General features: G+C 48.6%; 3 protein-coding genes and 1 pseudogene across 8 annotated transcripts; 2 read left to right on the top strand and 2 right to left on the bottom strand.

Annotated features, from left to right (window-relative positions):
* Positions 1 to 774: 774 nt before the first annotated feature.
* Positions 775 to 1,549, bottom strand: LOC129482865 (mitochondrial import inner membrane translocase subunit TIM14). Its single transcript, XM_055279370.2, has one exon. The coding sequence runs from the start codon at positions 1,463 to 1,465 to the stop codon at positions 1,115 to 1,117; it is 351 nt and encodes a 116-aa protein (XP_055135345.1). The 5' UTR covers positions 1,466 to 1,549; the 3' UTR covers positions 775 to 1,114.
* A 27,075-nt stretch (positions 1,550 to 28,624) lies between these two features.
* PTPN23 (protein tyrosine phosphatase non-receptor type 23) lies at positions 28,625 to 62,709 on the top strand. 4 transcript variants are annotated; one of them, XM_055279299.2, is made up of 25 exons: positions 28,625 to 28,897; positions 45,359 to 45,433; positions 53,890 to 54,017; positions 54,243 to 54,319; positions 54,990 to 55,039; positions 55,156 to 55,287; positions 55,567 to 55,647; positions 55,724 to 55,855; positions 55,943 to 55,990; positions 56,369 to 56,425; positions 56,557 to 56,615; positions 56,790 to 56,869; positions 56,982 to 57,096; positions 57,175 to 57,240; positions 57,630 to 57,775; positions 58,058 to 58,369; positions 58,445 to 58,599; positions 58,693 to 58,844; positions 58,931 to 59,110; positions 59,203 to 60,955; positions 61,052 to 61,236; positions 61,364 to 61,468; positions 61,553 to 61,691; positions 61,785 to 61,898; positions 61,977 to 62,709. In XM_055279299.2, the coding sequence occupies exons 1-25, from the start codon at positions 28,814 to 28,816 to the stop codon at positions 62,454 to 62,456; spliced, it is 4,905 nt and encodes a 1,634-aa protein (XP_055135274.2). In that variant the 5' UTR covers positions 28,625 to 28,813; the 3' UTR covers positions 62,457 to 62,709. The 4 variants fall into 4 exon arrangements, with proteins under 4 accessions (XP_055135274.2, XP_063465318.1, XP_063465319.1 ...); XM_063609248.1 differs by having other exon boundaries at positions 28,652 to 28,897; positions 55,186 to 55,287; XM_063609249.1 differs by lacking the exon at positions 45,359 to 45,433 and having other exon boundaries at positions 28,652 to 28,897.
* A 265-nt stretch (positions 62,710 to 62,974) lies between these two features.
* SCAP (SREBF chaperone) lies at positions 62,975 to 136,337 on the bottom strand. 3 transcript variants are annotated; one of them, XM_055279347.2, is made up of 23 exons: positions 136,129 to 136,337; positions 95,634 to 95,853; positions 87,379 to 87,508; positions 77,633 to 77,790; positions 76,567 to 76,787; positions 76,277 to 76,382; positions 75,110 to 75,282; positions 74,599 to 74,725; positions 73,047 to 73,159; positions 71,553 to 71,647; positions 70,045 to 70,143; positions 69,668 to 69,886; positions 68,447 to 68,823; positions 67,777 to 67,965; positions 67,443 to 67,644; positions 67,256 to 67,371; positions 66,157 to 66,697; positions 65,975 to 66,060; positions 64,365 to 64,447; positions 64,094 to 64,260; positions 63,839 to 63,919; positions 63,449 to 63,655; positions 62,975 to 63,368 (listed from the first exon to the last, which is right to left on the bottom strand). In XM_055279347.2, exons 2-23 carry the CDS (start codon positions 95,753 to 95,755, stop codon positions 63,123 to 63,125), a joined length of 3,858 nt encoding a protein of 1,285 aa, XP_055135322.1. In that variant the 5' UTR covers positions 95,756 to 95,853; positions 136,129 to 136,337; the 3' UTR covers positions 62,975 to 63,122. The 3 variants fall into 3 exon arrangements, with proteins under 3 accessions (XP_055135322.1, XP_055135331.1, XP_063465532.1); XM_055279356.2 differs by having other exon boundaries at positions 66,157 to 66,694; XM_063609462.1 differs by lacking the exon at positions 136,129 to 136,337 and adding an exon at positions 96,960 to 97,067 and having other exon boundaries at positions 66,157 to 66,694.
* LOC129461746 (uncharacterized) lies at positions 123,380 to 123,477 on the top strand (annotated as a pseudogene).
* Positions 136,338 to 142,308: the final 5,971 nt, after the last annotated feature.

The following is a 142,308-nucleotide window of genomic DNA, read 5'->3' as shown; positions in this document are numbered from 1 at the left end:
TCTTGGCCTCAAGTGATCCACCTACCTCAGCTTCCCAAAATGCTTGGATTACAGGCATGAGCCACTGTGCCTGGCCAAATTAAATAACTATTATCTAGGTGCTCACACATAAATTATTTTATGTAAACTATTGGCAAAGTTTAAATAATTTTGGAAGTGCATGTCGTTTAAAGCCTCACTACTCAACATGTAGTCCATGGACAGGCAGCATCAGCATCACCCAGAAGCAGGCCCTTGTGGCTGGTCCTACAGGCCAGCCTCATCTTGCAAGGCCAGTTTCCCCAGACCTTGTGTGATGTGTGATGTTGACCACCATAGATGGGCCCTGAGTTTCCTGGGAGAAGTCACCCAACCCAGTCCCATTGTGTGCAGGATCCAAGAGGCTGGGCCTAGTGACCCACAGAAGACCTGGATGAGGCCAGGTAGCACTTTTTTTTTTTTTTTTTTGCCTTTAAACATCATTTAAATTTATTAGTGTATAAATTTTAGAGTCCAAATTAAATATGTTGATATTGAGAACATTTCAGTTTTCAGTTTTGCTAACAGTGTTTAAGCTTAATCATAACAATTGCAGAAGTTTGATTTATGTCAAGAAATAGCCAACTGAAGGAATAATTTATAAATGGTCAGTACCTTTAAGGGGCTAGCTGAATACAATGTAAATACTCATGCCTGTAATCCCAGTACTTTGGGAGGCTGAGGCGGGAGGACTGCTTAAACCCAGGAGGTTGAGGCTGCAATGAACTGTGATTGTACCAGACCTGTACTCTGAAATCTTTATCATACTATTTTTAATGCATGAAATAAAAGAGAGCAAGGACTGTCATCTTCACTTTGCCTTGAAAAGTAGACATAGGTCCCAAATTATCTGCTAAATGAGTAATGAACAATGTTTCTATTCAGATGGTGTGTGCTTGCCCATAATATGCAAATATTCTAAACTGTAATCTGATTTAAAATCCCCAAATTTAAACAAGAAAATTATACCAAGGCTTTGAGATTTAGCTTGTGCTAAATCATTTTTTAAAATTGTAGCTCTGAGGCATTTTATTATAAAAACTTAGTACTCATATACATAAACTAATATGAACTTAAAATTCATCATACATTTACTTCATTTTTTAGCTTGACCTTCTAGTAAATCTTTAGCTTCATTGATTTTGGCTGCTATATAAGGAGATCCTCCTTTGTCAGGATGATTTAAAAGCATAATTCGTCGATGAGCATCTCTTATTTTCCCTTTATTGGCAGTAGGGCTTACACCTAGTATTAATGCTGCTTCCCGTTTTGTCATTTTGGGTTCAAACCCACCTCTATAATAGCCAGCACTGAAGGCAGATTTTGGTAGGCTTTGAAAAACTTGTTTTACTTGAGGCTCCATATGCTTCATGGCTTGCAAAACGTAACGGCCTGCAAATCCTGCAGCAGCAATGGTCAGTCCAACTGCTACCACTGTACTGGCCATGGCTCCAGCTGGGCTCCCTTGCTTCCACTGGGAGCACAGCTCATCCCAGCTCAGAGGGCGCGGCCAACACCTGCACGCCTTTACCAAAGAAGAGGCCAGATAGCACTCTTTTTTCGTAGTGGAGGATTCTGCAAGGGAGTGATGTGGCGTGAATGAGGTACATTTGCATTCTGTGGGCCTGCAAGGGTTGGAAGTAGCCTTTGCCAGCTGAACATCAATTTCTTCACTGTGGGAGAGGATCTGAGGGTCTCGACTTATCTTGCTCAGCCCAAACCTGCCCATTTCCCAACCTCACTCCCGAGTCACCTCTTGCAGCATCCCTTTTCCCCTCCTCTTACCCACCAATGGGTGCCAACCAGGATTTAGGTGCCAACTAGGCCGGGCGTGGTGGTTCACACCTGTAATCCCAGCACTTTGGGAGGCTGAGGGGGGCAGATCGTTTGAGGCCAGGAGTTCGAGACCAGCCTAGGCAACATAGCAAAACCAAGTCTCCTCAAATAATACAAAAATCAGCCGGATGTGGTGGTGCATGCCCATAGTCCTAGTCTGCTGTTCAGGGAGAAGTTCTGGCTGGAGCTGTGTTATAAAGGTGGGGGCATTAAGAAACTAAAGGGGCTGAGGGGGCTGGCAGCTGACTCCTCTGCCTTCCTGAGCCTCCAGGCCCACCCTCTGATGGCCCCCAGTTTCTCTCCATGGTTCCTACCCTGACCTCAGGGAGTCCCCTGACCCCCACCCAGAGCCTGACTCATTGGTCTCCTTACCCCTCATCAAGCCAGTCCAGCCTCTCTCTAACACTTTATTCATTCACTCATTCACTTAATCATTTTTTTCAGAAATGCTTTATTAAGCCTCACTTGTGGTTCTCTCCCAAGGGTGGGCTGCCCCCTTTGGGGGTGTCCGGATATGTGAAAGGGCATTTGGTTGTCACGTGACTGGGCAGGGAGCAGAGGTGTTCAGGTCCCTCACAAAACAAACTGCCTCCCAGGATGCCAGGAGCACCTTATAGAGAACCTTGTTCCACAGGCCACCTACAGCTGGTTTAGGAGGGTGCACTGTGAGCCAACACAGTACTGTCTGAACATTGAGAGTAAAGAGATAAGGGAAGGGCATTTCTACCTGGGAGAGTAGAGAGGCTTCCTGGAGGAGGTGACTTTTGAGCTGTGCCTTGAAGGATGAGTAGGGTTTACAGATACAGGATGAGGCAGGAATTCCAGGCAGAGGAAAGCAGGTGTGCGAAGGCAGAGGAGTGTGGACAGGCTCAGAGTTTTGGGGGCTCTCTAAAGGGGACACCCCCAGACTGTGCAGGACAGGGGTGCTGAAGGCCCCAGAGTGAGCTGGACAGGTGGGGAAAGGGAGGTCTGTGGCAGGCCTCCCCTCCCTTTTCCAGCCCTAGAAATGACTTAGGATGTTGGTAATGGTGTCTACTTGACTTTCTCATATAGGTCCCTGACCACAGGTGGTAACTTGGTGTTCTCAGGCTGGGAGGAGGGCATGGCTGCCTCAGAGGACCCGCAACTCCCTGGAGGCACCTGCAGAAGCTACGCTGAATAGTCACCACCATCACCGTCACTGACCGACCCCTCCCTCAAGGCCTGGGTGAGGGGGCTGAGGCGCCGGCAGGCAGGGCTAAAGGATGGAGATAGAGGCGGCCCCTGGCTGAACCCCCTTCCCCAGAGCCCAGCGGGCCCAGACTCTGAGACTTGTTTCCGTCCTGGCTGTTCTTCTCAATTGCCAGGAAGCTCCACTTGTGCCTCCAGTTTTCCCAAATGTGGGATTAAGGGGAGGGTGGGTTTCCAAGGAATCTCTTGGAGGCAGAGCCCAGGGTCCGGAGCACAGCCAGGGCCCTGACAGCACCGAGCGCCCTCAGCCAGCCCGGACCCCGGGCCCCTCCTCCTCGTCTCCTGCGGAGGACTAGCAACCACCGAGACCCTCGCATTCCCCACACACTACAGGCCTCCCCCTTCCCAACAGCTTGCGTTGAGAAGTGCTGGATCCGCCCCCACTTTCCAGGTAAGGAAACTGAGGCGCCACGCTCTGAATTGCTGGCCCAGGCGGCGGCACCCCAGCGGTCGGGAGGTAACCAGGATAAACCCGCCGGCGAGGGAAAAGACGAGATTCGCGGCGGAGTTTCAGGGAGGCGAGTCTGCGGGCTAGAGGAGGGACCCGGGGGACCACACCGGGGCGGGCTCACCTCTGGCTCGCGCCGGGATCTTTGTTGGAACCGAGGATCAGGAATCGCAAATTCTGCGTGAAGAATTCCCCCGTGGCCAATCTGCACGGGGGAGTTCTTCACGCTGAGCCATTTGCGGTTCCTGACCCTCGGTTCCAACAAAGATACCGGCGCGAGCCAGAGGTGAGCCCGCCCCGGTCCGGGCCACCCACCCCGAGAGTGGCGGGACTGCCCGAGCCCAGGACCCTGGCTGTCCAGGGAGGCCGGAGCCTGGAGGGCCGTGTAGACCCATGGGAATCCCATGCCCCACCGTGGGATTTTCCCCTAAGTCATTCTCAAACCATAGATGCAAGCCAGAGCCAGGAGCGAGAGACAATCGCTAGGAAGAACCCCAGTGGACTAGACACGCGTCCATTAAAATAAAGGATAGCCACTTATTTATTTATTTAATTTATTTATTTAGATACAGGGTCTCGCTCTGTCGCCCAGGCTGGAGTGCAGTGGTGAGATCTCAGTTCACTGCAGCCTTGACTTCCTGGGCTCCAGCGATCATCCCACCTCAGCCTCCCCAGCAGCTGCTACCACAGGCCCGCACCGCCACACTCGGCTAGTTTTTGTATTTTTGGTAGAGAAAGGGTTTCCCCATGTTGCCCAGGCTGGACTCAAACTCCTGAGTTCAAGCGATCCAGCCACCTCAGCCTCCCAAAGTGCTGGGATACAGGCTTGAGCCACCCTGTCAGGTGTGTTCTTTTTATATTTAGTAATTTTTAAAGTATGTATTGCTTTTATAAATAAGGATTTGCAATAATTTATAGCAAGGAAAAACAATGATAAAAAATCAGATTTTTTCCACATTCGAACCTCAGGTGAAGTGATCAGGTGAGGTGGGTGGAGGCAGACACACATCTTCTTTAGAGCAAGAGAGGAGGGGACCTTTCGCTCACAGGGGCTGGGAGCTGGAGGGATGAAGACTCAGTTGCCCTCCCTGAAGGCACATTTTTGGGGCCATCTCCCAGCTGGAAATGCATACCATCTCCTTAATCCTAAAGCTGAGTTCTAAAGAAGCAACAAAAAAAGTCCTGATCATCTCCCTTTTACAGGTGAGGGAACAAAGGCACAGAGAGGTTAAGGTTACACAGCTGGAAGGGTCTTAGCCCAGGTCTGCACTTTTCACCAAAGCCAGGGGGCTTGTTAAGTGGTCTCAGCAGAGGTTTAAGGTGCTTCAGCTTTTGGAAAGTAGCCAAAGGATACCACTTACTAACTGTACAACCCTGAGGGGTCATAATATAGTTTGAGCATATCTTCCTGCCAAATCTCATGTTGAATTGTGATCCCCAGTGTTGGAGGTAGGACCTGGTAGGAGGTGTTTGGATCATGGGGACTAATCCCTCATAAATGGCTTGGGCCATGCTCTTGGTGATAAGCGAACTCTCACTCTGAGTTCACACAAGATCTGGTCATTTAAAAGTGTGTGGCAACTCCTCCTCCATTCCCTCTCTTGTTTCTGCTTTCACCATATGCCTTTTCCCACTTCACCTTCCACCATGATTGCAAGCTTCCTGAGGCCTCCCTGGAAGCCAAGCACATGCCAGTACCATGCCTCCTATAAAGCCTGCAGAACTGTGAGCCAGTTAAACTCCTTCTCTTTATAAATTACCCAGTCTCAGGTATTTTTTTTAATATAGCAATGCAAGAACGGCCTAATACAGAAAATTGATAACGAGGATTGGGGCATTACTATAAAGATACCTGAAAGTGTAGAACTGACTTTGGAACTGGGTAACAGGTAGAGTTTGGAAGAGTTTGGAGGGCTCAGGCCGGGCGTGGTGGCTCACACCTGTAGTCTCAGCACCTTCAGAGGCTGAGGTGAGCAGATCACCTGAGGTTGGGAATTCAAGACCAGCCTCGCCAATATGGTGAAACCCTGTCTCTAACTAAAAATACAAAAATTAGCTTGGAGCCTGTACTCCAAGCTAATCGGGAGGCTGAAGCAGGAGAATCACTTGAACACAGGAGGTGGAGGTTGTAGTGAGCCAACATCGTGCCACTGCACTCCAGCCTGGCAACAGAGTGGGACTCCGTCTCAAAAAAAAAAAAAAAAAAAAAAAAAGAGTTTGGAGAGTTTGGAAGAAGACAGGAAAATGAGAGATTTGGAACTTCTTAGAGACTGGTTAAATGGCTGTGACCAAAATGCTGATAGTGATACGGACAATGAAGTCCAGGCTGCCAAGGTCTCAGATGGAAATGAGGAACTTATTGGTAACTGGAGCAAAAGTAACCCATGTTATGCCTTAGCAAAGAGCTTGGCTGCATTGTGTTCATGCCATAGGGATCTGTGGAAGTTTGATTTAGGGTATCGCAGAAGAAATTACTAAGCAGCAAAGCATTCAGGATATGGCCTGGCTGCTTCTAACAACCTACACTCAGGTGTGGGAGCAAAGAAATGACTTAAAGTTGGAACATTATATATATATATATATATATATATATATATATTTTGTTTGTTTGTTTGTTCGTTTATTTGTTTTTGAGATGGAGTTTCACTCTTGTTGCCCAGGTTGGAGTGCAATGGTGGAGTCTCAGCTCACTGCAACATCCACCTCCCAGGTCAAGCAGCTCTCCTGCCTTGGCCTCCCGAGTAGCTGGGATCACAGGCATGTACCACCACACCTGGCTAATTTTTTTGTATTTTTAGTAGAGACGGGGTTTCACCATGTTGGTCTGTCTGGTCTTGAGCTCCTGACCTCAGACAGTTCACCTGCCTCAGCTTCCCAAAGTGCTGGGATTACAGGCATGAGCTACCATGCCTGGCCAGAACTTATATTTAAAAGGGAAGCAGAATGTATAAGTTTGGAAATTTTACAACCTGGCCATGTGGTAGAAAAGCAAAGCCCGTTTTCAGGGAGAGAATTCAAGCAGGCTGTGGCACAACGACTTGCTAGAGATATTTGCATAGCTAAAAGGAAGCCAAATGCTAATAACCAAGACAACGGGCGGTTGGGGGGGGGGGGGGGGTCTTGAAGGCATTTCAGAGAACTTCGTGGCAGCCCCTCCCATCACAGGCCCTGAGGCCTAGTGGGGAAGAATGATTTCATGGGCCAGGCCTAGGGCCCTGCTGCCCTGCACACCCTCAGGACACTGCTTCCCACATCCTGACCACTCCAGCTCCAGCCAAGGCTCAAAGTGGCCCAAGTATAGCTCAAGCTGCTGCCACTTTGCAGTCTCACTTTGGAGAATGCAAGTGGTAAGCCTTGGCAGCTTCCATATTATGTTAATCCTGTGGGTGCACAGAGTCCAAAAGTGAAGGCTTGGCAGCCTCCGCCTAGATTTCAGAGGATGTATGAGGAAAGCCTGGGTGTCTGGGCAGAAGTCTGCTGCAGGGGCACTGCCCTCAGAGAATCTCTACTAGGGCAGTGCCAAGGGGAAATGTGGAGTTAGACCCCGCACACAAAGTCCCCAGTGGGGCACTGCCTGGTGGAGCTGTTGGAAGGAGGCTGCCATCCTCCTGACCCAGGAATGTTAGAGCCACCACCAATGGCTTGCAATTTCAGCGTGGAAAAGTCATAGAGGCAGAGCTGCCCAAGGCCTTGGGAACCTACCCCTCCCACCAGTGTCCCTTGAATGCAGGATATGGAGTCAAAGAAGATTATTTTGGAGCATTAAGATTTAATGAATGGGCTGGGCGCAGTGGCTCATGCCTGTAATCCCAGTGTTATAAATAAAGTTTTGGTGCAGCAAAAGAAATAGCACTTGAATGTAAAATTTTCTTTTTTTCGTCTCAGCAAGACAATTTACTTCTATGGAAGGGTGTGCCCTCACAGATGGAGCAATGGTGAGTGCAAACCTGGGCAAGGGAGGGGAAGAGTTTCTCCTGATGCTGTGTTGTTCCCCTATTGGCTAGGGTTAGACCACACAGGCTAAACTAATTCTGATGGGCTAATTTAAAGAGAGTGATGAGGTAAGTGGTTTGGCAGGAAAAATAGTTATGGAATGAGTCAGGGTGGAGAATGAGTCAGGGCAGAGCAGGTAATTGAAATGAATCAGGGTGGAGCAGGTAATGGGAATGAGTCAGGGTGGAGCAGGTTTGCTTTATGAGGAAGTTAAGTTTAAAAGTAGAAGGCAAAGAATGGAACATAGTGGCATATTGATTCTTTGAAGAGAAATTTAGGACTCATATCTAACACCGGGACTTTGGGAGGCTGAGGTGGGCAGATCACCTGAGGTCAGGAGTTCAAGACCAGCCTGGCCAACATGGTGAAACCCCATCTCTACTAAAAATGCAAAAATTAGGCAAGGTGCAGTGGCTCAGGCCTGTAATCCCAGCACCTTGGGAGGCCAAGGCAGGTGGATCACCTGAGGTCAGGAGTTTGAGACCAGCCTGACCAACAACATGGTCTCTACTAAAAATACACAAAAAATTAGCTGGGCGTGGTGATGGGCACCTGTAATCCCAGCTACTCAGGAGGCTGAGGCAGGAGAATTGCTTGAACCCAGGAGGGGGAGGTTGCAGTGACCCGAGATCCCACCATTGCACTCCAGCCTAGGTGACAAGAGCAAAACGCCATCTCAAAAAAAAAAAAAAAATTAGCTGGGCATGGTGGCACATGCCTGTAGTCCCAGCTACTTGGGAGGCTGAGGCAGGAGAATGGTTTGAACCTGGGAGGCGGAGGTTACAGTGAGCCGAGATCTTGCCACTGTACTCCAGCCTGGGTGACAGAGTGAGACTCCATCTCAAAAAAAAAAAAAAAAAAAAAAGATTTAATGAATGGCTTCTGGATTTTGGACTTGCATGGGGCCTGTAGCCCCTTTCTTTTGGCCAAATTCTCCCTTTTGGAATGATAATGTTTACTCAATGCCTATACCCCCACTGTATCTTGGAGGTAAATAACTTCTTTTTGATTTTACAGGCTCCTAGGTGGAAGGGACTCATATCTAGGTGAGACTTTGGACTTGAGACTTTTTTTTTTTTTTTTTTTGAGTCAGATTCTTGCTCTGTCACCCAGGCTGGAGTGCAGTGGCTTTATCTTGGCTCACTGCAACCTCTGCTTCCCGGGTTCAAACGATTCTCCTGCCTCAGCCTCCTGAGTAGCTGGGATTACAAGCGTGTGCCACCACGCCCAGCTAATTTTTGTATTTTTAGTAGAGACAGGTTTTCACCATGTTGGTCAGGCTGGGGGACTTTTGAGTTAATGCTGGAATGAGTTAAGACTTTGGAGTCTAAGTGCTTGGGAGTTGATAAAACAATTTTTAAAATAAATAAATAAGTAGGCCAGGAGCAGTAGCTCATACCTGTCATCCCAGCATTTTGGGAGGCTAAGGTGGGAGAATGACTCGAGTCCAGGAGTTCAAGACCAGCGTGGGCAACGTGATGAAACCCCAACTCTACAAAAAAATATAAAAATTAGCCAGGCATGGTGGCATGCGCCTGTGGTCCCAGCTACTCGGGAGGCTGAGATAGAAGGAGCATTAGCCTGGAAGGTGGAGGTTGCAGTGAGCAGAGATAGCACCACTGCACTCCAGCCAGGGCGACAGAGCAATAACTTGTCTCAAAAAAATAAAATTAGGCCAGGCACGGTAGCTCACGCCTATAATCCCAGCATTTTGGGAGGCCGAGGCAGGTGGATCACCTGAGGTCAGGAGTTCAAGACCAGCCTGGCCAACATGGTGAAACGCCGTGTCTACTAAAAATATTTAAAAATTAGCCAGGCATGGTGGTGGGCACCTGTAATCCCAGCTACTCCAGAGACTGAGGCAGGAGAATCGCTTGAACCTGGGAGGCAGAGGTTGCAGTGATCCGAGGTCGCACCATTGTACTTCAGCCTGGGCAACAAGAGTGAAACTCCATCTCAAAAAAAAAAAAGAAAAAATTACACAAATAAATGAGATTTTAGGGGACTGTCGTAAAGGCATAATTGTATTTTGCAATGTGAGAAGGACATGAGATTTTGGGGGGCCATGGGCAGAATGATATAGTTTGACTGTATGTCTTTACCAAATCTCATGTCAAATTGTAGTCCCCAATGTTGGAGGTAGGGCCTGGTGGGAGGTGTTTGGATCTTGGGGGCGGATCCCTTATGAATGACCTGGGCCATCCCCTTCATGATAAATGAGCTCTTTTCTCTGAGTTCACACAAGATCTGGTAGTTTAAATGTGTGTGGCACATCCCCTCCACCTTGTTCCTGCCTTCACCATGTGACGTGCCTGCTCACCTTTCACCTTCTGCCATGATGGCAAGCTTCCTGACGCCTCTTCAGAAGCCAAGCAGATGCCAGGACCATGCTTCCTGTAAAGCCTGCAGAACTGTGAGCCAATTAAACCTCTTTTCTTTATAAATTACCCAGTCTCTGGTATTTCTTTATAGCAATGCAAGAACGGCCTGATACAAGTCATTTCCTGTCTTTGTCCCTGAATTTCCTCCTCTGTGTGAGGTAACAGGAAGAAAAATCCCTGCCCTGCATGTTCAGCTGCCACGTGAGGTAATAGTGCAGGAAGGGGAAATTGGAAATCCCCAGAGGTGTTGGTGAGACCAGTTCCCTTCCTGTCTGTCCTCTGAAACAGCTCTGCATATTCTCCCAAGCCCAGGGCCTGAGTATAGTCTGGATCCCCAGACTTCGCTGGATGAAGCTCTAAATTTACCAGCCAGCCAGCTTTCAGGCCCAAGATTACTATCTTGTCTTACCTTCAGGTGAGAGAAACATTATAATAACATCAATAATGAACAGTAACCAAGCACTTGGTGCCTGTGCCAGGCATTCTTTCCTGCCAGCCATCCTCACAGGTATGAGGCAGGCAATACCTGCTTCCCCACTGTCTCCTACCCGAGCCTGGGCCCGTGAGACACTCACCAACCTAGCTAATGGGATGGCCTCCAGCAGTGGAAATGGGGCTCTCCCCATTATCCCCATGGTAGATTTTTAAGGCCTGGGTGACAATCTCATAGCTCAACAGCACTGGGCCACCACTGTCAAGCCTACCAACACTCATGCCCTCCAGGCCCCTGCCATTATCTCTTCTCTGATAGACTGCCACTTTTAGGCAGAAGAGATATGTAACTTACTACTCTTTATATATAGATATTAGAATGCATCTCTTGAAATGATACACATTTTCTAACACCCCCAAAATGCCAGTAAGAATGATTAAAGGGCTGGGTGTCGTGGCACACGCTCATAGTCCCAGCTACTCCAGAGACAGAAGAGGGAGAATGCTTGAGCCCAGGAGTTCATCAGCCTGACCCCAACACAGCAAGAGCCCATCTCCACAACAATTAAAAGATTAATCAGACATGGTGGCACACACCTGTAGTCCTGACTATTCAGGAGGCTGAGATGGGAGGAGTGCCTGAGCCTAGGAGTCAGAGGCTTAAGTGTGAGAACAGACACTCGTAGCTCATGGCATAAGCTATGATCATGCCACTGTATGTATTTAAAAAAAGATTAAAGGTTGAGGGGGTGGAAAATGGGATGGGATAGGAAATGGGGTGGGAAAAATAAAAATAAAAGCAGAGAGGGGGATTGAGCAGACCAAGGAAGATAGCATGTCAACCCAACCCCCAATTTAAGGCATAACTCCTTGTATATAAAATTGAGCACCAATCAACATCCTAACAATATCATTAGTAGGGCATCTGAAAGGATGTTCACTAAAGTTAACAATGCTTATCTCTATGTTTCTTCTTTTAGCTTTTATTATTTGAAAATTTTTAAAATAATAAACAACTTTCAGTTTTACAAAAATAACAAAAGTATTTTTAAAATGCCCATGCGGAGTCCGCATTTTATTCCGCAATACATCTGCAACTTTTTTTTTTCTTTTTTTGAGGTGGGTCCTGCTCTGTCACTCTGTAGCTAGGTGCTCTGCAGCTGTAGCTACAGGCATGCGCCACCAAGCCTGACTAATTTTTTGAGGAGGCAAGGATCTCACTATGTTGCCCAGTCTGGTCTCAAACTCCTGGGCTCAAGCGATTCTTCCACCTTGACCTCCCAAAGTGCTGGGATTGCAAGCATGAGCCACCATGCCTAGCCAGCTTTTTATTTTTTTATTTTTTGAGACAGAGTCTCAAAACATTTATGGACGAGCCGGGCGCGGTGGCTCACGCCTGTAATCCCAGCACTTTGGGAGGCTGAGGCGGGTGGATCACGAGGTCAGGAGATCGAGACCACGGTGAAACCCCGTCTCTACTAAAAATACAAAAAAATTAGCCGGGCGTGGTGGCGGGCGCCTGTAGTCCCAGCTACTCAGAGAGGCTGAGGCAGGAGAATGGCGTGAACCCGGGAGGCGGAGCTTGCAGTGAGCCGAGATTGCGCCACTGCACTCCAGCCTGGGTGACAGAGCAAGACTCCGTCTCAAAAAAAAAAAAAAAAAAAAAAAAACATTTATGGACAACTCAACATAAAATATATAATAATTTGGCCAGGTGCAGTGGTTCACTCCTGTAATCCCAGCACTTTGGGAGGCCGAGGTGGGCGGATCACGAGGTCAGGAGATTGAGACCATCCTGGCTAACATGGTGAAACCCCGTCTCTACTAAAAATACAAAAAATTAGCCGGGTGTAGTGGCTGGCGCCTGTAGTCCCAGCTACTCGGGAGGCTGAGGCAGGAGAATGGTGTGAACCCAGGAGGTGGAGCTTGCAGTGAGCCGAGATCGCACCACTGCACTCCAGCCTGGGCAACAGAGCAAGACTCCGTCTTAAAAAAAAAAAAAGAAATATTTTGTATTAATATTTCCATGGTGGGGCAGAAACTCCAGTAAAATCAAGCCTTTAGATGCTATGGATGTGTTTGTTCAGGGACTGTGTACTCCCAATATGTGACCCCCCGTCAGTTTGAGAAGCTTAGATTGCCCCCCACATTGACAGATGAGGAAAATGAGGCCCCTAGCCAGCTTTTTAAAAAGTTCAATGGAACTCTTTTTATTGAGATAAAGTTTATGTACCATAAAATGCACCCTTTTAAAGTGTACAGTTCAGAACATTGTCATGAGCCCCAAAAAGAAAGTTTGTGCCATTAGCAGTCATTCTCCCACGTTCCCCTCCTCTCCATCTCCTAACAACCAATACACTCTGCCTTTATGGACTCCCCTATTTAGGACATTTCATGTAAATGGAATCGTGTTATTCTGTGGCATTTGGTGTCTGGCTTCTTACACTTAGTGCGGTATTTTCAAGGCTCATCTATGTTCTGGCGTGTGTTAGTACTTCATTCCTTTTTATGGCTGAACTGTATTCTGTGGTATGAATAGTCCACATTTTATTTATTCATTCATCAGTTTATAGCCATTTAGGTTGTTTCCATGTTTTGGCTATTATGAATAATGCTGCTATGAATATTCATATAGGAGTTTTTGTATGGAGATATGTTTTCAATTATCCAGAAATGTATAGCTAGAAGTGAAATTTCTGGGTTATATGGTAACTCTATGTTTAACTTTTTGAGGAACTGCCAAACTGCTTCCCATAGAGGCTGTGTCATTTTACATTTCCGCCAGCAATCTGTGAGGGTTCCAATATTCCCATACCCTTGCCAACATTTGTCTCTCTCGCTTTTTTTTTTTCTGAGACAGACTTTGTTGCTCAGGCTGGAGTGCAGTGGCATGATCATGACTCATTGCAGCCTTGAACTCCCAGGTTCAAGCAATCCTCCACCTCAGCCTCTCAAGTAGATGGGACTACCGGTGCAAGTCATGACACCTGGCTAATTTTTTTAATTAAAATTTTTTGTAGAGTTGGGATCTCACTATGTTGCCCAGGCTGGTCTTGAACTCCTGGGCTCACATGATCCTCCCGTCTTGGCCCCCAAACTGCTAGGATTACAGCCGTGAGCCACCATGCCCAGTCTGCCCCTCTTTTTATTACAGCCATCCTAGTGTGTATGAAATGATATTTCACTGTGGTTTTGATTTGCATTTTCCTAATAGCTAATGATGTTGAATATCTTTTCTTATGCTTATTGTCCATTTACATATCGTCTTTGAGAAATGCCTATTCAACTCCTTTGCACATTTTAAAATTATTATTATTACTATTATTATTATTATTTTGAGACAGTCTTGCTTTGCCTAAGCTGGAGTGCAGTGGTGCAATCCCAGCTCACTTCAACCTCCACCTCCCGGGTTCACACGATTCTCCTGCCTCAGCCTCCCGAGTAGTTGGGATTGCAAGCACCTGCCACCACACCCAGCTAATTTTTGTATTTTTAGTAGAGACTGGGTTTCACTGTGTTGGTCAGGCTAGTTTCAAACTCCTGACCTCAAGTGATCCACCTGCCTCGGCCTCCCAAAGTGCTGGGATTACAGGTGTAAGCCATTGCGCCCAGCCAAATTATTATGTTTTTTATTATTGAGTTGTCCATAACTGTTTTAACATTGAAACATTTTGTATTAATATTTCCACAGTGGGGCAGAAACTCCAGTAAAATCAAGCCTTTAGATGCTGTAGTGCGTTTGTTCAGGGACTCTGCACTCCCGATATGTGACTCCCCACCAGTTTGAGAAGCTCAGATTGCCCCCAGCACTGACAGATGAGGAAAATGAGGCCTGTACAAGTTAGGAAACTGGCTGGGTGTGGTGGCTCATTCCCACAATCCCAACACTTTGGGAGGCTGAGGCGGATTGCTTGAGCCCAGGAGTTCAAGACCAGCCTGGGCAACATAGCAACACCCCATCTCTACAAAAAATAAAAAATTAGCCAAGTGTGGTGGCATGCACCTGTAGTTCCAGTTACTCAGGATGCTGAGGTGGGAGGATTCTTTGAGCCCAGGAGTTCAAGGCTCCAGTGAACTATGATTGCACCACTGCACTGTAGCCTGGGTGACAGACGAAGATCTTGACTCTTAAAAAAAAAAAAAAAAAAGTTGGCCGGGTGTGGTGGCTCATGCCTCTAATCCTAGCACTTTGGGAGGCCAAGGTGGGCGGATCACCTGAGGTCAGGAGTTCAAGACCAGCCTGGCCAACATGGTGAAACCCCATCTCTACTACGAATACAAAAATTAGCTGGGCATGGTGGTGTGCGCCTGTAATCCCAGCTACTCAGCAGGCTGAAGCATGAGAATCGCTTGAACCTGGGAGGCGGAGGTTGTAGTGAGTCAAGATCACGCCACCGCACTCCAGCCTAGATGACAGAGTGAGACTCTGTCTCAACAACAACAATAACAACAAAAGTTAGGAAACTTGTTCAAATTACACAGCCAAGTCTTATATAGAATAATGGGAAACTGGAAGATTTACCTGGAGGAGAGGAGCGGAGCAACAAGGAGATTTCAGTTCCCGGCTCTGCCTTTGAAAGGCTGCGACAAACAAGACAACCAGAATGTTTTTGTGGCCTCAGAGCCAGAATCAGAGATTGGATTCTCAGAGGGAGACATGTCAATGGGAAAGGCCTCCTGACAACAGCTGGAGCCTAGCATGACGGAGGCGGCTTGGGAGACATTGAACTATGTCTGGACAATCCATTGGCAGGAAAATCGTAGGAAACTGTAGGGGCCATCTGATGCTTGGCCTCTTCAGCGTCTATTTCCCCTACCTTTTTTTCCCTTCAAATCAGGCCCCAATTTCCTTTTGAGGATCTGCATGGTTCTAGGAGTGGAACTTAGACTAACTAGACTTAGTCGAAGTCTACCAGTGCCTCCCATCCCTCCATTAATGTGGTTCAGGGTATGCATGTGATTAGCTGGTCCAATTAGAATACATCTCAAAACTTTTGGTGGGAACACAGAACACTTTCTCTTTCTTTCTTCCCTCCCCTCCCTCTCGTCTTCTTCTTCTTCTTTTTTTTTTTTCTGAGATGGAGGAGTTTTGCTCTGGTTGTCCAGGCTGGAGTGCAGTGGTGCAATCTCGGCTCACTGCAAGCTCCGCCTCCTGGGTTCAAGCAATTCTCCTGCCTCAGCCTCCCGAGTAGCTGGGATTACAGGTGCCTGCCACAACACCTGGCTAGTTTTTTTGTATTTTTAGTAGAGACAGGGTTTTGCTATGTTGGGCAGCCTGGTCTTCAATTCCTGACCTCAGGTGATCTGCCCACCTTGGCCTCCCAAAGTGCTGGGATTACAGGCGTGAGCCACCATGCCTGGCCTGCCTGGCCGGCCTGCCTGCCCGACTGCCTGCCTGCCTGCCTGCCTTTTTTCTTTCTCTTTCTTTCCTCCTCCTTCATCTTCTTTTTTTTCCTCTTCTTCTGTTTCCTTTCTTCTCTCTTTCTTTTGAGACAGACACTCTGTTACCAAGGCTGGAGTACAGTGGCACAATCCTAGCTCATTGTAGCCTCAACCTCCCAGGCTCAAGCAATCCTTCTGCTCAGCTTCCTGAGTAGCTGGGACTACAGGCATACACCACCACACCCAGCGAATCTTTTTAATTTTTTGGTAGAAACGGGGTATCACTATGTTGCTCAGGCTGATCTCAAACTCCTAGGCTCCAGCAGTCCTCCCACCTTGGCTTCATAAACTGCTGGAGTTACCAGTGTGTGCCACTGCACCAGACCAAGATATTTCCTGCTCCTTGGAAATAACAAGGGAGCCTGACTAGATGTGACAAAGAAAACATCTCGGATATGAGGTGGGCTGCCCTTAAAATGAGATCAGAAGCACAGAAGGCACAGAGGAGAGAGAGAAAGAAACAAATCCTTACTGATATCGCTGAGCTGCCGGGTCACACTTTGCCTGACGGTGGAGGGGGTCTCTGGAGTTTACTGTTTAAGCTAGTTTGAGTGGGCTTTTCTGTTATTAGCAACATGAATGCAATAAATATAGGGCTCAGGCATCCAATGGAGAGGGGTGGGGACAAAACCTTGTAGCCTTTATGATCCTGTCAAACCCTAAGCCTCTATAACATGTCCAAAGACTTGAGGTTGGAAGGCAGTAGAGTCAGTTTTGGGAACTCAGGTGGGAGGCTCTCAACTGGAAGAAAGGTGTTTTTTTTTGTTTTTTGTTTTTGAGACAGAGTCTTGCTCTGTCGCCCAGGCTGGAGTGCAGTGGCGCAATCTCGGCTCACTGCAAGCTCTGCCTCCCGGGTTCACGCCATTCTCCTGCCTCAGCCTCTCCGAGTAGCTGGGACCACAGGCGCCCGCCACCATGCCCGGCTAATTTTTTCTATTTTTTAGTAGAGACGGGGTTTCACCGTGGTCTCGATCTCCTGACCTCGTGATCCGCCCGCCTCGGCCTCCCAAAGTGCTGGGATTACAAGCGTGAGCCGCCGCGCCCAGCCAGAAATGTGTTTTTGATAGGTAGACTTTACAGGGTATGAGTTCAAATGATCAAACTCCGTTATAGCTACATGAAAACCCTTCAGTAACCTGTGCTTGATAATCAACCCAGAGCAGCTTCAGGGTACAGCTGTATGAGCCCCTCCTCTGCTCCAGGGTCCCATAGATCTGGGTTCAAATCCCACCTCTGCCACTTCCCCACTGCTTCTTAGTCAATCTCTTTGGGATTCAGTTTCTTCATCTATAAAGCAGACAGAAAGCTAATATGGGCAACACAGGCCAGTGTGGGAGGCAGGGGAAGCTTCAGGTATGGTGGCTTTTGCTGCAGTGATGGCGCAGAGATACACCAGAGACCCTTATCAAACACAGAGCTCTTATCCCTGCCAGGCATAGACAAGGGGACTACCATTAACTCAATTTTGCAGATAAGGAAACAAAGGCACTGGGAGGTTAAGAACGGGACCCAGGCCGGGCGTGGTGGCTCACGCCTGTAATCTCAGCACTTGGGGAGCCAAAGCAGGTGGATCACCTGAGGTCAGGAGTTCGAGACCAGCCTGGCCAACATGGTGAAACCCCATCTCTACCAAAAAAAAAAAAAATTAGCCAGGCGTGGTGGCGAGTACCTGTAATCCCAGCTACTCAGGAGGCTGAGGCAGGAGAATCGCTTGAACCCAGGAGGTGGAGGTTGCAGTGATCTGAGATCACACCACTGCACTCTAGCCTGGGCAACAAGAGTGAAACTCCATCTCAAAAAAAAAAAAAAAAAAACAGGACCCGGCACAGAGCTGGTAAGTGGAGGTGCTGGGGATCCACCCCAGGGTAGTGTCACCCCTCAGGCTGCTCTGCTCTCAGAGGAGGAGCGGCAGTCTGATGTTGGTTTGGCTGCTGGGGCCTGAGCTGCAGAAGGCGAGAGAAGGATTCCAGGCACCCAGCAAGAGCTTTCTCCAAGACCCACCCACATGTGACTTGACCCTGGGGCCTGAGGTTGGGTGACAGCTGGAAGGTGCAGAGAGCCGGAAGTGGATTCCCCCACCTCACCCTGGAAAAAGTCTTCACCTGCAGGAGATGAAAGATCCCTTTCAGGTGAGCGGTTCCACTCCAGTTATTACTCCCATCTTCTCTGCACAGAGCCAGCACTACAGGCAGCTGAGACCTGTGACTCCTTTTGGATGTCCCCAAAGCCTCTACACCTCCCTTGAAAAGATGGCTGGAGCAAACAGCTTTCACAAGGGCTAAAGAACTGATGAAAGAACTCTGGTGGGCCTGTGTAAGCTCCGGACCTCAGTGGCAGCTTCTCTTTGCTATAATGAAGTAGCCAGGAGGCAGGCACAGATTCTAGGAACCCTTGCCTAAGTGGCCTGCACAAGTTGAATGGGGTGAAGAAAGCGGCTGTGGCCACAGTGGGGCCACATGGGGCATCACCTGATGTTCCAAAACCCAAATGGTGGATACAAGTCACTCTACTACCCATGGGGACAGAGACCTTGGCTAGGAAGGCTTTGCATCTGAGAGTCCCACAGGTGATCCCAGTCCTGACCCAGTGGCTTTGGCACCCTCAAGAGGGTGCTGCCCAGTCAGCCTGCAGGGTCTCACTGCAAAGGCGAGGATGTCTCAAAGTTCCACCACGTTCTGCTGTGCTGTAGCTCACTGCCTGGCACCAGAAAACCTCGGAGGGTGTACTTAGGCAATCCCAAAGGCCCCATTTGCCCCAGAGGCCCTTCCTTCCTTTCAGTGGCCTGAACTTGGGAGTTTGTACCAGCCAGGAGAGGAATAAATTCTCCATTGCTACCTTTCCTTTCACAGACACTGGTACCAAAGGGCCACTTGTATAAGAATTAAATCTGGTCCTGAGCAAAAAAAAAGCCCTGATTTTAAATATTTGAGTGTGTTTTTGCGCAACCAAAGGCCCCCCAGGATTATGGCCGTGTTGTGGCAACACTGTGGCCTTGGCGCCATCTGCTGGCCGAGTGACCCCCCCCCCCGCCCCGCCCCCTGCCCACCCAACTGCTAGGCTGGGAGCTGGGGAGGGGTTGTGATTTTGTGGATGGATTCAGAGGCTTCCAACCTTCCTGAATGTTTGCAAACCCGGGATGTTGGATCCTTTCCTAGGGAGAATGTGCCCAGCACTCCGAGAGTTCCTGGAGGGTCTGGGACCCTCTGGAGGGAAGAGGAGTGCTGCACCACTGAGCGGCCTCTTTTCTGCTCTGATGGGGAAGGTCCCCACTGCTCTCTAGGCCAGTGGAAGAGGGGTGCCTCAGAGGCCCCCTCCCCGAGCTCTAGGATCCTGGCTGGTGGCTGGGAGGGAAGGAATAAGATGGGGATGCTTCCTGCTCTGGCCTCCACTCTGCCAAGTGTGAGACCAAGAGAGCTCCCCGCTTTTCCCCTTTCCCCTTCTGTTATCCTCCTCCCCACTTCTCCTGCCACAGCAGACCTCTCTTCTGGCCCTCCCTCAGAGCCCACGTGGTGTTTGGGACAGCCCCATTCCCATTGCACACCTCAGTTTCCCCACCTGTAATGCAGTGGTTCTGGATTCTTATCCACGGGAGATGGCAGCAGGGGAGGACTCCATGTTTCCTGTTTGGGTGGCTATGACTATTCCTTCCTGACACAGCTCCTGGTGCTGTACACAGGAGTCTTTCAACGGTATACAGGCACCCAGCAGGTCACAGGGGCTGATAGTGTCAACTTGACTAAATAAAGCCAGTTTTCCAAAATGGTGGCACCAATTCACAGCCCTATCTACAGCCCCATCTCACCAACACTTATTATTGACAGATGTATACTCATCATTCTGATGAATATCAAGTGACATCTCAGTGTAGTTGGGGTTTGCATTTTCCTGGTTACTTATGAGGTTGGACATCTTTCCATGTGGTTTTGGCTGTTCCTGTAAGTTCCCATCCCAGTTGTGTGCCCATTTTTCCACTGGATTGTTTGTCTCTCTTGAGAACTCATCAGACTTTTTTACATATCCTTAATGGTAATCCTTTTTTGATTATGTCTCACAAATATCTTCTCCCAGTTTAGTCTTGTCTGTTCTTTTTCTTTATGATGTCCTGTTTTACTTTTTAACTTTTTATTTTGACATAATCTCAGACTTACATCGAAAAGTTGCATGAATAGTGCAAAGAATTTCTTCATACCCTTTACCCCAGTTCCCCAAATGTTAACATTTGACATTTGTGTCCCTCTCTCTTTCTTTCAATGCCCCCATATATACACACATATCTCCCCTCCCCTTTCCTGAGCGAGCCCCAAGTCACTTCGGAGTAAAGAGCAGAATACTGCCTTTTTACTCCTAAATACTTCAGTGTATATTTCATTTTTTTTTAGATGGAGTTTCACTCTTGTTGCCCAGGAATGCAGTGGTGCAATATCTACTCACTGCAATCTCCCAGGTTCAAGTGATTCTCCTGCCTCGGCCTACTGAGTAGCCGGGATTACAGGCACACACCACCACACCCAACTAATTTTTGTATTTTTAATAGAGATGGGGTTTCACCATGTTGGCCAGGCTGGTCTCGAACTCCTGACCTCAAGTGATCTGCCCGCCTTGGCCTGCCAAAGTGCTAGGATTACAGGTGTGAGCCACCACGCCTGCCCCAGTGTATATTTCTTAAAAACAAGAACATTCTCCTATATGTAAACATTACCACTGAACAACTGTCAAATTCAGGAAATTAACACTGAAACACTACCATTATCTAATCTACAGACTTTATTCAGATTTCATCACTCATACTAGTAATGTCCCTTGGAGCCGAGGTCCCCAGCCCCTGGTATCAGTCCACGGCCTGTCAGGAACTGCACAGCAGGAGGTGAGTGGTGGGTGGCGAGCATTACCACCTGAGCTCCACCTCCTGTCAGATCAGCTGCATTAGATTCTCGTAGGAGCACAAATCCTATTGTGAACTGCACAGGTGAGGGATCTAGGTTGTGTGCTCCTTATGAGAATCTAATGCCTGATGATCTGAGGGGAACAGCTTCATCCTGAAACCATCCCCTGCCCCTCATCCATGGAAAAATCATCTCCCATGAAACCCGTCCCTGGTCCCAAAAAGGTTGCGGACTGCTTCCTTAGAGCAAAAAGAACATCCCACATCATGTTATACTTCTTTAGTATACTAAAGAGGTTATGTCTATGTCTCTTTATACTTTAATCTAGAATAGTATTTCTTTGTGTTTCATAAGACTGACTTTTTGGAGATGATAGAGCAGTTATTTTATAGAATGTCCTTCAATTTGGGATTGTCTAATGTTTCTTCGTGATTAGATTAAGGTAATGCATTTTGGGTACTGTGTTCTCAGAGCATCATACCAGAAGGCACATGATCTAGATTTCTCTCATTGCTGGTGATATTAAACTTCATCACGTGGGTAAGGTGAGGTCTACTAAGTTTCTCCATATAAAGTTACTGTTTTTCCCTTTGTGATTTTTAAGTATCTAGGGGAGATACCATGGACTGTGTAATTACCCTATTACTTTATTTCTCAAGTCTACTGGTTTTTATGTCCATTGATGATTTTTGTCGAATTATTAATATGGCTGCCAAACAGTGATTTTCTAATTTTATCCTTCCTCATATCTCATACATCTATTAGTTGGCTTTTGTTTGTTTGTTTGTTTGTTTGTTTGTTTTGTGACGGAGTCTCTCTTGTAGCCTAGGCTGGAGTGCACTGGCACAATCTCAGCTCAGTGCAACCTCTGCCTCCCGGGTTCAAGAGATTCTCCTGCCTCAGCCTCCCAAGTAGCTGGGATTACAGGTGCCTGCCACCACGCCCAGCTAGTTTTTGTATTTTTAGTAGAGACGGGGTTTCACCATCTTGGCCAGGCTGGTCTTGAACTCCTGACCTTGTGATCCACCCACCTTGGCCTCCCAAAGTGCTGGGATTACAGGTGTGAGCCCCACCATGCTTGGCCTGATTAGAACCTATCTTAATCCAGTATGACCTCACCTTAATTTGATTATATCTACAAAGACCTTATTTCCAAATAAGGCCATATTCACAGATACTGGTGGGGGGTGCTAAGGCTTCAATATATCTTTTTTTTTTTTTTTTTTTTTGAGACGGAGTCTCGCTCTGTCACCCAGGCTGGAGTGCAGTGGCGCGATCTCAGCTCACTGCAAGCTCCGCCTCCCGGGTTCATGCCATTCTCCTGCCTTAGCCTCCGGAGTAGCTGGGACTACAGGCACCCGCCACCGCGCCGGCTAATTTTTTGTATTTTTAGTAGAGACGGGGTTTCACCGTGGTCTCGATCTCCTGACCTCGTGATCCACTCGCCTCGGCCTCCCAAAGTGCTGGGATTACAGGCATGAGCCACTGCGCCCGGCCTTCAATATATCTTTTAAGGGGAACAATTCAACCTGTAACAGACTCCAATTTGTTTTTCTTTTTTCATATGGATGACCAGTTAGCCTGCATCATTTATTCAGTAGCCATCCTTCCTCACTGGCCTGCAATACTACCTCTGAATCCATTAAGTAGATGTGGATGCCTTGGGTCTATTTCTGGGTTTTCTGTTCAGTTCTGAGGGTCTAATGTTGCATTCCTGAACAAACACCCACACTGTCCCAATTACTCAGCTTTCTAGCAGGCCTAGATATCTGGTAAAACAGGTCTGCTCATTTTGTTTCTCTTCAAGATTGTCTAGTGGCTGGGCACAGTGGCTCATGTCTATAATCCCAGTACTTTGGGAAGCTAAGGCAGGAGGATTACTGGAGGCCAGAGTTTGAGACCAGCCTGGGCAACATAGCAAGACCCTTCTCCACAAAAAATTTAAAAATTAGCCAGGCATGGTGGCACACACCTGTAGTCCTAGCTACTTAGGAGGCTGAGACCGGTGGAGTACTTGAGCCTGGGAGTTTCAGGCTGCAGTGAGCTAGGATCATGCCACTGCACTCCAGCCTGGGCAATAGACCAAGACCTTGTCTCTTAAAAAAAAAAAAAAAAAGAGAAAGAGACTGTCTAGGCTCTTCCACAGTCTTTGCTTTTCCATATAAATTTGAGAAACAGTATGCCAACTTTCTCACAAAAAAACTTGGGAGTTTGGCAGGAATTGCACCGAGCCTATGGATCACGTCTCTTCTTCCAGGAAACCTTCCCTCTTCACTAGCCCCATTAAGCTCTGTCCCCTCTGGTTTCACACTATCCCTACCCCATTCTGTGGGGGTGATCTGGCCCCCTTAACTGGCCTGAATACTGCAAACCACAGGGATATGTTCCTTTCAAAAGTCTCCTTCATGTCTCTTGCATGTGTCCATACCAAGATCTGACTATGATGACCCTGAAAGCTAGATCTGAGTGACGCAGTTCTCCTGTCTCCACTCTCCCCTCTACAGAGCCCAGAGTGTTGTCTTAGGAATCCTTGGTAGGGGTCTTCCTCTAATCCCCTACTCAGACTATGTAACTCTTAAACAAACGTAGGCCAGATCATATCCCTAGGTCTATTCAAACCCTCCCCATGGTTCCCCAGCTTGTCCAAAGAAAACCCACGTCCTCATCATGGTCTCGAGATCCGACTCCATCTGCAACCCCTCACCTCACCCCTCCTCATTGTCTCTGTGACCCCATCTCCTCTATTCTACACACTCACTCGACCTCAGACACTCTGGCCTCCCTGCTGTTCTTCAGGTATGCCAGACACAGTCCTGGTTCAAGACCTTTGCATTTGCTGTTCCCTCTTTCTGAAACACTCTTCTCCTAGTTATGCCGTCTTGCTCTTTCACTTCGTTCAGATCTCCACTCAAATAGCGTCTTCTCAGTGAAGCCTCCCCTGACCACCCAATATAAAATTGCATTGTCCCCTACCTATACTCCCACCTTCCTCTCCCTGTTTGATTTTCTTCCAACCACAGCAGTTGTTGCCATCTAACATACTGTCTATTCTTTATTGTGTTAATGTCTATGTCAATCCCTAAAATGGGACCTCATGTGGGCAGAGGTCTTTACCTGTTTTGTTCAACAGCACCTAGAACAACGTCTAGGACACTGTGGGTGTTGAATAAATATTTGTTGAATAAAAGAACTGAGAGAGATGAGACTCATGTCCAGCCCAGACTCTTTTTTTTTTTTTTTTTTTTTTTGAGACAGAGTCTCGCTCTGTCCCCAGTCTGGAGTGCAGTGGCATGATCTCAGCTCACTGCAACCTCTGCCTCCCAGGTACAAGCAATTCCCCTGCCTCAGCCTCCCAAGTAGCTGGGATTACAGGTGCCCGCCACCATGCCCGGCTAATGTTTGTATTTTTTAGTAGAGATGGAGTTTCACTATGTTGGCAAAGCTGATCTTGAACTCCTGACCTCAGGTGATCTGTCTGCCTCTGCATCCCAAAGTGCAGCCCAGACTCATTTATATTCAATTGTTGAGAGACTTTGGGTGGTCACTTCCCCAGTCCAGGCCTGGGTTTCTATATTGGTAAAATGGGGAAGGCTGTGTGTGTTTTTAAGGGCCCATCCGACTCTGCTGGGTGTGATGGGGAGGCTGTCTTGAGAAAAGGGTGTGCTGCCCCCTCGTGATGAGGCAGACTCTTCCGCAGGACCACCAAGTCTTAGGCTTCTAACTCCCAACTCTGCCAGGAAATAAATGTTAGGAGGGCACTCCCTGCCCCGGAGTCAGGAGTCACCCTTTCTGCCGTCTCACCTCCACCAACCCATCCCTGCCCTCAGGATTCGAGACCTGTGAAGGTCCTCTTGGTCTCTGATGCCTTTCACACCAATTGCCCTTCACGTCACTGTGACCGTGTTATGGGCTAAATGTGCCCCCTCCATTACTCCCCATTTCATGTTTGAAGTCCTAACCTCCAGTACCTCAGAATGTGACTGAATTTAAAGGCAGGATCACCAGGCCCAGGGATAAGATGGCCCTTAACAAGCCAAAGAGAGAGGCCTCAGAAGAAACCAACTCTGCTAATACCTTATCTTAGACCTCTAGCCTCCAGAACTGTGAGGAAATATATTTCTGCTTAACCCACTCAGTATGTGGTACTTTCTTATGGCCACTCTAGCAAATGAATACACCCTGGAACTCACAGAATAATTTCTTTCATTTGTCATAGTTCAACTCCAGAAGCACCATGTGGGGACAAAGTGTTCCCATTCCACCTTGGGAGTGGAGGCCAGGGGAAGGAAAGGCAGTAGGGCCAAAGCTATCACCCTAGGAAGCTCATGAGATAGGGACCCATCTGCCCAGCTCTCCTGAATCCTGGAGCCTAGCCAGAGCTCCCTCTTGCATCTGCGATTCCACCTACCTGGAATGCCCATCTCTATAGGTCTTCTCTGTCTTGCAAGGCCCAATTTAGGGGTTCCTACTTCTCCCCTTCCTCTCTCACTTCCTGTTCCAGCCCATACTGAATGGCAACAGCTTAATCCTGACCCCTTGCTGGCCTCAAGTTTGGGTCCTGGGCTGTCTGTCTTGTGGCCAAGCGGCCGCCTCCTTCTTTGCTCAGTGATGCTATGATGTAGTCTCCCAATTCCCAGCCTGCTCTGGACTCAGCCATTGTGCCTAGGTCTTGCAGCTCCCTTATGACTGACCACTGCCTCACCATCAGAAAGCCCCAAGTTAGGCTGCTTTATGCTTTTGTATTTTACTTACTACAAATTGTGTTAGGGCAGTTTTGCAGGCTGTGGGCCTTCCCATAATTTCTTTCTTGTGTTTGTTTTGAGACAGTCTTGCTCTGTCACCCAGGCTGGAGTGCAGTGGTGCAATCTTGGCTCACTGCAACCTCCACCTCCCAGGTTTAAGCGATTTCTTGCCTCAGCCTCCCTCGTAGCTGGGACTACAGCCACATGCCACCACACTCAGCTAATTTTTGTATTTTTAGTAGAGATGGGGTTTCACTATATTAGCCAGGTTGGTCTTGAACTCCTGACCTTAAGTGATCCGCCCGCCTTGGCCTCCAAAAGTGCTGGGATTACAGGTGTGAGCCACCATGCCCAGCTTTGCCCGAAATGTCTCTACCTCTGACCAGGTGACCTCAAGATGGTCTTACAGGCTGGGAGCAGTGGCTCATGTCTGTAATCCCAGCACTTTGGGAGGTTGAGACAGGCAGATTGCTTGAGCCTAGGAGTTCAAGACTAGCCTGGGCAACATGGCAAAAACCCATCTCTACAAAAAATACAAGAAAAAATTAGCCAGGCCTGGTGGCACATGCCTGTACTCCAGCCACTAGGGAGGCTGAGGTTGGAGAATTGAGTGAGCTCAGGAGGCCAAGGCTGCAGTGAGCCGACATCACACCATTGCACTCTGGCCTGGCAAACAGAGCGAGACTCTGTCTCAAAAAAAAAAAAAAAAAAAAAAAAAAAGTCTTCCAGAAACAAGCTGTTCTAAGATGCTGGAAGAACTGGCAAAATTTTTCTCTTTAAATAAATTATTTGCAAGGTCTTTTATTATTTTTTTAAACTGTGGTAAAATATACCTAACAAAGTTTACAATTTTTTTTTTTGAGATGGAGTTTTGCTCTTTGTTGCCCAGGCTGGAGTGCAATGGCGCAAATCTTGGCTCACCGCGACCTCCGCTTCCCAGGTTCAAGCGACACTCCTGCCTCAGCCTCCTGAGTAGCTGGGATTACAGGCATGCACCACCACACCTGGCTAATTTTGCATTTTTAGTAGAGATGGGGTTTCTCCCTGTTGGTCAGGCTGGTCTCGAACTCCCAAATCAGGCGATCCACTCGCCTTGGCCTCCCAAAGTGCTGGAATTACAGGTGTGAGCTACCGTGCCCGGCCACAAAGTTTACAGTTTCAAGCGTACAGTTCAGTGGCATTAAATTGTTCAGACTGTTGTACAGCCATTAAACAGTAACTCCCCATTCTGCCCTCCCCCAGCCCAACAAACACCATTCTACTTTCTGTCTCCATAAATCTGACTAACTAGGTATCTCAAATAAGCAGAATACAGTATTTGTCCTTTTGCAACTGGCTTATATCACTTAGCATAATGTCTTCAGGGTTCATTCATGTTGCAGCATGTAACAGAATTTCATTCCTTTTTAAGGCTGAATAATATTCCATTGTATGTACATACAACATCCTTATTCATGCATCCATCCATCAATGCATGGATTGCTTCTCCCTTTTGGCTACTGTGAAATGGTACTGCTATGAACATTCATGTAATTTCATTTTCTTCTGCTCTAACTCCAACTGGAATGAAGCTAGGCCCTTGACTAAGTCTTGAAAGAGTTTGAGGTCTCACAACAAAGGGACCTGGGCTCTACCTTGTGGGTGAAGCCTGTCTTAGAATCCCAGATCCCACCCACATCCCACAGTCTCCACAATTTTTCCTTTTTTTTTTTTTGACACATGGTTTCACTTTTGTCGCTGCAATGGCACAATCACGGCTCACTGCAACCTCTGCCTCCCGGGCTCAAGGATCCTCCTACCTCAGCCTCCTGAGTAGCTGGGACTACAGGTGTACGTGAGCCACCATGTCCTGCTAATTTTTGTATTTTTTGTAGAGACGGGGTTTGGCCATGTGGGTCAGGCTGGTCTTCAACTCCCCGGCTTAAGCGATCCGCCCGCCTCGGCCTCCCAAAATGATGGGATTACAAGCGTGAGCCACCGCGCCCGGCATCGTGGTCTTCATTTCATCCAGAACGAGTCAAAGGCCTTGACCTCGAGCTTAACATGGACCTGAACCTTTGCTCTTCCCCTGTTTTCCCTTATCAGTAAACAGCCCCACAGCCACCCAGCTGCACAAGCCAGAAGCTTGGAAATCATATTTGACGTCCTCATGCCCTTACATCCATCTATTCCAAGTTCTGATACTTTTGTCTCCAAAATATTCCTCAAATATTTCTCAAAGTGGGCAAAATATTTCTTTGCTCACCTTTTACTTCCCTCTGCTCCAAGCCACAATCACCTGTCTCCTGGAAGACTACAAAAGGCTCACTGGTCTCCCAGCTCGCACTTTTGCACTCACTATCTCCAGGCCATTCTGTTATTTATTTCTGTTGTTACTATTATTATTCTGAGACGGAGTCTCGCTCTGTCGCTCAGGCTGGAGAGCAGTGGCACGATCTAGGCTCACCGCAATCTCCGCCTCCCAGGTTCAAGCGATTGAACCTCCAGCCTCAGCCTCCCGAGTAGCCTATTAATTGTTTCTAAAAGTAGGTGATACAGCCATATGATTTAACAATTCCTGCTCTACAGGTCCCCTCTCCAGAGGCAACAGGTGCTCTCCATTCCGTGGTCTTCCAGATACTGCGGGCGTCCCTGGGTGCTCACCTGGCCGGATACCTTCCCTCACCCACTTCCCCACAGGGCCCGGGGCCTCCTCGCTCCGCTTGAGACGCCCCATCCAGGCGCTCCCTCCCTATCGTCCGTCTCCCTTTGGCACTGCCCGGCCTCCTAGGCTGGGCTGAGTAGGCCAGTCTCCGGTCAGTCATTCTTCTGTTCCAAAGCTCGAAAGCCTTCGCAGCACTGGGAATGAAACCCCCTGCTCTCAGCCCCGACTCCTTCAGGCCAGGTGCCCCCTCCGCACCCTCTCTAAGGCCCGTTTTCGCGTCCTCTCTTCCCAGCGGCCACGTCATCTCTACCACAGCGCCAGTCCTCCACGGCCCTTGACAATACTTAGGAGGGCAAGTTCATAGGTGAGGTCTCATGCTCTTCCTAGGAGAGAGGAGCGCGGCGGGCAGGACCGGCAGGTGGGCTTGGCCCAGGAGGGGGGAATAAGCCCGCCCCGCGCCTCTCAGTTCAGAGGAGGAAGACTACTATCCCAGAAACCCTTTCGCCTCGGGCTGGCGAGCACCTGCCCGCACTACTCCCTCCGCGAGAATAAGGCTGAGCATGCGCAACAGGGACTGCGCCTGCGCAAAAGACCACGCGGGCGTGGGGCTGGGGGCACTGCAACTCCCGGCAGGCCGGTGGCATTTTTCATTCCCTCTCGTGACCAGTGACTTCCGGCGCGAAGGGGCGGGGCTGGGCTCGTGGCTGAGCCAGCCGCTGCAGTAGCTACGGGAGTGGCCGGGTGGCCGGCGGGTGCCAGCCGCCATGGAGGCCGTGCCCCGCATGCCCATGATCTGGCTGGACCTGAAGGAGGCTGGTGACTTTCACTTCCAGCCAGCTGTGAAGAAGGTGAGCTTGCCTTCCATCTTCCCCCCTATCCGCCGCGTATCTCCGTCGTCTGCCAGCGCGTGACGCCCCCCTGCGCGCCCATCACCTCAGGCCGGGTCGCAGGGTCCGGTGAGGCCAGGAGGGGCCTCCCCCGGTTTTCCTCAGCCTGTCCCACACCCCAGCGCCCGCAGGCCATTCTTCTCCCCGATAGCCCCGTGCTAGCACCTGCATCCTCATCTGAACCCGCTACCCGACTTCTTCCTCGAGTCATCCGCAGTTCCCACTGAGGCACCACACTTCCTCCTTCTGACGCTCGGGACCCAGTTCTGCCCCGCCCCTCCTCCATACCAGGACCGCCCCGCGCGGGAGCGGTGGGCGGCCCTGACCGTGCGGATTCTTCTGCTGCGCCCGGCCCTCGGTGCGCTGTCAAGTCCACGACCCGCCTGGGACAGACACTGGGGATGGCTCAGGGCGTGTGTTTCAGACGTGAGCCCCGGTGGCCCAGGGAGATGCCCGACCCCTGCGGTGAGGGTTTGTTTTACAGTTGCTGCGATTCTGTGTGGTCTCCCATTCGGGAGTCTCTTTGGACCAAACAATACAATTCCATGACATTTTTAGGAGGGTTACTGCTTTTCGTAACCGACTGGAGGGCATAAACAGTGTTGTAGAGCTCAGAGAAATCTTACTGTGTTGGAAGAACAGACGGGCAGGTTTGGCGTTGACTAAGGCAAGGAACTTCTGTGGAGAGGTCCAGGTATGGTGATTGAACACAGGTGCCCTCCGAGACATCCGCTGTATTGGTAGCACTGAGGGCTAGAGCAGAAGTGAAAAGGAACAACCAGGAGGCCGTCGCAGGTGGTGGGCCTTGTGGGCTTAGCACAGCAGATGCCAGAGTAAGCCCCAGTCTAGATGGTGCACCACTTAGCGAGATGCTTGGGAAAACAAATAGGAAAAAGAAAATGGGTTTGGAAGTAGTTTCCCAAGAAGCTGTCTGCCCTCTTCTCTCCATACACCATTGCCTTAGTTCAGACAGTGTTTGAATCCATCATCTAGCCTCTTGGGCCCAGGAAATGAGGGTAATTGATACAACATTCTAGACTTTTGTTAACTGTTATCCAGACATTGCTCTCTTCTTCATCTGCTGTTTCTTTTTTTTACCTTTTTTTTTTTTTTTTTTTTTTTGAGACAGAATTTCGCTCTTGTTGCCCAGGCTGGAGTGCAGTGGCAGGATCTCGGCTCACTGCGACGTCAGCCTCCTGGGTTCAAGCGATTCTCCTGCCTCAGCCTTCCTAGTAGCTGGAATTACAGGCATGCGCCACCATGCCCGGCTAATTTTGTATTTTTAGTAGAGATGGGGTTTCGCCATGTTGGTCAGACTGGTCTCGAACTCCCGACCTCAGGTCAGACTGGTCCCGAACTCCCGATCCGCCTGCCTTGGCCTCCCAAAGTGCTGGGATTACAGGCCTTCATCTGCTCTTTCATACAAATACAATTGGATGAATTTTTCTAAGACACAACAAAACTCCTGTTTTCTTTTTCTTTTTTTTTTTTTTTTAGATGGAGCCTCACTCTGTCACCCAGGCTGGAGTGCAGTGGCGGGATCTCGGCTCCCTGCAAGCTCCGCCTCCTGAGTTCATGCCATTCTCCTGCCTCAGCCTCCCAAGTAGCTGGGACTACAGGCACCCGCCACCACGCCTGCCTAATTTTTTGTATTTTTAGTGGAGAGGGGGTTTCATCGTGTTAGCCAGGATGGTCTCGATCTCCTGACCTCGTGATCCACCCGCCTCCGCCTCCCAAAGTGCTGGGATTACAGGCGTGAGCCACCATGCCTGGCCAAAACTCCTGTTTTCTATTTTATAGAATAGATCCAGTATCTGTTTTGTTTGTTTGTTTGTTTGTTTTGGCGGAGTCTTGGAATAGAGCCAGTATCTTTAGTTTTCCATTAGACTTATCCCAGTTCTTTCAGCATTTATTGAGTCCCCACTGTGTGCTTCATCTACTGTGTGCATCTGATAGTGGTACCCTAGATTCTGTTCTCAGTCACTTGCTGTTTCCTTACCATACTCTGTTTCCTCTTCTGTGCCTTTGGTCATGGAATTCTTCCTGCCTAGAAGAGCTCTCATTTTGCCCTGTGGGGTGGTGAGGTGCCCTTCTTCAATCTCTGTGAATTCATTTTCTTGTCTCTCATCCAACTTTCAAGGTCTACTTAAGCTCTCCTTTCTGCAGAGCCTTTCTTAATCTTTCTACCTGGATTAATCTTTCTCTTCTCTTAATTCCTTAACTCTTTTCATCTTTTCCCTGGTGACAGTTATGTATGCTGTGTTTTAACCCCCCTGTTAAAGTATATGTTACCTGAGAAGCATCTCTGTGTTCCCCAGAGCCTAACAGTGTACCCTCTACATAGTTGGCAGTCAGAAAAATGTTTCTCAAATGATTGAATTACAGCTAAGCGGAAATTTAGAGATGGTGACCATAAATATATGGGAATGTAGTAGATAAAATCTTGGCCCAGAAACTCCTAGGAAGAATTTTTGTTTGAACTTAGCCTTTGCTGCTCTGACCATTCACACCGAGCCCAAAGGGTATTGTGTGACCAGTGACTTCCCTAGATGCACCTGGGCCTCCAGGAGAGGAGTTGCTCATTAGCCCTTTAGCCCGAGGTGGTATCAGATACGAAACAATTCCTTCCACAGACATTGGAGGAGACTGTGCAGACACCACTGCAGCCTGGGGACTCTTCCCAACCTGCACCCCCTTCCCCAACTGCAGAGCCCCTTCTCTGCCTTCTGCCACTGGTACCTTTGTCCTTCTTTATCCTTGCTCTGAGCTGTGGGAACCTCTGCCAGTGAATTGGAGCTGAGGGTTAGAATTTAATTTAGAATAGAAGGGTGAAAATTGGTTCTGTTTACATCAACTGGTTAAGTACTATGCTGAACCCTGATAAGCAGACAAATAAGAGACACCCCTTTTTTTTTCAAGGAATTCATAGAGGAAATTAAAAAATTATAGTGATGACATTAAGAGTAGAAGTATTTGTAGGCCGGGTGCGGTGGCTCACGCCTGTAATCCCAGCACTTTGGGAGGCCGAGGCGGGCAGATCACGAGGTCAGGAGATCAAGACCATCCTGGCTAACACGGTGAAAACCCATCTCTACTAAAAATACAAAAAATTAGCTGGGCATAGTGGCGGGTGCCTGTAGTCCCAGCTACTCGGGAGGCTGAGGCAGGAGAATGGCATGAACCCGGGAGACGGAGCTTGCAGTGAGCCGAGATTGTGCCACTGCACTCCAGCCTGGGCAACAGAGCGAGACTCCGTCTCAAAAAAAAAAAAAAGAAAAAGAGTAGAAGTATTTGCAGTGTATAGAAATACCAGCCTGAGGAGGGGCCATCAGGGAAGGCTTCTCAGAGATGGATTTTAAAGGACAGATAGGAGTTTTCCAGACAGGTAAAGGGGTTCGTTGTTTGAAAGTGCTGGGCTTTTGACAAATCTTTCTTGGTGGCTAGTATTGATTTTCACTCCCAGTGGACAAGCCTTCCATTATGGCATAATGTGAAATAGAAGCCAAAAAAGCAGGATGGTTTTGAACTGCAGTGGCAAACTTTAGGTTAAGATACTAGACCCATGTAATTTTTTTTTTTTTTTTTTGAGACAGAGTTTTGCTTTCGTTGCCCAGGCTGGAGTGCAATGGCACCATCTTGGCTCACCACAACCTCTACCTCCCGGGTCCAAGTGATTCTCCTGCCTCAGCCTCCCAAGTAGCTGTGATTACAGGCATGCGCCACCACGCCCGGCTAATTTTGTATTTTTAGTAGAGACGGGGTTTCTCCATGTTGGTCAGGCTGGTCTTGAACTCCCGACCTCAGATGATCTGCCTGCCTCGGCCTCCCAAAGTGCTGGGATTACAGGCATAAGCCACCACACCCAGCCAGACCCACGTAATTTTTTAGTGGGGAAATGCTGCTGGCCCTGCATCTTCTTAACTTGTGCTTTGGAGGCCAGAGTGCTGATTCACTGGAAACTGATGATGGATGACTCTTGTCCTCTTTGTCAGTGAGTGATTTGGCCTCGGGTATTACTGTTTGAAGTTCTTTATTCTTTCTGGCCCAGACACTTGCCCTTAACCAGCTGTACTTGAGCTCAAGTCCAGCTTACTTGGACTGAGCTGTTACATTCATCCCTGATTCATTCATTGAACAACTAGTTATTGAGTGCCTGTCATGTGCCAGCCCTGGGTACAGTGGTGACAAAAACCTGTGTCTTGGCTGGGAGCAGTGGTTCTCACCTGTAATCCCAGCATTTTGGGAGGCTGAGGCGGGTAGATTGCTTGAGTCCAGGAGTTTGAGACCAGCCTGGCCAATATGATGAAACCTTATCTCTACTAAAAATACAAAAATTAGCTGGGCATGGTGGTGTGCGCCTTGTAAGCCCAGCTACTTAGGAGGCTGAGGTGGGAGGATCACTTGAGCCCAGGAGGTGGATGTTACAGTGAGCCAAGATCACACCACTGTACTCTAGTCAGGGTGACAGAGTGAGACCCTGTCTCCAAAAAAAACACCACAAAACCCTGTCTTCCTGAAACTTACCTTCTAGTAATCTACACAGTAACCCTCATCCTCAAGTGCAGGTGTACATCTGGCTGGTAGCCACCCTGCCCGTCACTTGGCTTCTCTTCATCTCCCATCCTCCTACTCTGGCTGAGTTGATCTCTAAATCTCTACTTTCCCATCAGGCTGCTCATGGCCTGACCCCAGCTTGCTTCAGCCTACCTCTCTAACTTCACTCCCCAATCCTCTCCTATGAGAACTTTCAGCTTCTCTTCCTTCCACATCCGGTCACTGCCCTTGCTCAGGCCCTTACTGGAATTCCCTTCCTCCTGTTTATCACATGGGTTGAACTGTACTTCATTAGGGTCCTCTCAGCCACCCAGCAAGTGTTTGGGCCAGAAACAAGAAAGAGCTTTTCCCTCCTCTAAATTCAGACTGTCTTGCTGTCCACCACTGGGTTAGCCTGCACCACACAGTGCACACTGGTTTTTCTTTTTTTTTGGAGACAGAGTCTCGCTCTGTCACCCAGGCTGGGGTATAATGGCGCAATCTCGGCTCACTGCAACCTCTGCCTCCTGGGTTCAAGCAGTTCTTGTGCCTCAGCCTCCCGAGTAGCTGGGATTACAGGTGTGTACCACCACGCCCAACTAATTTTTTATTTTTAATAGAGACGGGGTTTCACCATGTTGGCTAGGCTGGTCTCAAACTCCTGACCTCAAGTGATCCGCCCACCTCGGCCTCCCAAAGTGTTGGGATTACAGGCATGAGCCACTGTGCCCGGCCCACAGTGCACACTCTTGTTGCCTTTTTTTACTGTTCATTTTATTCACATCCAGGTAGAAGCCTCGTTTTTCAGGCTTATGGAATTTTTTTCTCCTTCCAGATTTTCCATGGGATGGCTGGCTCTTGAAAAACTAGCTTGCACATGTATGTACATACACAAACACACACATAGAAAGGTAAATAAGAGGACTAGAGGCCTAAAAGGCCTCTGGCTGCTCAGCAGTGAGGGGCATGGGACATTGCCAGTTACCTGTGGTGGTGACCTGCCTTATCTCTTGTCACAGATTTGGAGTCACCCAGTTGCCTGAGCCTGTCTGTTCACTTGTATTTGCAGCAGAACAGCTCCAGGCACAGATGACCTGGATTGTCCACTATTCTCTGACTTGAATCTCATACACCAGAGGCCTATATCCATTTCAGTTAGAGTTTAGACCAGATTCTTTCCTTTACTCAGGACGTAATAAAATATTTGTGTATAGGATGTGCTTAACAAGCATTGGTTGAATGACCTAGTCTAGTTCTAGGACCTTCTGGGAGAGGTAACCTGAGTCTTCCTCACTGTGTTTTTCAGACAGGCAAGGGGCCATTCAGAAAAGATGTGGGAACGAGGCCTTGAGTATTATCGTAGGGATTAGACAAGGGGAAGATGAAGGTATGTTCTTATCCCCAATACTCTTGGCCTGTGGTGGTTTTCTTTCAGGCTTGCTGACATGGACCAAGGAGCTGAAGATTTCACTTGGCAATATGCCATTCTCTGAATATAATTAGTCTCATTTGAAATTTAGTAGCTGAACATATAATGTATTAATTAACAATACTGGTCAGGCACGTTGGCTCATGCCTGTAATCCCAGCACTTTGGGAGGCCAAGGCAGGAGGATCACTCAAGACCAGGAGTTTGAGACTAACCTGGGCAACAAAGCAAGACCCTGTCTCCACAAAAAAAAAAAAAAAAAAAAAAAAAAAAAAGGTCAGGTCAGGTGTGGTGTGGTGGCACACACCTGTAGTCCCTGCTACTCGGGAGGCTGAGGTGGGGGGTATGACTTAAGCCCAGGAGGTTGAGGCTGTGGTGAACCAAGATCTCGCCACTCCAGCCTGGGTGTCAGAGACCCTGTCTCAAAAAAAAAAAAAAGTTTGTTTCTTAGAGTAGCCCAAGGAATGCCCTACATTTGAGTCAACCCTGGAACTGGAGAAAAAAGAAACAATGTAATTGGTGAACAAAGGTAAAACTAACACATGTGATGCCTTTTAATTGCCTTTTCTTCTGGGCTTATTGCTTTAATTAGCATGATGGGCCGGGCGCGGTGGCTCACGCCTGTAATCCCAGCACTTTGGGAGGCCGAGGCGGGTGGATCACGAGGTCAGGAGATCGAGACCATCCTGGCTAACACGGTGAAACCCCGTCTCTACTAAAAATACAAAAAATTAGCTGGGCGCGGTGGCGGGCGCCTGTAGTCCCAGCTACTCGGGAGGCTGAGGCAGGAGAATGGCGTGAACCCGGGAGGCGGAGCTTGCAGTGAGCCGAGATCGCGCCACTGCACTCCAGCCTGGGCGACAGAGCCAGACTCCATCTCAAAAAAAAAAAAAAAAAAAAAAAAAAAAAAAATTAGCATGATGAAATTCCAAATGTTATGTCAAATTAAGAGCAAAGCATACATAGAAGAATGAGAACATACTAGTAACAAGAGAAGGTGATGCAGAGGGATTAATACTAGGCCTGGAGTCAGGAAATCTATCTTGGGGTCCTAGCACTATCATTGCTCATCTGTGGTTTCCCCTTTCTCTAATCTGCAAAATCTTGGCAGGACCAGGATGGATGTTTCCAGTGATCTCATCTAGCTACAAAATTCTCTACTGTTTGGTGCTCAGTAAAATAGCAGAGTAGCATCATGGAAATAGCATAGCTATTAGAATCAGACCTTGGTTTAGGTCCCCTCTCATTCGTTTAATAGCTGAATGACCTTTAGCTGCCACGAAGATTACATAACTAATCTAGTCCTCACTTTTCTTACCTGAAACATGGAACTAATAATATACCTCATAAGCGTCTGAGAATCAAAATTAATGCTTCCAAGTTCTTTTTTATTTTTATTTTTTTAGAGATGGGGTCTTGCTGTAACACCCAGGCTGGAGTGCAGTGGCGTGATCTCGGCTCACTGCAGCCTCTACCTCCAGGTCTCAAGTGGTCCTTCCACCTCATCCTCCCGAATAGCTAGGACCACAGGCATGCACCACCATACTATGCTAATTTTGCTTATTTTTTTTTTTTGAGACGGAGTCTCGCTCTGTCGCCCAGGCTAGAGTGCAGTGGCGCAATCTCGGCTCACTGCAAGCTCCACCTCCGGGGTTCATGCCATTCTCCTGCCTCAGCCTCTCAGAGTAGCTGGGACTACAGGCGCCCGCCACCACGCCCGGCTAATTTTTTGTATTTTTTTTTTTTTAGTGGAGACAGGGTTTCATTGTGGTCTCGATCTCCTGACCTCGTGATCCGCCCGCCTCGGCCTCCCAAAGTGCTGGGATTACAAGCGTGAGCCACTGCGCCCGGCCTAATTTTGCTTATTTTTTTAGGGATAAGGTCTCACTGTGTTGCCCAGGCTGGTCTCAAACACCTGGGCTTAAGTAGGTATATAAGTATATACACCTACTATGTACCCACAAAAATTAATGGGGTACTTGATATGGCCAAACATGTATAGTAATCACATCAGGGTAAATGGGGTATTCATTACCACAAGCATTTATCCTTTCTTTGTGTTACAGACAATCCAATTATACTTTTATTTTTAAACGTAATAAATTATTGCTGACTATAGTTACCCTGTTTTGCTGTCAAATACTAGATCTTTTTTTTTTTTTTTTTTGAGACAGAGTTTCGCGCTTGTCACCCAGGCTGGAGTACAGTGGCACAATCTCAGCTCACCACAACCTCCGCCTCCCGTGTTCAAGCGTTTCTACTGCCTCAGCCTCCTGAGTAGCTGGGATTACAAGCACCTGCCACCATGCCCAGCTAATTTTTGTCTTTTTAGTAGAGACTGGGTTTTGCCATGTTGGACAGGGTGGTCTCGAACTCCTGACCTCAGATGATCCACCCGCCTTGGCCTCCCAAAGTGCTGGGATTACAGGTGTGAGCCACCATGCCCAGCCTCAAATACTAGATTGTATTCATTCTATCTAACTATATTTTTGTACTCATTAACCATTCCCACTCCACCTCCCACCATTCCCACTACCCTTCCCAGCCTCTGGTATTCATCATTCTACTGTTGGTTTCCATGAATTCAGTGGTTTTAATTTTTAGCTCCCACAAATAAGTGAGAACATGCAGAGTTTGTCTTTCTAATGCTTGTAAGTTCTTAGTACAGGTCTTGGCCTATTGTAAACAATACTTTCACCTGAGCGTCTTCCTTCCCTGTTTAGGAAATAACTCGAATCCTTATGACAGCTCTGAACTAGATGTAGCAAGTGATATTAACCCCATTTTACACATGAAAAAAGCCAAGCTGCCTGGGCGCGGTGGCTCACGCTTGTAAACCCAGCACTTTGGGAGGCTGAGGCGGGCGGATCACGAGGTCAGGAGATCGAGACCACGGTGAAACCCCATCTCTACTAAAAAATACAAAAAATTAGCCAGGCATGGTGGCGGGCGCCTGTGGTCCCAGCTACTCGGAGAGGCTGAGGCAGGAGAATGGCGTGAACCTGGGAGGCGGAGCTTGCAGTGAGCCAAGATTGCGCCACTCCAGCCTGGGCAACAGAGTGAGACTCCGTCTCAAAAAAAAAAAAAAAGAAAAAAGCCAAGCCTAGGCTGGGCATGGTGACTCACGCCTGTAATCCCAGCACTTTGGGATGCCGAGATGGGAGGATAGCTTGAGGCCAGGAGTTCAAACCAGCCTGGGCACCATAGCAAGACCCCTGTCTCTACAAAATAAAAATAAAAATTATCTGGGGCCAGGCACGGTGGCTCACGCCTGTAATCCCAGCACTTTGGGAGGCCAAGGCGGGTGGGTCATGAAGTCAAGGGTTCGGGACCAGGGCCGGGCGTGGTGGCTCATGCCTGTAATCGCAGCACTTTGGGAGGCCGAGGTGGGCGGATCACGAGATCAGGAGATAAAGACCATCCTGGCTAACATGGTGAATCCCCATCTCCACTAAAAATACAAACAATTAGCCAGGCGTGGTGGTGTGGCGGGCGCCTGTAGTCCCAGCTGCTCAGGAGGCTGAGGCAGGAGAATGGCGTGAACCCAGGAGGTGGAGCTTGCGGTGAGCCGAGATCGCATCACTGCACTCCAGCCTGGGGGACTGAGACTCCGTCTCAGGGAAAAATAAAAAAAGAGTTCGAGACCAGCCTAGCCAACATGGCAAAACCCCATCTCTACTAAAAATACAAAAATTAGCCGCATATGGCGGCATGCACCTATAGTCCCAGCTACTTGGGAGGCTTAGGCAGGAGAATTGCTTGAACTCAGGAGGTGGAGGTTGCAGTAAGACGAGATCGCGCCATTGCACTCCAGCCTGGGTAACAGAGCGAGACTCCGTCTCAAAAAAAAATAGCTGGGCATGGTGGCACACAGCTGTAGTCCTAGCCACACAAGAGGCTGAGGTGGGAGGATCACTTGGAGTTTGAAGCTTCATTGAGCGATGATAGTACCACTGCACTCCAGCCTGCCTGACACAGCAAGACCATTTCTAAAAAAAAAAAAAAACCAAAAAAACAAAAAACCAAGCCCAGATTTCACAGCAACTCAGGGGCACTGTTTCCCACTTGTAATCTGGTAACTCCTTTCTTTTCTTTTTCCCCTCAGTGGCTGTGATCCCTGGATGTGCCCTCACTGAGAGCTCTCCACGGGTCTTCTCTTACTCCTTCAGAAAAGGATCCCCAGCTATTCCAAAGCCTGGCTGTTTTTGGAGGTTCTCTGGTCTTCTTCCTGTTAGTTGTGTAGGTACTGGGTTCCTGTCAGGGCCTCTCGTTCTTTCTCCTGGTCTGCTGCTGGGCCTGCCTTCTCAAGCTCCACTGGAGCTTCATATTTCTCGCTAGACTGTTCCGAGTTCTGCAGAGTCCCAGACCATAGCAAAATGGGGACAAGGTCTCTGTCCCTTACTCCAGGAACTTCACCCAGCCTCTTTCTTCTTTTTTAGTGGAGGAGTGATCAGCAGTCACAGAGGATTTTGTTAGGGTTTTAAAAATATCCTTTTTGCTTCTAACAGGCTGCAAATAATAATAATAACAAATATCCTGGCTGCTCCACTGACTCACTGTGTGGCCAGGGATTCATTTTCTGTGCCTGTTTTTCAGAGTTGTTTGTAAGAACCATATTTTTTAAAAATAGAAATGCTTTGGGAGGCTGATGTGTGTTGACTGCTCGAGCCCAGGAGTTTGAGACCAGACTGGGCAACATAGTGAGACCCCGTCTCTATAAAATAAAAAAAAAGTTTGGATGTAATGGCTCATGTCTGTAATCCCAACACTTTGGGAGTCTGAGGCAGAAGGATTGCTTGAGGCTAGAAGTTCCAGAGCAGCCTGGGCAATATAGCAAGACACTACCTCTACAGAAAATTAGCTGAGTATCGTGGCATTTGCCTGTAGTTCTGGCTGCTTGGAAGGCTGAGGCAGGAGAATTACTTGGACCCAGAAGTTTGAGACTGCAGTGAGCTATGGTTGCAGTATCACTGTAACTCCAGCCTGGGCAACAGAACAAGACCTTGTCTCGAATATAAAATAAAATAAAACAATAAAAAATAAAAACAATTTAAATAGAAATGGAATGGTCTAATATGGAAAGAACATGGGCTCTGGAGCCCAAATGCCTGGGTTTCAATCATATCCCCATCAGTTATTAGCGCCGTGACCTTGGTGAATACCCTAACTCTTTGCCTCAGTTTCCTCATTTCCTCATCTATAAAGTGGTGATGATAATAGTGTCTACCTCTTAGGGTTGTTGTAAGGACAGACTGATTACTAGGCACTCAGCACAGTGGCTGACCTGTGGTAGGTTCTCAGTAAGCGTCTGCTGCTGATCTTACAGGAGGACCAAGATGAGATTCAGACAGAATGTGACCTCTAGGCATGATTTGCTAGGGGTGGGAGCAGCATCCTTCCATCACCATTGTGTGAACAGCAGGGTCAGATGTTCCTAGTGATATCACGGGAAGCCTTGTTTCTAGGACATAGGAGTCTCCTGTCCGTCTGATTCCTTTGGCCTCTATCCCACGAGACCTCTGAGCTACACTTTTACTCGTTTTCTCTAACCTAATGGTGGGCGAAACCTCTTACTGCAAAGGAGTTAACCACAGAACATTCTCTCATATAGTCAAGTTTTACCTCATAGCTTAGGCCACATTTAAAAAAATATTTTAGTTAATTAATTATTTTTGAGACGGTGTCACCCAGGCTGGAGTGCAGTGGCACAATCATGGTTCACTGCAAACTTGAACTCCTGGCGTCAAGCAGTCCTCTCACCTCAACCTCCCAACTGGCCAAGAGTATAGGTGCACACCACCACACCTGGCTAATTTTTGTGCTTTTTGTAGAAATGGGGTTTCACCATGTTGCCCAGGCTTGTCTTGAACTCCTGGGCTCAAATGATCTGCCCACCTCGGCCTCCCAAAATGCTGAGATTAGAGGCATGAGCCACTGTGCTTGGCATATTTTTATTTTTTAATACGGACAGGGTCTCACTGTGACACCCCAGCTGAAGTGAGGTGGTGCCATCATAGCTCACTGCAGCTTCAAACTCCTGAGCTTAAGCAGTCCTGCCTCAGCCTCCCAACTAGCTGAGACCACAGGCATGCACCACCACTCCTGGCTAATTTTTAAATTTTTTTTTCGTAGAGATGGGGGTCTCATCATATTGCCCAGGCTGGTCTGGAACTCCTAGCCTCAAGTGATCCTCTCACCCCAACCTACCAAAGTGCTGAGATTATAGTCATGAGCCATCATGCCCAACCCAAGGCCACTTTTTATAGTTGCGTTTTTGTTGTTGTTGTCGTCATTGTTTTTGAGGGAGGGAGTGGAGAGAGGGTGGAGTTGGATAGATCAGAGTGAGGATTTTTTTTTTTTTTTTTTTTTTTGAGACAGAGTTTCGCTCTTGTTTCCCAGACTGGAGTGCAGTGGTGCAACTTCGGCTCACCACAACCTCCTCCTCCCGGGTTGAAGCGATTCTCCTGCCTCAGCCTCCCAAGTAGCTGGGATTATAGGCATGAGCCACCATGCCTGGCTAATTTTTGCATTTTTAGTAGAGACGGGGTTTCGCCATGTTAGCCAGGCTGGTCTCGAACTCCTGATCTTGTGATCCACCCGCCTCGGCCTCCCAAAGTGCTGGGATTACAGGCGTGAGCCACCGCGCCCGGCCCGAGGATTGTTAAATGACTGTCAGCTCCCTAAAGTTCTTGGTAAATCCTTATGTTTGTGCATAGTTGAAAATTTCTAGGGGGATTTATTTCGTGGCTTTTATCATATTCTCAAAGGACCCACAAAAGGCTAAATAAAAACCACTGATAGGGGAAAGTGGTATTCAGGTACCATTTAGCTCTTCAGCAACTCTTAAGACATTTGTTTTCCAAATTTCAAACATATAGAAAAATTGGAAGAATAATTCAGTGCTCACCCAAATTCTCACTATCTAGTTTTTTGTTTTGTTTTGTTTTGTTTTGTTTTTAGAGACGGGATTTACTCTATGTGGCCTAGGCTGGACTTGAACTGCTAGGCTCAAGTGATCCTCCTGCCCTAGCCTCTGGAGTAGCTGAGACTACAGGTGTGCATTGCGCCTGGCTGATTCATTTTTTAATTTTTGTAGAGATGGGATTTATTGTTATGTTGCCCAGTCTGGCCTTGAACTCCTGGGGTCAAGTGATCCTCTGGCCTTAGCCTCCCAAAATGCTGGAAGTACAGGTGTGAACCACTGCACCCAGTGCGTTACCTAGTTTTTGTTTGTTTTTTTGTTTTGTTTGTTTTGTTTTTTTAAGATGGAGTCTTGATCTGTGGCCAAGGCTGGAGTGCAGTGGTGCAATCTCAGCTCACTGCAACCTCCCCCTCCCGAGTTCAAGTGATTCTCCTGTCTCAGCCTCCCGAGAAGCTGGGATTACAGGTGCCCACCACCATGCCTGGCTAATTTTTGTGTTTTTAGTAGAGATGGGGTTTCACCATGTTGGTCAGGCTGGTCTCGAACTCCTGACCTCAAGTGATCCACCTGCCTTGGCCTCCCAAAGTGTTGGGATTACAGGCGTAAGCCACCGTGCCCGGCTATCTAGTTTTGATGGATGTATTTCACCTTATTTGTTTTCTCTCCAGATAGATAGATAGATAGATAGATAGATAGATAGATAGATAGATAGATTTGATGGATGTATTTCACCTTATTTGTTTTCTCGATAGATAGATAGATAGATAGATAGATAGATAGATAGATAGATAGATAGATAGATAGATTGATTTGATGGATGTATTTCACCTTATTTGTTTTCTCTCCAGATAGATAGATAGATAGATAGATAGATAGATAGATAGATAGATAGATTGATTAAATAGATAGACAGAAGAGATAGAGATCCCACAAGCCCTTTGAAAGTAAGTTTTGGACATCACTTTTCCCGGACACATCTCAGCATGTATTTCCTAAGAGTGAGGACATTCTACACAATCACAATATTATTATCATACCTAAGAAAATCTGCAATAATTTTCCCCTATCTTTTATGACTTTTCTTTTTTTTGCAGACTCAGATCCAGTTGGGATTCTCATATTGCATTTAGTTGTGTTCTGTCCCTTTAATTATTTATTTATTTATTTATTTGGAAACAGGCTGGAGTGTGCACACAGCTCACCATAGCCTCAACCTCTCAGGCTGATTCTCCCACCTCTCCCTCTTGAGTAGCTGGGACTACAGGCGTGGGCCACCATACCCAGCTAATTTTTTTCTTTCTTTTTTTTTTTTTTTTAAATTTGTAGAGATAGGGTCTCATTATGTTGCCCAGGCTGCTCTGGAACTCCTGGGCTCAACAGTCCTCTGACCTCAGCCACCCAAAGTGCTGGGATTACAGGCTTGAGCCACCATGTCCAACCTGTTTAATCATTTTTAATCTAGAACAGTCCACTGCTCAACCCCCTCCTTTTGCATGACATTAATTTTTTGAAGAGAGTGGGTTCATTGTTGCCCCATTTTCTGAATTTTTCTGAGTGTTTCCTTTTCGTGTTCATCTGTCCTCTGCATTTCCTGTAAAAGCAATCATTTGCTGAGTATACAACACATCTGATAAGGCCCCTACCATTCCTTAATGCTTATTGTTTGAGGTTGGGGTCACTGTCGTGACCCTGCCGTCAGCACACAGTATGATGGAGCATGTTTGGAATGTGAGCGGAAGAGCAGCTAATATTCAAGGAAGTGACATTTCGGCTGAGTCTTAGTAGAGAAAGTAGGGACAATGTAGATAAGCATTGATACCTGAGAGCAGTAATTCCCAAGTACTGTTGGCCGGTTGTCCCTGGGAGGTGCCAGAGGACAATCCTTGAAGGTTGTGGAGAGCAGGTTGTTTATTTTTGTAGAGACGGGTCTTGCTCTGTTGCCCAGGCTGATCTCTAATTCCTGACCTCAAGTGATCCTCCCACCTCAGCCACCCAAAGTGTTGGGATTACACACTTGAGCCACCTCCCCCGGCCAGGAACAGGTTGTGCAGGGTCATAAACTCTGTGCCAAGATTAGATTTGGTCCTAGGGGCTTTGGGATGCTACTGCACACATTCTTTTTAGATTATACATCATTTCCTATCATCTCACTGTCCTGAGATAAGCATGTTTTGCTCTGTCTTCTCCCTAAGGGTGTGTGTGTGTTTCAGAAGGATTTAAAGCTAGAAGTGACCTCAGAGTTGTGTTAGAAATAACAATTCTGGCCACTTGGTAAGGGACGGATTTGAAGGGGTGGGTTGTCCAGGACAGAGGTGGCATGGGGAGAGAGAAAAGAGCTTATGGACACAGGGACTTTCAGGAGCTGAAACCAACAGGAGAACAGGGTTAGACTCAGAGGTTTGGGAAAGGGTTGCTTGGTGCTGTAATTAGCTCAGCTATCGCCTCCCTGCCATCTGTTCCTCTTCTCCCTTTGCTCACCAGGCAGACAGAAGCTGTCACACAGGCTTCCTGGTTCCCATGTGGCTGATTCCTTAGCCATGCATCCTGGGTCCTGGGAAGGGACCCCAGGAAAGATGAGTGGGCCACACACATGGTGTGAGTGAGTGTGCTCCCAGACAGAGCAGGCTGCCTCATCTCAGCCTTTCTCAGCCACCTCTCTCTCTACCTTGCAAACCTTGGTCGTAGCCTTAAGGAGCCCTGTGAGGTGGGTATCAGTGCTCTTAGTGTTTGTGGCGTGAGTGGATCTGGCCTCCAAGATTGCTAGCCAAGACACCAGCAGCAAGTACTGCAACAGGGACAGTTGCAGTTGCCTTAGTCTGGTGATCTGAGTTGAACAGGGGGCCCTTTGGGCTGAGCCTGTGCCTCCAGGTGGGTGTGTATGCTCACTGTCCAAGACAGTCTGCTCTGGAGGTGGTGAGTGCCACTGTGGACAGGCACTCTGGTGCTCTCTCTGATGTGGGTAGTGACCTCCCCTTCTCACCTTCTCCCACCTGGGCCATTCTCCTCACACAGCTGCAGGTCTTTCCTCACAGATGAGGACACTGCAGATCACATATTTCTATGCTATCTTTTCCCAGGCCGGGAGGATGGGTTGGTGAGAGAGGCTTTCTGTTCCCACTCTTGTTTGGTGCCTCTTGCCTGCACTTGCTATCAGCTTAGGGTTATGGTTGTCACCCGAAAACACAGCAGGGCCCAATCTTCTAGAGAGGCTTGAGTTTGTGACCCTTTCTGGAATCCTTATTAGGACCCCATTTCAGTCAGCTGAGTTCCTTGGCTTCCTGAGCTGGCAGACTCCTGGACTTTGTAGAGAGGCTGCAGCATTAGGAGGACCTGCCAGAGTGTTGGTGGAGAGTCAAGGCTCTCGTGGTCGGCATTTTGGTGCTGCCTGTTCAGGAGGTGAAGCTCCTGGTGGTCCAGGAGACATGCTTATGGTTGTAGGTCTGCACTTAATCCTGAGCCCTGGTTGGTGCTTGCCCAGGACTCAGAGGGCAAGGCGGGGGTCTTGTCTGCCACTGGCTTATGTTCTTCTCTCTGTATAGTTTGTCCTGAAGAATTATGGAGAGAACCCAGAAGCCTACAATGAAGAACTGAAGAAGCTGGAGTTGCTCAGACAGGTAGGAGGAGGATAGTATTGTCTTTTTATGCATGGGTAGGCAGGATTGGTTTGATAGGGAGATAAAGAAACTGCCTAGGCCGGGCGCGGTGGCTCAACGCCTGTAATCCCACCACTTTAGGAGGCCGAGGTTGGCAGATGATTTGAGGTCAGGAGTTTGAGACCAGCCTGGCCAACATGGTGAAACTCCATCTCTACTAAAAATACAAAAATTAGGTGGGTGTGGTGTCATGTGCCTGTAGTTCCAGCTACTCAGGAGTCTGAAGCAGGATAATTGCTTCAACTCAGGAGGTGGAGGTTGCAATGAGCTGAGATCATGCGACTACACTCCAGCCTGGGTGACAGAGCGAGACTCCATCTCAAAAAGAACAAAAAAGAAACCACCCGGCCCATTTCTAGCTTTTGATGTAAAGTGAAAGACAGCTGGACGTGTGACTCATGCCTATGATCCCAGCACTTTGGGAGGCCAAGGCAGGAGGATCGGTTCCTCCTGGAGTTCAGGCCCAGCAGTTTGAGACCAGCCTCAACATAGCGAGACCCTGTCTCTACAGAAAACAAAAAAAATTTACCAGGCATGATGGTACCCACCTGTGTCCCCAGCTACGCAGGAGGCTGAGGAGGGAAGATCACTTGAGCCCAGGAGGTTGGGACTGCAGTGAACCAACCATGTTCATACTACTGTACTCTAGCCTGAGTGACAGAGTGAGATCCTGACTGTTTAGAAAACAAAACAAAAAAAGTGAAAGATGTGTGACTCTTCCTTTCACTTAAACACTTAAGAGGCCATTGTAAGGTTATTAATTGGCCTAATTTCAATATTATTGTGTCTCAGGGAACAGGGAGGCCTGAGGAGAGGGAGAGAGACAGGAAAAGGCCAGCCAGTGAAGCAGTGAGAACACACGGAACATTTATAAGTCTGCCGTCTTCTATGGGTGCAATTCATGGCACCAAAAACAATTACAATAGTAACATCAAAGATCACCAATCACAGATCACCATAACAGATATATAATAAAAAACAGTTTGAAATATTGTGAGAATTACTAAAATGTGACACAGAGTCATGAAATGAGCGCATGCTGCTGCAAAAATGGTGCCGACAGGCCTGTGTGATGCAGAATTGTCACAAACCTTCAGTCTGTAAAAAACGCAGCTCCTGCGAAGTGCAATAAAATGAGGTATGTTGTATTTTTTTCCTGATTATTGTATGTACTATTGGATAACAACGTGTTTTTTGTTAGAAGTCTGAGAGTCTGCACCGGCATGGCTGAGCTTGAGTACCAGTGATGTAGATACATGCCATAGAAATCAGTAGCTATTAGTGTTTTCTTGCCTATCATGGACCACATAGCAATCCTTGCAATAACCCAGCAGTGTTAGCAACTATTGTCAGTATACTACCCATCAGTAAATTTTTGGATACATTTTCATTTAGTCTACTGAGTGAAGATATTTTCTTTTTTTCTTTTTCAGAGACCTAGTCTCACTCTGTCACCCAGGCTGGAGTGCAATGGTGCGATCTCAGCTCACTGCAACCTCCACCTCCCAGGTTCAAGCGATTCTCCTGTCTCAGCCTCCTAAGTAGCTGGGACTACAGGCGCCCACCACCATGCCCAGCTAATTTTTTGTATTTTTAGTAGAGACGGGGTTTCAACATGTTGGCCAGGCTGGTCTCGACCTCCTGACCTCAGGTAATCCACCCGTCTCCGCCTCCCAAAGTGCTGGGATTACAGGTGTGAGCCACCGCGCCCGGCCTGGTGAAGATATTTTCTATGTCAGTTATTCAAAATTAGTACAAGACCAGGCGCAGTGGCTCACGCCTGTAATGCTATCACTTTGGGAGGCTGAGGCAGGTGGATCACTTGAAATCAGGAGTTCAAGACCAGCCTGGCCAACATGGCGAAACCCCCTCTCTATGAAAAATACAAAAATTAGTCGGGCATGGTAGCAGCGCATGCCTGTAATCCCAGCTACTAGGGAGGCTGAGGCAGGAGAATTACTTGAACCCGGGAGGCAGAGGTCGCAGTGAGCCAAGATCGCACCACTGCATCCAGCCTGGGCGACAGAGTGAGACTCTGTCTCAAAAAAGAAAAGCTAGAAATTATTACACTTAGTAAGGAAGGCACGTGAAAAGCTGAGATAGGCCAAAAGCTAGGCCTCTTGCACCAGATCACCAAGGTAGGAATGCAAATAAAAAATTCTTGAAGGAAATTAAAAAAGAATCGAATGATGTCATATCTCTGGATATCAGATTCTCTCCCTTCCCCGGGATTTGCTGCTTTTGTTTTTGTGTTTTTGATTGTTGTAGGCTACCCCTGTGCCAAGAATCAGCCTGAAATGTAAACTTACCAAAGTTTTTTTTTTTTTTCCCGAGACAGGGTCTCACTCTGTCGTCCAGGCAGGAGTGCAGTGGCACAATCACGGCTCACTGCAGCCTCCATCTCCCCAGTTCAAACCATCCTCCCACCTCAGCCCCCAAGTAGCTGGGACTACAAGTGCACACCACGGTATCCAGCCAATTTTTAAATTTTTTGTAGAGATGGAGTCCCCCTGTGTTGCCCAGGCTGGTCTCAAACTCCTGGGCTCAAGTGATCTTCTGGCCCCAGCCTTCCAAAGTGTTGGGATTAAAGAGGTGAGCCGCAGCACCCAGCCTTGTAAATTTAAGGTCTTCACAGGTCTTTTCTGAGCCTGTACCATTCCCTGCACATGTGCAGTGATTTTCTCATTTCCCCTATATATGTGGTTGCTTTTGTACATCTTACTCTTCAGTGTCTGCCTTCCAAAGGAGGAAAAAGAGAAAAATGAAGGAGAAGGGAAAAGATGCCAGGCCTTTAGATCCCTTGGAAGTTACTTCAGCTAGAGGTGAAGAAATTTACAGCCATGGAGGGAAGTGCAATAGTGGAGGAGCTGCCTCTTTCTCTGTACCTCTGTGTTCAGAAGCAGCAATCAGCAAGATCTCCTGTATTTGGAGGACAGAGTCCTTTTTGTCCATGCTGGCTCCCACAAGCTGCTCCTGGAACTGGTGCACAGCTACCTCCCAGGTGCTGGGGGTGGGGGATGGGTGGCTGCTACTATGGTAGGGGCTGAAATTGACCAAAATTAATGGCAATGAACTGTACTGTCAAAGCCTTCGCCTATAAGTTGCAAGCCTTTAATAGAATCTAGAGTTAAGTCAGATTCTGCCAGTGCAGCTTGTCTTGGTGGGGAGACCAAGCTTCTTATGCTGTCTTCTCAGAACCCTCCTCATAAATTGAATCTTTAAAAAGGGTTTATTTGAACAAAGTTTGAAAACCAGTGAGATAATCTTAGCCCCTGGGACAACCATCATTTTGTGCACACAGGCACGCACTACACACAAGGACGCAACACACCCTAGAAGGAGCATTACCACCAATCTCCAAAGCATCCTCTGAGACATATCCTCCAAAGCATAAGGCAGGCAACCTGCACAGAGCAATGGGCTGGGTAGAGCAGCCCCTGAGAGAGCTGTGAGCCAGCAGCAGCCTTCAGACCTGTGCTTTTCCAGCGCAAAAAAAGCTCACACAAGGCCATCTGGGGTAGCCACTTCCCCTTCCTGGGACTTGGTTTAATTTATCCCCGCAATGTGGGAGTTGGACTAGATCACTGTTTTTTGTTTTGTTTTTGTTTTTAAAGACAGAGTCTCACTCTGTCGCCCAGGCTGGAGTGCAGTCTCTCTCGGCTCATTGCAACCTCTGCCTGATGGATTCAAGCGATCCTCCTACCTCAGCCTCCTGAGTACCTGGGACTACAAGTATGCACCACCATGCCTGGCTAATTTTTGTATTTTTTTTTTTTTTTCTTGAGACAGAGTCTCGGGCTCTGTCGCCCAGGCTGGAGTGCAGTGGCGCAATCTCGGCTCACTGCAAGCTCCGCCTCCCGGGTTCACGGCATTCTCCTGCCTCAGTCTCTCCGAGTAGCTGGGACTACAGGCGCCCGCCACCACGCCCGGCTAATTTTTTGTATTTTTAGTAGAGACGGGGTTTCACCGTGGTCTTGATCTCCTGACCTCGTGATCCGCCCGCCTCAGCCTCCCAAAGTGCTGGGATTACAAGCGTGAGCCACCGCGCCCGGCCTAATTTTTGTATTTTTTGTAGACATGGAGTCTCATATATTCCCCAGGCTGGTCTTGAACTACTGGCCTCAAGCAATCCTCTGCCTCAGCCTCCGAAAATGCTGGGATTACAGGTGTGAGTCACTATGCCTAGTCTAGATCACTGTTCCTTAAACTTGTGAAACCCCAGAACAAATTTTCTTACATAGGACACTGATAATAATCTTTCAGTGAAAAAGTTATTGGAAGCTTTAGGCAGTCCTCTTTCCCTGATCTGAGCCTCAGTTTCCTCATCTGTAAAACCAGGGTTTGAATAGTTGTTTCTAGGAAGACTTTCCTTTTTAAACTCTGAAATAAATTCTTGGCTCTGTGATTACAGGGAGTAAAACCGACAGGTGCAGGGGATGCTGTGGGGGCGTCACAGCATCAAACTCTCTCTCAGACTCCTCTGTGTGGCTCTGCGCAGCTCGTCTAAGAGTCTGAGAAACCAGGCTAGAACCACAGGGGGCTGCATTCTTGGGTGGATTAAAGCGTGCAGGTGATCTCTTGGATCTGGAGGGGAGACTGCTTCCATTGTTTCCCAAAGATGGTTTTAGGAAGTACAAGACAAATTTTATTATTTATTTATATTTGAGACAGAATTTCACTCCTCTTGTCCAGGCTGGAGTGCATTGGCACAACCTGGGCTCACTGCAACCTCTGCCTCCAGGGTTCAAGCGATTCTCCTGCCTCAGCCTCCCGAGTAGCTGGAATTACAGGCACGCACCACCATGCCCAGCTATATTTTGTATTTTTAGTAGAGACAGGGTTTCTCCATGTTGGCCAGACTGGTCTCAAACTCCCAACCTCAGGTGATCCGCCCGCCTTGGCCTCCCAAAGTGCTGGGATTATAGGTGTGAGCCACTGCACCTGGCTTATTTTTTATTTTATTTTATTTATTTTACTTTTTGAGACGGAGTCTCACTCTGTTGCCTAGGCTAGAGTGCAGCGGCGCAATCTCGGCTCACTGCAAGCTCCGCCTCCCAGGTTCACGCCATTCTTCTGCCTCAGCCTCCCAAGTAGCTGGGAGTACAGGCACCCGTCACCACGCCCGGCTAATTTTTGTATTTTTAGTAGAGACAGGGTTTCAGCTTGTTAGCCAGGATGGTCTTGATCTCTTGACCTCATGATCCGCCTGCCTCGGCCTCCCAAAGTGCTGGGATTACAGGCGTGAGCCAGTATGCCCGGCCTTTTATTTTTTGAGATAGGGTCTCACTCTGTTTCCCAGGCTGAAGTGCAGTGGCATGATCATGGCTCCACTGCAGCCTCCACCTCCCAGGCTCAATCACTTCTCCCCCTTCCCAAGCCTGTAGTTCTGAGTAGCTGGGACTACAGGTATGCATCACCGCACCTAGCCAATTTTTGTATTTTTTGTAGAAGCGGAGTCTCGCCATGTTCCCCAGGCTGGTCTCAAAATCCTGGGCTCAAGTGATCCTCCCACCTTGGCCTCCCAAAGTGCTGGGATTATAGGCATGAGCCACCATGCCCGGCCAAGATTTTTCAATATTTTTATATGTGCTACTTTAGTGAGTATTGAAAAAAACTGCGTGGCTAGCACATCACACCTGTTATTTTAGAGCTGTTATTGCTTAGGATGTGGCTCTTAATTTTAAAAATGGGTTGTTTAAAGAAAAATGTTAAGTACAAGTGGTATTTGGATATGGCAGAGGTCATGATGGAGGGGTATGATAAGAATGACTAGATTTGAGAAGCACTGGCCTAATGCTGTGAGCTGCAGCTGTGACATGCCTTATCCTTTCACTGGGCATTCTAGAGGCCTCACTACCAGGGAGATTATCATCCCTGTTTAAAGAAGAGACTGAGTTTCAGAGTCTCCCAAGACACTGCTGGGAAGTGGTGTAGAGAGTACGACTGGTGCCTGACTCTTCTGTTCCACTGTCCCCAGGGTGTATGTACCCCTTCTGAGAGCATCCCTGCTGGGAGCTCAGAGCCGAGCTCCCAGAGTGGAGTGTCCTGGAGGATTTCTTCTGGCTAAGTCCCAGTGAGGGGCTCTGGTCCTCTCTGCAGGGGGCTGAGGGCAGACAGGTGTCAGGCCATCCCCCTCACTGTGCACCTGCTCCTTGGAGGATGTATTGTTTGCTTTCCTGTTTGTTTAAGCAGAGGGTTCATTTGTTTTTTTGTTGTTTTCCCCCCAAAATAAGAATAGCTCTGTTGTTTATCATAAATATTGAAAATGTTTAATATAAAGAATACATAAACAATATCAAGAATTAAATACATGTCTCTGTCAGATGTATACATATCTATCTATCTATCTATTTATTATTATTATTATTTGAGACCGAGTCTCACTCTGTCACCCAGGCTGGAGTGCGGTGGTGCAACCTTAGCTCACTGCAACCTCTGCCCCCAGCATTCAAGTGATTCTCCTGCTTCAGCCTCCTGAGTAGCTGGAATTACAGGTGCGCACCACCATTCCTGGCTGATTTTTGTGTTTTTAGTAGATACAGGGTTTCACCACATTGCCCAGGCTGGTCTCGAACTCCTGGGCTTAAGCGATACACCCGCCTCAGCCTCTCAAAAGTGTTGGGATTATAGGCGTGAGCTACCCTGCCCAGCCATATCTATCCATTTATATAGAATAAGATAAATTACTTAAATCCTGTCATCCAGAGATAATCAGGGTTAACATTATGGTGTACAGTCTTCTGAATTTTCTTTTTGTTTATATACCTATTTGTGGGTTTTTTTGTTTTTTTTCTTTTGAGACGGAGTTTTGCTCTTGTTGCCCAGCCTGGAGTGCAATGGCATGATCTCAGCTCACTGCAACCTCCGCCTCCCAGATTCAAACGATTCTCCTGCCTCAGCCTCCCGAGTAGCTGGGATTACAGGCACACACCACCATGCCCAGCTAATTTTTGTATTTTTAGTAGAGACAGGGTTTCACCATGTTGGCCAGGCTGGTCTCGAACTCCTGACCTCAGGTGATCCATCCGCCTCGGCCTCCCAAAGTGCTAGGATTACAGGCGTGAGCCACCTTGCCTGGCCTGTGTACCTATTTGGATATCAGTATTTGTATGATTCCATTTGTTACTTTTTTTTTTTCCCCAATAGTATGCCATAGGCCTCTTAACATATGAATAACTAGAGACTCTTGTCTTTAGTTTTCATGGCTGCAGAATATTCTCTTGTGAGGCGCCTTGACATAATTAATTTAAAACAGTCCTCTTTAATGGAAATTTTGGTGGGTATCCAGTTTTGCCTTTTGTTTTTTTGATTTTTTTTGAGAGACAGGGTCTTGCTTCATCACCCAGGCTGGAAAATAGTGGCACAACCATAGCTCACTGCAGCCTTAACCTCCCAGGCTCAATTGATCTTTTTCCGTCAGCCTCCCAAGGAGCTGGGACCAAAGGCACCATCACGCCTAGATAATTTTTAAAATTCTTTTTTGTTGAGACAGGGTCTTGCTACATTGCCCAGACTGGTATCTAACTCCTGGCCTCAAGCAATCCTCCCACCTTGGCCTCCCAAAATGCTGGGACCACATGTGTGAGCCACTGCACCTGACCTGGAGTCCAGTTTTTGACCCTGGTAATAATGCTGTGATAAATATCCTTGTGGTCATATCCAAGCATGTGCTTTCCTGGATGTCTGTTACTGTATTTAGACACAGAACTGTGGGTCATGCTGAGTGTGGCAGCTCACACCTTTAATCCCAGCACTTTGGGAGGTAGAGGTGGGAGGATCACTTAAGCCCAGGAGTTTGAGAACAGCCTGGGCAACATGGCAAAACCCTGTCTCTATTAAATTTTAAAAACTGTGGGCCAAAAGTTAAGTACAGTAAAAAACTTAAAACATGTTGCAAACTGCTTTTCAGATATTTGAGATGGGCTGGGCACAGTGGCTCATGCCTGTAATCCCAGCACTTTGAGTGAGGCGGGTAGATCACAAGGTCAGGTGTTCGAGACCAGCCTGGCCAAAATGGGGAAACCCCGTCTCTACTAAAAATACAAAATTAGCCGGGCATGGTGGCGTGTGCCTGTAGTCTCAGCTAATTGGGAGGCTGAGGCAGGAGAATTGCCTGAACCCGGGAGGTTGCAGTGAATACTGCATTCTAGCCTGGGTGACAGAGTGAGACTCCGTTTTTTTTTTAAAAAAAAAAAAAAGAAAAACTATGTGGGATGGATTCAGTCAGCCAGCTGCCAGCCTGGCTTGTGCAGTGTTTTGTTGAACGATTATAGGTGTAGTCATGGACTTTTTGGGATCCCTTCGCGTGTGCAGTCGGCCAGCTCTGATGCATTTTCCTGGCATTTGTGGGTTAGCTGGCCTGCCTGTCCACTGCCCCATATGACATCAGGCCTGCTTCTCCCATCCTGCCCCCCCAGAATGCTGTCCGTGTCCCACGAGACTTTGAGGGCTGTAGTGTCCTCCGCAAGTACCTCGGCCAGCTTCATTACCTGCAGAGTCGGGTCCCCATGGGCTCGGGCCAGGAGGCCGCTGTCCCTGTCACCTGGTGAGAGCCGCAGGCAGGGCTGGAGGATCCCAGGGGGAGTCTGGGTGGTGGGGGTGCTCTTCCCCTCCCTTCCCCCTTCTCCTTGCTGCATAGGATGGGGAATGGCCTCATATGGTCCCCCCAGGCCTCCCCACATCCCCACACTGGGGTGTTTAGTCCCCTTACCTAATCTCAGGGCCCTGGCCAGCTCCTGCCCTGGAAATAACTGGGGTGCCATGTCTGCAGGACAGAGATCTTCTCAGGCAAGTCTGTGGCCCATGAGGACATCAAGTACGAGCAGGCCTGTATTCTCTACAACCTTGGTGAGCTGCCTGATCCCTTCCCCATGGCCCTACTCCCCACTCCTGCCAGCCTAGCTTTCAGCTCTTCAGATGGCCACAAAGGCAGTGGGCTGATAAAGGGAGGACTCCAGGATTCCCACCCCTCCACTGACTTCCCCACAGCCCTACCAGCTCCTCCACTGTTTTCTGGGCTGGGCCCGTGGGGAGCCTCTGCTGGGGCGAGGCTCTACTGGGCTGGCTGCCACACAGAGTTGCCACTGTGTACTCTGTCTGGGAGAGAGGGCCTTTCTTCTTTGACTGGACAGCCCCTCCCCACTGTGGTTTTGGGCTGCTTCAGGTAGGAGGAGAGCAAGGCTGGCATCAGCTTGCCCTTCTAGTCAGCCTTAGCCTGACTCAAGGGAGAAGCTTGGGGAGCCCCAGAGTTCTGTGCAAACATCCCTGAAGCTTCAAGATTGGACCCCTTGGACAGGAGCCCTTTCCATCCTCTGCCAAATGCAGAGCAGGAGACTGAGGGCTGGGCAGGACTTCTGAGTTTCCCTGTTCCCTCCAGCTTGGGTGTCGTTGGACTCATTGCCCTGGTTCTCAGAGCCCTGTTGTCTTGATTGTGGATAACAACAGTGCCCCCTCTGCCTCACCTTCACATGGGTGTGAGCAGCCCCAGGCCCCCTAACACTGTCCCCTCCCTCCCCAGGAGCGCTGCACTCCATGCTGGGGGCCATGGACAAGCGGGTGTCTGAGGAGGTGAGGAGAGGGGCAGTAGTGGAACATGTGGACATACCAGGGAGGGGCAGCCTCCCAAGTATGGATGAATCCTGACCCATGGAGTGGACACAGGCCATCCTCCCACTCCCTCCCAGGGCATGAAGGTCTCCTGTACCCACTTCCAGTGTGCAGCTGGCGCCTTCGCCTACCTACGGGAGCACTTCCCTCAAGCCTACAGCGTCGACATGAGCCGCCAGATCCTTACTCTCAACGTCAACCTCATGCTGGTGAGGAGGCACCCTGGTTGGAGAGGAGTTGAATCCAGGGAAGGGGATGGCCAGGGAGGGGGCAGTTGGGCCTGGATCCTGGACCAGGCCATGTGCCGATGGCATTGAGGGACAAGCAAGGGGCCTTGGCTTTGTTGAATCAGGAGCACGGTGGTGCTGCTTGGAGTGGGGGCAGCTGGGGGAGAGGGCAGTGAAGAGGGATCCCTCAGTCTGCCCCAGGGGAAGGGGAAGGGGGAGGCCTTGAGTGAGCGAGGGAGTACACCTCACGTGTCGCCCCAGGGCCAGGCTCAGGAGTGTCTCCTGGAGAAGTCGATGTTGGATAACAGGAAGAGCTTTCTGGTGGCCCGCATCAGTGCACAGGTAGGGAAGGGGCTGAGGGGAGGCCTTTGCTTTGCTGCTGACCCCCCCCACTCACTGGGACCCACCCTGTTCTCAGGTGGTAGATTACTACAAGGAGGCATGCCGGGCCTTGGAGAACCCTGACACTGCCTCACTGCTGGGCCGGATCCAGAAGGACTGGAAGAAGCTTGTGCAGATGAAGATCTACTACTTCGCAGCCGTGGCTCATGTGAGGGCCTGGGGTCCCAGGGTGGGGCAGGGCGGGGCCGAGTGGCCACAGCTGAGGAAGCAACTCATGGCGTCTCTTCTTTCGCAGCTGCACATGGGAAAGCAGGCCGAGGAGCAGCAGAAGTTCGGGGAGCGGGTGAGTGAGCTGCAGTGAGGAGGGGCTGGGAACCGATAGCAGCCTTCAGTGAGATGCTGGTGTGCTCCTGCTCCTTACACATCGGGGGTGGCCTTCTCTGTCTCACCCTGGCCACCACCCTGCTGGAGGCCTGGTGTCTTAAGTGTTGTCCCATCTGTGCAGCCCTGGTCCCTCGGGGTCTGAGGAGGTGGGGCAGGCTCCCTGCAGAGCAGGTGGCTGGGGCAGGGTGTGGCGCCACCTTGCTGCTGTTGGCTGGAGTGGTGCCTGGCTGCCTCCTGAGCTGCTTGTCATCTGATGGACAGGCAGGGCCGGGTGGGTGGCAGGAGAAGGGGTCCAAGCAGAGGAGGACAGAGCAGGCTTTCCTGCCACCCTCCACAGGTTGCGTACTTCCAGAGCGCCCTGGACAAGCTCAATGAAGCCATCAAGTTGGCCAAGGTAAAGCTGAGGAAGGCCTGGCTGCCCCTCAGACCCCTGAGGGTATAGAAGCAAGCCCGGTGGGACTGAGGGGGTGTCCTGGTGCCAGCCTTGGTTGGTGCTAAGGCCCCACCCCGTCCCTAACCCCACAGGGCCAGCCTGACACTGTGCAAGACGCGCTTCGCTTCACTATGGATGTCATTGGGGGAAAGTGAGTCTGTGGGGGTGGCCCTGGTTCCCTCTTTTTGTGAAGGGTCTTGTCCCTCTGCTGGCATCTTTGGGAGGAAGACTCCAGTGCCAGAGAGCAGTGTGCCACATGGGAAGTAGGTTCTGGATCCCCGCTGACACCCCGTGACTGCCCACTCCCCCTGCTCGTGACCCCCAGGTACAGTTCTGCCAAGAAGGACAACGACTTCATCTACCATGACGCTGTCCCAGCATTGGACACCCTCCAGCCTGTAAAAGGTCGGGGAGCTGAGAGGTGGGGGCAGAGGTGACGGTGGGGTGGGGACAGGACACAGGAGCCTGCCTCAAGGACTCTGCATGGGCCTGATCTCCACAATTCCCACCCCCCCAGGAGCCCCCTTGGTGAAGCCCTTGCCAGTGAACCCCACAGACCCAGCTGTTACAGGCCCTGACATCTTCGCCAAACTGGTACCCATGGCTGCCCACGAGGCCTCGTCACTGTACAGGTGGGTGGAGGGTGGCACAGAGGGAGGTGGGGTGTCTTGAGATGTGGGTCTTCGGCAAATGCTCTGTCGCTTCTGCAGTGAGGAGAAGGCCAAGCTGCTCCGGGAGATGATGGCCAAGATTGAGGACAAGAATGAGGTCCTGGAGTGAGTGTGGGACTTGGGCCGGGAGGCAGAGGCAGGCAGCACTTCCCGGGCCTCTGAGGGCCCTAGGGCTGCCTATGCTGGGAGAGGAATGAAATGTCCATTGCAAACAGGTTTCCCAATGCTGCCTTCCCGCCCAGGGTGGTGGGGCTAGTGTGTAAGGCAGGAGTCATGTCTTGGGAGGAGGAGGTGCCTTCTGTTCCACTGTTTCCAGCAGTGCCCTGGGCATGTTCTGTGAGACCAGGCCAGACCTGGTAGTAGGGGTCAGAGGTCACAATTTGCTCTCTGCTGAGACCTCAGATTAAGTGGTGGGGCTTGCCCTAGCGGCTCCTTTGACATGGTCAGAGTTGGATGAGCACCCAGCACCCACCTGGCCCTGTTGCTCCCCACAGCCAGTTCATGGATTCAATGCAGTTGGATCCCGAGACGGTGGACAATCTTGATGCCTACAGCCACATCCCACCCCAGCTCATGGAGAAGTGCGCAGCCCTCAGTGTCCGGCCCGACACCGTCAGGAACCTTGTCCAGTCCATGCAAGGTGAGTAAGGGGCAGAGCAAGCAAGTGAAAGGGAGTGGGAGGTCATCTGCTGTGGCCACCTCTGTGTCCCTGGTCACTGAGGATGGAGGCTGCACCCCTCTAGGCCCTGGCTTGGGCATCCACACCCACTCCTCTGGATCAGCATACCTCATGCACCCTGCTCACTGTGCGCTGCGCCTCACTCAAGCCCTGACCTGAGGGGGTGGTTCTGTCTCTTGGGGGAGGGGCCCATGGGTGCCCGGTAGCTGCCTCAGGGGCTGCCTCTACAATCCGCACCCCCAGTGCTGTCAGGTGTGTTCACGGATGTGGAGGCTTCCCTGAAGGACATCAGAGACCTGCTGGAGGAGGATGAGCTGCTAGAGCAGAAGTTTCAGGAGGTGGTGGGCCAGGTGGGGGCCATCTCCGCCCCCTCCAAGGCTGAGCTGGCAGAGGTGAGGCGAGAATGGGCCAAGTACATGGAAGTCCACGAGAAGGCCTCCTTCACCAACAGTGAGCTGCACCGTGCCATGAACCTGCATGTCGGCAACCTGCGCCTGCTCAGCGGGCCGCTTGACCAGGTCCGGGCTGCCCTGCCCACACCGGCCCTCACCCCAGGTGAGCCCCACCAGACCCCATTGGGAGACTCGAGCTGGGGGTTTCTCTGGCCTCACTGACCACTGCTGCCCACAGAGGACAAGGCCGTGCTGCAGAACCTAAAGCGCATCCTGGCCAAGGTGCAGGAGATGCGGGACCAGCGCGTGTCCCTGGAGCAGCAGCTACGTGAGCTTATCCAGAAAGATGACATCACTGCCTCACTGGTCACCACAGACCACTCAGAGATGAAGGTGGGCTGGGTGAGCAGGGTGGAGGGGCTCTGGGCCCCACCCTTAGGAGTCGAGGCCCTGAGTGTCCGTGCCCGGCCCCCACCCCTCCCTCAGAAGCTGTTCGAGGAGCAGCTGAAAAAGTATGACCAGCTGAAGGTGTACCTGGAGCAGAACCTGGCCGCCCAGGACCGTGTCCTCCGTGCACTGACAGAGGCCAACGTGCAGTACGCGGCTGTGCGGCGGGTACTCAGCGACCTGGACCAAAAGTCAGTGCCCAGTCCTCTCCTCTTTTCCGGAGCCGCCTGGAGCCCACCCCCATGGTTCACCTGGAGCTGGCCCTTCTGCCCACCAGGTGGAACTCCACACTGCAGACCCTGGTGGCCTCGTATGAAGCCTATGAGGACCTGATGAAGAAGTCGCAGGAGGGCAGGGACTTCTACGCAGACCTGGAGAGCAAAGTGGCTGCTCTGCTGGAGCGCACGCAGTCCACCTGCCAGGCCCGTGAGGCTGCCCGCCAACAGCTCCTGGACAGGTTTGTGTGGCCCTGGGGCTGTGGTGCAGTTGGGTCCAGACAAGCTGGGGTGATGGGAGCCTGGCCCCACTTTTTCCCTGCCTGTCCCACAGGGAGCTGAAGAAGAAGCCACCGCCACGGCCCACAGCCCCAAAGCCGCTGCTGCCCCGCAGGGAGGAGAGTGAGGCAGTGGAAGCAGGAGACCCCCCTGAGGAGCTGCGCAGCCTCCCCCCTGACATGGTGGCCGGCCCACGACTGCCCGACACCTTCCTGGGAACTGCCACCCCACTCCACTTTCCTCCCAGCCCCTTCCCCAGCTCCACAGGCCCAGGACCCCACTATCTCTCAGGCCCCTTACCCCCTGGTACCTACTCGGGCCCCACCCAGCTGATACAGCCCAGGGCCCCAGGGCCCCCTGCAATGCCCGTAGCACCTGGGCCTGCCCTCTACCCAGCCCCTGCCTATACACCGGAGCTGGGCCTTGTGCCCCGATCCTCCCCACAGCATGGCGTGGTGAGCAGTCCCTATGTGGGGGTAGGGCCGGCCCCACCAGTTGCAGGTCTCCCCTCGGCCCCACCTCCTCAATTCTCAGGCCCCGAGTTGGCCATGGCGGTTCGGCCAGCCACCACCACAGTAGATAGCATCCAGGCACCCATCCCCAGCCACACAGCCCCACGGCCAAACCCCACCCCTGCTCCTCCCCAGCCCTGCTTCCCTGTGCCCCCACCACAGCCACTGCCCACGCCTTACACCTACCCCGCAGGGGCCAAGCAATCCATCCCAGCCCAGCACCACTTCTCTCCTGGGATCCCTGCAGGTTTTCCAGCCCCGAGGATTGGGCCCCAGCCCCAGCCCCAGCCCCATCCTTCACGAGCGTTTGGGCCTCAGCCCCCACAACAGCCCCTTCCACTCCAGCATCCACATCTCTTCCCACCCCAGGCCCCAGGACTCCTACCCCCACAGTCCCCCTACCCCTATGCCCCTCAGCCTGGGGTCCTGGGGCAGCCGCCAGCCCCCCTACACACCCAGCTCTACCCAGGTCCCGCTCAAGACCCTCTGCCAGCCCACTCGGGGGCCCTGCCTTTCCCCAGCCCTGGGCCCCCTCAGCCTCCCCATCCCCCCCTGGCATATGGTCCTGCCCCTTCTACCAGACCCATGGGCCCCCAGGCAGCCCCTCTTACCATTCGAGGGCCCTCGTCTGCTGGCCAGTCCACCCCTAGTCCCCACCTGGTGCCTTCACCTGCCCCATCTCCAGGGCCTGGTCCAGTACCCCCTCGTCCCCCAGCAGCAGAACCACCCCCTTGCCTGCGCCGAGGCGCTGCAGCTGCAGACCTGCTCTCCTCCAGCCCAGAGAGCCAGCATGGTGGCACTCAGCCTCCTGGGGGTGGGCAGCCCCTGCTGCAGCCCACCAAGGTGGACGCAGCTGAGGGCCGTCGGCCGCAGGCCCTGCGGCTGATCGAGCGGGACCCCTATGAGCATCCTGAGAGGCTGCGGCAGTTGCAGCAGGAGCTGGAGGCCTTTCGGGGCCAGCTGGGGGATGTGGGGGCTCTGGACACTGTCTGGCGAGAGCTGCAAGATGCGCAGGAACATGATGCCCGAGGCCGTTCCATCGCCATCGCCCGCTGCTACTCACTGAAGAACCGGCACCAGGATGTCATGCCCTATGACAGTAACCGTGTGGTGCTGCGCTCAGGCAAGGATGACTACATCAATGCCAGCTGCGTGGAGGGGCTCTCCCCATACTGCCCCCCACTAGTGGCAACCCAGGCCCCACTGCCTGGCACAGCTGCTGACTTCTGGCTCATGGTCCATGAGCAGAAAGTGTCGGTCATTGTCATGCTGGTTTCTGAGGCTGAGATGGAGAAGGTGAGAAGAGGGGGTGGGTGTCCACGAGGGCAGTGTGGGGCAGCAGGGCAGGGGATCCTGGAAAACCAGTTCTGTCTTGGCTTGTCTGTCCCTCAGCAAAAAGTGGCACGCTACTTCCCCACCGAGAGGGGCCAGCCCATGGTGCACGGTGCCCTGAGCCTGGCATTGAGCAGCGTTCGCAGCACCGAAACCCATGTGGAGCGCGTGCTGAGCCTGCAGTTCCGAGACCAGAGCCTCAAGCGCTCTCTTGTGCACCTGCACTTCCCCACTTGGCCTGAGTTGTGCGTCCACTGCTCTGGATGGTGGCTGGGGGTCTGGGGTGCTGTCCAGTCCTTGGTGCTGGGAGGGATGAGAGCCTCAGGTCAGGCCTGGCTCATAGGCTCTTCCGCGCCCCATCCTGTCCCACAGAGGCCTGCCCGACAGCCCCAGCAACTTGCTGCGCTTCATCCAAGAGGTGCACGCACATTACCTGCATCAGCGGCCGCTGCACACACCCATCGTTGTGCACTGCAGGTAGAGGGTGGGCCTGAGGGTCTCTCCTCTATGGGCTCTTGGCCCAGCCTCATATCCCGGCCTCATACCCCCTTCTTGGCACAGCTCTGGTGTGGGCCGCACGGGAGCCTTTGCACTGCTCTATGCAGCTGTGCAGGAGGTGGAGGCTGGGAACGGAATCCCTGAGCTGCCACAGCTGGTGCGGCGCATGCGGCAGCAGAGGAAGCACATGCTGCAGGAGAAGGTGAGGATCTGGGCAGATGGGGCTGGGATGGGCCTTACTGTCCCAGGGTGACGGGCCCCTGCCCAGCTGACCTGGCCAAATGCACCTGTGCAGTTGCACCTCAGGTTCTGCTATGAGGCAGTGGTGAGACACGTGGAGCAGGTCCTGCAGCGCCATGGTGTGCCCCCTCCATGCAAACCCTTGGCCAGTGCAAGTATCAGCCAGAAGGTGAGGAAGGTTCCCTGGAAGCTGCTGGGAGAGCCATAGCCTTGGGACTTCCTCTCCTCACCCACTCTGTCTTCTCAGAACCACCTCCCTCAGGACTCGCAGGACCTGGTCCTCGGTGGGGATGTGCCCATCAGCTCCATCCAGGCCACCATTGCCAAGCTCAGTATCCGGCCTCCTGGGGGGTTGGAGTCCCCAGTTGCCAGCTTGCCAGGCCCTGCAGAGCCCCCAGGACTCCCGCCAGCCAGCCTCCCAGAGTCTACCCCAATCCCATCTTCCTCCCCGCCCCCCCTTTCTTCCCCACTACCTGAGGCTCCCCAGCCTAAGGAGGAGCCACCAGTGCCTGAAGCCCCCAGCTCGGGGCCCCCCTCCTCCTCCCTGGAGCTGCTGGCCTCCTTGACCCCAGAGGCCTTCTCCCTGGACAGCTCCCTGCGGGGCAAACAGCGGATGAGCAAGCAGAACTTTCTGCAGGCCCATAACGGGCAAGGGCTGCGGGCCACCCAGCCCTCTGACGACCCCCTCAGCCTTCTGGATCCACTCTGGACACTCAACAAGACCTGAACAGGTTTTGCCTACCTGGTCCTTACACTACATCATTTCTCATGCCCATCATCTGCCCACACCCAGCAGAGCTTCTCAGTGGGCACAGTCTCTTACTCCCATTTCTGCTGCCTGCCTTTGGCCCTGCCTGGCCCAGCCCGCACCCCTGTGGGGTGGAGATGTACTACAGGCTCTGGGTCAGGTTCTGCTCCTTTATGGGACCTGACATTTTTCAGCTCTTTGCTATTGAAATAATAAACCACCCTGTTCTGTGGCCCGTGACTCAGTCTGCTCATTGCTGCCTTAGCTCCAGTAGCACTGCCAGGAACTTAGCACCTTTTGTGGATGACAGGATGGTACCAAACTGCCACACTACCAGGACAGTTCTTTAAGGGCCCTGCAGTTCTGGCTTGCTCATCCTCCCTGTGCCACACTGTATGTTTCCTCAGCAGCTCTGAGGAGGGTTCAGGCAGTGTGTGTGCACAAACAAACAAACAATTCCAAGAAACACAAGTAGATCCCAAAGTGCCTGACAGTTGTTGTGATTTTTTAAAAAAAATTTAATATTATTACAGTCAGGAGGCAGCGGCTGGAAGATACTCAGCTCTTTCCCCCAAATCCAGGTTCAGTGCATCGGCCCCCACACAACACCCCAGCCTCCTTGCCTGGGCAGGGGAGGCCCCACGCTCAGTCCAGCTTCTCCAGCACAGAGGGCACATACACCAGGCTGAGCTCACTGCCAAAGTTGCAGACAATGGCAGCGTTGTCCAGCACCAGGATCTGGCGGGCAGGCTGGGCCTCACTGTTCTTCCCCAGGTAGACTGTCTGTAACAGGTCCCCGTAGTTTAGGTCCCAAAAGGAGACACAGCCCTGGCCGCCAGTCACCAGCAGGTTGTCTGAGATGACACCCAAGCTTGCACCACAGCCCAGGTCCTGGAGGCAAGGACATGACAAGCTCAGTCCTGAGTCCTTCCCTAAAATCCCAAGAATCCTATGTTCCTCACCCCCTCTACCTGCTGAATGGAGTAGAACTTGATGCCTGTGCTGCGGTCCCAGATGCTGATGAGGTCATCCAGGCCACTGCTGATGACGCAGGAGGTGGTACAGGTGAGGGAGGTGACATCCCCACGGTGAGCGAACACGTGGCTGACCCGGCTGCCAGTCAGTACATCCCACAGGCAGATGGCCCCATCTTGTCCTCCACTGGCCAGCACCATGGTCTGGGGAAACAGGCCAGGGGAGTGGGGTCACCATGGTGTAGTACCTCTGTCAACAATGGTGTCCCTGTGCCCCAGTGGGTGCCCTGACTGCTTCCTGGAAGGCCCCTGGGGACCAGCTCCCAGGAGTCAGCAAACATGGGCCACAGGCTCTATACCCCCCTACCCCACCTGCAGGCCCCTTACCTGGTCAATGTACACAGTTGTGATGGCCCCTGAGTGGCCCTGAAGGGTGAAGAGGCAGCACGAGTCCTCCAGACGGAACACCTGGGACAGGGATGGGCCTCAGGTTCTGGTCTCTGGGATTTTCCAAGTTATACTTTGGCCGGGAAATGCCCTCTGTTCTTCACCAGGACTCCTCCAGCCTCTCCCTGACGAATGCATCAGGCTCCCACCCCGTGCCGGGCCACTCCAGCACCCAAGAGACGAGACAATACTCACTCTCAGTGTGTGGTCTTGGCTCCCAGTCACCAAGCGTCCAGCAGCGGCTTTCAGGGCTGTGATGGGTTTTTGGTGTGCACAGGGCACTGTGTGGGTCAGGTGACAGGCCACTGTGTCGCTGCTGCTGTACACTGGAGAGGCAGGGGAACTGCCCCGCCCTGGGGTCCCTGAGGACAAAAGGCCAAGTGAAGGATCTCTGAGAAAGCAATGGGCAGACAGCCCCTGCCCATCCCACCAAGTGTGAACACCTGCCCGCCCCAGGGCCTCTTACCTCTAAACTGCAAGGGGCTGAGGGCAGTGTGGGTCTCCAAGGAGAAGAAATCAAGGGAACCGTTGAGCCGTGCAGCCACAATCCTGGAAGAGAAGAACAGCTGCCAGGGGCCTCTCCCCTAAGCATGTGGACACAAGAGAGTTAAGGGCCAGTTCAAGAAGGCACAGAAGGGACATGACCAAGAGGAAAGCACATGGTACCAGAACAGATGCTGGAGCCAGAGGGCAACTCCAAATAGTAACCTTGTGCCTCAGTTTCTTCATCCGTAAAATGGGGTAAGAGTACCCACTTCACAGGGTGGTCATGAGAATCAAGTGAGCTAACGTGTTAAGGTGGTATCTGGTAAATATCACATAAGTTTGTAAATTAAAAACAAGCAGAGGGCTCCATGTTGCCTGGAGCTGAAGGGAAGGCTGCTGAGGGGAAACGGGATGCAGGGTGGGCTACGTTGGGCATTGCAGAAGCCTGCATTCTCCACCACATAAAAGCAGCTTCAACCCAAACACAGCCCACACCAATTCCTTTTTCCACAAAGAAACAAGGATTTTCTTTGCTCTCCAAAATTCCTAGGTACAGTCTGACAGGCAAGGATGGGTATATTTGCCCAGTAACCCCAAAGCCTCAAAGCAGGTAGGGTTCAAAATCTTACTGCAGCAAAAGGCAATGCATGTCTACAACCTCTGCCCATGAATTTGAAGGGCCTACACCAGAGCTGGGGAAGCCAGTTGTATGAGTGGAAGTGGGTAGACAAGGAGAGACCACAGTCACCAGGAACCCTGAGGGTCAGGTTGAGACATCGAGGCTTTCCTTACAGCTAAAACAAGCAGCAAAGGAGGATGTTGGCCAAGGCCCATGCAGAACCTGTGGTGACAGGAATGACAGCAGCAGCCCACTGGCAGAAATCAACAGCACTAAGGGCAAGGGACGCCCCCTCCCCAAGGAAAAAGAAAGACTCCAGCTCTAGGTCAGATGGTGCTGCCATCAACAGTCAAGGAGCCTTGGAGGAGGAGCCAGTGTGGGACAGGCAGGCGAAGGCGTCCGGCAGAAGGCACCTGGCCATTGGGTGGAGAGACCCAGGTTCACCAGCTCGGAGGTGGGGCCAGAACCCAGGTGGCTGAGACTCCCCAAGGAGTGTGCATGCAGATGGAGCCCTGGGGACGCTGAAGAGGGCAAGCATGACAGAGGCAGGGAGAGCAGAGAACAGCTGCCAGCAGCCACGGAGAAGAGAGGGGTCTGCAAGCGCACTCTGTAACTAAAAATGCAACCAAGATACCCCAAAGGCTCAATATTGACAAGCTAATCAGAGAAACTGGCTTCATTGAGAAGGGCAAGAAAGGACAGGTGTGTATCACTCCCCACTGTCACTGCTTAAGGCCCTGGGAGGTCACTGTGTGCCATGCACTATCCAAGCACATCACACCCCTAATGCTTTTGTTACCTTCCCATCCAACTGGATGGCCCTCTGCTCACAGGTGTGGGGCTGGGCACCAAGAAGGTCAATCGAATCATACAGTACAGCAGTGGAAGGGAACCAGGACTCAAGACTCAAGAGACTATGGCCTAGCCAACAAAGGCTGGGGACATCTGGGGCTGAGGCAGGCCACTCTCACCTTTTGTCCAAGAAGACCAGAGCGGTAATGCCTGAGGAGACCTCCTCGCTGCTGCAGCACAGCACCCCTTCAATGGCGTCCCACACCTACGAGTCCAGAGGCTGTAAGCACCTGCCAGCCAGAAAGGCCCACAATCCCCAGGGCGGACAGCCGCTCTGCCCACCTTTAGCCCCTCTGCCCACCTCCAGCCGGCCGCTGCTCCGCCCCACCACGATGAGGTTGCCCTGCAGCTCCAAGCTCCAGATGGAACCCTCCGCACTGGGGGCCCAGGCGAGGGAAGGGGAGCCTTTCTCGGGGGAGCCACCCTCGTCCTCAGCGGCCTGGGGCAGCACCGGCCCAGGCGAGGGTGGGCGCAGGGCCGGTGTGCAGACGGCCACCAGCCCCTCCTCCTGGTATACCCGCTGCACCAGGCAGCTGAAGTCATAGCCTGGCGAGTCCCGAGCGCGGCCACAGACCGCCCGGTGCCGGGGCTCGGGCTGAGTGGGCTGTGAGGACCGAGGCTGCGCCGAAAAGTTGGTGTCAATTAAGCAGGTGAGGTCAGGCTGGTCCCCGAAGAGGGAAGGCGGCGGAGGGCCCCTGGGGCGGTGTCTCAGGGGGGGGTGGTGTCTCAGGGGAGGGCTGTCCCCAGGTTCCTCTGGGCCAGCCTTCCCACCATCTGAAAGTCGTTCCCAGCTCTCCTGAGCCTCAAGCCCGCTGCCCACGCCACTGTCCCGGCGCTGCCTGCTGGGGGCCAGGAGGGCGAAGTGAGAGGGGGCACAGGGGAGAGGGGTGAGAGGGGGTGTGGGGGAGGGGGGCAGGGAAGAAGTGAGAGGGGGCGGGGGAGTGAGAAGTGGCAAGGGAAAAGGGGGTGGGGGAAGAGAGGGGGTGGGGGAAGAGAGGGGGTGGGGGAAGAGGGGTGGGGGAAGAGAGGGGGTGGGGGAAGAGAGGGGGTGGGGGAAGAGAGGGGGTGGGGGAAGAGGGGGGTGCGGGGGGCAGAGGGGGTGCGGGGGGGGAGAGGGGGTGCGGGGGGGGAGAGGGGGGTGCGGGGGGGGAGAGGGGGTGCGGGGGGGAGAGGGGCTACGGGGGGGAGAGGGGGTGCGGGGGGGAGAGGGGGTGCGGGGGGGAGAGGGGGTGCGGGGGGGAGAGGGGGTGCAGGGTGGCGGGAGGGGGTGCGGGGAGGAGAGAGGGGGCCTGGAGGGGTTGGGGGATACCTCGAAGAAAGGAGGGGAGATACGTGGCGGCGGGGGGGTGGGGTGAGGGGAGTTGGGGGGGCACAAAGGAGGAAAGGGCAGCCGCACCTACCCTGGGCGCGGAATGCGCGTGAGGCAATCCCCGGTCTGCGCGTCCCACACGCAGACGTGGCCTGCTAGGCAACAGCTCACCAGCAGCATGCCGTCGCTGGCCAGGCACTCGATGTCCTGCGGGAGCCCGGTGTTGGTATAGGTCAGGCCCCGGCCCTCCTCCGCCCAGCCGCTGTGCCCCTGCTCACCATGAGGTGGCCACGCAGCACCAGCGGCACGATCTCCGTCTCGGGTGGCGCATAGCCATAGTCGTCGCAGGGCAGCTCCCCGCGCCTCCGCCGCCCAGGCCCGCCGCCCGGCTGCCCATAGTTGCGTGGGCACAGCACGCGGTAGAGGCAGAGGAGCAGCAGCACCAGCACGATGCCCGCGGCCAGGCCCAGCGCCGCCACTCTGCACAGGAGGGCAGACTGCTGTGAGACACACCTCACAGCCTGTCCCCTCCCCTCCTCCCTCTCCCCTACTCTTGCCCATCCGTCCCCCTCCCCGAACTCTATCCCACTCCACCCCACCCAGCAGCCTTACTTGTACAGCGTGACATCTCCATGGGCCTGCACCCCACCTGGGCCCTTGGGTCCCGCTTCCCAGTGCCCAGCAGGTACAGGCCCCGGTGGAGGCCAGGCACTGCGGCCGTCCTGAGGGTGCCGGCCCTCCAGAGCCTCCCTCGGGTTCAGGCGGAGCGTGACTGGGATGACGGGCAGCAGGCTGATGTACCTGGATCCGGACAGTGGGCAGCCTCAGTGGGGGGCCTCCCAGGGCTTCCTCCTGCTGTGCCCGCCAGCCAGTCCTCTCCCTCCTCCCCAGGCAGGCCTCAGCTCCACCGGCCAGACTCCCAGCATGGAGGTTGGGGACAGAGGTAGGTCCCTCCCCAGCCCAGTTTAGCAGCCAACCTTGCTGTCCCAGATGCCAGCACCCAAGCAGCCCTGGTGGCCGTGTGGGGTATCTCCCTCCCCACTCCTGGCACAGGTGGGTGGTCTCATTCTGGTGAGGGCTGGCAGCCACCGGTGACTCCTCAGAGCAACCTGGGACTCCTCTCTTGGGTTATAGCTGCCTAGACCACCAGTTCCCACCTCACAACCTTATGAATTGTTTTAATTATTTGCATAATTCAAACCTATGGGCCTCCTGCATTGGGGAAAGGGGATGGTGAGTTGACACCATCAAGTGAGGTGGCACCTGGCACGGCCCAGCTCACCTCTTGGCCAGTGTGATGTTGTAATAGCTGAAGAGTGTCGGCCAGTGGCGGAAGGACAATTTCCTCCAAAGTTCCTCATCCTCAGGCCCCCAGGTTACCTCTGGGACTGGGCTGTCATGGACAACCTCTGCTGGACCTCCACGCTCAGGTGACTCGCCTGGCGACGTCTGGTTCTCAGGTAGCTTAGGGGCATCAGGTGGGAAGATGGAGAAGGCAGGGTCCGGGTGGCTGGCAGGCAGCATGCCACTAGGCACGGGCATGGGAGCCAGGGCTCCCTCACCCAGTGGGCTCTGTTCCGTCACCTGGGCAGCGAGGTAGGTGCGCAGCCCTGCTGGGTCTGTGTATACCAGGATGCCAATCCAGACAACGGTGCCAGCCTGCAGTGGGGCAGGGGGTACTCAGTGGGAGGAATGGGCCCTAACCCCCAGCAGCTTCGGCCCTCATGCTGAGACGAAGCAGCACAGGGACCTCAGGCCTGGGGATGGAGAGAGGACACAGGCCCCACTGTGTCCTTTCCTCCTGCGTCTCCAAGTCCTCCTGCTAACACCTGCCAACACTTGCCGCTGGAGGGGCCTGCTTCCCTTTCCACAGTTAGAGGCTGAGTTTCTTGGCCTGGAAATACACTGAAGCACCCTGAGGTTTGACACAGAATGTCCCCGCCCCTAATCTCCACCTCAGCTGGGGCCAGAAAGCTGCTACCATTCCTATGGTCAGAGGGCCAGCTGCCTGACCTGCTCCAGAGTCCCCCAGAGGTCCTAGTCCCAGGGGGCCTCAGCCTTCCTCCCATCTGACTTCAGCTCCCTGGAAGAGGCACTGCTGCCCCACGGCCAGCCCGGCCCAGCTGGTGACTGATTTTGCCCAGCACTTTCCAGTGTCTGCACAACATGCAGCGGCTGATGAACCCGACCCAGGGAAATGTGGTGGCCACAAGTGGGTCCATCTCAGAGCACTCAATTAACAGGCTCCTGTCCTGGGCCACTCTGGGGAGAGGATGGCTCCTGTACCTGAGAGCCCTGGAGCTGCTTCTCCCACAGGCTTGTCTCCTCAGAAGCCACCAGGGTCTGGGCAGGGAGGACACAACGGGCAGCTCCCCAGAGCCAGGCTTCCAGGGGCCACCAGGGCCTGAGGAATACCCCTCATCACTCTAAGGCCAAATGCAGCACCACAAGGGGCCTGGAGTGCCGGCCCTCCAGAAGAGGGCAGGGCAGGGGTGGCAGGTACCATGATGAGGCGCTGTGCCAGGCGGGTGCGGGCCAGGAAGTAGACAACACGCAGCCTCTTGGGGAGCCGCAGGTTTCGGAAGGAAGACGGCTGCAACGTGATGGTGTGGGGTGTGGACGGCCGCACAGCCAGCTGCCGCTCGTAGCGCGTTGGCTGTCCCACTGGCTTGGCTGAGGGCAGGCAGGCCTCAGGGGGCAGCCGCTTGTTCAGGTCCGCTAGCTGTTGGGGGCACAGTGGTCAGGGCCTGAGTCCACCATCCAGAGGCTGCCCGCACAGGACTGCTGCCCTGCCCGAGGTCTACCCCCTTCTCACCCAGGACTCCCTCAGTACAGCCAGGGCTGAGGAGGCAGGCAGGGCAGGGCTCAGCCCACTCCTACCTCCATCCGGCGAATGTCAATGGACAGGACAGTGGTGAAAAACAGCATCTGAAGGAAGAAGTCAGACACCAGCCCCACGACGGCAAAGAGACAGAACTCCTGGAATCAGAGCACATGGAGGCGGGGGGTGCCGTGACCTCACTGTCCTAGCCCTAGAGGAGCAGTGCCCGGACTGCAGCCACCTCAGAACCGGCAGGGCAGCAGCAGGCAGGGCACAGCAGAGATGAAGAGAGATGCTGGTTGATCCTCAGCTCACATACCACCAGCAGCTCACCCTGTCTCCACCAGGGGGCAGCAGAAACCCTCACACTTCAGAAAGGGCTGAAAGGGAAGGGGGAGTACCTTCCCTGAATCTTCCGGTCCCCCTAGAGAGGACTGAAGGCCTGATCCAACCTGGAAATCTCTAAGCCCCACCAGCCTGCTCCCCAAAAAGTCCTTCCCCACTGAGCCCCTGCCCTGCTCATGCATCACCAACCCAGCTAGAGCCCAGGCCTGATTCAGGGGCTCTCAGAAAGGTTCTCAGCCAGCAACTGCCCCGGAACAATGAAGAGAGAGAGGGATTAATTCTCCTCTAAAACTGAAAAAGGGTGAGCTCTCTGCTCTCCAAGCTCTGTCAGCAGACAAAATTTTCTGAGATGTCGGTGTTGAGACCTCTAGCACATCACCACAGTGCTACTCGGATCTGGGGTAAGATCATGGGGTGCAGATAGTGGCACAGTGGTTGTCTCAGCTCTAACGTCCCAAGACTGTACCCTATCCTGCAGATACTACTGTTTTTCCAGGAGAAGCAGCCCATAGCCCATCTGTTCTCTGCTCATCCCCATCCCTCAGCTGGCCTGCCAGTCCTGGGGGAAAGATGGGGGAGAAAAGATGGCATCCTCCCCTTCCTGCAATTCCTTTTGGAATGGCTGGCATCAGTCTGGGGTTCCAGCTCAGTGCAGGGCCACCTCCACCTCTGCTCACAGTCCATAGCTAAGTGAGGGCACTTTGCCAAGAGCAGGGTCACTCTGGGCAATGGGTGGTGGCCCTCCCACAGGTCAGGCCAGGCAAGGCCATGTGTCTGGCGACTGCAGCATGGGCCAGGGCCAAGGGAGGACACCGGAGGAAGGGTCTAGGAACCCCACGGTGCTTCTCCCTCAGAAATGGGAAACAGGTGTGACAAACTGCACAGCCAGTCCCCAGCTCCTGCCATGCCCTTGCAGCCTCCTCCTGCCACTTGGCTGAAGGGGAGGCAGGCAGGGAGGGGTAGGAAGACAGGGTCAAGGGCAGAGTCTGCCTGGCTAGGCGCTCAATCTCGGAACCCAGCCAGGGTTTGCTGAGCACTTCTGAGCCAGGCATGCCAGGGGCCATCTGTGTGCTGTAGTGATCCGCTTGCCAGGCAAAGAGGTCCCACCTCAGAGGCAAGGATGCCTGTGCTGAAGAGGGAAGCACCCTACCCATGGCTGCACAGCTGGGGAGCAGAGCAGTTGCTTCCATGCTCATCCAGGTGGCAGGCCTTGGGGCCTTACCTGGATGGCGGGCACTAGGGTGAAGTAGCCAATGAGGATGATGCCCAGCTCTGTGGCCATGTTCTTCATGATGGACCAGCTCTCACTGCTTAGGCCTGCAGAGGACAGCAACAGGGCACAGGGCAGCACGTGGCCACTCTGCGACATGACTCACACAACCTCATGGGCCTCGGAGTGGCAGAGGCATGGGGAGGCCCCCCAGCCCTTTGAAGCAGCCATTCCACCAAAGCACCCTAACCCTGAGCGTCCTGCTAATGCCCAGACTTTAAGGGGCCATCACCACCACACAGCTGCTACAGGAAATGGGTGTTTGCAGCCTGGAGGGTACAGGGGAGAGCTATAATCATCAAAAGAGGGAAGAAGCAGAGTGTGGAGATGAGAAAATCCATGAGGAAAGCCAAGTGCCACCCACTTCAACCACATCCAACCTCCGCATGTGGTTCTTGTCTGGTCTGCACGGGCCAGCATGACAGTGTGCCCACCAGCCACATGGTAGAAGCACTCGGTGGGTGGAGGACCTGGCTGCCTTATTCCTCAAGCCCCTTCCTGTGGTGAGCCCTGATCCCACACTATCACACTGTCGCATGTCTAAGGCTCTGTGCTCCTACTGGGTAAGGACCATTTCGCCCCATCTCTTCCTAACTCCATATCCAGCACAGGGCCTGGCTTATCACAGAGGCTCACAGAGGTCTGCTGGATGAATGGATGGCTGCCTACAGCCCCATTCCTCACAGACATGGGGTGACGAGGAGGAAGAGGCTCAAGTGACCAGGCCTCCAAGGCCAGGCTCTCCCTTTTCTCATTTTCCCTAGAACCCCAGATCACCAGCTTCTACCAGCAGGGCCAGAGGGAGCTTTTCTGGCAGCCGTGAAGGCAGCATCTCTGAAATTGCCAGCCCCCAGGGCTTGGGCCTAGTGTGCTGGAGTGAGGCAGTAAGAGAAAATACTAGGTGCTAAACTCCCCAGACAGAAAGCCACCACCAAACACAAGCCCCACCCACACTGAAGTACAGTGGTGTGATCACGGCTCACTGCAGCTCTGACCTCCCAGGCTCAAGCAATCCTCCTGCCTCAGCCTCTTGAGTAGGAGGGACCACAGGTGCATGCCACTATGCCCTGCTAATTTTTGTATCTTTTGTAGACATGGGGTTTCACCATGTTACCCAGGCTGTTCTTGAACTCCTGGGCTCAAGTGATCCACCTGCCTCAGCCTCCCAAAGTGCTGGGATTACAGGTGTGAGCCATGGCACCCAGCCTGGTTTGCCTTCTTACTGACACATGAACCAGGATGAAGTGCAGTCCAGTGGCCCCATGGCTCCCCAGGGCACACACTCAAGAGCTGCCAGGGCCCAGCAGCCCACTGCATATTATGCCGGAGGCAAGAGCCAGGGACATTTCAGGGGCTCTGTTTGCTCACAGAGCGTTAACAGCAAGAGGAACAGGCCCCTCTCCAGCCCCTCCTGCAGCCCTCTGCCCAACTCTCCCACTGCGTTACCTTGGGCGATCCGCAGCTTCACCTCCAGGTCTACCGGGGTTGAGACCACAGACTTGGTGAGCACCAACACATTCTCTAACCCAATAACCACCACAAGGTAGGGGAAAATCTCGCTGGGGACAGAGAAGGAGAAGGTGAGGACAGTGTTGTGGTGGTTCCCAACAGACTTGGGCCCTCGGGAAGGCTGTGGGGTTTCCAGCCTGTCACGGGGGCTGCTGAGTGACTCCCACAAGCGCTGGGCAGAAACTCTCCCTTGTCCACCTCACCCAACAAGACCTGCATCTACACAGCACTCAGCTTTCAGGCAGGCTCCAGAGCCTTGCAGAGGGGCCAGCAGCCATCCTGTCTCTAGCCATCCAGCACAGGAGGGCTGGAAGAGGTCCCTCAGGGAGAGCTGTGCAGCGCCACCGCTAGACCACACTTCTGCCCGCCCTTCCCAGGAGAAGACTGCTGGCTAAAGACAATGACCGCTGCCAAGACCCACACCAGTAACTCTGGGCGGACCCATCACAGCTAAATGCAAGGAGATGAAACCACCCTGAAGGCCCACTCACCTTTGTTGAGAGCTGTGTGTGGAGAAGAACAACTGTTCCTACAGAAAGCTCTACCAGCTGTCTGAGCCCACCATCCCACACTCCCTGCAGCAAACCCTAAGAAAGTCTATGTGCGAGGAATGCCAGCCGAGTTATACCTTGCAGGACCTCTGCTTTGGAGCCGAAGGAAGGGAGGGCCCTGTGGAGGGTACGACAGAAGGTATGGGGGAGGGTGGTGTTTAACACCGTCAGGCTCAGGAAAGGGAGCAGGTATCTAAGAGCAAGGGAACTACCAGAAACAAAACACGATGTCGCTTTTCATACAACCAGCCTGATGGGCCAAGGTGGGGGACAGGCCAATCCATAATCCATTAATAACCATTAATAGACAGGCAGGCAGGCCCAGCCAGAGCCAAGATCAAAGCCTGAGGACAAGCCGAGGGAAGGGCTTCCAGACTAAGGTTGAGAGAGGAGTGGCAAGGGGAAAGCAAACATCAGTGAAAAAGGCGACAAATTACAGTGTGTCCACATCTTCCAAAGAGCTTCCTCTAAAATGACCTATTTCATTAGGCATTTACATGTTCTAATCATGAAAAAAAAGAAACATTCTCTTCTCTATCTCACACCTCCAGTGGCTTAAGCCATCAAGCTGCAGTGTGTGCGGTGTGTGTATATAGAATAGATAAACACAGACACAAAAACCCGACTACACACATGCAATACATACTCATGTATACACAAACATACCAACACACACCCCATATATACACACCCAGCCCACAAATACACACTTTTGTACATATGGACACTCACTATAGCCAGATATGCTATATACAAACACAAGTATGAATACAAGCCAGACAAAGAAGAGGAAGAAAATGTACCTCTTAAATGTCAAAAACAACAACGTGAAGACGTGAGGTCACAGCAAAGTCCAGGGAAGGCCAAGTACCCAGAAGTGCAAGGCTCTCTGGCCTGAGCCCACCCCTGTGGCCCAGTGGAGCCTGCTGGGGACCTACCCGCCATTGAGGGTGGGCGTCAGGCCGAAGAGTGTGCAGAGTCCCACAGACATGAGCAGCGAGCTGAGCACTGTGACCACGGCAGCCAGGGCCAGCCCCCACTTGGACTTGACCATGTCGATCTTCCCTGGAGGGCAGAGAGGGCATATCAGGGCGGTCCCTCCCCCAGCCCCCGGCCCACTGGGGTTCCCCGGAGTAGGTTGCCCTGACAGTCGAGGAAGGGAAAACTCCTGGTTTCACCAAAGGAAAGGGACAGGCACAAGCACTTCCCAGTGTCATGGACATAGTACACTTTTTAGGAACCCTAATTCAGGAAGGGGCTGAAAGTGGGAAGAGCCCCAGCCCCACCCAAGCTCCTAAGACCCTGCTGGGGGACGAAGCCCTACTCTGACGACCACCAGGTGTGTTCTATCTCTCTACCCCAAGCCACCTCCAGAGGCAGGGAAGCAGGTGACATGGAAATGCCCGTTTAGCTTGGAGAAAGCCCTCAGCCTCCCTGCCATGAACCTACGTGTGGAGAAGTAGATGTAGGCAAACAAGATGATGTAGGTGGTCACGAGGGGGATGAGCTCAGCGACACCAATCTCCTCCTTGAAGTGCACGTGGACCAGGCTCTCTGCCCGAAGGCTGCAGTTGGGGCTGGGGTGCAGAAGCATCAGGCGGGCACGCAGGCTGCCCAGGAACCTGGTCAAGGAGCAGGGTGGGGGTAGATGGAAGTGTTGCTCTTGGTTCCGGGGACAAAGACAATCCCTGGACAGAGGATCCATCAGGACCTCCCTCCTGCCCCTGTGTTGGAAGGAAACTTCTCTATGGTGCCTGAGCTTCTCTGTAGTCTCCAGGGGCACTGGGAAAATCACAAAGGGGACAAAGTTTTCTCAGGAGCTCCCCGTGCCTTTCTCAGTCTCCCTTTCCGGACCTACTCCAACACTCTCTTTTTTATTTGTTTGTTTGTTTATTTATTTATTTTTTATTTTTTGAGACAGAGTCTCACTGTCACCCAGGCTGGAGTGCAGTGGCGCCATCTGGGCTCACTGCAAGCTCCGCCTCCCAGGTTCACGCCATACGCCATCCTCCTGCCTCAGCCTCCCGAGTAGCTGGAACTACAGGCACCCGCCACCACACCCGGCTAATTTTTTGTATTTTTAGTAGAGACGGGGTTTCACTGTGTTAGCCAGGATGGTCTTACCTCCTGACCTCATGATCCACCCGCCTCGGCCTCCCAAAGTCTGGGATTACAGGCGTGAGCCACCGCGCCCGGCCTCCAACACTCTTGATTGTCAGAGGCCTAGGAGAGCTGATCAGAAGCACCTCGAGTGCCCTTGCCAATTGGGGAGCTGCCTGCAGTGCCCCACTGGGAAGGACTCAGGCCATACAGGGCTCAGTAGTAACCAGCTGGGGATGACTGCCCTAGGCTCAAGAGAGACCAGAGGAGGCACCAGGACAGTGAGACCGCCAGCCCTGCCTTAGTCCCCTATGCTTAACCAGCTGTCAGGTCATCTCCATTAAAATGTGGTAGACAGCATCATCTAGTCTGAGGGATGTAAACATTGAACAGGAGGCCTGGAAACTCTCCAAGTTTCCAGGGGGCATTCAGAACACTCTAACCAGAAGGGGGACTAATCAAAGCCTCATGTCACCCAGCAAACCAGTCAAGAGCCCAGGGTGCTGTCAATCTTACTTGGCATGGTAGTGCTGGAAGACCAGGGTGATGGTGTAAGAGACCATCCTCTTCCTGGTGTAGAGGCTCACCCCGCTGTACTTCCCGGGAACACCAAACAACAAGTCTGCAAGCAGAAACCAGCAGGTACTGACAAAGAAATGACAGCTACTGCAGAGCCACCGAGGACCCCTTTTTCACCCCCACCCTGGGAAACAAAGGGTAAACCCTGATCTGCCTAAGCACACATCAAAAAGACAGTGACCAATGGGCACCCTTGCAGATCTGAAGGGAACTTGTACTGGGGCTACCTTTGAGCGTGGCTGAAGTCTGCAGGGTTTTAGGCTCGTGCTGGTGGATGGTCCCAATGATGTCAGGATCAGCATGGAAGCGTTCCCGGTCATTCTGCCAGAAGTTCCCAGGGGACAGCAGCAGGCATCCATGCTCAGGGAGTAGGTTCCTGAGCTTCCTGAGGCCTGGCAGCAGGTCGGTCACTTGCAGACACAACTCCTCCAAGCTCCTGGTCCCAGAGCTGTGCAGGAGACAGGAAAAGGCACCTGCTGTGTCTGCCACCACAGGGCAGACCTGCTGTACTTAGGGGACGTCCTCTGTCTGTTCTTCAATGCCCCATATTTGCTCTCTGGTATCACCAAAGAGCCTAACCACTAGGGCGGCAGGGGGAAGTACTTCCAGGTGGCCAATAACCTAACCATGTGGCTGTCTGACTTTCAAAGTGCATCTGAAGCTCAAAAGCCCATCAGCTCTGAGGACCGGCAAGTGTACTATAAGAGCATACACAACCCCGCCCACTAAAACACCCTGGCCAGTTCAGTGGATGAGCAGGGACTGGGGTAAATTAGGGGCTTCATTTAGTTTACCAAAATATCTGTCAATGCCACTAGCTAACTAAAACCTGGCAGTGATGCAGCTTGCCAATTACCCACATTGTATGCCAAGCCAGCATAACCCAGGGACCCACTGATAGGCAGGGGAGCACGACCTGGGCTGGGGCTTCAGAAGGTACCCCCGGGTAGAGCTTGCTTCTTGTCGGCAGAAACACCACCATTACATTCACACCATAACCCACAGGCAGGAAGCCATGTGGGTCATGAGTCAGCTCAGTGGACACTGACTCCATCTGAGATGTAAGGATGAGACTCAAGGCTGTGTGTGTGCCATCTGCATAGGTCCAAGGGGAATGCAGCCACTGTAGACCCACAAGGATGTTGAGAAATTCAAGGCTAGCTCACCCTCCATCCTTCTTGCTTGTTCTATCTCTGCAGAGCTGACTGGCACACTGCAGTTACATTGAGGACTGTAACTCTCCCTTCAGTACAGAATGGGATTCAGGGAGGCCAGGGTCCCTGAGAGGGGTACCTGTCTCTCAGCACGTGGTTCCGGATCTCCTCCACCAGTTGGAATGCCCGGGACAAAGGTGAACGAAATACATCTACTGCCAGGAGGTTCTTGTGCCAGGGAAACACTGAGGACTTCACAAATATCTGCTGGACATAAGCCACCGGGGCACCCACATACTGCAGAAGAAATGAGGGAGGGCAGAAAGGACAGCTGAGCACAGGAGGAAGAAACACGGTCCAATTCAAGGGATGTAATGGGCATTGGAAACCCTGCCCCACAGAGTTAAAGAAACCAATGACTAACACAAGTTCTTGAGTTTGCACGATGGCAGATAAGAAAAGAAACAATTTGCTGAAACCCAGAAACTCCCTCCACTTATGAGATAAAAGAACTGGCTGAAATAAGCTGGAACCAAGATGGCCGACTGGAGTTGTGCAGAATGAGCTTGCCGATGTCACAGCCTGAATTTCCACTGCATGTTTCATACTAACTCCCCCAGAACTTGCACATGGGACCTGTGAGGTGGCATCAAGAGACAACTGGGCATGCTCAAGGACTTCCCAGAAATCCCCCTTCCTTCCACCAATCATCTGCTAATCCTAGTATCCACCCTCTAAACCTTTTCTAATAAAAGTACTGCCTTAAAGCCAGCACAGGGAGACAGATTTGAGCTGGACTCCTGTCTCCTAGGGAGTCAACCTTCAATATAAAGCTTTTCTTTTCCCCAAATCCCGGTGTCATATTACTGGCTTCTCGCACATTGGGCAGTGAGCCTCTTTTGCTCAATAACACATCTACTATGGGCAAAGCACTGTGGGACCAGGTGTAGGCAAACTATGGCCTGTAGGACAAATCAGGGCCCATGCCTGTTTTTCTTTTTGGGAGAGGGTCTTGCTCTATTGCCCAATCATGGCTCACTGCAACCTCAATCTCCCAGGCTCAAGAGATCCTCCCACCTCAGCACCCCCACCCACCAAGTAGCTGAGACTAGAGGTGTGCACCACCACCATTCCTAATTTTCAAAAATGTTTTGTGGGGACAGGGTATCACTACGTTGCCAGGCTGGTCTCGAACTCCTGGGCTCAAGCGATCCTCCCATCCTGGCCTCCCAAAGTGCCACGCCTGGCTAACTTCTTTATTTTCTGTAGAGATGGGGTCTCACTATGTTGCCCAGGCTGGTTAGTGCCTGTTTTTCCACCTCCAATTTTTACTGAAGCACAGCCACACCCCTACCATTACTACTGTCTATGGCTGCTTTCACTCTACAACAGCAGGGTCAAATGGCTGCAACAGAGGCCGTCTGGCCCGCAAAGCCTAAATGTCTACTATCTAGCCCTTTATGGAACATGTCTGCTGACCGCACTATAGACTCTACACTCGCCAAAGCATGTAACCTGTCTTACTGATTCAGGTTTTGTCACTTGCAGCAGAGTAGCGGGTTTTGAAGATCAAAGGACCCAATTTTAAATCACAGCTTTCCAAACATACGGCCTTGAAAACACTTTTGACATCTCTGGATTTCAATTTCCTCATTGTGAAAGAGGAATAACGACATTCACCCTGCAGCATCAAGATGTATGCACACACCACACACACATATAAACAGTGTCTGAGAGATTAGCAGAAATATTAACAATGAACAATCAGGCATTTCACTTCATCTGACCCTCACAGCAGCCTGATGAGAAGCAAGGAGAGGCTCAGGCATTGTGCCTGCCTAGAGCTTCACACTCCAGGCAGGGTGGTGCAAGGACTCAAACCAAGGTCTCCTCACTAAATATCACACACTTTTCTCACTAGAATCTGCCATCTACCCTTCAAGAGCTTCACAGGGATGTAAATGACAAGAGTGTTCACATATGCAACCCTCAGTGACGGGCATGTCGCAGAGCACCCGAAAACATGCTGGGTCAGCCACGGCAGGATTACGGCCCAGAAGAAGCTGAGTGGAGCCATAAGGTTAGAAAAGAGGTAGGAGAGGGGCAGGAGGGAATGTGAGTTGCAAGGGATGCTGAGAGCACAGAAGGCCTGGACATCTGCACCAAGGAAACCTGTCAGGGGATAACAGAAGTTACAAGGAAGATGACAAGCAGGTTTAGACTGAAGCCTGACTGAGATGTCAGGATTTTAATCAGTTGACAAAGCAAAGCCCAGTGTCTCCGAGGTGAAGGGGCAACCTGATGAAAGCAGTGCCCTGGAAAGATTCCCCTGGAGTTGGTGACAACTGGAGACAAGGAAACATGGCCCTGGACAGTGGTGTACTGCGAGGCGTGGACTGAAGGGGGCAGGGCCCAGCCCAGCTGAGGGATGGGGGCTGTCTCCATGCCTGGGCTGCAGCTGGGAACTCCAAGGGGCATGCGTGTGGATGAAAGGGAGGCCATGGAACCACTCACCAATGCAGTACTCCAGCAGAAGGCCTCATCCACTTTGTCTTCTGTATCACACTCAGCCACTAGAAGCTGCTGGGAGGCACAGAGACACCTGGATGGAGCTGGTTGCCACAGGCTGTGACAAGAACAGAAGCTCACACAGGCCTGAGCAGGGAAGGAGCACTAACTTGGTAAGGAAGATGTGGGCAGAGCCCACACTCACTGTGCTGAGTGAACTCCCACAATCCCTACTTAATATTCAAGAGAGAAACGGACACGGAAACACTGGTATCTTGAGTGGGTGATGGAGGAAGTAAGGGCCAGTGGGGTCCAGATGCCCCTAGGCAAAAGACTCCTAACTAGAGAGAGGCTGTGGTAGGCAGCCTTCTAACACGGTCCCCAACAGTCCACACCTCCTGGTGCTCATGCCCTTGTGTAATCCCATCTCCTTAAGAGTGGTCTAGACCTAATGATTTGCCTCTGACAAATAAATACAGCCAAAGCGATAAGAAATCACTTTTCCAATTAGGTTACAAAAGACTATGACTCCTTCTCCCACCCTGGCCCCCTTCTTTTGGGAGCCACCACATCGTGAGCTGCTCAGGGAAGGCCTATGTGGCAAGGAATTGACGGAGGCCTTCAGCCAACGCACAGTGAGGAACTGAGATCCTCAGCCCAACAGCCTGTAAGGAACCTACCTTTAAGTGAGCTTGGAAGGGGATCCTCCCCCAGTTGACCTTTGAGATGGCAGCAGCCTTGGCTGACAGCTCTATTGTAGTCTTGTGAGAGACCCTGAGCTAAAGGACCCAGATAAGAAAACCACGGCTCAGAGAGATAAAATGAAGCATCCGAGGTCACACAGTTGATAGGCAACAGAGCCAGGATTGAAACCCAGGGCTGGGTAGCTCTGAACAATATGAGTCTCATGGAGAACAAGACACAGAAGGAAAGGCCTAGCACAAGCGGCGTGGGAGAGGAGCTGAGGTCCTGGGAGCCCTGGAGTCTCCAGCCGCCACAGTTCAGAGCATGAGGCTCCCACCCAGAGCTTCCTGGAAACCCTGTGTCCACGCTCACGCAGCCACCACAAACACTGCAATGTTGGCCATGGAAGTCCAGCATGGAACAAGCCCAGCCACCTCTGTGGACCTGCCAGCTAGGCCTTGGTGTGAGGCTCAGGTTTTCACAATGAGCTAGTCTTGGGGACCCAGGCAGTGCTGGAGACCTCAGGTTTTTGAAAAACAGAATCCTTCCTTTCTGTTTAGATAGAGCAACCTAGAGCTCCAGGTATTTTACCTTGACACCGGTGTACCCATGGGCTCCCTCAGAACAGGATGTGGAGGACTCCTGCCACTCAGCTCTTCCTAGAGAAAAGGCCTCCTGATCCTTGCCCTCCAACCCTGGTGGGCAAGGGCTGTGGTGGGAAGAGCAGGCTCAGGAGACCTGCCTGAGTTCAAATCCCAGTGCCACCACTCCCTGGCTGTGTCCCTTGGATGATGGTCTCTATAGTCTCCAAGCCTTGTCCCTTACTGAGGGAAGTAAGAATAAAACCTCAGACCTCACCAGAGCACCGTGAGGACCAAAGAAAACAACTCCTGTGAAACATCCAGATCTAGCAAAGTGTCTGAAAATATATTAGTTATATCATTTATATTATCCCTTAGAACTATGAAAACTGGAGTTGGTGTCCCATGCACAATCATCTCAGTCTACAGGTTTCTCCAAGTTCAATACGATGGGTCTTCTTATCACCACTGTCATCGAGTCATTGCCTCTAAGGGAATGGCTTCCTAATGCCTATGGAATTAAAAGTTTAAACTTCACAGATCAGGAGATTCAACTTGGTTCCACCTACCATGCTCCAGGAAAAACTGCAAACTCACTGTCTCCTAAATAAGCCACACTGTTTCTTTATTCAACAAGAAACCTTTCTTGAGCATCTACTGTGTGTAAAACATTGGAGTGTATAAACTTGAATGAAACATGACTCCAATGGGGTCGTCATGTAGAACACAGAGAAGCAGCAGAGGACATATTGCAAGGGAGCTGGGGAAAGGCTTCCTGGAGGAAGTGACTCTGAGCTGAGGTTGATAAAGCCTCAGGAGTGTACTTCTGGTGCACACCACAGGGCAGTCCAAGCACACGAATCTTCATTTTCCCCTCTGCTTGACCAGCCAGACTTGATCAATGACAATGATGACAATGGCAACAGCCACAATCATTTGTTGAATGCAAGCGATGAGCCAGGCACTGTACTAAACCCTTGTATTGTTTCACTTAATCATAAGAATGACAATGTATAAGGTAGGTATAATTATCCCATTTTATGGATGTGGAAACTAAAGCACAAGGTGATAGTAACTTGCCCAAGGTCACAGAGCTGGAAAACGTAAAGTCTCAACTGTTTCTGCTTTGTTCTTCTCTTCCTCTGGTAAAAAACATCCCTCTGCCCAGAGAGAACCGCCCTTCCCCAAGAGTGGCCACAGAGGCCAATGGTCACAGTGACAACACAGGGTGAGCCTAACTCAGAGCACAAAGACATGGCAGAACTGACTGGAGTCCTTTCTGGAGGACACATAAAGGTTTAACTGTAGGGTGCAGCCATCAATCCCATTGTGGAGAAGCACCTAGCAAAAGGAGGAGGGCTACATAAAAAGAGAGCCGTCCCCAGCATAGAGAAATATCCACAATTCAACAAAAAGAAGTCAAACAACTCAAAATTGTTTTTTGAGGGGACATCTGAACACACACATCACAAAGGAAGACAGGCAAATACAATAAGCACTTGAAAAAGAGACTAAGGTCATTAGTCATCTGGGAAATGAAAATTCAAATCACAATCACAATGAGATGTCTCTGTATTGGAATATGGCTTTTTTAAAAATCCAAACAACTGAAGATACCAAGAACTTTACAGCACAAAGACTGAACCTTAATGTACGTGAATTTTTAAATAATTTAGGAGGCTGAGGTATATAAAAAGAAGGACATTTCATCTCTGTAGTCTTCCTTCTGAAAACCAAAGTCCACAGTGAAATTCTTAACCAAAGTCCAAAGTATATTCAGGTTTTCTAAGTTTTTGCCTAATGTCCTTTTTCTTTTCCAGGCTCCCATCCAGGAAACCACGTTATGTTTAGCTGTAGTGTCTGAGGCTATGTGTAGCTTATGACAGTTTCCCAGACTTCCCTTGCTTTTGATGATCTCGACAGCTTCGAGGGGTACTGGTGAGGCATTTTGTAGGGTATTCCTCAACTAGGATTTGTCTGATGTTTTACTCATGATTATACTGGGGTTATGGGTTTGGGGGAGAAAGATCAGCGGTAAAATGTCCTCCTCCTCCTCACATATCAAGGGCACAATCAATCAATGTGGATTTATCACTGCTGCTTTAACCCCAATCACTTACTGTAGGAGGTGTCTGTCAGGCTTCTCCACTGTTAAAGTTACTTTTTCCCACAGTCACACTGTGCTCTTTGGAAGAAAGTCATCATGCATAGTCCACACTTTAGGATACATTATTTAGAATTTTTTTGCCCAGATTTGTCTATTGTCATCCATTCATTTATTTATATTTATTCAAGCATATGGACTCAGGAATGGACTCACAGAGAATTATTTTATATTTTGGGTTATAATTCAATACCGGTTTTGTTGCAAAAATTGCTCTAGGCCAGGCATGGTGGCTCACGCCTGTAATACCAGCACTTTGGGAGGCCAAGGCGGACGGATCAATCACAAGGTCAGGAGATCAAGACCATCCTGGCTTGATGTGGAAACATGTGGCCAACATGGTGAAACCCCATCTCTACTAAAATACAAAAAATTAGCCAGGCATGGTGGCGTGTGCCTGTAGTCCCAGCTACTCAGGAGGCTGAGGCAGGGGAACCACTTGAACTCGGGAGGCGGAGGTTCCAGTGAGCTGAGATCGCGCCACTGCACTCCAGCCTAGCGAAAGCAAGACATCATCTAAAAAAAAAAAAAAAAAAAGAAGAAAAAGGAAGAAAAAAAGAAAAAAAAAAAATTGCTCTAGCACTGACCACCGGCAAGCTCTTTCAATTGCCCCCCTATGTCTCTTTGACATACACTACATTTACTTTAAACTTTGAAAAATGTTTGTCTTCTCTTCCCAAACAGTATAGGATCTCCTCAAGGACAGTGAGCCTCTATCTGCCCCCCACATCATCCCACACCATGCGTATGCAATAAATGAGTGCTGAACTGAGCAGTGAGTAGAGCAGGGAAGGAAGTTTTGGCTCCTTGGTATAGGCAGCAGATGCCTGCAATGTGCTGTCTACTGCCCGAGTCTCCTATTTTCCCTTTTTCTTATTTATTTATTTATTTATTTATTTATTTATTTATTTTTAGAGACAAGGTCTCACTCTGTTGCCCCAGCTGGACTGCAATAGTGTGATCATGGCTCACTGCAGCCTTGAACTCCTGGGCTCAAGCAATCCTCCTGCCTCGGCACTGGGATTACAGGTATGCACCACTGCACCCAGCCCTATTGTCCCTTTGGAAACCATCCTCTCTCATTCCCAGCGAGGTGCTGAGAACAACAATGAAATACCTGCCTTTAGCCATAGGGCTTGGGAAGGGGACAGGCAGGTAGCCCTATTCATAGCCAACTGGGCTCCCTTTCATCCTCCACTGGATTGGATGATGCAAAAACATGGGGCTGAAGCTGCTAGGGCCACTGTTGGGAAGACCAAGAGTGAAGCTGACTCAGAGAGGACAAAGTCAAGAGATGGACTCCTTTTGAGGCTCAAACTATATTGTGCTTAAGTCAGCCCTGCATCTGGCTGAGTTACATGAACTAAAAATTCCCTTTCACTTACTCTGATGTGGGTTGAATTTTCTGTTCTTCACAACTAAAACAGTCCTTACCACCCACTTCAGTATCGCTGGCCTGTATCTTTATCAAGGACAGTCAATGGAGGTGAGATAACTGACCACTGAACTGTGTGATACCAGTGACTGCCCTGGGCCCAAGTCTCCTTCTCAATCCTGCAGGGGATGAGAGCTCCAATCAGAGAGAGAGAGAAAACGGACAATGCCCCTGATTCCAGAGCCCTCTAGTTATTTTGCACCAACATTTTCTATCATCATCCCATTATCCAAAGAGCTCACAAACACATCACACCCCTTACAGCCTCATCATTAAACATCTATTCCACACCAATGGGCCAACTGAACTCTTCTAATCAGGAAACACAAATATTCCCTTATGTGCTAAAATTGCATTAAAAGGTTAATGAAGTCCGGACACAATGGCTCACACCTGTAATCCCAGCACTTTGGGAGGCTGAGGCAGGTGGATCACCTGAGGTCAGGAGTTTGAGACCAGCCTGGCCACCATGGTGAAACCCCACCCCTACTAAAAATACAAAAATTAGCCGGGTGTGGTGGCAACATGCCTGTAGTCCCAGGTACTCGGGAGGCTGAGGCAGAAGAATCGCTTTCAACCCAGGAGACAGAGGTTGCAATGAGCTGAGATCACGCCACTGCACTCCACCCTGGGCAACCGAGTGAGACTCCATCTCAAAACAATAAAAATAAAATGGTTAATGAAGGTAAAAGGTTTAACCAAGAAGGTCCCATAATGAGCCAGTGAGCCAATGGCCAACCAGGGACATAAAGCCACAAAACTGGTTTCACCACAAAACTGGTTTCAGCCAGCATCAGACCATGCATCCTTTGACCTTCATAGGCAGAGCCCCATGAAGCCAGGGTTGTGCACTCCCCACTGACACCATGTATAGTTGTGCCACAGACTTATCTTGCCAGATATGCCTCTATTTCAGCCGCAGAGTCAAGTTCATAACAAGTTACCTGACTACTACGTTAACCAAAAAGGAAATGGGAATATGCTATGACTGTCAGAGAGGGGGGGAGGAGAGCTCTGTTCGATGAGCTTTGGTTTTCCTCAACAACAGATTCAGCAAGTCCAGCACAAATCCAGTGACCACAGAACAACACAGAAGAAAGGGCACTTTGTCCACACCTGACAAGCAAAAGGTACAGAGATGAGCTAGTCAAGCTTCAATGAGCTCCAAATAATGAGTGCGGTGTGGTGGTGAGTTAGGTCCCTTGACTGAGCCCCTCAACTGAAGACCTTTTTTCTCATTGATATCAGTGTTCAGCCCAGAGACAGTCAACTGAAAACAGTACAGTCCAGAAGGAGGAGTGGGCTGGGGTCAGCAGACCTAGAGTTCCAAACTAAATAACCGGCCGGGTGTGGTGGCTCACGCCTGTAATCCCAGCACTTTGGGAGGCCAAGGCAGGTAGATCACCTGAGGTCAGGAGTTCGAGACCAGCTTGGCCAACATAGTGAAACTCCATCTCCAATAAAAATACAAAATTAGTTGGGCGTGGTGGCGCACACCTATAGTCCCAGCTACTCGTGAGGCTGAGGCAGGAGAATCACTTGAACCCGGGAGGCAGAGGTTGCAGTGAGCCAAGATCATACTACTGCACTCTAGCCTGGGGAACAGAGCAAGACTAAAATAAAAAAATTTAAAAATTAAAAAAATAAATAAATAACTGAGGCACTTAATCATTCTGGGCCCCAGCTTCCTTACCTGGAAAAGAGACTTAAAACCTGCACTTTTTGGATTGTGAGGATAAAATAGGACCTGACAGACCTGAAAAAATTAGGTGCGCGATACAAATACCAGATAGTGCTGGCACTCTATGTCGGAACACTCTCAGGGATGTGCAGTTGTTCTGACTGCCCAGGGACAAGAAGGAGACGGCCTGTGTGTCTGCCAGGATACTGCCGCACACCCATGCAGCATGTGTGAGCAACTCAGGGTATGAACCCAGACCCTGCTGGCCACAGCTAGAACAAGCACAGATCTCAGTTTTACCACAATAGTCACGCTTTGGCATCATTTGGTGTTTCCTTTCAAAAAAAGTTACTCAATAAATGTATAAACTAGCCAGGTGCGGTGGCTCACACCTGTAATCCCAGCACTTTGGGAGGCCGAGATGGGTGGATCACCTGAGGTCAGGAGTTCAAGACCAGCCTGGCCAATAAGGTGAAACCTGTCTCTATTTAAAATACAAAAATTAGCTGGGTGTGGTGGTGGGCACCTGTAATTCCAGCTACTCTCGAGGCTGAGGCAAGAGAATCACTTGAACCCAGGAGGTGGAGGTTGCAGTGAGCCGAGATTGTGCCATTGCACTCCAGCCTGGGCAACAGGAGCAAAACTCCATCTCAAAAAAAAAAAAAAAAAAATGTATAAACTAAGTATCTATATGGTACACTGATAAAGCTGTTAAAGTACATGAATTCACAAATCAGAAGCTGACCAACCTCAATCTCACTGGCACACCCCTGCCTCAGCCAGTCTCCACCCAATACTCTGTGCTGGCCTCAGGAACATGCCGAGTACCCACCCACTCAGGCTGCTCAGTAGGCTCTCCTTGTTTGCGGTCAGAGTCCACAGGCGGGGGCGAGTAATCCTTCACAGGGGTGGTGAATTCCACAGGTCCTGTTCCTGGCAAGGGGAGTTTCAGCAGTGGGTAGCTGGGAAGAACAAAAAGGAGATAAGAATTAGACACTATGAGAGGCAGTCCTCTCTCAGCAGTGACACAGGAGCCACTGAAGTAAATAACTGAATTCTGTTAGGACTGTACAAATGTGCAAAATATTAGAATCACAAAATTGCAAAGCTGAAACTCAGAAGTCATCTAGATTAGAATTTTTCAAACTTATTTTAGTCACATAAACCTTACGAAGAAGCCCAACTGGTAAAATAGACTGTTGTGTTAAATGTTTTCAGGCTGTATAAGCTAAGTATGTATAAATATACTTAGTTATAACATTATATATAACATTTATATATAAACATATACATACACACACACACACACACACACACACACACACACACATACATAGATAGACAGGCGCCTGTCACTACATCCAGCTAATTTTTGTATTTTTAGTGGAGACAGGGCTTCATCATGTTGACCAGGCTGGTCTTGAACTCCTGACCTCAGATGATCCACCCACCTCGGCCTCCCAAAGTGCTGAGATTACAGGCGTGAGCAACCGTGCCTGGCTAGTTTATACATTTAATAGTAACTTTTACTGAAAGGAAACACCAACATTAACACCAACACGTTATAATATGTAATATTATATTTTCAGGCTGGGCGCAGTGGGTTATGCCTGTAACCCCAGCACTTTGGGAGGCCGAAGCTGGAGGGTTGCTTGAGCCCAGAAGTTTGAGACCAGCCTGGACAACATAGTGAGACCTCATCTCTACAGAAAATCAAAAAAATTAGCCAGGCATGGCAGTGTGAGCCTGTGGTCCCAGCTACTCAGGAGGCTGAGGTGGGAGGACTGCTTAAGCCTAGAGGTAGAGGCTGCAGTGAGCCATGATTACACCACTGCACTCCAGCGTGGGAAATGTAGGACCCCTGTCTCTGAAAGAAAAAAGTTTTTGGCCGGGCACAGTGGCTCACGCCTGTAATCCCAGCACTTTGGGAGGCTGAGATGGGCGGATCACGAGGTCAGGAGATCGAGACCATCCTAGCTAACACAGTGAAACCCCGTCTCTACTAAAAATTCTAAAAATTAGCCAGGCGTGGTGGCGGGCGCCTGTAGTCCCAGCTACTCGGGAGGCCGAGGCAGGAGAATGGCGTGAACCCGGGAGGCGGAGCTTGCAGTGAACCAAGATCGCGCCACTGCACTCTAGCCTGGGCGACAGAGCGAGACTCCGTCTCAAAAAAAAAAATAATCAATAAAATAAAATAAAAAATAAAAATAAAAAAAGAAAAAAGTTTTCAGAGACTTAATAAAAAGCAAGATGCTAAAAACAAAAAAAAAATCACCTTGTCAAATTAGACATAAGGGAACAATAAAAAACAAAAGTGGGGGTACCTTTAAAAATCCAGAAGGATTCCAATTCAGATAGCTAAGCAACTGTTCCACTTAAAGGGACAGACCATGAAAATTATGTATAATTAACTAAGGATGTGGTTTATATTAGGATCATGAGGAAAGTTAACTTAATGGACCCAATATATGCAAAGGAAAAGCCCTGACCTTGCATCAAAAAGTTGGCAAATAAGCCAGGTGCGGTGGCTCAAGCCTGTAATCCCAACACTTTGGAAGAGAGGCCAAGCAGGCGGATCATTTGAGCTCAGGAGTTTGAGACCAGACTGAGCAACATAGTGAAACCCCATCTCTACCAAAAATACAAAAAACTAGCCGGGCATGGTGGTGTGCACCTGTGGTCCCAGCTACTGGCTGAGGCAGGAGGATCACTTGACCCTGGGAGGTAGAGGCTGCAGTGGGCTGAGATCATGCCACTGTACTCCAGCCTAGGCAACACAGTGAGATCCCATCTCAAGTGAAAAAAAAGAAAAAAAAAGAAAAAAAAGAAAAAGTTGGCAAATAGATGTACATTTGGTTTCAGATCTCACTTTCTTAAAATTTAGAAATAACTTCTATATAGTACGATGCACAGATCTTAAGTATAAAGTGCAGTAAGTTTTTACATGTGTATATCTGTGTAACTACTATCTAGATCAAGCTATAGAACATTTCCAGAGCCTCAGAAGGCAGCCTTGTGCCCACTCCCAGTCAACAGCATACCGCCCCCCACCACCAAAGGTAACTATTAGAATCTCTATCACCATAAATTAGTTTTACCTATTTTTGAATGTCATATAAATGAAACCATTCATTCTACTTATATACTCTTTTGTGACTGGCTGCTTTCACTCAAATTATATCTGCTAGATTCTCCACACTGGTGCACATAGCAGATCATTCCTTTTTGGATATATACTATTCCACTAATGAATAAAGTATAGTGCATTTGTCTATTCCATGGTTGAGGAACATTTGGCTGTTTCTGGTTTGAGCTATTAAGAATAATAAAGTTGGGCCTGGCGCAGTGGCTCACGCCTGTAATCCCAGCACTTTGGGAGGCCGAGGCAGGTGGATCACCTGAGATCGGGAGATCGAGACCAGCCTGACCAACAGGGAGAAACCCTATCTCTACTAAAAATTCAAAATTAGCTGGGCGTGGTGGCACATGCCTGTAATCCCAGCTACTCAGGAGGCTGAGGCAGGAGAATCACTTGAACCCAGGAGGCGGAGGTTGCGGTGAGCTGAGATGGTGCCATCGCACTCTAGCCTGGGCAACAAGAGCGAAACTCAATCTCAAAAAAAAAAAAGGAGAATAAAGTTGGCCAGGTGAGGTGGCTCATGCCTGTAATCCCAGCACTTTGGGAGGCCAAGGCAGAAGGATTTCTTGAGCCCAAGAGTTTGAGACCAGCCTGGGCAATATGGTGAAACCCCCATCCCTAAAAAAAAAAAAAATACGAAAGTTAGCCAGGCATGGTGGTGCACACCTGTAGTCCCAGCTCAGGAGGCTTAAGTGGGAGGATCGCTTGAGCCGGGAGGCTGAGGCTGCAATGAGCCATGATCGTGCCACTGCATTCCAGCCTAGGTGACAGAGTGAGACCCCCATCTCAAAACAAAACAAAACAAAACAAAACATTTTGGGCTGGATAATTTTTTTAATGAAAAAAAGAAAGAAAAAAGAATAAAGCTATTATCCTTTATTGGTTTTTGGTGGCCCCATAAGCACTTATTTCTGTTGGGTATATTCCTAGGATGAAATGGCTGGGTATGGAGTTATACGCATGTTTAGCTTAGTAGATGATACCAAACAGTTTTCCATAGCAGTTGTACAAATTTATGTTCCCACTATCACCAGTGTAATAGGAGTTGCAGTTTCTCCAAATCCTTGTCACCTCTTGATATTGTCAATCCAATTAATGTTAAGATTAATTGAGGAAGAGACAGTGGTATCTCAGCATGGTTTTAATGTACATTTTCCTGATAAGAAACAATTTAAAAAATTATTTCATATACTTACTACCGGCCACTTGGATATAGCAGCTTTTGTGAAACGCCTCTTCATGTCTTTTGACAATACCATGTTTTAAATATTTTAAATACATTTATTATGTTAATTACAGAAAACAATTACACAATCTCCTTACCTTCACAAAAATCAATTTTTACTTTTCTCTGGCTTTTCCATCTTTACCTACACTCAAAAACCATTTATTAAGTATGTATTATATGCTGGGCACTGAGAATACAAAAGACAATAAATACTATGGTCTGCCTCCAAGATGCTCTAAGTAGGAAGAGAGAAACAACTACAAGAGAATGTGATCAGAATCCATTTAGGGCTGCTCTGCCTACAGAGTAGCCATTCTTTATTCCTTTACTTTTCTAATAAACTTGCTTTCACTTAAAAAAAAATTAATTCAGGCTGGGCACGGTGGCTCATGCCTGTAATCCCAGCACTTTGGGAGGCCGAGGTGGGTGGATCACTTGAGGTCAGGAGTTCGAGACCAGCCTGGCCAACATGGTGAAACCCCGTCTTTACTAAAAATACAAAAATTGGCCAGACGCGGTGGCACGCGCCTGTAATCCTAGCTACTTGGGCGGCTGAGGCAGGAGAATCGCTTGAACCCGGGAGTTGGAGGTTGCAGTGAGCCAAGATCGTGCCATACCAGTGCACTCTAGCCTGGGCAACAGAGAGAGACCCTGTCTCAAAAAAAAAAAAAAAAAAATTTAGGTTGTGGCTACAGCATTTGCATAGTAATCACAGAGTATAGTCCATTTTTGTTCTATGTTTAGACTATACATGTTTTGGAGTCTGCTTATGCTTTCTGGCTGTGAAGGTAGAAGACTAGGAAGACAGTGAATAATAACAATGCAAAACTCATACATGATATTTAATATGTGCCAGGCACTATTCTAAGCACTTGACATGTACAGATACGCCTTGACTTACAATGGGGTTATGTCCTGATAACACTGTCGTAAATTGAAAATATCCTAAGTCAAAAATGCATGACTAGGCTGAGCAAGGTGGCTCATGCCTATAATCCCAGGACATTAGAAGGCTGAAGTGGGCAGGTTACTTGAGGTCAGGAGTTTGAGACCAGTCTGGCCAACATGGTGAAACTCCATCTCTACTAAAAATACAAAAAACAGCCGGGCGTGGTGGCTCACACCTGTAATCCCAGCTACTCGGGAGGCTGAGGCAAGAGAATCACTTGAACCTGCGAGGCAGAGGTTGCAGTGAGCCATGATTGCGCCACTGCACTCCAGCCTGGACAACAGAGTGAGACCCCGTCTCGAAAACAAAAACAATACAATGTGATTCCAATTTCTTCTCCAAATTAAAATCCACCTTCTCTCACCATGAGCAGCAGCTTGTTGAATCAAATGACTCAATGACTCACATCACTCTCTGACCTGCACATAGGGCAGTCCAACTAGCATGGCATCTGGGTGCTCTTCTTCACCCCATGGTGCACCCACCACTTACCAGGGCAGGTCCAGATTAACAGTACCCTCTGTCTTGCTGGGCTGCTGCTGGGACATATCTTGGGCCCAGTGGTCTAACCTCCAAGAGTTATAAATAGACACCTCTTGCCATAATGCCTATTTGCTACACATTTCATCAGATTTTCCCAGAGGAAAGAACAGTCACCGCACCCAGGGGCCAGGCATGAAGAACAGCTAACTCTAGCTCACCTGCAAGGCTCAGCACCAGGTTCATTTGAAGTAGTGTCCTTGGCTCTCAGTCACTGAAACCTGCAGCCTCAACAGCAGCTCAGAGAAGAAAGTCACACATCCTCAGCGCTGTTTGGGGTGAGCCTGACTCCTCATATACAGATGCCCTCTCTCACCCCCTGGATTCTTCTGCCTAATGGAGACAGGCACATTCCCAAGCTGTCATTGATCACCACCCCCTCTAGTACTGCTCTGTACTTTCCCTGGGGTGACCCAGTGGTGGTGAGCCAGTGGTGTGCAAAAAGTATTTCTGCAGCTCAGGTGGCTGTTAGATCTGAATAGGGAAATTAAGTGCAGCAGTCCTTTGGGTTTGGCTGTACAAGTCTTTCATCCCAGGAACAATAAAAGGTAAGCAATTAAATGGAAACTGAATGTCTAGCAAAACTACTAGAAGCAGTCTATATCCATACTTTATTTTCTGTAGGCAATCTCAGGCTCTGGAAGAAGGGGGCACTGCTCTGCTGCTCTAGACAGAAAAGCTTCTGTGGGTTGAAGACAATGGTGAGGCTTGTGTCCCTGGGTCCATGATCTCTGGTTTTCTGTCCAAGTCCCAGAATCTATGGATTCTCTTACACAACCTTTTATTAGTCTTTGGAGGCTGACTTCACCCAGCCGTGGAAAAATTTTCTCACGTCAATCAGGTTTTAAGAAAAAAACAAAATAAAATAAAAAAAACTTTAAGATCACATGACAAAGATACTGGTTTGGGAAAATAAGTACACAGCACTAAGAATGTGACAGTACAAGGCCAGGTGTGGTGGCTCACACCTGTAATCCCAACACTTTGGGAGGCCGAGGCGAGTGGATCATGAGCTCAGGAGTTTGAGACCAGCCTGGGCAACATGGCGAAACCCCAGCTCTACTAAAAATACAAAAAATTAGTGGTGCACGCCTATAGCTACTCAGAGGGCTGAGGTAGGAGAATCACTTGAGCCCATGAAGTCAAGATTGCAATTAGCAGTGATTGCATCACTGCACTCCAGCCTGAGCAACGGAAGTGAGACCCTGTCTCAAGGAAGAAAAAAAAGAATGCGATAATACAGAAGGATCTTTCCTCCTCTTTTTTTTTTTTTTTTTGAGATGGAGTCTCATTCTTTCGCCAGGCTAGAGTGCAGTGGTGCGATCTCAGCTCACTGCAATCTCCGTCTCCCGGGTTCAAGCGATTCTCCTGCTTCAGCCTCCTGAGTGGCTGGGACTACAGGTGCATGCCACCACACCCAGCTTATTTTTGCATTTTTAGTAGAGACGAGGTTTCACCATGTTGGCCAGGATGGTCTCGATCTCCTGACCTCGTGATCTGCCCGCCTCAGCCTCCCAAAGTGCTGGGATTACAGCCGTGAGCCACCACGCCTGGCCAGGTCTTTCCTCTTAAAAGAAAAACAGAGTGACTACAAAAGAGGAAACCATAGTACTACCAGAGACTGAAACCAAAGGAGGGCAACATAATGAGACCCCATCTCTACAAAACATGAAAAACAGCCGAGCATGGTGGTGCATGCCTGTGGTCGTGGCTTCTTAGGAGGCTGAGATGGGAGGGTCGCTTGAGCCTAGGAGGTTGAGGCTGAGGTGAGCTGTGACTGTGCCACTGCATTCCAGCCTGGGTGACAGAGTGAGACCATGTCTCAAAAAAATTATTTTAAAGAAGAAAAGAGAAAGAGGTCAATTAACTTAAAGGAAAAAAAAACCCAAGAGCTGAGTTCTCAGAGCACTCCAAATTCATCACTTATGGGACACAGCTGTAAGTATTTTATCTTGTACATCACAATTTAGCAGTTTAAACACCAATACAAACATACTGAGCCAGAGTGAGACCAGGTGACAGTAACACAGGTGCAGGCACCAGAGTCCCTATGGCTTGGATTTGAATTTGAACCCCGGTTTCCCTAATTATTAGTTATGTGGACCAGGCAAATCTCTAAGTCCCTACCCCTCTTTGTAAATGGAAACATAACTGGACCACTTCCTAATGTTATACCTGAAGCAACAACACAGCACCAAGCAAGAAACTCTCAGTGATGTTCATCTTTCTTTTTTTTTTTTTTTGTACAGAGAGGGTGGGTCTTGCTATGTTGCCCAGGCTGGTCCTGAACTCCTGGCCTCAAGTGATTCTCTCACCTCAGCCTCCCAGTATTGGAATTACAGGTATGAGCACTGCACCTGGCCAATGTTCATCTTTCTTAGTGATAATCAGGGAAGAGCTTGAGATCATTAGCAACTGAACTGAACAGGGAGTTCTCTCCTGACTTCTCATCCTCCCTTCAGCATAGCCCTGAAAACATCTATAAATGTTTTAGACAATGAATCTGAAGAACAGAATTCTTTCCAGAGAAAAGAATAAGATGGGTTCTTTTCACAGCTGTCAGCATTTTAGAGCTAAAAAGGTCATCAGATATCATCTTATATCAAACTCCTCCTTTACAACGTCATTGTCAGCCATAGCCTTCAGGCTTCTATGAGGCCTTGAGAAAGACAGACGGGAACAAGGGCAGCTACAGCTCTCACAACTGTCCTTGGCAAGTGCAGCTGGCCACAAGAATCAACAAGAAGTCTGAAGCAAGCTCCATGTGAACACAAGAAAATGACTAGAGAGCAAAGAAGCAAGTCTCTGAGGTTAGCCTGCCACAGGTTGTCCAAGGTACTGTTCTAATGGACTTTGCCTCACAACACACAAAAAAAGGTTCCTGCACTTAACCAGGTACTAAAAGGAAACCACTACTATTGAGAAAGAAAACTGAAATATCATATCTTTCAATTATCTCAGTGTCTTAGAAGTATCTAAACATTATTTTGAGATAGAGTACCAGTGATATGAATAAATCTGGTGAATCAGTAGGTCAGGGCCAGCCGGGACTATTTTATTATATTAGCTAACCACGCCAGGACTAGAGTTCTCCACTCACAGTTATAAGGAGCCCAAGCTCCCATTGTGTAAAAAGCATACAGAGGCCAAGTGCTCCATAGAGGTTAGGGTTAGAAAACCTACTGTCCTAAGACACTGGCCCACCATATCCAAGGCAACCCAAAAACATACCAGCAGGCTAAGATGCAGAACCCCGTGAAGAGGATGATGGGGATGGGATAGGATGCACAGAGGAGCCCATGGTTGTAGAAGGCCCGAGATATCTTCTCACGCAGCCTTTCAGTCAGGGTCATCCTCAGCCGAAGTCACCTTGCTGCCATCCCGGAAAGTGACCATGGATCACCCTGGCACACACTTGACAGTACTGACAAAGAACAACATGTGCAGGTACCTGGTAAGAAGGGAGAAAAGCCAGTTAATAAAGAGTACTTGGCTCTGCACACTAGGGCTGCTGGAGGGAGGCAATAGTTATGTGACTGGGGAATGGTTTCAGAATGCCTATATGCAAGGTCTAACGACATCAATCCCAAAATACACACACACACACACACACACACACACACACACTCTCACTCTCTCTCTCTCTCTCGCCACCCAACTCCCTCCCTCCTATATTAGGCAATGCTAAAAGGCCACACTCCCCAAAGGGCATTTTTCTCATGTGTGGCACAGGAAACCATGCCTGTGTAACAGACATCACCTTCAGCTGCTCTCTGTCAAACAGGCATTCTTCCCCACCCTTCTCCATGCACAAATCCCACTGAGAGAAGTCCTTTACATAGGGATACAGAGAAAACCTTTACATAGGGATGGCCTTCTCAAAACACACTGGTTGTACAAATAGTGATTCACTCACGAAGAATGTCTAGTGAGGTCAGCCCTCAACATAAAAACACCAAAAAGCTTAGGTCTCTGACATAATGGTCACCAAGCAAAATTCACTCTGGTAGAACTCTCTGTTCTTGGTCCTATTGTTGTTCCTGGGAGCGTAAAGGCAGAGAGCAGCTCCTGTTCCTGCCTGGCCAGTAGCTGTCCCCTTCTATGAGTTAACAGCAGCCTGGTGTGGCTCAGGGGAACCACCTCACTCCACAGGATTTAGCCTGGATTAACTATGAGTCAAGGTGCCCCGTGCTGACCCAAGCTACACCAATTGGGCCTCTCTCCCTGGACTTTGACTTCTGAACACAAAGAAACAGGAACTTGGATATTCATGATGTTTATTCATCCCACAGTGGTTCCTGCTCCCAAGATCCCCAGGCTGTTCTGGCTCCTATCCTTTCTGAGGACTGGCTCATCAACTTTTCTTTCATTTTGTAAGCTATTCTATATCCTTCCAATAAATCATCTTTTTGCTTGTGTTGGCCAAAGTTAATTTCTGGTGCTTTCAAACAAATAACATTAAACCAATGAAATCAGAACAGAAAATTCTAGGAGGCCCAGGGATCTAGAATTATCTTTTCTACTGAGCCCTCTAATGGAATCCAAGTTTAAACTTACTTCTCTTGTTCTATGTTGCTGTTTTCTTCGGTCTGTGCTAGAGGGAACCTGCCCAGACACACGTCTTGGCTTGATTGTACTCACTGATGAAAACCCAGACTCAAAGATGACTCCTCATAAGTGTCAAGACCAGAAACAAGAAGCAAAAGGAGTCACACCACAGCCAACTCAAAAGCCAAAAGGAATGCCTATTGCTCGTTCTACCTTTCTGAAAGCAGAAGCCTTAAGTGCACATGCAAGTTTCCAATCCAGGAACCATTTTTTTTTTTTTTTTGACACAGAATCTCACTCTATCGACCAGGCTGAAGTGCAGTGGCACTCTCTTGGCTCACTGCAACCTCTGCCTCCCAGGTTCAAGTGATTCTCCCACCTAGTCTTCCAAGTAGCTGAGATTACAGGTGTGCGCCACCACGCCCTCCTAATTTTTGTATTTTTTTGTAGAGACAGGTTCTCATTATGTTTTCCAGGCTGGTCTCAAACTCCTGGGCTCAAATGATCCAGCTGCCTCAGCCTCTCGAAGTGCTGGGATTACAGGCACGAACCACCATGCCCGGCCAGTACTTCATTACTTTTTTTTTTTTTTTTTTGAGATGGCGTTGCCCAGGCTGGAGTGCAGTGGCACAATCTTGACTCAATGAAATCTCCGTCTCCTAGGTTTAAGCTAGTCTCCTGACTCAGCCTCCCAAGTAGCTGGGATTACAGGCACCGCCACCACACCTGGCTAATTTTTGTATTTTTGGTAGAGACCAGGTTTCACCATGTTGGCCAGGCTGGTCTCAAACTCCTGACCTCAAGTGATCCACCAGCCTCGGCCTCCCAAAGTGCCAGGATTACAGGCATGAGGCACTGAGGCCAGCCACTTCATTACTTTTTATGGCTGAATATTTCATCAAATGGGTATGCCACATTTTGTTTATCCATTCATCAGCTGATAAACATTTGGGCGTTTCTCTGTTTTGCCTATTGTGAATAGTGCTGTGACAAACATTCTAACATTCCTGTATTTGTTTGAATACCTGCTTTCAATTCTTTTTTTTTTTTTTTTTTTGAGATAAAGTTCCGCTCTTGTTGCCCAGGCTGGATGGAGTGCAGTGGCGCAATCTCAGCTCAATGCAACCTCCGCCTCCCAGATTCAAGCGATTCTCTTGCCTCAGCTTCCTGAGTAGCTGGGATTACAGGTGCCCGCCACTACGCCCAGCTATTTTTTCATATTTTTAGTAGAAATGGGATTTCATCATGTTGGCCAGGCTGCTCTCGAACTCCTAACCAGGTGATCCACTCGCCTCGGCCTCCCAAAGTGCTGGGATTACAGGCATGAGCCACCATGCCGGGCCACATTATTCTTGTTTACTTGGCCTCGAACTCGAACTTTTTTTTTTGAAATGGAATCTTGCTCTGTTGCCCAGCCTGGAGTGCAGCAGCGTGATCTCGGCTCACTGTAGCCTCCGCCTTCCTGTGGTTCAAACAATTCGTGCCTCAGCCTCCCTTGTAGCTGGGAGTACAGGCACACACCACCATGCTTGGCTAATTTTTGTATTTTTAGTAGAGATGGGGTTTCACCATGTTGGCCAGACTGGTCTAGAACTCCTGACCTTAGATGATTTGCCAGCCTGGCCTCCCAAAGTGCTGGGATTACAGGCGCGAGCCACCGCACCCTGTCTCAATTTTTTTTTTTTTTTTTTTGAGACAGAGTCTCGCTCTGTCACAAGGCTGGGGTGCGGTGGTGCGATCTCGGCTCACTGCAACCTCCACCTCCTAGGTTCCAGCAATTAACCTGTCTCAGCCTCCTGAGTAGCTGGGATTACAGATGCGCACCACCACGCCCAGCTAATTTTTGCATTCTTAGAAGAGACGGGGTTTCGCCATCTTGGCCAGGATAGTCTCAATCTCGACCTCGTGATCCGACCGCCTCAGCCTCCCAAAGTGCTGGGATTACAGGCATGAGCCACTGCACCTGGCCAACCTTTTTTTTTTTTTTTTTTTTTTGAGATGGAGTCTCGCTCTGTCACCCAGGCTGGAGTGCAGTGGCACAGTCTCAGCTTACTGCAACCTCTGCCTCCTGGGTTCAAGCGATTCTCCTGCCTCAGCCTGCCAAGTAGCTGGGACTACAGGCATGCACCACCACACTCGGCTAATTTTTTATTTTTAGTAGAGACGAAGTTTCACTATGTTGGCCAGGCTTGTCTTGAACTGCTGACCTCATGATCTGCCCTCCTTGGCCTTCCAAAGGGCTGGGATTACAGGCGTGAGCCACCGTGCCCAGCCCCCCTCAATTCTTATGTTTACTTTTTTGTTGTTGTTGTTCTTCAGTGGGGGTTTTTGTATTTTTTTTCTTTTTGTTTTCTTTTGAGTATATTCATTCTTAGGAGTGGAATTGCTTGGTCATAAGGTAATTTTCCCCAATGTCTTCTCCTAAAAATTTGTAGTTTCACATTTGTTTAAGTCTGTAATCCAGCTGGGTGCAGTGACTCATGCCTGTAATCCCAACAATTTGGGAGGCTGAGGTGGGAAATTACTTGAAACCAGGAGTTTGAAACCAGCCTGGACACTGTGAGACCCTGTCTTTACAAAAAAAAAAAAAAAAAAATTAACAATTAGCAGGGCAGGGTGGCACATGGCTGTAGTCCTAGCTACTTGGGAGGCTGAAGTGGGAGGATCACTTGAGCCCAAGAGTTTGAGGCTGCAATGAGCTATGACCACACCATTGCACTCTAGCCTGGGCAACAGAGCGAGACTGTCTCAAAAAATAAAAATAAAAATCTGTGATCCGTTTGAGTTAATTTTTAGACAAGGTGTGAGATATAAATTCCTTTTTTTCCCCTTTGGTCTAAAGATAGCCAATTGTTCCAGCACCATTTGGTGAAAAAACTATCCTTCCTCCATTGAATTGCTTGGCATCTTTGTCAAAAAGCAGTTGTCTGGGCCAGGCACAGTGGCTCACGCCTGTAGTCCCAGCACTTTGAGAGACTGATGTGGGCGGATCGCTTGAGGCCAGGAGTTTGAGACCTGGCTAACATAGTGAAACCCCTTCTCTACTAAAAACAGAAAAAATTAGCTGGGTGTGGTGGCACACACTTGTAATCCCAGCTACTTGGTAGGCTGAGAATCGCTTGAACCCAGAAAGCAGAGGTTGAGCAAGCCGAGATCACACCACTGCACTCCAGCCTAGGTGACAGACTGTGACTCCGTCTCAAAAAAGGAGAAAAACACCAGGTGTGGTGGCTCACGCCCGTAATCCCAGAACTTTGTGAGGTCAAGGTGGGCAGATTACAAGGTCAGAAGTTCAAGACCAGCCTAGCCAATATGGTGAAACCTCTTCTCTACTAAAAATACAAAAATTAGCCGGGTGTGGTGGCGAGTGCCTGTAATCCCAGCTACTTGGGAGGCTGAGGCAGGAGAATTGCTTGAACCCATGAGGCGGAGGCCACAGTGAGCCAAAGATCGCACCACTGCACTCCAGCCTAGGCAATAGAGTGAGACTCTGACTCAAAAAAAAAAAAGAAAAGAAAAGAAAAAAGAAAAAAAGTCCAGGTGTGGTGGTTCATGCCTGTAATCTCAGCACTTTGGGAGGCCAGGGCAGGCAGATCTCTTGAGGTCAGGAGTTCAAGACCAGCCCGGCCAACATAGTGAAAACCTGTCTCTACGAAAAATACAAAATAGCCAGGCATGGTGGCGTGTGCCTGTAATCCCAGCTATTCTGGAGGCTGAGGCAGGAGAATCGCTTGAACCCACAAGGCGGAGGTTGCAGTAAGCTGAGATCACGCCACTGCACTCCAGTCTGGGCGACAGAGGTAGACTCCATCTCAAAAACAAACAAACAAAAACTTGATAGAATTTTGATAGAAACTGCATTAAAACTGTTTATCAAATTTGCAAAGAACTGGCATGTTGAGTCTTCCAATCCATGAACATGGTATATTTCTCCATTTATTTAGATCTTTGATTTCTTTCATCAGCGTTGTATAGTTTTCAGCATACATGACTGTACATGTTTTGTTAGATTTATACGTACCATTTCACTTTTTAGCAACTATATTTTCAATTTTGATTTTCACATGTTCATTGCTAGTACATTGATTTTTTTATGCTAATCTTTTATTGTGCAATTGTCCTGAAATCACTTATTAGTGCCAGTGTTTGTGTGTGTGTGTGTGTAGATTCTTTGGAAATTTCTACGTAGACTTATCATGTTATCTGTGAACAGAAACATATTTATTTATTCCTTTCCATAATTTCTTCAAATATTTTTTTCTGCACCACTCTTTCTCCTCTCTTTGAGACTTCAAAAGCATAAAAGATAAACTTTCTGTTATTGTCCCATGGGTCCCTGAAGCTCTGTTCATTTTTTTTTTTTTTCATTTTCTTTCAATCTCTGTTGTTCAGACTGGATAATTTCTATTATTCTGCCTTCATGTTCACTGACTCTTCTGTCTTCTCCATTCTGCTATTGAGCCCACCCAATTAATTTTTCATTTAGGTTGTCATATTTTACAGTAAATAAATTTCTGATTTTCTGTTCAAGAGTATTCACCCTTACTTGTTATAGCAAGGTTTTAATTAATATTTTAATTATACTTTGGCTTTTAATTTTTTGATAATTTCAACATCTGTGTCATGTTGTGGTTGCCATCTGTTGGCTGTCTTTTCCTCTTATGATTTTCCTGATTCTTCATAGCTGAAGTAATTCTGAATTACTGGACATTTTGAATATTATGCTATGTGACTCTAGCTCTTGTTTAAGTCCCACGAAAAATTTTGAATTTGTCTTTGCAGCAATCAATCTAATCAGGTCCAGTCCACAAGTTCCTACCCACCTTCTGTGGGCTGTGGTACCAATATGAGATCAGTTTTCAAAGCCTTTGAAGTATTATTTTGATTTTTCCCAAGCATACCATCCAGAGGCCAGTGCAGAACTACTTGAGCAGTAGTCTACTCCACAGTTTGGTCCTCAAAGCCTTTGGTATGCTCTTTAGGGTCAGATGCACGTATGCTAGTTCTGAGGAACAGCCCAGGAGTTCATATGCAACTTTATGAGTTCAATTTGTTGAGCTCCTTCCTCTACACAATCTTCCTAACACTTTCCAGATCCCAAGGGCCCCTTTCCTGGTCTTCTAGCTAAAAGTCAAGGGTTTAATTTCCCTGACCTGCTGAGTACCTCCCACAACTGTGACTACCTCCAAGGAAAAGCAATGAGAGAAAGGAAAGAATAAAATCAAGGATTCCCTCCATGCTCCTGGGACCACAGTCCCTATAAATAGAAGACTTCCTCTCCTATCCATTTGCCAATGTCACTGCTGTCTCCGCCACTACAGAATTACATGGAGGACCAGAGCAAGAGAAAAGGAGAAAAGACAAAGCAAACAACATACGAGATTTCTTCCTCCATCCCCATTCCTGACCCATGAGGATCCCCTTTCCTGCTCCTCAAACTAGAAACATGGCTTCTGTTAGTCCTCTTTCTGTGCACATCCAGCACACATTTCCAGGTTTGGGGCTGACTTTAAGTCCAGGCTGGAAAATATTGTATGGAGGAAAAAAAATTATGGGAAACTCACTACCAGTTCACTGGTATTTGGAGTTCTGGTTTCCTTCTCCAATTCACGTGCTAACATTTATCTTTCTGGGGTTACTCCACTGATCCATGCATTCTGTCCAGTGATTTCAGTTGCTCTCTGTCAGACATAAAGGGTGGAGTATGTTTACTCCATCTTTATCACATCAGAACTCTTAAATTTTTTTAATGTGAAAATCTTCCTACATTTCAGGATTCTTTGCCTTTAAAGAAACTTTTTTTTTTTTTTGAGATGGAGTCTTGCTCTGTCACCCAGGCTGGAGTGCAGTGGTGTGATCTTGGCTCACCGCAACCTCTGCCTCCTGGGCTCAAGCAATTCTTGTGCCTCAGCCTCCCAAGTAGCTGGAGTTACAGGCGTGCGCCATCCCACCCAACTAATTTTTATATTTTTGGTAGAAACAGGGTTTCACCATGTTAGCCAGGCTGGTCTCAAATTCCTGACCTCAATCAATCTGCCTGCCTCGGCCTCCCAAAGTGCTGGGATTACAGGTGTGAGCCACGCTCCTGGCCCTAAGGAAACTTTTCACACTATGCCTACTGGCATTTTTCTGTCAATTACATCATTTCATTGTGAGAAGCATGTAGTACAAGTTTTCTACAAAAAGCACACATTATTTTTACAATTTGAAAAAATAAAAATTATATACGAAAAATGCACAAAAGGAGAATAGAGGGAAACGTTAGTAGTGGTTGCTTGTCTTTGTGTAATGTGATTATATGCAGGGTTTTTTTTTTTTTTTCCTTGAGACAGAGTCTTACTCTGTCACCCAGGCTGGAATGCAGTGGCAGGATCACAGCTCACTGCAGCCTCAATCTCCCAGGCTCAGGTGATCCTCCCACCTCGGCCTGCCTACTAGCTGGAACTATAGGCACGTACCACCATGAGATAATTTTTGGTATTTTTAGTAGAGACAGGGTTTTGCCATGTTGCCCAGGCTGGTCTCAAACTCCTGGGCTCAAGCAATCCTCCTGCCTCAATTTCCCAAACTGATTATAGGCGTGAGCCACCACACCCAGCAATTTTTTTAATTCAAATCTCAATATCTTTACATTTTTCACTATAAGCATTCATTTGTTTATTTTTCTTTTTTTAGAGATGGGGTCTCACTCTGTCACCCAGGCTGGGGTACAGTGGCACTATCATGTCTTACTATAGCCTTGAATTCCTGGACGCAGTCCTCCCAACTCAGCCTCCAGTGTAGCTAGGATTACAGGCATGTGCCACCATGGCCAGATAAAAAAAAAAAAAAAATGTTGTGGGGAGACAGGGTCTCAATATGTTGCCCAGGCTGGTCTTGAACTCCTGGTTTCAAGCAATCCTCCTGCCTCAGCCTCTCAAAGTGTTGGGATTACAGACGTGAGCCACCATGCAAGCCTATTTTAAATAAACTTTTGAAGTTTAGTGTAACATATCACAGAAAAGCATACAAATTATAAGCACACAGCTCCATGAATTACCACCAAGTAAACAAAGCCATGTAACCTAAACACCATTCCATCAAGAAATAGAACATTACCCCAAAGGTCCCCTTTATGAGCCCCAATGCTGACTACTTTTCAGTTATAAAAGTAAAAATATACATGTTTATATTCAAATATTCAAACAGTCCTGGAATGCCTTTTTTTTTTTTTTTTGAGACAGGGTCTCACTCTGTCACCCAGGCTGGAGTGCAGTGGCACGATCATGGCTCACTGCAGCCTCCACCTCCCAGGTTCAATCAATTCTCCCACTTCAGCCTTCCAAGTAGCTAGGACTACAGGCGTGCACCACCATACCCAACGAAATGTTTGTATTTTTAGTAGAGATGGGGTTTCACCATGTTGCCCAGGCTGGTCTTAAACTCTTAGACTCCAGCAATCCTCCTGCCTCAGCCTCCCGAAGAGTTGGGATTACAGGCTGAGCCACCCACCATGCCTGGCCCTCACAGACCCCTTCCTATCCCTTTACAATTCACCTTATCTCAGAGGTCAGAGTGGACACAGATTCTACTAATGCCGTGAGCTGGATACCCTTCTGCACTTAGAACAAAGCCCAAATGCCTCTCCCTAGCTCTCAGGGCTCTGCACAACCCACCCCGGTCCTCCCCAACTTCACCTTGTGTCACCTCTCCCTGTTCTGATCTCTTCCAATGCCTTATGTGTGCCAACCTCATTCCCATCTCAGGGGCCTGGCACATACTGTTCCGTCCTCTATTCCCTCGTCTCTTTATAGGCTGGTTCCTTTTCATTGTTCAAGTCTCAGCTGAAATATCACTTCTACAAAAAGACCTCCCGTGACCATATGTTTTCCAGTAGTTCTCTTTATTGTCCCTTACAGAGCCTATTTCTTCTTTTTCAGTGCATTTAAAACTCTGTAATTGTACAAATGACTTATTCCCTGGTTTACTATCTGCCCTCTGTCAAGACTATAAATAAACTCCCTGTCTGTTCTTCAGGGTCTTTAATAGTACTTGGCATGTTAAATTTTTATTAAATGCACCTATAATCCCGGCTACTCAGGAGACTGAGGTGGGACAATCCCTTGAGCCCAGGAGATTGATGCCAGCCTGGGCAACATAGTGAGACCCTGTCTCTGAAAACAAACCACTTGTTGAATAAGTGATGAGCAAACCAACCAACCCAACCAGGATCAGATATTATTCGGACAGTGCTCAGTACATATCTTCTCAATTTCTAACTGTAATACAAAGCACCTCAGGCATTCTGGAAGAAAGAGAGAGAGAGCTAATAATCCCCTCTCTCTGAATGAAATCATAAACAAGGAACACTTCACCCATCCTGTTCTTCACAAATGTCCCAATCTAAATCCTTTTTAGAAATGCAAATTATTGGGCCTATCCCAGACCCGGTCAATCAGAAAATCTAGGGGTGAGGCCCACAAATCTCTATTTAACACACCCTCCAGTTGACAGTGATATGCTCAAATTTGAGAAACATTGCCCTACCAAACCTGGAGCCCAAGAGTTGCCTAAGTCAACTCTGTGGTGCCCACATCTTGAACATATGTCTAAACTGGACAAGCAGGGCAAGCATCGTAGCTAACTAATGTCTGTAATCCCAGCAGTTTGGGAGGCTGAGGCAGGAAGATTGCTTGAGGCCAGGAAAGTTCAAGACCAGCCTGGGCAACACACAGAGATCCTGTCTCTACAAAAAAAAAAAAAAATTTTAATTAGCCAATTGTGGTGGCTCATGACTGTAGTCCTGGCTATTTGGAAGGCTGAGTGGGAAGGATTGCTTGAGCCCAGGAGGTCAAGGCTACAAGTAAGCTGTGATTCCGCCATGTGATTCCGCCACTGCACTTTAGCCTGGGCAAAAGAGCAAGGCCTATCTCAAAAAATAAAAAATAAAAAATGAACTGGACTAGTGGCAGATATCCAAAACCGCCAGCCTGAAAAATTCTAATAGTCTCCTACCTGATTTTGCTACCTACATTTGCACTTCACTTCTGGTTTGTCTTCCCACATGGTCAGCGTGGACAGCTTCCTAAAATAAAGACCTGCTTATGGCCAGGCGCGGTGGCTCACACCTGTAATCCTGGCACTTTGGGAGGCTGAGATGGGAGGATTGCTTCAGCCCAGAAGTTCGAGACCAGCCTGGGCAACATAGTGAGACCCCAACTCTTTAAAAAATTTTTTACAAACTACCATCAGAGAATACTACAAACACCTCTACGCAAATAAACTAGAAAATCTAGAAGAAACGGATAAATTCCTTGACACATACACCCTCCCAAGACTAAACCAGGAAGAAGTTGAATCTCTGAATAGACCAATAACAGGCTCTGAAATTGTGGCAATAATCAATAGCTTACCAACCAAAAAAAGTCCAAGACCAGATGGATTCACAGCCGAATTCTACCAGAGGTACAAGGAAGAGCTGGTACCATTCCTTCTGAAATTATTCCAATCAAAAGAAAAAGAGGGAATCCTCCCTAACTCATTTTATGAGGCCAGTATCATCCTGATACCAAAGCCTGGTAGAGACACAACCAAAAAGGAGTATTTTAGACCAATATCCTTGATGAACATTGATGCAAAAATCCTCAATAAAATACTGGCAAAACGAATCCAGCAGCACATCAAAAAGCTTATCCACCATGATCAAGTGGGCTTCATCCCTGGGATGCAAGGCTGGTTCAACATATGCAAATCAATAAATGTAATCCAGCATATAAACAGAACCAAAGACAAAAACCACATGGTTATCTCAATAGATGCAGAAAAGGCCTTTGACAAAATTCAGCAATGCTTCATGCTAAAAACTCTCAATAAATTAGGTAGTGATGGGACGTATCTCAAAATAATAAGAGCTATCTATGACAAACCCACAGCCAGTATCATACGGAATGGGCAAAAACTGGAAGCATTCCCTTTGAAAACTGGCACAAGACAGGGATGCCCTCTCTCACCACTCCTACTCAACATAGTGTTGGAAGTTCTGGCCAGGGCAATTAGGCAGGAGAAGGAAATAAAGGGTATTCAATTAGGAAAAGAGGAAGTCAAATTGTCCCTGTTTGCAGATGACATGATTGTATATCTAGAAAACCCCATTGTCTCAGCCCAAAATCTCCTTAAGCTGATAAGCAACTTCGGCAAAGTCTCAGGATACAAAATCAATGTACAAAAATCACAAGCATTCTTATACATCAATAACAGAGAGCCAAATCATGAGTGAACTCCCATTCACAATTGCTTCAAAGAGAATAAAATACCTAGGAACCCAACTTACAAGGGATGTGAAGGACCTCTTCAAGGAGAACTACAAACCACTGCTCAATGAAATAAAAGTGGATACAAACAAACGGAAGAACACTCCATGCTCATGGGTAGGAAGAATCAATATGGTGAAAATGACCATACTGCCCAAGGTAATTTACAGATTCAACGCCATCCCCATCAAGCTACCAATGACTTTCTTCACAGAATTGGAAAAAACTAAAGTTCATATGGAACCAAAAAAGAGCCCACATCGCCAAATCAATCCTCAGCCAAAAGAACAAAGCTGGAGGCATCATGCTACCTAACTTCAAACTATACTACAAGGCTATAGTAACCAAAACAGTATGGTACTGGTACCAAAACAGAGATATAGATCAATGGAACAGAACAGAGCCCTCAGAAATAATGCCACATATCTACAACCATCTGATCTTTGACAAACCTGACAAAAACAAGAAATGGGGAAAGGATTCCCTATTTAATAAATGGTGCTGGGAAAACTGGCTAGCCATATGGAGAAAGCTGAAACTGGATCCCTTCCTTACACCTTATACAAAAATCAATTCAAGATGGATTAAAGACTTAAATGTTAGACCTAAAACCATAAAAACCCTAGAAGGAAACCTAGGCAATACCATTCAGGACATAGGCATGGGCAAGGACTTCATGTCTAAAACACCAAAAGCAATGGCAACAAAAGCCAAAACTGACAAATGGGATCTAATTACACTAAAGAGCTTCTGCACAGCAAAAGAAACTACCATCAAAGTGAACAGGCAACCTACAAAATGGGAGAGAACTTCGGCAATCTGCTCATCTGACAAAGGGCTAATATCCAGAATCTACAATGAACTCAAACAAATTTACAAGAAAAAATCAAACAACCCCATCAAAAAGTGGGCGAAGGATATGAACAGACACTTCTCAAAAGAAGACATTTATGCAGCCAAAAAACACATGAAAAAATGCTCATCATCACTGGCCATCAGAGAAATGCAAATCAAAACCACAATGAGATACCATCTCACACCAGTTACAATGGCCATCATTCAAAAGTCAAGAAACAACAGTTGCTGGAGAGGATGTGGAGAAATAGGAACACTTTTACACTGTTGGTGGGACCGTAAACTAGTTCAACCATTGTGGAAGTCAGTGTGGCGATTCCTCAGGGATCTCGAACTAGAAATACCATTTGACCCAGCCATCCCATTAGTGGGTATATACCCAAAGGACTATAAATCATGCTGCTGTAAAGACACATGCACACGTATGTTTATTGCGGCACTATTCACAATAGCAAAGACTTGGAACCAACCCAAATGTCCAACAGCGATAGACTGGATTAAGAAAATGTGGCACATATACACCATGGAATACTATGCAGCCATAAAAAATGATGAGTTCATGTCCTTTGTAGGGACATGGATGAAACTGGAAACCATCATTCTCAGCAAACTATCGCAAGGACAAAAAACCAAACACCGCATGTTCTCACTCATGGGTGGGAATTGAACAATGAGAACACATGGACAAAGGAAGGGGAACATCACACTCCAGGGACTGTTTGGGGTGGGGAGAGAGGGGAGGGATAGCATTAGGAGATATATCTAATGCTAAATGATGAGTTAATGGGTGCAGCACACCAACATGGCACATGTATACATAAGTAACAAACCTGCACATTGTGCACATGTACCCTAAAACTTAAAAGTATAATAAAATTTTTTTTTTTAAATTTTTAATGGAAAAAAAAAAAAGACCTGCTTATGTCACCCCTTGCACAAAAGTTTTGAATGGCTCTCCAGTGCCTGCACATCTGAGGCCATACTTCTTTGCTTATTATACAGGAACACTCAAAATATACTGAAACTTCTTTCCAGCTTTCTTCTCTTGTCAAATAAAAATAACTAGTATTTACAAACCATGTGTCAGCCTCTGGCCTAAGACTTTTGCCTACATTGTCTCCTGAATCCTTATAATAACCCTTAAACTAATAACTACTTTTACTATTTCAATTCCACAGATAAGAATCTGAAGTCCAGAGGTGTAATCTGCCATGTTACCCATCTAGAAGGCCCTCATGAATATCACAGTTGGGATGTTGGCATTCTTCCCCAAAATAACCTGCATTCCCACTTTCCACACCTTTGCAGTCAGGGCTCTCTCTTTACTGAATGCCCTTTTCCTATTTTCCCACTCTAATTCCCACCTCCAATTTTCTCCATTCAGCCTTCAGGCACTAGATAAAATGCCATTTCCTCCATAAGCCTTCTCTAAACATCATCCTATTCATTTTGTGCCAGAAACATGTAAGTACTAATGTTAAAACAATGTTGCGTTCAACATATTAACAGAGATCATCTCTGCCAATGCTGAAGACATCTGATAAAATTCAACCCTCATCCTTTTAAAATAAGAATAGACAGGTGCTTAGTAGATATGTGTATGTTGATTTACATACATACATATATAAATACATACATATAGGCCAGGCACGGTGGCTCACACCTGTAATCCTAGCACTTTGGGAGGCCAAGGCAGGTGGATCGTTTGAGGTCAGGAGTTCGAGACCAGTCTGGCCAACAAGGTGACCAGTCTGGCCAACAAGACCAGTGGCCAACCCCGTCTCTACTAAAAAATACAAAAATTAGCCAGGCATGGTGGTGGGCACCTGTAATCCCAACTATTTGGGTGGCTGAGGCAGGAGAATCACTTGAACCCAGGAGGCAGAAGTTACAGTGAGCCAAGATTGTGCCACTGCACTCCAGCCCGGGCGACAGAGTAAGACTCTGTCTCAAAAAATAATAATAAAATACATACATACATACATACATACATACATATATATATATAAAATAAAATACAGACTTCAACTAAATGTTTACATCTTTCTCAATCTCAAAGCTAAAATCAAGCCCAATGGGAACACACTAGAAGTGTTCTCACTAACGTCAGGGGCCATACAGCCTATGCATTTAACCATCATTATTTATTACTATTGTGGAACTACTAGTTATCACAATTAGGCAAGACAAAGAAAACATAGGTATACAACTGGAAAGGAAAAAGTTAAATTATCATTATTTGCAAATGATATTAGATACAAAATCCAAATATATATACAAAAAATTATATATATATATACATATAATCAACTGAAAACCTTTTACAGTTGATAAAATAATCACCATAAGGTAGTGAAAACTAATACATACCAATGCCTTCACATACATCACCAACAAGCAGGCAGAAGATAAAATAATGATAATATTGATTATAATAATGGTTCATTAACACTAACATAAATAACAAAACCAAAAACTTGAAAATAAACCTAAAAAGAAATGTAAGAAATCTCTGAAACTCCCAGCAGGACATGGTGGCTCACGCCTGTAATCCCAGCAATTTGGAAGGCCGAGGTGTGCGGATCACCTGAGGTCAGGAGTTAAAGACCAGCCTAGCCAACATGGTGAAACCCCGTCTCTACTAAAAATACAAAAATTAGCTGGGCATTGTGGCACGTTCCTGTAATCCCAGCTACTCAGGAAATTGAGACAGGAGAATCACTTGAACCTGGGAGGTGGAGGTTGCAGTGAGCTGGGATTGCACCACTGCATTCCAGCCTGGGTGACAGAGCAAGACTCCATCTCAAAAAAAAAAAAAAAAAAGAAACCAAAAGAAATCTCTGAAACTCTGAAAGACAGAAAAGATGACTTCAACAAAAAGAAAAACATGCCACATTCTTAATGAGGAAAAGTCAATATAACATAACCAAAGTGTCACTCTTCCTACATTCATCTAGAAATGTAACAGTCCCAATAAAAACAGGACTTCTTTAACTAAACAAACTTAAAGTTTATACAGAAAAACAAATATAGCCAATAAAGTTCTGAAAAATAAAGATGATGAAAATGAAGTAACTTCACCAAATAACAAAGCATGCTAGAGTAATTAAAACAGTGTGGTCCTAACACATAAATACACAGATTAATGTAACAGAACCGAGTGTCCAGAAACAGACCAAAATGTAAACATACGACAAAGTATATTATATACAGTAAATGATAAACAAGTAGGAGAAAGATTAATTGTGCAACAAAAGGTGTCGCAACAAATGGGTAGCCACGGAAAAAAATTAAGTTGGATCTAACACTTCACATCAAAATAAATTCCAAAAAGCACAGTGGCTCACGCCTATAATCCCAGCACTTTGGGAAGTCAAGGCAGATGGATTACTTGAGCCCAGGAGTTCAAGACCAGCCTGGGCAACATGGCAAAACCCTTCTCTACCAAAAGTACAAAAATTAGCTGGGCATGGTGATGCACACCTGTAGTCCCAGCTACTCAGGAGGCTGAAGTGGGTGGATTACCTGAGCCCGGCAAGGTCCAGGCTGTAGTGAGCCATGATCACACTACTGTGCTCCAGTATGGGCAACAGAGCAAGACCCTGACTCAAAATAAAAATAAAAAATAAAAATAAATTCCAAATAGAGAAAAGATTTAAAGGTAAAATATGAAATATAAAAATTACTTTAGGCCAGGTGCAGTGGCTCATGCCTGTAATCCCAGCACTCTGGGAGGCCGAGACAGGTGGGTCACCTGAAGTCAGGAGTTCGAGACCAGCCTGACCAATATGGCAAAACCCTGTCTCTACTAAAAATACAAAAATTAGCCGGGTGTGGTGGCGTGCGCCTGTAGTCTCAGCTACTCAGGAGGCTGAGACAGGAGAATCGCTTGCACCTGGGAGGCGGAGGTTGGAGTGAGCTGAGATCATCTGAGATCGTGCGAGATCGTGCCACTGTACTCTAGCCTAAGTGACAAAGCGAGACTCCATCTCAAAAAAAAAAAGATAAATAAGATCTGGAAAAATACAACTGCAATTCATATCATTGACAAGGTCCTAAGTTCCCGCATATATAAGCAATTTTGACAAAATCAATTTAAAAATACCAAAGCCTGGCTAGGCACAGCAGCTCACACCTATAATCCCAGCACTTTGGGAGGCTGAGGCAGGTGGATCACCTGAGGTCAGGAGTTCAGACCAGCCTGGCCAACATGGTGAAACCCTGTCTCTACTAAAAATACAAAAATTAGCCAGGCATTGTGGCACATGCCTGTAATCCCAGCTACTCGGGAAGCTGAGACAAGAGAATCGCTTGAACACAGGAGGCGGAGGTTGCAGTGAGCTGAGATTGAGCCACTGCACTCCAGCTGGATGACGAAGATGAGACTTTGTCTCAAAAAAAAAAAAAAAAAGCCAAAGCCCAACAGAAAAGTGATCAAGGATATGAATAGGGTTTTTGTGGGGTTTTTTTGAGACAAGGTCACACCCTGGCTGGAGTGTAGTGGCATGATCTCAGGTCACTGCAGCCTTGACCTCCCAGGCTCAAGCAATCCTCCCACCTCAGCCTCCTGAGTAGCTGGGACTACAAGCACATACAACCATGCCTAGTTAATTTTTGTATTTTTTTGTACAGATGGGGTTTTGCCAGGTTGCCCCGGCTGCTCTTGAACTCTTGAACTCGAGCAATCCGCCCACCTTGGCCTCCCAAAGTGCTGGGGGATTAAAGGCCTGAGCCACCATGCCCAGCTTGAATAGTTTTTTTCACAGAAAATAAAACGTAAATCGTCCTTCAACCTTACTGCAACCAAAGAGAAATAAATTAAAACTTCTCCTGAGATAACATGAGTGTTCATTCTACTACTCTTTCAACTTTTCTGTAGGTTACACTAAAAAGTTCGGGGGTGGGGTGGAATCTAAACAGAGAAACTAATTTTTCACCCATCACAATGGCAAAAATCAAACTGTGTAGTACCACAGTGTTGGTGAAGGTGTGGATAAACAAGCACTGCCCACGCACTGCTTAGGAGCACATGTGGATAAAACCACTATAGAGGTTTATCTGTTAAGAGTTATCAAAATTACAAAAGCAAATCCTCATCAACTCAGCACTTCTGCCTCTGGTAAGTAACTGGATAGATACACTTGGCCATGCATGGACTGACTGATGCACACAGAAAGTTACTCATCCCAGTGTTACCTGCACTAACAAAACTTAAAATTCCTCTACAATTCCATCAATAGAGCTCTGACTAAATAAATTAAAGGACATCCTGAAAATGGAATATTATCCAGTTATAAAAGACAACGAGGGGCCAGGCGCAGTAGCTCAACGCCTGTAATCCCAGCACTTTGGGAGGCCGAGGCGAGCGGATCACTTGAGGTCAGGAGTTTTGAGACTAGCCTGGCCAACATGGTAAAACCCCATCTCTACCAAAAATATAAAAAATTACCCGGGTATGGTGGTGCGCAGGCCTGTAATCCCAGCCACTCAGGAGGCTGAGGTAGGAGAGTTGCTTGAACTCAGGAGGCGAGGGTTGCAGTGAGCCGAGATCACACCATTGCACTCCCGCCTGGGTGACTCCGTCAAAAAAAAAAGAGTAAGACAACGAGGAAACTCTTATGTATTAATGATAAACTATCATAAAGAAACATTCAGAGAGCTGGGTGCAGTGGCTCACACCTGTAATCCCAGCACTTTGGGAGGCTGAGGCGGGTGGATCATGAGGTCAGGAGTTCAAGACCTGCCTGGCCAAGATGGTGAAACCCCGTCTCCACTAAAAATACAAAAATTAGCCGGGCATGGTGGTGGGCACCTGTAATCCCAGCTACTTGGGAGGCTGAGGCAGAGAATTGCTTGAACCCAGGAGGCAGAGGTTGCAGTGAGCCAAGATTGTGCCACTGCACTCCAGCCTGGGTGACAGAGCGAGACTCTTCCTCGGAAAAAAAAAAAAAAAAGAAAGAAACATTCAGAGAAAAAAGCAAGGGAGCAGTGTGCTACTTTCATGTAAGAGAACAGAAGTCTGCTTATTTGTCTATAAATGCACAAAACACCTGGGAATGGACACATGAGAAGTGGCAGCACCAGCAGCCTCTGGGGAGAGGATCTGGTAGCCAGGTGCAGGATGGAAGGGAAACTTTCCCCCATGTAGTTTACCTTCCCAATTTTGTGTCACGTAAATGTATTTCTACATTGAAAAGCTGAAATTAAAAAATAAGGAGCAAAGTTTCCTGTGGAAGCAGCAGCCCTCTTCTCTGAGCTTCTCTAACTATGAATTTCCACCTTGCTCATTCTGACTCTCTCAGCCTCCTGGATTGACTGCGTTCCCCTTCAGGAGAAGGGCATAACTGAATCACCTTGTGTTCCCTAGAGCACCCAGCACCTCACCTGGTGCCAAGCAGAAAGTCACTACAGGTCTGCTCACTGAGCTAAACTAGTCCACTGGTGCAAATAATTCATCCCTTTGGGGTAATGTTTTCTGAAAGTTGTCAAGCGGACCAATGCTAAGGGCAGAAAATTGCTTCTCTGGGCCGGGTGTGGTGGCTCACGTCTATAATCCCAGCACTTTGGGAGGCCAAGGCGGGCGGATCATGAGGTCAGGAAATCGAGACCATCCCGGCTAACACGGTGAAACCCTGTCTCTACTAAAAATACAAAAAATTAGCCAGGCCTGGTGGCGGGCACCTGTAGTCCCAGCTACTCAGGAGGCTGAGGCAGAATGGCATGAACCCGGGAGGCAGAGCCTGCAGTGAGCTGAGATGGTGCCACTGCACTCCAGCCTGGGCAACAAAGCAAGACTCCGTCTCAAAAAATAAATAAATAAAATAAATAAATAAATAAGAGAAAATTGCTTCTCTAAGCTTCAAAATTAGCCAGTAACCTGGGAGAATTTTCAGCAGATCAAGTTAATAGTATTGAAAAAAGGTCGGGCACAGTGGCTCACGCCTGTAATCCCAGCACTTTGGGAGGCTGAGGTGGGCAGATCACCTGAGGTCTGGAGTTCGAGACCAGCCTGGCCAACACGGTGAAACCCCGCCTCTACTAAAAATACAAAAATTAGCAGGGCGTGGCCAGGCGTGGTGGCTCATGCCTGTAATCCCAGCACTTTGGGAGGCCGAGGCAGGTGGATCACGAGGTCAGGAGTTCAAGACCAGCCTGGTCAACACGGTGAAACCCCATCTCTACTCAAAATACAAAAATTAGCTGGGTGTGGTGGCACGCGCCTGTAATCCCAGCTACTCAGGAGGCTGAGGCAGGAGAATCTCTTGAACCCTGGAGGCAAAGGTTGCAGTGAGCTGAGATCGTACCACTGCACTCCAGCCTGGGCAACAGGAGGGAAACTCTGTCTCAAAAAAATAATAATAAATAGTATTGAAAAAATAAAGGAATTTCAGTTAATGAATGAAAGCTGATTTCAGAGAATTTAAAGCCTAAAAACACACATATTCAAGAAGATGAGTACTGGCACATTTTAGAGTAATTGTTGGGATGGCACAGCAACACCCAAATTGAAGGAAGACCAAATTATATTAGTTGGTTGTAATGGTTGTCACAAATAACCACGTGCATAATGTCAACCCTCTTCACAATAGAACATCAACAAACCTATTAAAGATTTTCTTCCACAGTGCCAGTTACCTACATTCTTACTCCCTCTTGACCTGGTCAGGAATGACTAACAAAGGGACTGAACTGCTGCTGCTAAGAATCAGTTTTATTTTTATTTATTTATTTATTTTGAGACAGAGTTTTGCTCTTGTTGCCTAGGCTGACGTGCAATGGCGTGATCTCAGCTCATTACAACCTCGGCCTCCTGGGTTCAAGCGATTCTCTTGCCTCAGCCTCACAAGTAGCTGGGATTACAGGCATGTGCCACCATGCCCGGCTAATTTTTTACTTTTAGTAGAGACAGGGTTTCACCATGTTGGTCAGGCTGGTTTCAAACTCCTGACCTCAGGTGATCTGCCCACTTTGGCCTCCCAAAGTACTGGGATTACAGGTGTGAGCCACCGTACCCAGCCAAGAATCCGTTTTAAAGCTAGAAACAACTTGAGAGCCCATGGGGGCAGCCTTGTCATTTCACACGATGAGACTCTTGGCCCATGGACAGAGTGTCCTCAGCCTTGGCTCCAGCAGGTACTTGTAGGAGCACAGCCAGGACCAGCCTCCTGCCACTAGCTACACATGAGCATATCAGGCCACGCAGGCTAAAGACCTTTGCCTGATTTCCTGCAAGAAGTGTGCTTTGCTGGAGGGCATCAAAGCTCTTGACAGTTTTATACAATCAAATCCCAAAATGGGAGACGTGATGAGTCTCACTGTATTACTACTTCAATATTGGGGGAACCCACCCCCAATATTTCAAAATAGGTCCTTTCTATTTTCTGTAAGTGTCGGCCATCTGAGAAATAAAGAGAAACAGTACAAAGAGAGGAATTTTACAGCTGGGCCTCCAGGAGTGACATCACATATCGGTAGGACCATGATGCCCACCTGAGCCGCAAAACCAGCAAGTTTTATTAAGGATTTCAAAAGGGGAGGGGGTGCAAGAACAGGGAGTAGGTCACAAGATCACATGCTTCAAAGGGCAAAAAGGAGAACGAAGATCACATGCTTCTGAGGAAACAGGACAAAGGCAAATTCAGAACTACTGATAAGGGTCCATGTTCACCTGTGCACGTATTGTCTTGATAAACATCTTAAACAACAGAAATAGGGTTCAAGAGCAGAGAACCGGTCTGACCTCAAATTTACCAGGGCGGGGTTTCCCAATCCTAGTAAGCCTGAGGGTACTACAGGAGACCAGGGCGTATTTCAGTCCTTATCTCAACCACGTAAGACAGACACTCCCAGAGCAGCCATTTATAGACCTCCCCCCAGGAATGCATTCCTTTCCCAGGGTCTTAATTATTAATATTCCTTGCTAGGAAAAGAATTTAGCGATATCTTCCCTACTTGCACATCCATTTGTAGGCTCTCTGCAAGAAGAAAAATATGGCTCTATTCTGCCAGACCCCACAGGCAGTCAGACATTATGGTTGTCTTTCCTTGTTCCCTAAAATCGCTGTTATTCTGTTCTTTTTCAAGGTGTACTGATTTCATATTGTTCAAACACACGTTTTACAATCAATTTGTACAGCTAACACAATAGTGGTCCTGAGGTGATGTACATCCTCAGCTTACAAAGATAACAGGATTGAGAGATTAAAGACAAGTGTAAGAAATTATAAAAGTATTAATTTTGGGAACTGATAAATGTCAATATTAAAAGGAAATCTTCACAATTTATGTTCAGAGCTTGAAGTAAAGACAGGCATAAGAAATTATAAAAGTATTAATTTTGGGAACTGATATATGTCCATATTAAAATGAAATCTTCGCAATTTATGTTCCTCTGCCGTGGCTCCAGCCAGTCCCTCAGTCCCTCCGTTCGGGGTCCCTGACTTCCTGCAACACTTCAAGAACTCTTTTTTTGGTTGCTTTTTTTTTTTTTTTTTTTTTAAGACGGAGTCTCACTCTGTCCCCCAGGCTGAAGTGCAGTGGCACAATCTCGGCTCACTGCAACCTCTGCCCCCGCCCTCAGGTTCAAGTGATTCTCCTGCCTCAGCCTCCCGAGTAGCTGGGATTACAGGTGCCTGCCACTGTGCCCAGCTAATTTTCGTATTTTTAGTAGATATGGGGTTTCGCCATCTTGGCCAGGCTGGTCTTGAACTCCTGAACTCGTGATCCACCCACCTCGACCTCCCAAAGTGCTGGGATTACAGGCGTGAGCCACTGCGCCCAGCAAGAACTCTTAATATAAACGCTGCATGGAAGATGGCTCCAAACAGTGCAAAGAGGGGAGGAGTTTGTGAGGGGAAAAGTGGCAAACAAGAAAGCCAAGAGATGAGGCTCACCTGGGCCCCTTTTCCTTGGGGTGAGGATCCAGGAGCCCCTAGAGCTCTCTCCAGCACGCCAGACTTCACCAGCCCCTTCCACAACCTTATCTCCCAGGAGAGCCTCCCCTCTGGACCCCCTTCATGTCCACCAGCTTCTAAGAGCCTTTCATCCTGCTCACCGCTGGCCCTAAGACTCCCTCCACACCCTTGAGGGCAAAGGGTGGTACTCTGGGCTCACAAACCTAAGTGCTGTGGGTTCCTGTCAAGTCACAATGTGTGAAGCCTCACAGATACAAATCACATCTACATGGTGCTCATTCCCAAATATCTGGTCAAAGTCTAAAAAAGATTTTGTTTCCGTCTCAAATTGTAAGGCCTGCTGTAAGTTTTAATTGCTTCTTTTTCATATCTATAAGCTGGTACTAAGTAAAACTTTCCAGCTAACAGGACAGCTGTGGACTGTGATATGCACTGGGACCACACAATTCTTCCAATGTTCACAGTCACTTCTCAGACTGGAACTTGCTTGCCTTCCAGACATTTATATAGGAAAAGGAACAGAAAGCTACCAGATTTCAGAGCTAGGAGAGATGGGATCCTCCAACACAATATCCTATTGGTAAGGAAGAAACTGAGGCTTAGGGAAGGTCATGCCAGATGACCCAGGTCATGTAGCAAATGACAACAGTCAATAATCTGGTTCCAACTCCCAGCCTGGGGAACATTTCCATGACAGAGTTGATTCCCCAGCACCTCCCAACAAAATAATTTGTTTTAACCTATTTAAGAGCAGTCTAGGCCAGGCACAGTGGCTCACTCTTATAATCCTAGGACTCTGGGAGGCCGAGGCAGACAGATCACTTCAGGTCAGGAGTTCGAGACCAGCCTGAGCAACATGGCGAAACCCCATCTCTACTAAAAATACAAAAATTAGTCGAGTGTGGTGACAGGCACCTATAATCCCAGCTACTTGGGAGGCTGAGACAGGAGAACCACTTAAACCCAGGAGGCAGAGGTTGCAGTGAACTGAGATCATGCCACTGTACTCCAGCCTGGCCGACAGAGTGAGACTCCCAACTCAAAAAAAACCAATCTAGCACTCAGATTTAAATGTTTACTATAATCAGTGACAAAGTATTATACTTCATTTTGTGATAAAAAATTATTAACATAAACATCATTTTAACCCCTTTTAAGTGTACAGTTTCGTGACATTCATATTGTACATACATACATAAGTACATTCATATTGTTGTGCAGCCATCACCACCATCCATCTTTATCTTCCTAAACTGTAATCTTTTGTCTTAGCTAGAAGATCAACTTTTTCTTTTAACTAGTTCACTATATAACTTGTCAAAGGTTTTTCTGTAAAACAGTCATCTGACAGCCTCTGCCCCATCGGCTATACAACCTCTGCCCCATCAGCTATCTGTGTAGTAAAGGCACACGCAGTGAAGCCTCCATTCTTTCAATCTAAGGACCTGCCAACTTGAAGACAGACTGTAAAACACCTTCATGGATGAGTTATGACTTATGATCAAACACCATCAGAGGCAGCCACTGAAAGGGCTGACTATGAAGACACTAGGCTGAAATGAGAAACGCCTACAACCATCCTAACACAGCGAAATCCCGTCTCTACTAAAAATACAAAAAATCAGCCGGGCGTGGTGGCACATGCCTGTAATCCCAGCTACTCAGGAGGCTGAGGCAGGAGAATCGCTTGAACCTGGGAGGCGGAGGTTGCCGTGAGCCAAGATTGCGCCACCGTACCCCAGCCTGGACAATAAGAGCGAAACTCCGTCTCAAAAAAAAGAAAGAAAAAGAAAAACGCCTACTTATTTCCTAGTTGTGAATGACATCATGTCCCTACTGGTGTCCTAGAAGGTTGTGCTTCTCAGCCTCCCTTCCTGCTTCCCTATAGGCTTTGTTCCTGGCCAGCTTTCCTCATCTACCCTTTCTCCCCAGGGCTTCTCAGCCTGACTCCTGGCTCCAAGTCTCATCTGTTTGCTGATGTCTCTCACATACACACCTCTCAAGCCTCTCCCCTAAGCTCCTTATTTACACTATTTCCACTTGGTATCTCCACTCAAATGCCTAATGAGCACTTCAAATCTAACAAGACCAAAAACAGAACTCTTGATTTCCCCACAGTATCTGTTCTTTCCCAGCCATCTCAGTTAATGATACCACTAGCTACCCTGTTTATTCCTCGGGCGAAAGTTTAGGAAACATCCTACAACAAGCCCACATCTGAAACAGCTGGTTACAACAGTTTTACCTCCAAGTCAGATCCCCAACCTGACCAACCATCATCATCTCCCTGGCTACTCTCCCATCACTGACCATGGGGACAGCAGGAATGCCTCTATTCATTCCTGCCTCATTCCATCCTCGATACATCTTTCTAAAGCACAAATCACTAATGTCACTTCCCTGCTCAAAACACTCCAGTGGGCCGAGGCACGGTGGCTCACGCCTGTAATCCCAGCACTTTGGGAGGCAGAGGCAGGTGGATCACTTGAGGTCAGGAGTTTGAGACCAGCCTGGCCAACATGGTGAAACCCCGTCTCTACTAAAAATACAAAAATCAGCTGGGTGTGGTAGTGCCTGTAATCCCAGCTACATGGGAAACTGAGGCATGAGATTAACTTGAACCCAGGAGGCAGAGGTTGCAGTGAGCTGAGAATGCATGACTGCACTCGAGCCTGGCAGCCTAAGTGACAAAGTGAGACTGTCTCTAAAAAAAAAAATTAAAAATTAAAAGAAAGCAGGGGCTTAGCCTTGTTCACTGCTGAATCCCCAGAACTTTAACAGTGTCTGATACCTACGAAGAATTCAATAAGCATCTGTTGACTTGTAAGTTTTTTGGTTTTTTGTTTTATTTTTGAGATAGGGTCTCGCTCTGTCACCCAGGCTGGATGCAGTGGCACAATTGTGGCTCACTGCAGTCTCGACCTCCCGAGTGATCCTCCCATCTCAGCCTCTCACACTGCTGGGACTACAGGCATGAGCCACCACATCTGGCTAATTTATTTTATTTTTTAATATTTATTTATTTATTTGAGACAGAGTCTCACTCTGTCACCCAGACTGCAGTACAGTGGCATGATCTCAGCTCACTGCAACCTCCGCCTCCCAGGTTCAAGCGATTCCCCTGCCTTAGCCTCCCGAGTAGCTGGGATTACAGGCGCTTGCCACTATGCCCGGCTAATTTTTGTATTTTTAGTAGAGACGGGGTTTCACCATGTTAGTCAAGCTGGTCTCGAACTCCTGACCTCAGGTGATCCGCCCGTCTCAGCCTCTCAAAGTGCTGGGATTACAGGCGTGAGCCACTGCACCAGGCTTTTTAAATTTTTTGTAGAGATGAGGGTCTCACTATGTTGCCCAGGCTGGGACTGATTTGGGTTTTTTTTTTTAAATAGATATTAAAAATACATCTCAGATGACAAGTGGAATTTATTCCCAAAGTACAAGGATGGTTTAACAAAAATCAATTAAGGTAATATGCCACATTACTAGAATGAAGGAGGAAAACACAATGATCATCCCAACTGATGCAGAAAAAGCATTTAACAAAATTCAAGATGACTTTTTGATTAAAAAACACTCAGTGAAATAGGAATAGAAGGCAAGATCCTCAACATAATAAAGGGGTATATATGAAAATCTCACAGCTTACATCACACTTGATGGTGAAAGACTAAAAGCTTTTCCCCTAAAATCAGGAACAAGACAAGGATGCCCACTTGTGCCACTTCTATTTAATCCAGTACTGAAAAGTTCTAGCCAGAGAAATTAAGCAAGAATCTTCTCACTGCCTCATTTACCCTTTCTCTCCAGGCATCTAAACTGGACAGGAAGTAGTAAAATTATTTCTGTTCCTAAACGACATGATCTTACATGTAGAAAACCCTAAAGATTACATACACACACAGCTAATAAATGAATTCAACAAAGTTGTTGGATGCAAAATGAATATGCAAAAATCAGTTGCATTTCTATTGTTCACTGACGGTGAACAATCTAAAAACAAAATTAGGAAAACATTCCATTTATAATAGCATCAAAAAGAATAAAATACTTACGAATAAATTTAACCAAGGGAGACAAAAGACATAAACTGAAACATGGCTGAAACAAATTAAAGACATAAAATAAATGGAAAGAAATCCCACTTTCCCACTTTCATGGATTGGAAGATGATATTCTTTTTTTTTTTTTCTTTTTTTTAGACAGTCTTGCTCTGTCACCCAGGCTGGAGTGCAGTGGCACAATCTCGGTTCACTGCAATCTCCACCTCCCAGGTTCAAGCAATTCTCCTGTATCAGCCTCCTGAGTAACCGGGATTACAGGTGTACACCACCACACCTGGCTAATTTTTGTATTGTTAGTAGAGACAGGGTTTCACCATGTTGGCCAGGCTGGGAAGACAATATTCTTTAAATGACAATGTTATCCAAAGCTATCTACAAATGCAATCCCTATCAAAATGCAATGCAATCCCTATCAAAATTCTAACAGCTGGCCAGGCACGGTGGCCGACGCCTGTAAACCCAGCACTTTGGGAGGTCAAGTGGGGAGGACTGTTTGAGCCCTGGAGTCCTCAAGACCAGCCTGGGCAACACAGTGAGACTCCATCTCTACAAAAAATTTTTTAATTAGCCAGGCACAGTAGTACGTTCCTGTAGTCCCACCTACTTAGCAGGCTGAGGTGGGAGGATCACTTGAGCCTGGGAGCTCAAGGCTGTAGTGAGCAGTGACTGTGCCAATGCATTCCAGCCTAGGTGACAGAGCAAGACTCTGTCTCAAAAAAAAAAAATTGTCTTCCAATCCATGAACGTGGGATTTCTTTCCATTTACTTGTAAAAAAAAAAAAAAAAAAAAAAAAAAAAAAAACAACACACACACACAAAACCTACGTGTGGTGGCCCACGCCTGTAATCCCACCACTTTGGGAGGCCAAGGCAGGTGGGTCACGAGGTCAAGAGATCAAGACCATCTTGGCCAACATGGTGAAACCCCGTCTCTACTAAAAATACAAAACTTAGCTGGGCGTGGTGGCAGGTGCCTGTAATACCAGCTACTCAGGAGGCTGAGGCAGGAGAATCGCTTGAACCCAGGAGGTGGAGGTTACAGTAAGCCGAGATCGCACCACTGCACTCCAGCCTGACAACAGAGTGAGACTCTGTCTCAAAAAACAAACAAACAAACAAAAAGAAATTCTTCCCATTACTTTGTCCAAAGAAAAAAGGGGGAACCCTGAATAGCCAAAACAATCTTGAAAAACAAGAACTAAGTTGGAGGACTCACACTTCCTGATTTCAAAACTTACTATAAAGCTACAGTAAGCAAAACAAAGTGGTACTGGCATAAGGTCAGACATATAAAACAATAGAGAGCCCAGATCTTCCGTAGTTCATCAGTATGATACCCGGGTGTTTCACACACGTGAGATGAGTCATTTTCGAATCTTGTTATGATGTCAGCACTACCCATCTAACCTGATAAAAAGAAAAAGAAAAAAAAGAACCCAAAAATAAACTCTCACAAATATGATCAACTGATTTTTGACAGAGGTGCCACGACCAGTCACTGGGGAAAGGACAGTCTCTTCAACAAATGCTACTGGGAAAACTGGATAGTTACATGCAAAAGTGAAGTTGGACTCTTATACACAAAAATTAACTCAAAATAGATGAAATAAATGAAAGAAGAAGAGCTAAAACTATAAAGCCCTTAGAAGAAAACATAAGAAAAAGATCTTCATGATGCTGAATTTAGCAAAGATTGAAAAGTATAGGCAACAAAAGAAAAAAATTGATAAACTGGAATTCATAAAAATTAAAAACTTTTGGCTGGGCGTGGTGGTTCACGCCTTAATCCCAGCACTTTGGGAAGCCAAGGCAAGCGGACTGCTTGAGCTCAGAAGTTTGAGACCAGCCTGGACAACATGGCAAGACACCATCTCTTCAAAAAAAAAAAAATACAAAAAAAATCAGCCGGGCGTGGTGGTGTGCACCTGTAGTTTCAGCTACTTGAGAGGCTGAGGTGGGAGGATTGCCTGAGTCCAGGAAGTGGAGGCTGCAATGAGCCAACAATGCAGCACTGCACTCCACCCTGGGTAACTGAGGGAGATTCTGTCTTTAAAAAAAAAAAAAAAAAAAAGGCAAAAATTGTGCAAATCACACAATAAAGAGAGTGAAATGCTAACCAAGAAAATAGGAGAAACTATTCGCAAATCATATATCTAACAAGGGTTGAATATCCAGAATTTGTAAAGAATTCCTACAACTCAACAATAACAAAATAACAATTAACAACTCAAAGCAAGAAAAGGACTTGAATAAACATTTCTCTAAAGAAGATATACAGGCTCAGTGGGGTGGCTCATGCCTGTAATTCCACCACTTTGGAAGGCTGAGGTGGATGGGTCACTTGAAATCAGGAGTTCAAGGCCAGCCTAGGCAACATGGTGAAATCCCATCTCTACAAAAAATATGAATATTAACTAGGCATGGGGGCACATGCCTGTAGTCCCAGCTACTTGGAAGACTGAGGTGGGAGGATCACTTGGGACCAGAGGCTTGAGGCTGCAGTCAACTGTGATTGTGCCACTGCAGTCTGGGCAACAGAGCAAGAAGACCCTGTCAAAAAAAAAAAAAAAAAAAATCCAAACAACAACAAAAAAGAAGATATACAAATGGCCAATCAACAAATGAAAAATTGCTCAACATCAATATTCCTTAGAAAATGCAAATCGAAATCACAATGAGATACCAATTCCCACCCACTGGCCCTAGGGTACATGTGCACAACATGCAAGTTTGTTACATATGTATACATGTGCCATGTTGGTGTGCTGCACCCGTTAACTCGTCATTTACATTGTGTATATCTCCTAATGCTATCTCTCCCCCCTCCCCCGATCCCCCGGCAGGCCCTGGTATGTGATGTTCCCCTGTGTCCATGTGTTCTCATTGTTCAATTCCCACCTATGAGTGAGAACATGCGATGTTTGGTTTTCTGTACTTGCGAGTTTGCTCAGAATGACGGTTTCCAGCTTCATCCATGTCCCTATAAAGGACAGGAACTCATCCTTTTTTATGGCTGCATAGTATTCCATGGTGTATATGTGCCACATTTTCTTAATCCAGTCTATCATTGTTGGACATTTGGGTTGGTTCCAAGTCTTTGCTATTGTGAATAGTGCCGCAATAAACATATGTGTGCATGTGTCTTTGTAGTAGCATGATTTATATATGAATATATGCCCAGTAATGGGATGGCTGGGTCAAATGGTATTTCTAGTTCTAGATCCCTGAGGAATTGCCACACTGTCTTCCACAATGGTTGAACTAGTTTACAGTCCCACCAACAGTGTAAAAGTGTTCCTACTTCTCCACATCCTCTCCAGCACCTGTTGTTCTCTGACCTTTTTTTTTTTTTTTTTTTTTTTTTTGAGACGGAGTCTTGCTCTGTCGCCCAGGCTGGAGTGCAGTGGCGCAATCTCGGCTCACTGCAAGCTCCGCCTCCCGGGTTCACGCCATTCTCCTGCCTCAGCCTCTCTGAGTAGCTGGGACTACAGGCGCCCGCCACCACGCCCGGCTAATTTTTTTGTATTTTTAGTAGAGATGGGGTTTCACCGTGGTCTCGATCTCCTGACCTCATGATCCGCCCGCCTCGGCCTCCCAAAGTGCTGGGATTACAAGCATGAGCCACCGCGCCCGGCCTGACCTTTTAATGATCGCCATTCTAACTGCTGTGAGGGTATCTCGTTGTGGTTTTGATTTGCATTTCTCTGATGGCCAGTGATGATGAGCATTTTTTCATGTGTCTGTTGGCTGCATAAATGTCTTCTTTTGAGAAGTGTCTATTCATATCCTTCACCCACTTTTTGATGGAGTTGTTTGATTTTTTCTTGTAAATTTGTTTAAGTTCTTTGTAGATTCTGGGTATTAGCCCTTTGTCAGATGGGTAGATCGTAAAAATTTTCTCCCATTCTGTAGGCTGCCTGTTCACTCTGATGGTAGTTTCTTTTGCTGTGTAGAAGCTCTTTAGTTTAATTAGATCCCATTTGTCAATTTTGGCTTTTGTTGCCATTGCTTTTGGTGTTTTAGTCATGAAGTCCTTGCCCATGCCTATGGCCTGAATGGTATTGCCTAGGTTTTCCTCTAGGGTTTTTATGGTTTTAGGTCTAACATTTAAGTCTTTAATCCATCTTGAATTGATTTTTGTATAAGGTGTAAGGAAGGGATCCAGTTTCAGCTTTCTACATATGGCTCCTGGATAGATAGTTTCTATGTAGAATAATGAAAACATTCTGGAAATGGATAGTGATGATGGTTGCATAACAATGTGAATACATTTAATGTCACTAAATAGTACACTTAAAAATGGTTAAAATGGGCCAGGCACGCTGGCTCATGCCTGCAATCCCAGCACTTTGGGAGGCCAAGGCGGGTAGATCACTTGAGGTCAGGAGTTCAAGACCAGCCTGGCCAACATGGTGAAACCCCATCTCTACAAAAAATACAAAAATTAGCCAGATGTGGTGGCACATGCCTATAGTCCCAGCTACTTGGTAAGCTGAGACAAAAGAATTGCTTGAACCCGGGAGGCAAAGGTTGCAGTGAGCAGAGACCACGCCATTGCACTCCAGCCAAAAAAATCACCAAATAATTTTTGTTTGTTTTGAGACAGAGTCTTGTTCAGTCACCCAGGCTGGAGTGCTGTGACACGATCCTGGCTCACTGCAACCTCCACCTCTGGGTCCAAACAATTCATCCTCAGCTTCCTGAGTACCTGGAATTACAGGTGCGCACCACCATGCCCCTGCTAATTTTTGTATTTTTAGTACAGGCAAGGTTTCACCATGTTGGCCAGGCTGGTCTTGAACTTCTGACCTCAAGAGAGTCACCCACCTCGGCCTCCCAAAGTGCTGGGATTACAAGCATGAGCCACTGCACCCGGCCAACAAATAATTTTAAAAGTATAATGAGAAGAGGCTTGCCTGCCACCATGTAAGACATGCCTTTGCTCCTCTTTCACCTTCTGCCATGATTGTGAGGCCTCCCCAGCCATGTGGAACTTATATTCATTGCTCAACAAGGAAGAGACCTGCAAGGCTATTACCCTGGGCAGCTGGCAAGACTCCATTTTGATCATAGTGCAAAGAGAGCTCCCAGATTGGAACTAGAAATTAGCCACAGTTTCACTGAATCCTTGACCTCTTAGTTCACTGCCAGAGCTCTACTGTTGTGAAGAGAGAAGCGGCTTTGAAAGAAATGCTTTTAAATTAAAATAACCATGGCATTCGAACAAAATAACATTTGGCATTCTTAGGTGACTCTTAGACTAAGGTAATGGTAGCAAAACTACTTTTAAGTGTGTATACAGATGGCTGTAATCCTAAAACATTTACATGCTGCAAATTATTTTCAGATTAAGCTGGTCAGCTTAGAACAGGGGATCAAGACCTAGCCTTAAGAGAACTTGTTTTTTACCCCACTACCAGTCTTATTGCTGATGTTAGCAAACCATCATACATTTAGGCCAATGGTTATATGTAGGATCAGGTAAGAAGATTACTGCATCTGCTCAGTAAGTGCATCACCGTTGGGAAAAATAAAAAAGAACCTAGGAGACATAGCCAATGAGGAAGAAGATTGGCACTAGAGACCCTAAAGGGGCTTGGGATGGAGAAACCCAGGTATAGCATAGGGCTGTAGTGAGATGCGGGACTGGTAAAAAGGATTAAGTGAACGTCTGTACACAGGAGTTAACACCCTTATCTTGGCAAGAAGAAAGCCTGACAACTAGGCATCAGCTCCTCAGGCAGAAAGCTAAAGGGTCTTCTCTAAGGACAGGAAAGGATCCCAAAGAAAAGAACCTTGGCGGGGCGCAGTGGCTCACGCCTGTAATCCCAACACTATGGGAGGCCGAGGCAGGCAGATCACCAGAGGTCAGGAGTTCAAGACCAGCTTGGCCAACATGATGAAATCCCGTCTACTAAAAGTACAAAAATTAGCCAGGCATGGTGGCAGGTGCCTGTAATCCCAGCTACTTCGGAGGCTGAGGCAGGAGAATCGCTTGAACCCGGGGGGCGAAGGTTACAGTGAGCCGAGATCGCACCACTGCACTCCAGCGTGGGCGACAAGAGCAAGACTCTGTCTCAAAAAAAACAAAAAACAAAAAAAAAAAAACCTTACCAGTTCCCCAGCATACTAGTTAGCTCCCTCCTCATTTACCCCAAAGCCCAAAGTAACACCTATCAATTAATAAACTTCTCCCCCCGCCAAAAAAAGTATAATGAGGATTAAAGGAGATAGATGAAAGAAGAGTGTCCCCAAGTTAATGAGTAAGTGACAGACGTAACTGAGTGATAGGCACACATCGGCTTATTGCTCTCTTTTTGGATGTATATTTGAGTTTTACTATAATAAATATTAAAAAACAAACAAGTCTTCAAAATGTGCAAAGCTTCTCAAGAATTTATCCCCTTATAAATTTTGGCAAAAATGAGTACAGAGGAGGAGGCAGGGAAAGGCAAGGCTCAGAGGGATTCAATAGCATAAAAAATAAAAGAAAATAAGAATGAGAACAAAGATTTGGCTATAAGAATATGATCACAGTAATATTTAGAACAGGAAGGAAATGTGTTATGTATTTTATAGTAAAACCTGAGACAAAGAGCAGAAACCATTAAAAACAGCCTAGAAGATTAATACACTAAGTGCAAGCTGGAAGACCCTGGATACAAACCTGACTCTGAGCTTCCTAGTGGCCAAGGCAGAGAGAGGAAAACATCAACATAGTTCCAGTATACTTAGAGGTATAGTGATCCCAGTCACTCAACCTGAAGGAAATTTCTCAGCAACCTCAGAGGTTTCCTTGGGAACTTCTGATACAGACTACAATATAAACTGACGGGGCCATGCAAAATGAGTTGAGTGAAAACAACTGGAAGAAGGGCCAGAATTGTGCTTTCTCATGATCTAGCTTCACCAAAAGACAAAACACTGCAGATGTGAAATAGGTACACTAAAGCACCTTCAAGCACAATTCAATGGATATTCTTTCCACAGCTGAGCTCAGCTGTGGCTTTTGGGAGTTGAATTCAAGATTATCCTTCCTGGCAAGAACATGAAATGCAACATTCTCAACTGCCTGCTAAATATGTCTCTAATAGTCACTGTCTCTGGAGGTGACAAATGCACATCACTGTCAAACTCTACCAGGGCTCAGGCCTGAAAGAAGGGACCTAATCATAACATGGAGATGAGGCAGTATGAACATGACCTTTCAGAGGGAGGAAGGGTTAACTAGGTAGGCCAGCTTGGGGCAGATCATGAGAGTGGGAAACTACTGCCTATGACTGGAGACCTGGTGAGTGACAGCGCAGCCTTCCAAAAGGTGCAATGCAAGCCCACAGCCAAATGCAGCAAACTGGGCTGAACAAGGCTGCTCAATGGAGAAAATTGTTGGAAAACATAAAAATAAATGAGATTTTATGTTCAAAAAACCAAAAATGTCAAGCAGTTTTTCCCACAAAAAGAGTCTCACAATATAATGTAGAAAATGAATACAAAACATTCTGATCCCATTATAAGACAGAGAACGAGTGAGCAAGAAAGCACCAGAAAAAGCCTAAGAAGCCTGATAGTGGTTACTGATGGGGTTACAATTTAACTTTGGGGGTTTTTTGCACTTACCTATTAATTTTGCAACAAGGATGACTTGAATTAAAAACAAACTCGGCCAGGCGCAGTGGTTCATGCCTGTAATCCCAGCACTTTGGGAGGCCAAGGTGGGCGGATCACCTAAGGTCAGGAGTTCAAGACCAGCAAGGCCAACATGCAGAAACACTCTCTACTAAAAATACAAAAAAATTTAGCTGGGCATGGTGGCGGGCACCTGTAATCACAGCTACTAAGGAGATTGAGGAAGGAGAATCGCTTGAACCCAGGAAGCGGAGGTTGCAGTGAGCCATCGCGCCATTGCCCTCCAGCCTGGGCAACAAGAGCAAAACTCCTGTCCTGGAAAAAAAAAAAAAACACAAACTCTACCAGCCTGGGCAACATAGTTGAGGCCCTGTCTCTACAAAAAATTTTTAAGGCCAGGGGCAGTGGCTCACGCCTATAATCCCAGCACTTTGGGAGGCCGAGGCGGGCAGATCACGAGGTCAGGAGATCGAGACTATCCTGGCTAACACAGTGAAACCCCATCTGTGCTAAAAAATACAAACAATTAGCCGGGCATGGTGGTGGGCGCCTGTAGTCCCAGCTACTTAGGAGGCTGAGGCAGGAGAATGGCGTGAACCCGGGAGGCAGAGCCTGCAGTGAACCGAGATCGCACCACTGCACTCCAGCCTGGGCAACAGAGCAAGACTCTGTCTCAAAAAAAAAAAAAAAAAATTAAATTAGCCAGGAGTGGTGACATGCGCCTGTAGTCCCAGCTACTTGGGAAGCTTGGTGGGGGGATCTCTTGAGCCCAGGAGACTGAAGACACAGTGAGCTATGATCATGCCACTGCACTACAGCCTTGGGTGACAGAGCAAGACCCTGCCTCAAAACAAACAAACAAAAAAATAAATAAAAAACTAAACAAAAACTAATCTATTCAACTGTAAAATAAGCTGGGAAATAAGATATTGTATTAACTGTTTTATTTTATTAATTTTTTTTATTTTTTATTTTTTTTGAGATGGAGTTTCGCTCTTGTTGCCCAGGCTGGAGTGCAATGGCGCAATCTTGGCTCACTGCAACCTCTGCCTCCCAGGTTCAAGTGATTCTCCTGCCTCAGCCTCCCGAGTAGCTGGGACTACAGGCATGCACCACCACGCCCGGCTAATTTTGTATTTTTAGTAGAAACGTGGTTTCTCCATGTTGGTCAGGCTGGTCTCGAACTCCCCACCTCAGGTGATCCGCGCATCTCAGCCTCCCAAAGTGCTGGGATTACAGGCGTGAGCCACTGCGCCCGGCAAGATATTTTAACAATTAGGAATGCAGTGGAATGAAATGAAGAAAACCAATTCTCACTTGTAAAATTATAAAAAAATCAACGTATTTGAAATTTCAATATTTAGATGATTTGAAAATACTCTGAAGTTGGGGAATGGTATAAATACAACCACTATAATTGTCTTATTTGTGTGAACTGATTATTTGAGTCCCTCTGGCCTCCAACCAAAATTAAGATGTTTAAGACAGGAGAGGGTCAACAAAATTTTAACATCTAGATTTGTCTAAGGGACCATTACTGGTCACCACAGCTTCAAATTTAAGACAGGTGCTATGTTTGAGACACAAAGACCTCTTCCACATCAGTGACTGCAATTTTTTTCTTTTTCTTTTTTTTTTTTTTAAGATGGAGTCTTGCTCTTGTTGTTGCCCAGACTGGAGTGCAGTGGTGGGATCTCGGCTCACTGCAACCTCCGCCTCCCGGGTTCAAGCGATTCTCCTGCCTCAGCCTCCCAAGTAGCTGGGACTGCAGGTGCATGCCACCACACCTGACTAACTTTTCTATTTATAGTGGAGACGGGGTTTCACACATGTTGGTCAGGCTGGTCTCAAACTCCTGACCTCAGGTGATCTACCCACCTTGGCCTCCCAAAGTACTGAGATTACAGGCATGAGACACTGCGCCTGGCCAACACCTTGTATATTTTATGCTTTCTGAAAATGCTAAATATCAGATAAACCACTGGTTCCCAAACGTTTTGATCGTGAATGCCCAACAACAAAAATTCAAGTATATGCTCCCAATACATGTACACTTACATATAAATTATATATATGTACTACAGTGATAATACAGTGTACATTATAAAGTACATAATAAAAATTATTATGGTGGCTCATGCCTGTAATCCCAGCACTTTGAGAGGTTAAAGTGGGTGGATCACTTGAGGCCAGGAGTTTGAGACCAGCCTAACCAATATGGTGAAACCCCATCTCTACTAAAAATACAAAAATTAGTCAGGCATGGTGGCACACACCTGTAATCCCAGCTACTCGGGAGGCTGAGGCAGGAGACCAAGATTGCAGTAAACCAAGATAGCATCAATGCACTCCAGACTGGGCAACAGATTGAGTGAGACTCCATCTCAATAAATAAATAAATATATAAATGAGGCTGAAATAAACAGGAAAATCAGTTTTTATTTTTCCTGAGATCCACGTGCATCTTTATGCTTACACACCAACTTTGGACCCCACTGCAAAGCTTATGATTTAGCATCCCTGCAACCATTCTAGGTTAGTGCCCTTGACTGCTTAAGCAGAAGCTGTCAAATGGCAGTGGTTAACTGCTGTCACCTTCTTGCTGAGTTCCACCATCCCCACACTCGAGTCAGTGATGCTGGCTTCCTCCCACCACCCCTACCACCTTCTTCCACTCCCCTTACCTGCCAATGAGCAACAGAAAAGACTGTGGGCTGGGGGCAGTGGCTCACGCCTGTAATCCCAGCACTTTGGGAGGCCGAGGCGGGTGGATCACCTGAGATCGGGAGTCTGAGACTAGCCTGACCAACATGGAGAAACCTCGCCTCTACTAAAAATACAAAATTAGCCAGGCATGGTAGCGCGTGCCTGTAATCCCAGCTACTCAGGAGGCTGAGGCAGGAGAATTGCTTGAACCTGGGAGGCGGAGGTTGCCGTGAGCTGAGATCATGCCATTGCACTCCAGCCTGGGCAAGAAGAGCGAAACTCCATCTCAAAAAAAAACAGACTGTGGAAGCCAGCAGGTACAAGAACAGCATAAAAGGATGGACTCTTTTCTCAGCCAAACCTCAGTTTGCACACACACTCTGTCTCTAATTCGCTAGGTGACCCAGGGCCAGTCAAATAACTTTTCTAAAACTCTCCGTAAAGGGGGTGATAACAGTGTTATCTCATCTGGTTATTATGAAAACTAAGTGAGATAAGCTAATATTACAGTACCTAGGACACTGCCTAAACAGCACAAGCACTCGGTATCACCCAGAATTATTACTTTGAGTGGCAAAAGACGACACCTGAACCTTGTTTCTTTAGCCAACTCAGTAAGGTAGCCGGTTCTAACGGAAGGAGCTCAGGTGGCAGAGGTGTAGCAGGCCTGGTTTGAAGGATGATCCACCCTTGACAAGCTGGGTGACCTTGTAAGAACCCAGCTTCTCTGTGAGGAGTACTCTCATCTGTTCAACGGGGGTGATGACGCAAACTGTATATGAAGTACCTGTCAGAGCCAGTAAAACACTGGCAACCACCAATGGTGAGAGTAAGCAAACAGCACACGCACCTGTCATTCCAGGATCCCTGAGGCATATTCACATGCATGGCTAGATTCTGAGAGAGAAAACATCCCTAAAGTCTACCACTAAATGTTAATATACATACATGCAGTGAAGCCCACAAGCACGGTTCCTTTCCCAACTGGGTAGTTGATTTGTTCATATACAATCTCATGCAAATCACAATCTTTATGCCTCCATTTTCTTTCCTTTTTTAGTTTATTTAATTCCTGAATCGCATATGCCTCCATTTTTCTAGTAATAAACTTGGAGTAAACTTTTTACCCACCTAATGACAGTGACTGAGGGAACGGGGGAAGGGCCCCAAACCAGTCATTATAAAGTCCATGGAGATCTCTAGAGAGGGGCTGTTTTTGCCGCAACAGCAAAAGAAAAGAGAGAGCATTCAAGCCAGGCGCGGTGGCTCACGCCTGTAATCCCAGCACTTTGGGAGGCCGAGGCGGGCGGATCATGAGGTCAGGAGATAGAGACCATCCTGGCTAACACGGTGAAACCCCGTCTCTACTAAAAATACAAAAAAGTAGCCGGGCATGGTGGCGGGCGCCTGTAGTCCCAGCTACTCGGGAGGCTGAAGCAGGAGAATCGCTTGAACCCGGGAGGCGGAGGGTGCAGTGAGCCGAGATGGCGCCACTGCACTCCAGCCTGGGCGACAGAGCGAGACTCCGTCTCAAAAAAAAAAAAGAAAGAAAGAAAGAAAGAAAGAAAACAGAGAGCATTCAAACATCAGATCAGTTCATAATAAATTTAAAAAGCCTAATTCTTTCCATTTCAATTTATGACCAAAAGAATAAACATGGAAATACATTTATACAGTGTTAAATAAATTTATATAGTGTTTTTTACGTCATGTGCTCAGTGGGAATACTACAAATGTGTAAAACACCTAAAATGTAAACTACATTAACACACATTTTAGGCCGGGCGCGGTGGCTCAAGCCTGTAATCCCAGCACTTTGGGAGGCCGAGGCGGGTGGATCACGAGGTCAGGAGATCGAGACCATCCTGGCTAACACGGTGAAACCCCGTCTCTACTAAAAAATACAAAAAAATTAGCCGGGCGTGCTGGCGGGCGCCTGTGGTCCCAGCTACTCGGGAGGCTGAGGCAGGAGAATGGCGTGAACCCAGGAGGTGGAGGTTGCGGTGAGCCGAGATCGCGCCACCGCACTCCAGCCTGGGGGACAGAGAAAGACTCCGTCTCAAAAAAAAAAAAAAAAAAAAAAAAAAAAAAAAAAAAAAAAAAAAAAAAAAAACACACATTTTAAAAGATACAGGTCGGCCGGGCGCGGTGGCTCACGCTTGTAATCCCAGCACTTTGGGAGGCCGAGGCGGGCGGATCACGAGGTCAGGAGATCGAGACCACGGTGAAACCCCGTCTCTACTAAAAACTACAAAAAATTAGCCGGGCGTGGTGGCGGGCGCCTGTAGTCCCAGCTACTCGGAGAGGCTGAGACGGGAGAATGGCGTGAACCCGGGAGGCGGAGCTTGCAGTGAGCCGAGACTGCGCCACTGCACTCCAGCCTGGGCGACAGAGCGAGACTCCGTCTCAAAAAAAAAAAAAAGATACAGGTCTTGGCCGGGCACGGTGGCTCACGCCTGTAATACCAACACTTTGGGAGGCCAAGGCTTGTATAATGCTTGAGCCCAGGAGTTAAAGACCAGCCTGGGCAACACAGCAAGACCCCCATCTCTACAAAAAATACAAAAATTAGCCGGGCGTGGTGGCACACACCTGTTGTCCCAGCTACTGGGGAGGCTGAGGTGGGAGGATCACCTGAGCCCCGGAAATCAAGGCTGCAGTGAGCCAAGATCGCGCCACTGCACTCCAGGCCTGGGAGACAGAGTGAGACCCTGTCTCCAAACAAACAAAAAACAAGTCTTTAGGCATCACTGAGGAACACCTAAAATGGATACAGCACTAACTAGACACCCTCGACCCTGACTCCCTAATAAAAGCGTCAGTCTTTTGCTCAATATCCTGACCTGACAGCAAGCCAATAAAGACACCGCATAACCAAACTCCACAAATTTTTGGCCAAATAAAAGAAACACATGCAAAGCTAACAACACTAAACCTTTTCTATGGCCGCTTCACAATAAGTATTACAAAATCCCCAGAAAGAGTTTATTCACCTAGCTCCGACTGTTGCCATATAAGGTGGAGCAGTGAGTGACCTGAACCAGGGGCTGACTCCTGCCAGAGCTCCCACAGCGACTCACTGCCCCCCCACCCCTTCCGCATTCCCAACTGCACAACTTTCTGGGATTCAAACAGTCCGGATCCAGGGCCCCCTGCAACTAACGCTATCGTGACATTATAAGCCGGTTTAATACTGAGGTCATAAACCCACTCAGAAGTAAACAGAAGCAACATTAGTGAGCAAAGCTGAGGTTTAAGCAATACGGAAAACTAGAAACCAAGCAAAACCAGCAAAGCAGCTAGCGTTGTCTCTCAATAAGATCTTCCAAAAGAGGCAGAAGTGCAGAACATGCTCTCCCCCGCACTCCGGAAAACCCAGACAGCACCAAAGCAGGTTCTACAACAGCCGCCCGGAGCAACTAGGCCAGGGGATGCGACGGCGCGCATCTCCCCCCATCACACCAGGGGCCAGCGGAGGTCTGGTGGAGACGCGGAGCTCCAGGGGCCCGCCTGTGCAGGGGCGCGGCCGGGTTGGGGGTGGGGACGCAGCGGCCCTGCCTCCTTGCCGGCCTGCAGTCTCCCAGGGCCGGCCCGCACGGCTGCTGGACAGCGCCATGCCCACGCACCCCCGCCCCTAGCGGGCCCCATTCCGGAACTCCCAGCTCCGCGCGGCTGGGGTCGAGCTGGGGCCCGCGGGCAGGCGCCCTGGGCACCCGCGTGACGGTACCTGTGGTGGCAGCAACTCCCAAGCTGCGGCGGCAGCGGCGACGGCGACGGGGGCGGCAGTGGGGGCGGAGCGCGGCGTGCGCGCTCTCGGCCCGCAGTCCGGTGCGTGGCGCCCGCCCTCTCCCTACTGGCCGCCGGGCGCCCGCCCCTTCACCTCTCACCTCCTACCTTTACCCTCCCGCCCCACCGCCCTCCGCACGTGCTCCCAGCGGCGTGCGCATGCGTAGTCGAACCCTATTCGCGGCTCCCATTCGCCCCCTGGTGGACACCGGAGGGAAGTATGGACGGCCGGGCCGGGCCGGGCGGAGCGTGAAGCCGGGTTAGGGCCCGCGGGGTTAGGGCCCACCGGCCCTCATCGGTCATCAAGAACTTGCAGAAAGCCGGGCACAGTGGCTCGCGGTTGTAATCCCAACACTGTGGGAGTCCAAGGCGCGAAGATCGCTTGAGCCGAGGAGTTACAGACCAACTTGGGCAACGTAGGAGACCTCCGTCTCCACAAGTAAAATTAATTAGCTGGCTGTGGTGGCGCGCACCTGTGGTCCCAGCTACTCAGGAGACTGAGGTAGGAGGATCACCTGAGCCCGGGAGGTCGAGGCTACAGTGAGACAAAAAACAAAAACAAAAACCCCACCCTGCACAAGATGCTCATGTTCCCTGTTTGTTTTGTTTTGTTTTGGTTTGTTTTGTTTTGTTTTGTTTTGTTTTCCCCCCCGAGACGGAGTCTCGTTCTGTCGCCCAGGCTGGAGTGCAGTGGCGCAATCTCGGCTCACTGCAAGCTCCGCCTCCCGGGTTCACGCCATTCTCCTGCCTCAGCCTCTCCGAGTAGCTGGGACTACAGGCGCCCGCCACCACGCCCGGCTAATTTTTTGTATTTTTAGTAGAGACGGGGTTTCACCGTGGTCTCGATCTCCTGACCTCGTGATCCGCCATGTTCCGTGTTTTATAATGGCAAAAACTTAGAAGCAGCCGGGCCGAGATACACTGCAAATGCAGATGAGAATAAATAATGTCCATAAAACTAGTTTCCCTATAGACATTTAAAAGCATAAGTTGGCATTTAACCATTTTCCACAGGGAACAGGTATTTGTTATAATAGCAACAGCTACGTTCACTGTTTACTAGGTGTCAGGTGCGGAGCTGGTATTGTACATGTCCTCGCATTTGGCCCTTCTGAAAACCCGAGGTAGGCCTTGTTACAGGGCCTCACAGAAGGGGAAGGGGAGGCTGCCTCCCCGCGAGGGAAACACAGGTCCCCACCTGCCCAGCTCTGGCCCAACCAGAGACGCTGCCCGGACCACTCTGGGGGGACTTCGATCATGCTACTGCATGCCCTTGCTGTACCCAGGTCTTGTGTCAGAGGCAAGCCTCCCCTCAGCCCCTCCCTACTGCCCTGGACACCCACCCCAGGGCTACCTGGATAAGGCAGGCCCTGTACCTGCCCTCAAAGGCACCAGCAAACTTCTCTGGGAGTTCCAGAAAGTGCAAATCTAGTCACCAATGCAAGGCAGAAATTAGAGGTGGCCCTTCTGACCGTACCAGCCCCCTGACTCACTATACATTCTTCAAATACCTCCTTCTAAAACCCAGTTCCCACCGGACTCTGGCCTCCCTCCTTGCCCACCACACTATTGTCACAATGAAAGTAACAATGGGGACAATGGGCCTTGGCCGAAAGTGACTTTCAGGGTTATGCCATTTTCAGCATCGTCTTTTGGCTTAATATGGGAATTTTTATCCTATAAAGAAAGTATTTGCTGGGCGTGGTGGCTCACGCCTGTAATCCCAGCACTTTGGGAGGGCAACGCGGGCAGATCATGAGGTCATGAGATCGAAACCATCCTGGCTAACACGGTGAAACCCCATCTCTGCTAAGAATACAAAAAAAAAAAAAAAAAAATTAGCCGGGCGTGGTGGCAGGCGCCTGTAGTCCCAGCTACTTGGGAGGCTGAAGCAGGAGAATGGCATTAACCCGGGAGGTGGAGCTTGCAGTGAGCCGAGATCATGCCACTGCACTCCAGCCTGGGTGACAGAGCGAGACTCCGTCTCAAAAAAAAAAAAAAAAAAAGAATTTTTTTAGGTTATTTTTATTTTTACATTTGAGGTCTCACTCCTTTAACCAGGCTGGAGTGCAGTGGTGTGGTCATAGCTCACTGCAGCCTCGACCTCCTGGGCTCAAGTGATCCTCCCAAGAAGCTGGGACTACAGATGAGCGCCACCATGCCATTTTTGTTTTTGTTATTTTTATCAAGATGGGGTCTTTTGCTGTGTTGCCCAGGCTGGTCTCAAACTCCTGGGCTCAAGCAGCCTTCCCATGTTGGCCTCCCAAACTGCTAGGATTACAGGCGTGAGCCACCGTGCCCATCCTGTTTGTTGTATTAAATGAGAGAGAAGCAACAATAAAGAGCATTCAGGGGAACTTACCTACACCCCTTACCTATCCTGACATCACTCTCTCCAGGTCTGATCCCTTGAAATACCATAATTTGTCCCCTCAGAAACCTTGGGCATGAAGGAGTCCGCCTGAGCCCTAGGCCCACTGTACCAAAGTCTTCTTTCCAGAGAGGGTCAGGAGCCTGTCTTCTAACCACCTCCATGGCAGGACTTAGCCAGACTGCCTTGGGAACTGCAGTCACTCTCCTCACTCACCACCTCTTCCCACCCAACCACTCCATCAAAGCTGTGTTTGCAGAGGACTGACCCTCAGCGAAGTCTGGACACTCCCCCACAAAAAATAAGAGGCTCCAAAACTGACAAGCACCTAGCTAAGTACCTTTGTGCCTTGAAGCATAGCAAACAATCCTCCACTGCCCTAAGAGGACCCACTGAGAACCCTGTGGAGCCTCTGGGGAAGCTGGGGCTTATGGGGCCCTGGTAAATCTGCTACAGAATGCCCCCCATGGAGTATAATGAAGTGGACATGATTTTAGGGCTTCTGCCACAACATTTTTTTTTGAGACACAGTCTCTGTTGTCCAGGCTGGAGTGCAGTGGTGAGGTGTTGGCTCACGGCAACCTCCCCGTCTCAGGTTCAAGTGATTCTCCCACCTTAGCCTCCTGAGTAGCTGGGATTATAGGTGTGCGCCACCATGCCTGGCTTATTTTGTTTGCATTTTTAGTAGAGACAGAGTTTCGCCACGTTGGCCAGGCTGTCTCAAACTCCTGATCTCAGATGGGATCCACCTGCCTCGGCCTCTCAAAGTGCTGGGATTACAGGCATGAGCCACCTTGCCTGGCCTTTTTTTTTTTTTTTTTTTTTTTGAGACCAAGTCTCTGTCACCCAGGCTGTGGCACAGTGGCACGATCTTGGCTCACTGCAACCTCCACCTCTCAGGTTCCAGCGATTCCCGTGCCTCAACCTCTTGAGTAGCTGGGACTACAGGCTTGCGCCATCGCGCCAGGTTTATTTTTGTATTTTTAGTAGAGACGAGGTTTTGCCATGTTTCCCAGGCTGGTCTCAAACTCCTGGGCCCAATCGATCCACCTGCTGTAATCCCGGGATTACAGGCATGACCTACCATGCCCAGCCTCCTACAACATTTAATATGAAAACATAACAGAAAAGTTGAAAGAACCATACAGTGAACACTCATATACCCTAGATTCTACAACTATTAATGTTTTGCTTAGTATCTCATGTCTATCTAAAAAAATCTATCCTTTTATCCATCTATCTGTAATTGCTCAAGGGTTCTTCTTGCCCACTGCACAGACAAAATCAATTCACTGAGGCCTTGGCATTGCAGTGAAGAGTTTCACTGACGCAAGGCTGGCCATGCACAAGGCCATGCAGAAGATGGAGCTATTACTCAAATCAATCTCCCCAAAGGCTTAGAGGTCAGGGTTTTTCAAGGATAGTTTGGTAGGCAGGGTGCTAGGGAATGGGAAATGTTGATTGGTTGGAAATGCAATCATAGGAGGGGTCCTCAAGCGCTGAGCCAGCCTCTGGGTGGAGTCAGCAGAAATGCAAAAGTCTGAAAAGAAACATCTCAAGGCCAGGCGCGGTGGCTCACGCCTGTAATCCCAGCACTTCGGGAGGCTGAGGCAGGTGGATCACGAGATCAGGAGATCAAGACCATCCTGGCTAACACGGTGAAACCCTGTCTCTACTAAATATACAAAAAATTAGCCGGGTGTGGTGGCGGGCGCCTGTAGTCCCAGCTACTCTGGGGGCTGAGGCAGGAGAATGGCCTGAACCCAGGAGGTGGAGCTTGCAGTGAGCTGAGATCACGCCACTGCACTCTAGCCTGGGCAATAGAACGAGACTGTCTCAAAAAAAAAAAAAAAAAGAAAAGAAAAGAAACATCTCAAAAGGCAAATCTTAGGTTCTACAATACTGATGTCATCTATAGGAGTAACGAGGAAGTTACAAATCTTGTGACTTCCAGAGCAATGACTGGTTATCGTTTAACTACACCTACACCTTAGCAGAATTCAGGCCCCTCCTATAAAAATCCTAGCCTTGTGGCTTTTCATTAGTTTTACAAAAGCGGTTTAGTTTTGGAAAGGGCTAATGTCATCCTTACTTTAAGGTTGAACTATAAATTCCTCCCAAAGTTACCTTCGCCTATCCCCAGGTTGGAGGTTAGAAGCAAGATAGAGCTGGGCACGGTGGTTCACTTCTGTAATCCCAGTATTTTGGGAGGCCGAGGCAGGCGGATCACCTGAGCAGGAGTTTGAGACCAGCCTGACCAACATGGAGAAACCCTGTCTCTACTAAAAATACAAAAATAGCCAGGCATGGTGGCGCATGCCTGTAATCCCAGCTACTCAGGAGGCTGAGGCAGGAGAATAGCTTGAACCCGGGAGGCAGAAGTTGCGGTGAGCCGAGATTGTGCCATTGCACTCCAGCCTGGGCAACAATAGCAAAACGCTGAGAGAAAAAAAAAAAAAAGAAAAAGAAAAGGAAGCAACATGGAATCAACCATGTCAAGTTTTTCTTACTGCCATAATTTTGCAAAGGTGATTTCATATCAATCCTTTATTTTAAGAGACAGGGTTTTGCTCTATGGTCCAGGCTGGAATGCGGTGGCACAATCACAGCTCACTGCAGCCTTGATCTCCTGGGCTCAAGCAAGCTTCCCAAGTAGCTGGGACCACAGGTGGGTATGACCACTCCCACCTAAATTTTAGAGTTTTTAAATAGAGATGAGGGTCTCTCTGTTGCCCAGGCTGGTCTTGAACTCTTGGCCTCAGGCAACTTTCCCATCTTGGCCTCCAAAAGTGCTAGGATTACAGGTGTGAGCCACTATACCCAGCCCCTATCTTATTTTTGATGCACTTCCAGTTAAGTTGCAGAAACCTGATTTTAGTTTTTATATACAGTAAATCAAATGGAACAGTTCCATTTAGCCCAAACTAGGTAGAGCTCAACTTTACTTCAGATTGTTCCCCATAAGAAAGGTGAATTCAGGCTGGGCATGATGGCTCATGCCTGTAATCCCAGCACTTTGGGAGGCCAAGGCAGGAGGATCACAAGGTCAGGAGATTGAGACCATACTGGCTAACACGGTGAAACCCCATCTCTACTAAAAAAAATACAAAAAATTAGCCAGGCGTGGTGGTGGGCGCCCGTAGTCCCAGCTACTGGGGAGGCTGAGGCAGAAGAATGGCATGAACCGGGGAGGCAGAGCTTGCAGTGAGCTGAGATTGCACCACTGCACTCCAGCCTGGGAGAAAGAGCGAGACTCCATCTCAAAAAAAAAAGAAAGGTGAATTTGAATTCAGGTCAGGCATGGTGGCTCACGCCTGTAATCCCAGCACTTTGGGAGGCCAAGGCGGGCGGATCACTTAAGGTCAGGAGTTCGAGACCAGCCTGGCCAACATGGTGAAACCCCATCTCTACTAAAAATGCATAAATGAGCTGGGCGTGGTGATGCATGCCTGTAATCCCAGCTACTTGGGAGGCTGAGGGATGAGAATCCCTTGAATCACGACACTGCACTCCAGCCTGGGCAATAGAGTGAGACTCTGTTGTAACCGAGCGAGTTATAGAGAAACACCACACTTTGAGATGAATTCAGGAGTCCTTTATTAGCCGGCGACCGAGAGACAGCTGGCATTCAAAATTCTCTCAGCCCCAAAGAAGGGTCTAGATTTTCTTTTATACTTTGGTTTGGCAAGGGGAAGAGGAATTGAGCTGAAGCAATCTCACAGAAGTAAAAACAGGCAAAAAAGTTAAAAA

The sequence above is a fragment of the Symphalangus syndactylus genome, chromosome 1 (assembly GCF_028878055.3).
Source record: "Symphalangus syndactylus isolate Jambi chromosome 1, NHGRI_mSymSyn1-v2.1_pri, whole genome shotgun sequence".
NCBI classification, from domain to species: Eukaryota; Metazoa; Chordata; class Mammalia; order Primates; family Hylobatidae; genus Symphalangus; species Symphalangus syndactylus.
The sequence above is the reverse complement of the archived record's forward strand: the minus strand, read 5'-3'. Positions and strand labels throughout refer to the sequence as shown.

Coding starts and splice junctions, on each gene's coding strand:
- LOC129482865 (XM_055279370.2), bottom strand. CDS start 1,465: ATGGCCAGTACAGTGGTAGCAGTTGGACTGACCATTGCTGCTGCAGGA.
- PTPN23 (XM_055279299.2), top strand. CDS start 28,814: ATGGAGGCCGTGCCCCGCATGCCCATGATCTGGCTGGACCTGAAGGAG. Junction 54,018..54,242: donor GCCGCTGTCCCTGTCACCTG/GTGAGAGCCGCA, acceptor CCATGTCTGCAG/GACAGAGATCTTCTCAGGCA. Junction 55,856..55,942: donor ACTTCGCAGCCGTGGCTCAT/GTGAGGGCCTGG, acceptor CTTCTTTCGCAG/CTGCACATGGGAAAGCAGGC.
- SCAP (XM_055279347.2), bottom strand. CDS start 95,755: ATGACCCTGACTGAAAGGCTGCGTGAGAAGATATCTCGGGCCTTCTAC. Junction 74,726..75,109: donor CTACATCTACTTCTCCACAC/GTAGGTTCATGG, acceptor TCTGCCCTCCAG/GGAAGATCGACATGGTCAAG. Junction 66,698..67,255: donor ACGCGCATTCCGCGCCCAGG/GTAGGTGCGGCT, acceptor CCTGGCCCCCAG/CAGGCAGCGCCGGGACAGTG.